A 144,179-nucleotide genomic window follows, 5' to 3' on the forward strand; every position below is an offset into this window, starting at 1 on the left:
TGTACTGATTTTCGATGATTAAGTTGATTTAAATAAAAGAAATTATTATTATGTTTTAAATTAAATAGTTTTACAACCAAACCAGTAGTTTATCAGATGCTTTAATTTAAGTGCAATGCTATTTTCTTTACCCAAATGATTTCTAAAAATAAATTCCATTCTTTGTTGATTTCTTACTTGATTAAAAAATTCTAAACTCACTTTAATGGAAATAAATTGATCATGTGGATCTTATATACATTGAGGATATTTGCATGTGAATTGTCCGTATAGTTATGATATGAAATGAGGGCATGAGGTGCCAGAAAAATATGATGATTTAATTATGGGCACGAAGTGCCGTGGAGATATGAAAAATAGGCTGAGACCCGTGTTTATGAAAAATATAAAAATGGGTTAGACCCGTATTTTTATGATTATGAAATGAGGTATCACCTGGTGACTTTTTAATTGAAGAATTATATTCAAAATATTTATTTGGAAGGATTTTTATTTAGAAAGTATTACATGAAAGAATTATATTTGAAAGATATTTATTTGAGGAAAATTATATTTGAAAGAGAGTTATTTGGTAGAATTATATGTGAAGGTTATTTATTTGAAGAATTTGATTTAATTAGGTATACTTGTATTTATTATTTGTTAAACGATATTATATGGCGTTTGTTGTCTTGTTGTGCATATCACTGGTTGTTTTATGATGACCTTATTGTTATCTGTTTCCTACTATCTTGTATATTATATTGCACAGAATATTAGACTAGTGAGTGTCTTGACTGTACCTCGTCTCTACTCCACTGGGGTTAGTCTTGATACTTACTGAGTATCGACCGTGGTGTACTCATACTACACTTCTGCATATTTATATGCAGAGCCAAGTATTGGAGATATTGGACTTGAGCAGAATTAAAGCTGGACCATAAAGATTCAAGGTAGAGCTGCTTGATCGTCGCAGTCCCTTGGAATCTTTTCATTTCATTGTACTGTTAACTTGTAATCAAACAGTATTGTATATTCGGTCCTCGTGATCATTCTATGTATTCAGTTAGAGTTCGTGACTTAGTACTACCAGTCTTGGGAGGTTGTATATTATAATTATTTCGGCTTACCTAGTCTTAGAGACTAGGCGCCATCACGACTCCTGTGGTGGGATTTTGTGTTGTGACAAGTTGGTATCAAAGCTCTAGGTTCATAGGTTCTGCGAGTCATGAAGGAGTTTAGTAGAGTCTTGCGGATCGGTACAGAGATGTCTGTACTTATCTTCGAGAGGCTACAGAACTGTTAGAAAATTTCACTTCTTTCAATTCTTATCATGCGACAATTATTCATCTTGAAGCATATATCTTATGTCATTTTGCATCCACTCGTGTATGAAATTGCGCACTCGGTGTCAACTATGCGCCAACGGTTCGTGATACTATAAAGGGGATATAAGGGAGCCAGGGTTGCTCAACCATTATTATAATATGTCATCCAGATCGAGGATACAGAAGTATTGAGAGATCATTCAGTTATGTACATTAAGGTGCATCATGTTTTGATAGTTGATTAATAAGTATGATCTTAAGAAGGTTTAATTAATTGCCTAATCATCACAATTGTGGTAGGGTCACGAGGTGGATGTAGATCTGAAATAGTTGGTGGTATTAGAGACTATGTAGTTCGTATGGGATTTCTATTTAGCGAAGGGTACATACGCAGCCAAGGCACGGGAGGAAGCGAGTTTAACTGTCACGAAGATGACATACGCCAAATAAATGGCTTGAGGTGTCTTATGACCGATGTCCTACGAGCGATAAAGGTTAGTATTGTGGATCATCGAAATGTATCCTGTGGCTTCGCGCCAAGTGAGGGGAGTCCACTATTAACGATCAGATTGCGGGGTCATGTGCTATATCAGTTGGGACCTGAGATATATTTATGTGGTATTGAAAGGTTCTCCTAAACTTGTATATGATTAGGAGGTGAGATTGTATAGGATGATGCTGGGGCTTGCGGTATTTTCGCGTCCTTAATAATTCTAGATGTTAGTACCAGCGGGGTCACAAAAATAATTTCAGAATATTCAGAGTACTACAGTAAGTTCTTACAATGCACTACCGGCACGGGATTCCTATAATGGTTAATCCAGTTATCCGGCACATACTCAGTGTGAGCAGCCGAACCCGCAGAGGGGTTTCTATGAGTATGGTGATACTAGGCACATCATGAGAGATTGTCCCAGACTTGGGAGGGGTGGATTTCATCAGATCACTCTATCTACAAGCTTTATTCCAGTTAACACTCCACGTGCACAGTCAGCTAGAGATGGAGGACAGGCGGGTAGTAGGCGGCTAAGAGGTGGAGGCCCGACCCGTTGATATAATCGCTATGATTTGGCTGAGGCCGATACACTAGATGGTGTCATTACAGGTACGATCCTGATTTTGTTATAAAATGATATTTTCCCTTAATTTGATTCGGTTCTGAATATTGAGGTGAGTCCTCCTATCATGCTCCGCTTATGGGTGAACTCCGTAATTTGTGACCCACTTATATGTTTATCCCTGTGGGGAGATTTAAAGATGTGAGCTCGTGTATGTCATTTTATATTTGGTACACTATTGAGGGCTATAAGCCCAAAAATAATTTTTATTATTCATTACAGCGGGGTTAATGTATTTCGGAATAATTGATTTCAATTTTTATGAATTATATGCCCTACCGGTGTGAGGATTCATTATATGTTATGAAAATTGATTATGAAATATATTGAAAAGAAGAAAGAAAGGAAATTGAAAATTTTAGTTGGCACAATATGCAACATACTTGTGATTCGGAGTTGAAGATGAGATCCTCGTATTTTTACATAATGTGAAATATTTAAACCGGGCTGCAAGCCGCGGTGGAAGTTATGTAAAGACGAGGTCCTTGTGGTGAAATATTTATTAGTTTAAAAATTTTTCCTTTGTGAAATTAATTTGTACAATAATATTAATAGGGAGTCATGCCAGTTAGGCTTATTTGATAACTCTTGTATATTTTTCTATTCATATACATCCATTTTCGTATTATAAACATTGAGTTTTAACCTATGAGATGAGTTCCCAAGTGGCGTTAAATATGATTCATTAATCCGAGTAAGTAATCATGAGGTCTTCGTTCCTCACATTCCGTTGTCAGTGTTGTGAAAATTCGAAATGAGGTGGTGGTTAGTATGAGATTAATATATGATGCTGGAATTAATTATGAACGGCTTTTAAGACCAGAGATGTGGCAATGAGCATACATATGATATGCTTCATGTCCTGATATCATTGTGATAATGCAGTGTTTGTAACGCTGAGATTGTGTTATTGATATATACATTGTGGATGTGTTGTTAGGAGTTGTTTAGGTGTTACTCTAGCAGGTGGTTACGCCCAATTATAGGGGAGACTCTGCCGAAATTTTTGAAAAATTTGGGGGTTAGAAAAAAACAAATTTGGGAGATTGAGACGTGCAAAGAAGAGACAAAATTATATTATGTGTTTGAGGGCGAATGAACCTTAGCGGGGGAGAATATAACACACCGGAAAAATTTTGAAGTACTTCAACACTATCAAGAAAGTTGATGTGTGCGTAGGCACGACCTGCTATAGCCAGTTGAGACTAATACCGTGCGTTGATAAAAAATTGGACTTTCTGAAAATGTTTGGAGTGTAAGAAATTGGTCTTAAGGTTCACAAATATGGATAAAAGAAATAATCTCAAATGAGATGGTGTTGCCGGACTTACCTCCAATGCAATAATATGGGACCAACCATGAGTATATGTGTAAAAGTAACAATCATCAATTCGGTAACCTCCGAATAATTATTAGCACGTTCGAGGACGAACGTTTGTTTAAGAGGTAGAGAAAGTAACAACCCGACTTTTCATTTTAAGAATTTACGCTCCATTCAGTGACTTAAGGTCTCGAGTAGCTTCGTAATATGTATTATGACCCGCGAGTGTGGTTGAGTTTAATTTTCGGAAGATTCGGAATTTAATTAAAAGAACAATTCTCATTTTTGAAGCTTAAATGAAAAAATAAATTTTTGATTGGAGATTTGACTTATGTGTAAACGACCTCGAATTCGAATTTTGATGAAGTCAATAGCTCCGTATGGTGATTTTGGACTTAGGAGCGTGTCCAAACAATTATTTGGAGGTCCGTAGTGGAATTAGGCTTCAAATGCCGAAAGTTAAATTTTTGGAAAGTTTGACCGGGGGGTTGACTTTTTGATATCGATGTCAGAATTCGATTCTTAAAATTGGAATAGCTTCTTTATGTCATTTATGACTTGTGTGCAAAATTTGAAGTTATTACGGATTGATTTGATGTATTTCGACACAAGATATAGAATTTGAAAGTTCAAAGTTCATTAGGCTTGAATCGAGGTGTGATTCGTGATTTTAGCATTGTTTGATGTGATTCGAGGCTTCGACTAAGTTTGTATGATGTTTTAGGACTTGTTGGTTTATTTGGTCGAGGTCTCAAGGGGCTCGGGTGTGTTTCGGGGTGGTTTCGGACTATTTCTAGGCCATTTATAGCTGCTGGTTTTTGGCAACAGCAGTGTGTTATGCGATCGCGTGGAATTGGCCGCGATCGCGAAGCATAAAATAGAGGAAAATGGCCAGTGATTCGCGATCGCGTAGAGGAAATTTTTTGCTGCACCGACCCGACTTAGGAAGCTTATATCTCGCAATCTATAAAGAATATGGAGATGATCAAAAAATAAAACTTGTAGCCCTCTGTGTTTAGTTTTCAGAAATGTAAACTATTTGTAATTTAGAGGTATGCACAAAACGTTATGGTGGATACACTACAAGCTGTCCGGGAAGAGTTTGGAAATCTCTGTTGCATAGGGCTGACTTTGGAAGCTTATATCTCAAAATCTATAAGGAATTGAGAGATAAGAAACAAATAAAAGTTATAGCCCTTGGAATCAAGTTTTCAGAAAGTTAAACCATTCATCATTTGGAGTTTTGTACAAAAGGTTACGACCGTTATACTAGAGGCTATCTGGAAGAGCTGGAAAGTTTGTTCTTCGCGATCGCGATTGGTTTTCCGCGATCGCGAAGAGCAATTTTGCGGCTGAAATTCATCGTTTAATTCGGATTTTAATGGAAGAAATCAAATTTTTTTAAAAATCTTCCAAAAATGAAAACTTAAGATTTGGAGCTCGAGTTATTATTGGAATTCGATAAAATTGTTGTGGTTGAACTCGTATCGGAATGGGTATTATTATCCAGAATTGTTTCTGATGAATTTTAATGAAGTCATATAATTAATTTGGATAGATTTGAGCGGTCCGAAGGTTAATTCAAGCAAGAAGGCGATTTTGGAATATCGACATAACTTCAAAAAGGTAAGTGTCCTTCCTAACCTCGAGTGGGGGAAATACCCCTTAGGCATTGAGTATTATGTGCAAATTGTGTAATTGAAAACCGTATACGCAAGGTGACGAGTACGTATTTGGTTTATATGTGCAAATTTTGTTGATTAAAATCCTTAAATGCCCTTAAGTATTAAATTAAAAATTATTGACACTTATTAACTCCTCTATTTGTCATGCCTAGATCCTTGTTTATTGAAATTGTTATATACGATGATTTGGTGTGATTGCCACCTTGATTTTATGTGAAATATTATTTATTAAGTGGTCACTTCCAGATATTTTTGTTAAGATTTTGTGCACATTATTGTCGAGCCATGAGCTCCTTATTGTGGAAAATAATCTATTATTGATTTATGTGGCAAGTTATAATATTTGAGCACTTGATGTGCAATTTGTGATATGTTATAAGATTTGAGCACTTGATGTGCAATTTGTGATATGTTGTAAGATTTGAGCACTTGATGTGCAATTTGTGATATGTTGTAATATTTGAGCACTTGATGTGCAATTTGTGATTTGTTGTAATATTTGAGCACTTGATGTGCTATTTGTGAAATGTTGTAATATTTGGGCACTCGAGGTGCAAGTTGTATTATGCTGTGATATTTGGGCATTTGAGGTGCGATTTGTGAAATATTGTGATATTGATACGCATGCGGTGAGATAAGGGTAGTTTGAAATGTGTGGCTAGTAGGGGTACTACTAGAAGTCATGCGGTGATATAAGGTCAGGGTGTTGAAACGCATGCGGTGAGATAAGAGTGGCTTGAAACGCGTGGCTAGTAGGGGAACTACTAGAAGTCATGCGGTGTGATAAGGATGGCTAAAACGCGGGATGCTATTTCGGAAAAAAATAATTTCTTTAAAATTAAATGTGAAGGCTCCCGCGGTAATATAAGAAATGAGATATTGTGAATTTATTTATGATTTGAGACTACGAGGCGGTACCTCGGGAGTTCCCTGTTGATATTTCTTTATTTATGTTCTTGCCTTGGGTGATTTTGTTTCATTTAATATGTAAATTCTTGTGTTCTTCCGTGATGTACTAGTTGACTTTATTATTATGTGTTTTGTGCTCCTAGTTGTATTGTGTTGGCTTTGGCTTTTTAGCACGAGACTCTGAAGAAGTATATTTCTTCTTTTTCTTACTGATTTTCGATGATTAAGTTGATTTAAATAAAAGAAATTATTATTATGTTTTAAAATAAATAGTTTTACAACCAAACCAGTAGTTTATCAGATGCGTTAATTTAAGTGCAATGCTATTTTCTTCACCCAAATAATTTCTAAATATAAATTCAATTCTTTGTTGATTTCTTACTTGATTTAAAAATTCTAAACTCACTTTAATGAAAATAAATTGATCATGTGGATCTTATATACATTGAGGATATTGGCATGTGAATTGTCCGGGCAGTTATGATATAAAATGAGGGCATGAGGTGTCAGTAAAATATGATGATTTAATTATGGGCACGAAGTGCCGTGGAGATATGAAAAATAGGTTGAGATCCGTGTTTATGAAAAATATGAAAATTAGACCCGTATTTTTATGATTATGAAATGAGGTGTCACATGGGGACTTTTTAATTGAAGAATTATATTCAAAATATTTATTTGTAAAGATTTTTATTTAGAAAGTATTACATGAAAGAATTATATTTGAAAGATATTTATTTGACGAAAATTATATTTGAAAGAGAGTTATTTGGTAGAATTATGTGTGAAGGTTATTTATTTGAAGAATTTGATTTAATTGGGTGTACTTGTATTTATTATTTATTAAACGATATTAAATGGCATTTGTTGTCTTGCTGTGCATATCACTGGTTGTTTTATGATGTCCTTATTGTTATCTGTTTCCTACTATCTTGTATATTATATTGCGCAGGATATTAGACTAGTGAGTGTCTTGACTGTACCTCATCTCTACTCCACTGAAGTTAGTCTTGATACTTACTAGGTACCAACCGTGGTATACTCATACTACACTTCTGCATATTTTTGTGCAGAGCCAGATATTGGAGATATCGGACTTGAGCAGAATTAAAGCGGGACCGTAAGGATTCAAGGTAGAGATGCTTGATCGTTGCAGTCCCTTGGAGTCTTTTCATTTCATTGTACTGTTAACTTGTAATCAAACAGTATTGTGTATTCGGTCCTCGTGATCATTCTATGTATTCAGTTAGAGTTCGTGACTTAGTACTACCAGTCTTGGGAGGTTGTATATTGTAATTATTTCGGCTTACCTAGTCTTAGAGACTAGGTGCCATCACGACTCCTGTGGTGGGATTTTGGGTCGTGACATATGTCTTGTTTGAGCATAGTGTTTTAACAAAATTCGTACTACCAATTTATGTTTTACCTCAAAGTCGAATAAGTCTTATCCTTCCATATTTTCACCAAAAAAAATCTGTGATTAACTTTGCTTATAGTTGCTGCATTATTCATTACTTAATATTGTTATATTTTCATGTGATATTTTATTAGCTTACTAATTGACTTAATATCTTGCTTATTACCCTTTTGATAATCATTATAATTTTGAATTCATCAAAAGTATAAAGAGATAAGTCTTTTATCCTGTATGACTTTTTCAAATTATTTCGATATTTAAATTTATCAATAATATTTTTGAGTGTTATTTATTTAATTAATATATTCATCCTTAAATTAATTCAAAGTATAAATATTCTCACACTATCTCTATTTTCCTCTTTATATATTTTTACCCCTATTATGAAATTTTAATTAGTTTTTTATATTAATATTTGATAATATAATAAAAATATGTAGTATCACATTTTATATTAAGTTATAACTTTGAATTAGTGTAAAATATTCATACATAAATTTTTTAATTATTATATTTTAAATCTATTGTAGTTTCTTATAATATCACGTGCAATTAAATTAAATTTTCTTTCTCTTTTAGTTGCAGGATACAAATTTAACTTTTATTTTCGTTACTAAATTACCTACATGAGATATTTATTTTGTATTCTTAATATTTTAATTTTTATCCAATTGTTATTTTTTTATCTAGTAAAAATTTAATTTTGTGGTCCTATCCATAGTTTGAGCATTTTTACCATAATTTTAATCTAATCTCAAGTTCAAATCATCTTTCCCTTCTATTTCTAATATTAAATATTTTTATTTTTAATTATTGCTATTACATTAACTAATATATAATATTTTATATTTTCATGTGGCCTTCATTAACTTTCCTCTTTATTTAATATAATTATCCATTTTGGCCAAACAATATCATTATCCATTTATATCCTTTAATATAATATGGATCAATGTGTGTTTTTTAATATTGATATAAATATTTAATTATATTTTAAATTAATACTCGAAATATTGAAATTTATTAATAATATTTTAAAGTGTTATATAATAAAACTTTTAATAGCTTGATTTAGTTATTTAACTAAAAAATAAGTTATATGTGGATTTTTATGGTTATTCCATATGGCAGAATTACCTATTAATTAATAGTTAATTAGTTAATATGTTACATATGGCTAATTTTAAGGTTGTTACTTGGCTTAGGAAGAGGGTTTTTTCCTCTCCTTTCATTAATATAAAGATATTAAATATTTTTAAATTTTTAATTAATGTTATTACATTACTTAATATATAGTATTTCATGATTTCATGTGGCCTTCATTAACTTTCCTCTTTTTTAATATAATTGTAATGACCTAACCGGTCATTTTTGACTTTTAGAACCATGTTTCCTAAAATAAAACTTCATGAATGTGCTTTTATTTATTTATGACTTGCGGGGATGGTTGATTCGGAATTTGGAAGTATTCGGGTTGAAATCGGAACACTTGGTTCCTTAAGTTAGCCTTAACATGCCAAGTTTGACTTTGGTCAATATTATGTGCAAACGACTCCGGAATAGAATTTTGATGATTCTAATAGCTCCGTATGGTGATTTTGGACTTAGGAGCATGATCGAAATTTTATTTGGAAGTCCATAGTGAAATTAGGCTTGAAATGGCTAAAATTGGAATTTAAAGTTTGAAAGTTTGACCGGGGAGTTGACTTTTTGATATCGGGGTCGGAATCCAGTTCTGAAAATTTACACAGCTCTATTATGTATTTATGACTTGTGTGCAAAATTTGAGGTCAATCGGACTTGATTTGATAGGTTTCGACTTAGAATGTAGAAGTTGAAAATTTTAAGTTTCATTAAGCTTGAATTAGAGCATAATTCGTGGTTTTAGCATTGTTTTATGCGATTTGAGGTTTCAAATAAGTTCATATGATATTTTAGGACTTGTTGGTATATTTGGTTGAGGTCCCGAGGGCCTCGAGTGAGTTTCGGATGATTAACGGATCAAAAAATTGGACTTAAATAGCTGCTGAAATTTTTCTCTTCTACTGGAAATTCTGGGCTGTGATCGAGCCCAAGATCGAGCACCAAGAACGAGGCCCAAGATCGAGGACCAAGAACGAGGCCCAAGATCGAGCTCCCATGATCGGACTCCCATGATCGAGTTCCCATGATCGGACTCCCTGATCGAGCTCCCATGATCGAGCTCCCATGATCAGACTCCCTTATCGAACTCCCATGATCGAGCTCCCATGATCGAACTCCCTGATCGAGCTCCTATGATCGAGCTCCCATGATCGGACTCCCTGATCCAGCTCCCTGATCGGACTCCCTGATCGAGCTCCCTAATCGAGCTCCTTGATCGAGCTCCCTGATCGGACCGGACAAATCTGTAAGTTATAAAAACAGGGGCATTCGACCCATTTACCATTTTTGACAAACGTGAGCTTGAGTAGAGGCGACGTTTGATAGATTTTCAAGGAAAGACATTGGGGTAAGTGATTCCAACTCGGATTTGGTCTATGTACATAAATATAACATTGTTTTCACCATTTAATTAATGTTTTGAGATTGAAATTTGGGAAAATTTTAAAAATCTCCTAGAAACGAATTTTTGAGATTTCGATATCGATTCAGAGTTGGATTTGAGTGAAATTGGTATGGTTGGACTCGTAATTGAATGGGTTGTCGGATTTCGTAACTTTCGCCGGATTCTGAGACGTGGCCCCCCACGAGCGAATTTTTAATTAATTTCGGGATTTTAATAAAAATGTAGTATTTTCTTATAGAAGTGATTCCTATAAATTTTAGTGATTATATCGAATTATTGTTGGCTAGATTCGAGCCAATCGAAGTTGGATAATCGAGGAAAAGGCCTAGTAGTGCATTAAATTAGAGCAAGACAAGGTAAGTCTCTTGTCTAATCTTGTGAGGAGAAAATTTACCCCATAGGTGATTAAATTAAATAATTGTTGCGTAGCTACGTACACACGAGGTGATGAGAGTCCGTGCGTAGCTACTTTTAATGCTAAAGTCCGGGTAGTTTAGGACTCAAAGCATGAATTACTTGTATAAATTGTATTCTTTATTAATTAAATTATTTGATGTATATATATTGTGAATTGTTATGAAAGGTAGTAAAAGATGAAATTTTCATATGCTTAATTTTTGTTTAGATTAATTAATTGTTGAAATAAATTGTTATCCTCTGGAATAAATTTTACAATAAATACTCTTATTCCTGAGGTACATAAGAAAATGTCGTCCTTTCTTGTGGATCGAGCCGAACGCCTCGGCAGGATAGATGCATCTATGGATCGTGCCGCACGTCCCTCGACAGTGTACACAATACTCTGGATCGGGCCGAACGACCTCGGCAGAAATCGTGTTTAATAATAATTACATGATACTTTGATAGTTTATTGTAGCTTACGAAGCTAATTAATAAATTGAAAATCTTTGGAATTTAAAGAATTATTATTCCTACTTGTTAAAGAATTATTGTTATTCCTGTAAATGAGACTAATTGATAAATTAAAAATTTATTAGAATTGAAGGAATTTAATTAATATATTGAGAATTGTTGCATTTGAAGGAATTTAATTATTTTCGCTGGTTAAATAAATTATAGTAAATTCTGTGAATCATGTTGATTTAGATATTCTAGTTTTATTTCAATTTTTATTATTGACTCATAGTGAGTGTCAAATTCGGCCATCTCGTCTCTACCACTTCGAGATTAGGCTTGATACTTACTGGGTACGCGTTGTTTACGTACTCATATTACACTTGCTGCACATTTTATTCTGCAGGCACAGATATGTCTAGTAGTCTTGCGGGTGCAGATGTGTGGTTAAAATGCGGGGACTTAGGTGAGCTGCAGTCTATATTACGATCCGCAACCAACAGAGTCTCATTCAGAGTTATTTATATTTTCTTGTCTAATTTGTATTCTGGACAGATGCTGTATTTTATTTTTAATTCCTTAGTAAATGCTCATGCACTTATGCCACCGGGTTTTGGGAACGGTTACGAATTGTTTAGAAATTTAGTTGCTAAAATTATTTATCATTTACTCTATGAGTTCTATCTTTGCTGTTTCATTAAAGAAATTTTGATTTCAAAAATACTGAATGTGTAATTAAGTGAAGTTTGTATTGTTGGCTTGCCTGACAGCGGTGTCCGGTGCCATCACGACCTTTAGGTGAGATTGGGTCGTGACAACATGGTATCAGAGCACTAGGTTCACTTAGGTCTCACGAGTCATGAGCAAGTCTAGTAGAGTCTTGCGGATCGGTACGGAGACGTCTGTACTTATCTTCGAGAGACTACATGGCTGTTAGGAGCATTTCCCTTCTTGATTCCTCATCGTGCGATTCGATTCCTTTGAGGCTTATGCCTTTGTTTCTTTCCTACTCGATCTTATGCGACGTGAAACGCTTGTTATACATAGAGAATTGAGGAATTATAATGGTACTACAGATGTGATGCAGGATGTTTTCTCCCTGCGTAATTGATTGGACTATTGTTGTCATCTTGCAGAACGATGTTCTGTCATTTCAGCTCAATAGCTATATTTCGGAGGGTTTTGAGGATACGCATAGGTTACTACGATGTTCATGAGTTATTATCTCACGAAATTGATGTATGACGGGGTGCTCATTTATGTACCGAAGTAGTGAAAAAAGGGTTATTCTCAGTATATGATGAAAAGGTTCTACGTTTTATTCCAGCAAATGGGAAGGTAATCGTACTATGAATGTTCAGGTTTGGGGTTGATGGAGTAATTAGTCTTGATATTTTTGAGCGTGGTAAAATTTTCAATTGTGATGTGGTGTCATCGCCTGGTTAAATGCGTTAAGGTTCGCTGGTGTTATGGTTTTCTTTAACTCGCCTTCACGGCGGGGTGTTAGGAATTGATATCGGGGAAGCAGTTGTCGGAAATAGCAGTGTGCAAAACTTCAGGATTCAATTGGTATTTCTAATGTCACGGGTCAAGGAAGATGATCTTCTAGGAGGATTAAGGCTGGTAGTAATTTGTTAGTTCAGGTGTTACAGAAATGGATGTTGATTTGATACAATATTTGGGCAGCGAAGGATGAGGAAAGACATGTGGAAGGTGTCTTGTGGTGGTTAAGTTCCTAGAAGGCCAAGTGTGATAAACAGAAGTCTAGTAGGTTCTTAAAGGAGAGGGTTTGACCAAAGGGGAGAGTGGCAAGGTAGCACATGGGTTACGTGGTAGGATAACTACAAAACTTGAGGAAAGTTTGAAGTGATTTGGAATTCATGATGGACAGTGACTAGGTGTACGGACTTAAGTTGTAATATTGGCTACTATATTGAGGAAGATTGGGCGTGACAGGAGGGAATTGCTTAATATGAAGAGGGATGCAACATGACTTTGGATTGGGATGTATCATTGCACCTCTAGTTGACGTCCATGAGGATTGAACAGATTGGTGCAGCTGGTGAATGAGCTCAGACTCAGGATGATCTACTGATTTCGTAGTAATTGCACCCAGTGCAACGACGTTGGAATATGTCGGCATGTAATTTCCACATGTGGGTTATCTCCTATGAGCAGGTTAGCGGTCGCGTGGTGTTGATGAAGCTTCTGCGAAGAATTCTACTGGCCACCCAGTAAGAGATTCAATATGTAAATGTGGCTAGTGGTTCGGAGCTGTTATTAAAGGCTAATAGAGGCGAGGTGCGTGTGCAGAATCATGTCAACGATGAAGAAAGAATCTCGGTGGATTCCAGAATTTATGTAATTGTAGCTTCAAGCTAAGTGGGAGAGCCCCACCGTCTACAATTGGATTGCATGGTTGGCTATTTGTGAGGTTTCTGGTTATCAGTGTATTGATGGGTCATTTCAACTAAGAAAAGAAAACATCAGTGGTAATTTGAGCAAAGGATTTGGGGGAATGTGTGCCATATTTGGCCTTATCGATTCATGTTCAAGCTTTGGGAGGACTCAGAGTTTATGCTTCGTGTAGATGTAATGCACAAGGGAAGTGAGACAGTCGGGTGTTTCCTTGATAAAGTGTCCATGTGTTAACAAGGCCTTGGAGTTGATCATGTTTGGAACAAGTCAGAGCAAGTGACTCTCAACAACGGTCGTAGTGGGTTCAAAAATTTAAAGTATGGTGTCTAAGGATCTCGAGTCCGTAGTATGGTTGAGTGATTTTGCAGCAAATTATGAAACGAGGCTTGGAGTACTCTGCTTTATCTTCAGGTTGTGGTGTAGCAGTAGAAAATGGAAGAAAATAACTTCGGATTCATAAAAGAAGTATCAGAATGGGTGTACCAGTTGAAGATGTAAAAGTGCGCACAAGGAAGATTATGAGATAATTCGTGGGTTTTGAAACAGCGTGATCTTGTGAAATAAGGTCACTCGGGATGAGTGCGGATTTGAATTCGTGATGTAATGAATGGGACTATTATCATTTCTAAGGCAAGTTGAAAACAAATTGAGAAAAAAAATGGGTCAACTAACAATGGTTGAATTGGCATGATGGTGGCAATAATTAGTTCCTGCAGCGCATTGAGTTATGCATGTGATTTGTGGCGGTACGTGCGAGGCTTGACAGCCGCCGTAATTGATTGTATTTGGAGGAATTCAAGCATTATGGCATGTTATGTGTAGATGGATCCCGGGAGAGTTATGGTGGTTTAGACCACTACTTGAGGAGTTTATTTCCTGCGGATATGGGAATTCAATCGCGTGTTACAATAGTTCTCCTGAATTGAGTTAAGCAAAAGGTTGCTATATGATGAAGTGTTGGGTCTGTTAGTGGTTCAAGAGTTATGATGGAATTCTTGTACTCTCGAGTATTGGCATGCTAGGTACAGTGAACGGCATAGGAATATGGAAGTTGAATATCAAGGTTGCAGTTTGGTTTTGACAAGAGTGTCACAAGCTCGGACGAGCAGAAAAGGATTTAGAGGTTTAAAGCAAGATGGTATTGTCTTCAGTGTCACCTGAGATCGGTGTTGTGTAAGAGGATTTGTGTATTGATTTCTGGATCCTTGATTCTCCTTACAGTATTAGTATGACCGGTGGTATGGATGTGCAGACTTTTTATCTGTTGCGGAAGGTCGTGGGAGCGTATTCCACGGGAAGATTGTATAAGTGTTACAAGTAGTCACATGATTGATTAAATATTTAACAACCAAGTATTAGGATTGTGGCGGTATCGCTAATTCGAGAATTTATGCCTGGAGGGCGCTCGGTTAATTTGGTTGTGGACTGTGGAAGTTTGTTCCGGTTATGATGGTTGTTCTTGTGTGTTATGGGAAAAAGGGTTATTATGGATCCTTGAAAGGTTATTAGCCTATTACTGTGCGATCAGAATTGGCTTAAGGTCTGTGGATGGATTTAAATATGAATAAGGGCTTTATATCAGGTCGGGCGTGTTCATTTCAGCATAAGCGCTCCCTATGGAGGAGTATTCGGATGTTGGATGTCGTTTCGTCGTCGATTATTTCATGTAAATATTGTGCCGTGTGAGTTGTGAAACAGCTTGATAAATTTCTTATATGTTGAGGTTCCGCGTAGCGATGGTGTTATGTGAGCAGGATGGATCTCGAGATTCAGATCATATGTCTCACCTTAGTTGTGCTTGAGTTTTGTAGCGTATGGCGCTGTTTGTCCTTCCAAGGATGGTGTTATGCACTTAGCGTGCTTGTGTCCGATATTCAGTTATTTTGTAGTAATGAGCATTCTAGCTCGGTAAGTATTTCCTTATAGATTCTTTTTGTGCGGATCGGGTGGCATGCCGCCACGGGTATGTTGTTTTGATCGGGTTGCACGCCGCAATAGTGTGATGTTGAGTATAGTCCCCTATATTCTATTCAGTGTGTTTTGTGTCCCATTTTCTGAGGAAGGTTCATGACACCTTTTTAGTTGTCTAATTTGTTACGCGGGTTGAGTAGTTCTTTCCATAGTTCATTTTTCCTTATGTATCACATTCCAGTTTGTAGCATGTTGGTGCATTGTTGGCGTCATACGAGACCTTGGTCAGGGTTTGAGGCGGCTTATTTCCGGCGTAGTTTATACTGGGTGAGACGAGACTATTGGACCTGAAATCAGTGTAATCAAAATTATATAAGGTATATTAAAGAATAAACACCACTATTTAGCTCAGAATGAGATAATGGTCCTAGTCAGAAGGAGAAACTCAGTAAATTATTGACTCGGCAGATGGTTATGAATTTCTACACATTTCTTCCATCGTGGAAGCATTGCAAGAGTTGGAACATGACTTATATGTATCATGAGATGTGTTGTGGACACCAGATTCGTGAAATCTCGACTATTGTTATCGAGTATGTTATTTTGGGCATGTGAATGGTGCGGTGCATGGTTTAAATTCAACCAAGTTATGCAATCCTGTATTGGTGCATCATGTAGTGATTGATACGGTGTTCATAAGTTGGAAACGAGCATGGTGGAAAATTCTGGATGTTAGAATTTGGCTTTAAGGCTTATTTGCCAAAATAAAGGGAAGAATCTTCAGATTGGCTCGAGCTAATGTGCTCAACTAGGTGTGGTAGCACGGGTAGGTGCACGAGGTGTTAACTAATGATTTTGTACAACTCAGGAACAGTCCTTAGCACGTTCGAGGACGAACGTATATTTAAGTGGGAGAGAATGTAATGACCAAATCGGTCATTTTTAACTTTTAGAACCACGTTCCCTAAAATAAAACTCCCTGAATGTGCTTTTATTGATTTATGACTTGCGGGGATGGTTGGTTCGGAATTTGGAAGTGTTCGGGTTGAAATCAGAACACTTGGTTCCTTAAGTTAGCCTTAAAAGGCCAAGTTTGACTTCGGTCAACATTATGTGCAAACGACCCCGGAATAGAATTTTGATGATTCCAACAGCTCCGTGTGGTGATTTTGGACTTAGGAGCATGATCAGAATTTTATTTGGAAGTCCGTAGTGAAATTAGGCTTGAAATGGGTAAAATAGGAATTTAAAGTTTAGAAGTTTGACCGGGGAGTTGACCTTTTGATATCGGGGTCGGAATCCAATTCTGAAAGTTTTCACAACTACATTATGTCATTTATGACTTGTGTGCAAAATTTGAGGTCAATCGGACTTGATTTGATAGGTTTCGACTTCAAATGTAGAAGTTGGAAAATTTTAAGTTTCATTAAGCCTTAATTGGAGAATAATTCATTGTGTTAGCGTCGTTTTATGTAATTTGAGGTTTCAAATAAGTTCGTATGATGTTTTAGGACTTGTTGGTATATTTGGTTGAGGTCCCGAGGGCCTCGGGTGATTTCGGATGGTTAACAGAACAAAGAATTGGACTTAAACAGCTGCTGCAATTTTTCTCTTCTGCTGAAAATTCTGGGCTGTGATCGAGCCCAAGATCGAGCTCCCATGATCGAGCTCCCATGATCGAGCTCCCATGATCGGACTCCCTCATCGGACTACCATGATCGAGCTCCCAAGATCGAGCTCCTATGATCGAGCTCCCATGATCGGCCTCCATGATCGAGCTCCCATGATCGGACTCCCTGATCGAGCTCCCATGATCGAGCTCCCATGATCGGACTCCCTGATCGAGCTCCCTGATCGAGCTCCCTGATCTAGCTCCCTGATCGGACTAGACAAATCTGTAAGTTATAAAAACATGGGCATTCGGCCCATTTTCCATTTTTGACAAACTTGAGCTTGAGCAAAGGCGACTTTCGACAGATTTTCAAGGAAAGACATTGGGGGTAAGTGATTCCAACTCGGATTTGGTCTATATACACAAATATATCATTGTTTTCACCATTTAATTAGTGTTTTGAGATTGAAATTTGGGAAAATTTTAGAAATCTCCTAGAAACGAATTTTTGAGATTTCGATATCGATTTAGAGTTGGATTTGAGTGAAATTGGTATGGTTGGACTCGTAATTGAATGGGTTATCGGATTTCATAACTTTCGCCGGATTCCGAGATGTGGGCCCCACTGACAAATTTTTAATTAATTTCGGGATTTTTAATGAAAATGTAGTATTTTCTTATAGAAGTGATTCCTATAAATTTTAGTGATTGTATCGAATTATTGTTGGTTAGATTCGAGCCAATCGAAGTTGGATAATCAAGGAAAAGGCCTACTAGTGGATTAAATTGGAGAAAGACGAGGTAAGTCTCTTGTCTAATCTTGTGAGAGGGAAATTTATCCCATCGGTGATTAAATTAAATAATTGTTGCTAATTGCGGGGGCTACGTACGCATGAGGTGACGAGAGTCCGTGCGTAGCTACTTTTAATACTAAAGTCCGGGTAGTTTAGTACTCAAAGCATGAATTACTTGTGTAAATTGTATTCTTTATTAATTAAATTATTTGATGTATATATATTGTGAATTGTTATGAAAGGTAGTAAAAGATGAAATTTTCATATGCTTAATTTTTGTTTAGATTAATTAATTGTTGAAATAAATTGTTATCCTCTCGAATAAATTTTACAATAAATACTCTTATTCCGGAGGTACATAAGAAAATGTCCTCCTTTCTTGTGGATCGAGCCGAATGCCTCGGCAGGATAGATGCATCTATGGATCGTGTCGCACGTCCCTCGGCAGTATACACAATACTCTAGATCGGGCCGAACGACCTCGGCAGAAATCATTCTTAATAATAATAATTACACGATACTTTGATAGTTTATTGCAGCTTGCGAAGCTAATTGATAAATTAAAAATCCTTGGAATTTAAAGAATTAGTATTCCTGCTTGTTAAGGAATTATTGTTATTCCTGTAAATGAGACTAATTGATAAATTAGAAATTTATTGGAATTAAAGGAATTTAATTAATATATTGAGAATTGTTGCATTTGTAGGAATTTAATTATTTCTGCTGGTTAAATAAATTATTGTAAATTTTGTGAATCATGCTGATTTAGATATTCTAGTTTTATTTCAATTTTTATTATTGACCCATAGTGAGTGTCAAAGTCGTCCATCTCGTATCTACCACTTCGAGATTAGGCTTGATACTTACTGTGTACACGTTGTTTACGTACTCATACTACACTTGCTGCACATTTTATTGTGCAGGCACATATATGTCTAGCAGCCTTGTGGGCGCAGAGGTGAGGTTAAAATGCGGGGACTTAGGTGAGCTGCATTCTATATTACGATCCGCAGCCAACAGAGTCTCCTTCAGAATTATTTATATTTTTCCGTCTAATTTGTATTCTGGACAGATGCTGTATTTTATTTTTAATTCCTTAGTAAATGCTCATGCACTTGTGACACCGGGTTTTGGGAACGGTTATGAATTGTTTAGAAATTTAGTTGCTAAAAATATGTAACCGTTCCCTCTATGAGTTCTATCTTTGTTGTTTCATTAAAGAAATTTTGATTTCAAAAATACTAAATATTTAATTAAGTGAAGTTTGTATTGTTGGCTTGCCTGATAGCGGTGTCTGGCGCCATCACGGCCCTTAGTGGATTTTGGGTCGTGACATTAAGTTGGCCTCTTCGTGAGTTTGTCCTGAAAGAATTTTTAATCTTGATATAAATAATTAATACTCGAAATTATTTAATTGTTTTAATTTTTAATAATATTTTAAAAATATTTTATAGTGAAAGTTCTAATATTTTGATTTAGTTATTTATTATTAATTAATTATGAAATAAGTTTATATGTGGGTTTTTCTAGCTATGCCATATGACAGAATTAGTTATTAGTTAATTAATTAATACATTACATGTGGCTAATTATCCATTTAATATAATATAGATCAATATGTGAATTTTAAATCTTGATATAAATAATTAATACTCGAAATTATTTAATTGTTTTAATTTATTAATAATATTTTAAATTATTATATAGTAAAAGTTCAAGTATTTTGATTTAGTTATTTATTATTAATTAATTATGAAATAAGTTATATGTGAATTTTTCTAGTTATGCCATATGGCAGAATTAGTTATTAGTTAATTAGTTAATAAATTATGTCACGACCCAATTTCACCTATAGGTCGTGATGGCGCCCAACACTACAGCTAGGCAAGCCAACTAATAAGTCAATTGTATATTGGTTAAACTTTTATTCCAAGAAAAATAATAAAATACCAACTTCTACCAATGTGTGTGCCAAGACCCGGTGTCACAAGTGCATGAGCATTTAGTAGATTATACAAAACTCCAAATACTATCTGAAATGAAATAGACAGAATATAAATATAAGAAGAGACACTGGTAACTGCAGAACGGCTCAGAAAGGCAGCTCACCACTATGCCTCGGGATGACGTGGGTATGTGATGATAGGTCCTCCACTAGTACCTTTCTCAGGTCCTGCACAAAAAGTGCAGCAAGTGTAGTATGAGTACGTAAACAACGTATACCCAGTAAGTATCAAGCCTAATCTCGAAGTGGTAGAGACGAGATGGTCGACTTTGACACTCACTATGGGTCAATAATAACTGAAATAAAACTAGGATATTTAAATCAGCATGATTTACAGAATTCACAATAATTTATTTAATCAGCAAAAATAATCAAATTCCTTCAAATGTAACAATTCTCAATATATTAATTAAATTCCTTCAATTCAAATAGTTTTCAATTTATCAATTAAACCTCATTTACAGGAGTCACAATTAATTCCTTAACAAGAAAGAATAATAATTCATTAAATCCCAAGGATTTTTTAATTTATTAATTAGCTTCACAAGCTGAAATAAATTATTAAAGTATCGTGTAATTATTATTATTAAGCACGATTTCTGCAGAGGATGTACGGTCCGATCCAGAGTGTCGTGTACACTGCCGAGGGACGTGCGACGCGATCCATAGATGCATCTATCCTGCCGAGGCATTCGGCCCGCTCCACAAGAAAGGAGGACATTTTCTTATGTGCCTCCGGAAGGAGAGTATATTTATTATAAGGTAAATTCGGGAGGAGAACAATTTCTTTTAACAATTAATTGATTTAAACAGAAAATCAAGCCTATGAGATTTCCATCCTTTAATATCTTTATCTAACAATTCACAATATATTCATATAGATATCAATTAATATAAATAAATCAAAGAATACAATTTACACAAGTAAGGCATGCTTTGAGTCCTAAACTACCCGGACTTTAGCATTAATAGTAGCTACGCACGGACTCTCGTCACCTCGTGCGTACGTAGCCCCCCACAATTAGCAACAATTATTTAATTTTAATTACCTATGAGGTAATTTCCCCCTCACAAGATTAGACAAGAGACTTACCTCGCCTTGCTCCAATTTAATCCACTATAAGGCCTTTTCCACGATTATCTAACTCCGTCTGGCTCGAATCTAGCCAAAATAATTTGATACAATCACTAAATATTATAGGAATCAATTTTATAAGAAAATACTATATTTTTAAGAAAAGATCCCGAAATTAATTAAAAATTCGCCCGCGGGGCCCATATCTCGGAATCTGGCAAAAGTTACGAAATCCAACAACCCATTCAGTTACGAGTCCAACCATACCAGTTTCACTCAAATCCGACTCCGCATCGATACCAAAATCTTAAAAATTCGTTTCTATGAGATTTCTAAAAATTTCCCAAATTTCAATCTCAAAACACTAATTAAATTGTGAAAACAATGATACTTGTATATGTAGACCAAATCCGAGTTAGAATCACTTACCCCAATGTTTTTCCTTTGGAAAATCTGCCAAAAGTCATCTCTGCTCAAGCTCAAGCTCAAGTTCGTCAAAAATGGCAAATGGGACGAATGCCCTCTTTTTATAAAACTGCCCAGCAGCCTTCGGAACTGGTCCTCGAACTGAGCCTCGATCGCGGCTTCGATCACAGGCTCGAGCCTGAACCTCGATCATGGCCTCGATAAGGGCATCGAGATTGGGCCTTCGATCAGGACATCGAGGCTGGGCCTTCGATTGCGACCCTCGATCTTGGGTCTCGATCCTGGCCCTCGAACCTTGCCTTCGATCATGGCCCTCGAGCTGGACCTTCAATCATGGCCCTCGAGTTGGACCTTCGATCATGGCTTCGATACACTAGCTCGAGCCTATACCTCGTCAACCCTAGGCTCGATACCTGGGCTCGATATCTGGGCTCGATCACAGCCCAGAATGTCCAACAGAAGAGGAAAACTTGCAGGAGCTTTTTAACTCAAATTTTTGATCTGTTAACCATCCGAAACTCACCCGAGGCCCTCGGGACCTCAACCAAATATACCAACTAGTCCTAAAATATCATACGAACTTAGTCGAACCTCTAAATCACATCAAACAACGCTAAAACCATGAATCATACCCCAATTCAAGCTTAATGAAACTAAGAGTTTTCAACTTCTACATTCAATGTCGGAACCTATCAAATCAACTCCGATTGACCTCAAATTTTACACACAAGTCATAAATTATATAACGGAGCTATGAAAATTTTCAAAACTGGATTCCGACTCTGGTATCAAAAAGTCAACTCATCGGTCAAACTTCCAAACTTAAATTCTTGGTTTTAGCCATTTCAAGCCTAATTTAACTACGGACTTCCAAATAAAATTCCGAACACGCTTCTAATTCCAAAATCACCATACGGAGCTGTTGGAATCATCAAAATTCTATTCTGGGGTCATTTTCTCAAAATATTGACCGAAGTCAAACTTAGCACTTTAAGGCCAACTTAAGGAGCCAAGTGTTCTGGTTTCACCCCAAACACTTTCAAATCCCGAACCAACCATCCCCGCAAGTCATAAATCATTACAAGAACCTACAGGAAGTTTTATTTTAGGGAACGGGATTCTAAAAGTTAAAATGACCGGTTGGGTCATTATAGATTACATGTGGCTAATTTTAAGGCTGGCACTTGGCTTAAGGAGAGGGTTTTTTCCTCTATTTTTAATAATACGACTAAGTGTCGATATCGACCTGTAATGACCTGATTGGTCGTTTTGAGCTCTAGTACGTCGTTCGGCTATTTGAGGCTGTGAGTAGCTTCACTTCATGTTTTATGACTTGTACGTGTGGTCGGATTTGAATTTCGGGAAGTTCGAAGTTGTTTCGGAAGGAAAATTCTAAATCTAAAAGTTTTAAGTTGGAAGAGTTGACTAAGGTTTGACTTCTGAGTAAACAACTTCGGAATCGGGATTTGAATGTTCCAAAAGGTTCGTATGATGATTTCGAACTTGGGCATATGTTCGGGTTGAGTATCGGGTGCTCCAGGAGCATTTCGGCGCTTATTATAGAAATTTGGCATTTTGGAAGTTGAATAATTTCTTTAAGTTTGATTTGAAGTGGACTTTGGTGTTATCGATGTCCGTTTGGGGTTCCGTGCCTTGGAATAGTGTCACGACCCAAAACTTAACCTGTCGTGATAGCGCCTAACGTGGTACTAGGCAAGCCGACACTTCAAAATACTTCCAACACTTTTAAATAAAAAAAAATAAGAATAACACATGTTTAAATCATCAAAACTCTCAAAAACTAGATAGAATGTCAAAACTCAATACGGAAATTCCCAACATCGGGGTGTCACTAAGTACATGAGCGTCTATACAACACAAGTCTAGAAGTAATGTCTATGAAAGTGTAACGACCCGACTTGTAATTTTAAGAATCTATGCCCTATTCAGCTACTTAAGGCCCCGAGCAACTTCATAATACGTATTATGACTTGCGTGTGCGGCCGTTTGATTTTCGAAAGATTCAGAATTTAAATATAAAGAATAATTTTCATTTTTGAAGCTTAAATGAAAAGAGTTGACCGAAGTTTGACTTTTGAGCAAACAACTTCGGAATAAAATTTTGATACTTCCAATAGGTTCGTATGATGATTTCGGACTTGGGCGTATGTTCAGGTCGAGTATCAGGTGGTCCGGGATTATTTCGGCTCCTATTATTAAAGGTTGGCATTTTTAAAGTTTAAAATTTTTCTAAGTTTGGGTTGAAGTGAATTTTGATGTTACCGATGTCCGTTTGGGATTCCGAACCTGGGAATAGCTCCGCATGGTGATTCTGATCTTAGGGAAGCATCCGGATGTGGATTTGGAAGTCTGTAGGTCATTTCGGGGTCATTTGGCGAAAGTTAGAAATTTGAAGGTTTTTGGAAAGTTTTACCGGGAGTGGACTTTTTGATATCGGGGTCGGATTCTAATTCCGGAAGTGGGAGTAGGTCTGTAATGTCTATTATGACTTGTGTGCAAAATTCGAGGTCAATCAAATTTGATTTGATAGGTTTCGGCGTCGAATGTAGAAGTTTGAAATTCTAAAGTTCATAAAGCTTGAATTGGGGTGCGATTCATGATTTTGATATTGTTTGATGTGATTTGAGGACTCGAGCAGGCTCGTGTTATGTACTGAGGCGGGTTGGTACGATTGGACGGGGTCCCGGGGGCCTCGGTTTTGATTCGGGGTGGTTCCGGACCAAGTTTGGGTATTTTGATACTGCTGGTTATTGTTTCTCGTGTTGTTCTTCGCATTCGCGAGGAACCTCTCGCGTTTGCGAAGAAGGATTTTGCTGTTGGGACTTTGTTCTTCACGTCCGCGAAGAGGCTCTCGCGTTCGCAAAGAAGGAATTTTTGTTGTCCGTCGTCTGATTTTGGAGGATCATATCTCGCAATCTATAAGGAATATGGAGATGATCCTAATATGAAAGTTGTTGCCCTTTGTGTCTAATTTTCGAAAAGATAAACCATTTGTAATTTGGAGTTGAGTACAAAACGTTATGGTGGATACACTATAGACTGTCTGGGAAGAGTTTTGAAATCTCTATTGCACAGGGCTGACTTTGGAAGCTTATATCTCGCAATCTATAAGGAACTGGGAGATAAGCGACAAATAAAAGTTATAGCCCTTGGAGTCTAGTTTTAAGAAAGTTAAACCATTCATCATTTGGAGTTTTGTACAAAACGTTATGATCATTATACTAGAGGTTATCTGAAAAGAGTTTGAAAATGGTTGTAGGAGAATTTGTTCATTGCGAACGCGAGGGGAGGATCGCGAACACGAAGAACAAACCCCTGGGCATCATAATAAAGTCCAAATTCATCTCATTCTTCCATTTTTGGACCAAGGAAGCTCGGGTGAGGCGATTTTTCGAGAGCTTTTCAAGGAAAACATTGGGGGTAAGAATTCCTAACTTGATTTTGATTAAATTACATGAATCTATTGTTGTTTGTATCACTAAATTAGTGAATTGGGTTGAAAATGGTAGAAATCCTCTAGATTTTTATTTAATATTTGGAGGGCGATCCGTTATCGGAATTTGATAAAATTAGTATGGGTGGACTCGTAATTGAATGGGTTATCGGATTTTGTGAGTTTCGTCGGATTCCGAGACGTGAGCCCCACGGGTGATTTTTGAGTTAAATTTTGGATTTTTGTTGGAAAATTAGTATTTTCATATGGAATTAATTCCTATAATTAGTATTGACTGAATTGAACTAATTTTTGATAGATTTGAGCTGTCCGGAGGTCAATTCAAGCAAGAAGGCAATTTTGGAATATCAGCCTAAATTCAAAAAAAAAAAGTAAGTATCTTGCCTAACCTTGAGTGGGGGAATTACCCCTTAGGCATCGAGTCTTATGTACTATTTGTGAAATGAGAAATGACGTGTACGCGAGGTGACGAGTACGTACTCGGGCTTATATGTGCAAAATTGATTGGGTTAAAGTCTTAGGCATATTGTATAGTAAATTGGATAATTGTTGGCATTTATTAAATTATTTATTTGCCATGACTCAATTTGCGTTTGTTGAATTTGTTTTTATATCACAATTTGATGTGGTTATTGCTTGTATATTTATGTGAATTCCGTGAGTTTGGTGATTTGATATTTCCTGAAAATAATTATATTATGGAATTTCCATCTTCAAATAATTAATGAAATAAGTTTAAACCGAGGCGTTATATAATTATCAAGAATTTGGATTAATGAAGGCGTTGCCCTATACTGAGTATTTTCCATCTCTGTTGTTGTTTTGAGGTTTTATTGATATTGTGTGGAGCCTTGGGCTATTTTTGTGAAATTAATTGATTTTGTTATATCTTTAGAATTGGTTGTGGCCATTGGGTAAAATGTGATATGAATTGATTTTGTTATGTTGTTGTGATAATATTTCGTGTAAATGTGTTATTTGAGTTATTATTTTGAGGATATAAGGGTGGTATTTCACCGTTCATATTATGTGGGTATAAGGGTGGCATTTTACTGTGGTTATGTGTGTTGGAATATTGTCTGGGCGGAGCGATAAGGGTGGATACATGAGAGATAAGGGTGGCTATAGGAGCGATAAGGGTGGTTATTGATATTGTCAGGGCGGAGGGATAAGGGAGGCTATTATAGGAGTGATAAGGGTGGCTATAGGAGAGATAAGGGTGGCTATTGTCAGGGATGATATGTGATGATGTGGAGTTATTGCGTTGGTATTTTTTATGTGATGTTGTGATTTTCTTTATGTTTATTTTTATATCTTGTGCAATTTATCTTGTTGTTTCAGTAAACTTGATAATAACCTGATCTATGTTGAAATTGGGAGCATGCGGTTATTACCAGGCGGATTATGAAATGAAATGTGGGCACGAGGTGCCGTGAGTAAATAATGATGATATCGACACGTGAATTGTCCGTGCAGTTATGATATGAAATGTGGGCATGAGGTGTCGTGGTTAAATGATGATGATATTGACACGTGAGTTGTCCGTGTGGTTGTGATAGAGAAATTGGCACAAGGTGCCGTGGAAATATGAAAGTAGGCTGAGACCCATATTTTATGATTATGAAATGAGGTGTCACATGGTGAATTTTATTCGAAAGATATTTATTTGGAGGAATTATATTTGAAAGAGATTTATTTGAAAGAATTATATTTGAATGATATTTTTTTGAAGGAATTATATTTGAAAGAGATTTATTTGAAAGGATTATATTTGAAAGATATTTATTTGAAGGGAGTATATCCGAAATATATTTATTGAAAAGCATTATATCCTGTAGATTATTATTTGAGAAGCATATAGACAAAAGATTTATATTTGAAGGACTTGATTAATTGTGTGTACTTGTACTTATTATTTGTTGAGCAATATTAATGGTATTCTTGTTGCCTTGCTGTGTATATCACTGGTTGATTAGTGTTGCCATTATTATTATTTGTTTCCTATTATTTTTGTATACTATATTGCACATGTTATTAGACTAGTGAGTGTCTTGATTGTACCTCGTCACTACTCCACCGAGGTTAGTCTTAATACTTACTGGGTACCGACTATGGTGTACTCATACTACACTTCTATACATTTTTGTGCAGAGCCAGATATTGGAGATATCGGGCTCGCACAGAGTTAGAGCGTGATCGCAAGGATTCAAGGTAGAGCTGCTTGGTCGTCGCAGTCCCTTGGAGTCTTTCTATTTTATTGTACTGTTAATTATTAATCAAACAATATTGAGTATTCGATCCTTAAGATCATTTCATTTATTCAGTTAGAGTTCATGACTCAGTATTACCAGTCTTGGGAGGTTGTTTGTAATTATTTCCGTTGTTGGTTTTGATTATCTATTTTTAAAACAAATTGGCCTGAATTGTAATTATAATCGGCTTACTTAGTCTTAGAGACTAAGTGTCATCACGACGCATGTGGTAGAATTTTGGGTCGTGACAGTAGATGAAGTAAAACTAAGTACATAAAGCAGAAAATAGGGAAGGAGAGACAAGGTCTGCGAACGCCGGGAAGCTACCTTGGAATCTCTAACGATCAAGCTGCGCAAGGAAATCAACACCCACCGTGACCGGAAACACCTGGATTTGCACACGAAGTGCAGGGTGTAGCGTGAGTACAACCAACTTAGTAAGTAACAAGACTAAATAATGGATTGAAAGTAGTGACGAGCTTCACGGATATAGCTCAATTACAGAAATTACAACATAGAAAGATAGGTATGCTTTCAAATTTGGCAATTAAGGCCAAAACAGTTAATGCATGTCAAGTTCAATTGAAATAGGATATAATATCTCTCAGAAATTACATGACAATGATATATGCCAGCTAAAGTACAACATGAAATAAAGTGCAAAATCTCATAGTTACAGTCACTCAGTCCTCCCATTCACTCCAACCTCACAGTCATTCATTCCTCACAGTCTCTCAATTCTCCCAGTCGCTTGGCACTGGCACTCAGTAGGTACTTGCGCTCACTGGAGGTGTGCAGACTCCAAAGGGGCTCCTTCAGCCTAAGCGCTATAACAAGCCAAACATGGCATAAATCAATAAAACGTGTTGTGGTGTGCAGCCCGATCCCATAAATATCCTAACAATCAGGCCCTCGGCCTCACTCAGCCATCAACCTCTCCAGTCTCTCGGGCAGTCAGTAATCATGATAATCATCCTAAACAACAATGATATAATGTATCAATAACGAACAATAGAGACTGAGATGTAATATGCAAGTAAAACTATGATTTAGTACAAAACAACAATTTAGCAGATAATTCAACATGTACACGACCTCTGTGTGTCCCTACAGTGCCAATACATAGTCTAAACATGATTTCTAACATGGTTTGCAGTTCAATTTCTATAACACATGGAGAATATATGGATAAAAACAGATTATTCAACTACATAGTTCCGAGGAATTGACCAAGTCACCATTTCTACGGTGCACGCCCACACGCCCATCACCTAGCATGTGTGTCACCTCACAACCAATCATATGACACATAATAAGGGGTTTCATACCCTCAGGACCATATTTAGAACTGTTACTTACCTCAAGCCGTACAAATCCCTACTCCAACACACCCTTACCTCGCGAACCGGCCTCCAAATGCCTCGAATCTAGCCACAAACAGTTCGATACAATCAAAACCGGCTAAAGGAATCAATTCCATAAGAAAATACTAAGTTATTAATCAAAAGTCAAAAGTCGACTCAAAAGCCTCCCCCCTCGAGCCCACGTCTCGAAATCCGATAAAACTCACAAATCTGGAAAGCCCATCCAACCACGAGTCCAACCATACCAAATTTACCAAAATCAGACACCAAATCTCGCTTCCGCACCACTCAAGCCGCACCTGCGGCATCGCACCTACGGCCAACCCTTCGCAGGTGCGATCACACCAGAAAACTCCCAGCTTCAGCAATGCACTAAGTCCCATTTTCGACCCGTTAATCATCCAAAATCAACCCGAGGCCCCCGGGATCTCGACAAAACATACCAACAAGTCCTAAAACATGATACGAACTTAGTCGAGTCCTCAAATCACCTCAAACAATATCAAAAACACGAATCACACCCAATTTAAGCGTAATGAAACTAAGAAAATTCCAAGTTCTACAAATGATGCCGAAACCTATCAAATCACGCCCAATTGACCTCGAATTTTGGACACAAGTCACAAATGACACCATGGACCTACTACAACTCCCGAAACCCCAATCCGAGCCTGGTATCCACAAAGTCCACTCTCGGTCAAACTACTAAATTCCCAACTTCCGCCATTTCAAGCCTAATTCCACTACGAACCTCCAAATCGCAATTCGGACACGCTTCTAAGTCCAAAATCACCCAATGGAGCTAACAGAACCATCAAAACTCCATTTCGGAGTCATTTACACATAAGTCAACATCACTTCAACCTTTTCAACTTAAGCTTCCAACCTTGAGACTAAGTGTCTCAATTCATTCCAAAACCTCTCCGAATCCGAACCAACTATCCCGGCAAGTCACATAACAACTGTAAAGCATAAAATGAGCAATAAATAGGGGAACAGGGCTACAACTCTCGAAACAACCATCCAGGTTATTACAAATATGTTCGTATCTTGATTTGTGGCTTATGCGTAAAGTCTGGCGTCATTTCGGAATATTTAAGAATAATTCGGACGCGTTCGACAAAGTTTGAATGTTGATTGACGTGATTTGAGGCCTCGATTAAGTTCGTATTGTATTTTAGGACTGTTGATATGATTGGATGGGGTCCCAGGAGCCTCGGGTTTGAAACAGATTGAATTTTGGATTTTAGGAAATGTTGAAGACTGCTAAAGTCAGATGTCATCGCACTTGTGATGGGTTTGTGTCACAACCCAAATTTTCCTCCGTTTGGGTATCGTGATGGCACCTAGTCTTAAGGACTAGGTAAGCATAACAAAAATTAAAACAACGACATTTTTGAAATAGAATCTCTTACAATTCCCAAAACCGGTAGTACAAGTCATAAGCTCTACAGAGTATTTGCTAGAAAACTTCTAAATACAACTATCCAGAAATAAGAATAAACAGTGCAAAACGAAAAGTGGAAGGTGACTCCGAAGCCCGCGAATGCAGCTACAGGTTTACCTTGAGTCTCCAAAGCAACAGTCAACACATCTAGCTAACGAAAAAGTACCTGGATCTACACAAAAATGTGCAGAAGAGTAGCATGAGTACATCAAAGCGGTGTCCAGTAAGTATCAAGACTAACCTCGGCGGAGTAGTGGCGAGGAACAATCAAGACACCCACTGGTCTAATAAACTGAACAGATATAAGTACATGAACAATAGAAGTATGATGTCACATAAAGACTATGCAATATGGCTCACAGTACAACGATGGCAATAAGGAAGGAAACAACATGTATCAGCGGAATATAATGAAAATGACACATAAAATGAATGGAACACAACCTAAATCCGATATCACAAATACAGCAAGGACAAGTAGTAACTCAGCAACTACAACTGCTTTTATATCAGGTTTTAGTCAACAACTCCACAAGGTACCGAACCTCGGACAAATCACAACTCACGGGTCTCAATACCTGAACTCTAATACTTGGGATCTTGTGCCCTCATAACATCTCACGATCGTACTGATGACTCACGTGCCAATAGAGCCATTCTCACAAAGAAGGCAAGTAAACAAGGGTGAGCATATATGCTCAACAATATCAAGAACATCTCTTATCCGATAAGAGTGCTTAACTACTTGTATGCTTGTGCAAGTGTCCTACCATAGTCCATATCAGCAAATAAGCATAAGGAAAAACAAACGGACAGCACGTAGAATATTTTCTCACAGCTTTCACAAGATAAAGCTCACAGAGGTATGTATACCACTTCACATATATCAACAACAAGAATGCCCCCATACCACAAATAAATCCCTGACACAACCTACCTTGTCTCCCCATGTGTGCAATAGTAATATGAATGCCCATCTTGTCTAGCCACATGTGCATAATAATGTTCCCACCTTGTCTCGCCACATGCACAACCCACATATATATATATATACATATCCCGCCTTGTCACGCCGCATGTGCAAATATCAATGGTAATAATAGCACGACAGAAACCTCGTGCAACCCCATAATAACAACCGTAAGGTAGAAACCTCGTGCATCACCACAACAAGTACAACAGCAACCATGACAATAATATAAAGTACGACAAGTAAATCAACTCAAGAACTTTAATTCACAAAGAAACGGTAGAACCAATTCACAAGGAATAACCACAGTAAAGAATGCAAGGCGTAAAGAGAACAACTCAACAAAGGGAAAACTAATGTGTAGCAACGATCTCACAATATACACTTCAACAACAGAGAAGCTAACACGAATCAAATAATGCCAAATAAAACAAGTCGACCAAGATATAGGATATCTAAACTTCTTTTAAGGTTGAGGAAATTACGAAGGATATTCAACAATTCAATTAAGGATAAGCAGCGAAAAAATAATCATAACCTCAATTAAGACTGAACAATTATAGGATGAAATAATATAAATTCCAAATAAAGATAAGCAGTTATGAAAAGATAGCATGGCTATAAAAGAGATAACAGTTTCAATTAAGGCACATATGAATCAAGTAACAATAATAATGGATCACAAAGCAATTGATTCTAATTAAGCAGGTAGATGTGAATCTAGTAATAAAGATATATAATCATAATAAGAACAACTGCATATTCAATGAATACAAGGACCTAAGAACCCTAAAAGGCCAACTTTCCACAAATAAGTCCATGCACGCACTTGTCACCTCGTGTACACGGACTACAATCAACATAGAAGACACAAATCCTAAGGGGAAGTCCCCCACACAAGGTTAGGCAAGATACTTACCTCGAACCAAGCTCAAACAATCGGTCACAATGCCTTTCCACGAATATCCGGCTCCGAATGGCCCAAATCTAGCCAAACACAATTGCATAACATGAATACAACAATAATAGACTCATCTAATCAATGAAATCAATATTTTAACAAAAATTCCGAAATTCGGCCTAAAAAGTCAACCCAGGCCCACAGCTCAGAATCGGGTAAAAATCATAAAATACGAACACCCATTCACTCACGAGTCCAACCATATAAGAATTACTCAAATCCGACCACAAATACCCCTTCAAAACTCAAAATCTTTACTGAAGAAGTTCTTCCAATTTTTCTCAATTTCAACACCAGAAATCTGAAACTAAATGGAGAAAACAACTATAGATTAATGGAATACAACCAAAAACGAGTTAGGAATCATTACCCCAAAGCTTCCTCTGAAAATCCCTCAAAAAATTGCCAAATTCCGAGCTCTCAAGTCCAAAAACGAAGAATGAAATCAAACCCTCGAATTTCTTTTTTTCTGCCCAGGCGTGACCGCACCTGCAACATAATTAGCCGATCTGCACGATCGCAGGTGCGCACGTCCAAACCACACATGCGCTTCCTCTCGCTTCTGTGAGCCAAAATCCGCTTCTGTGGAGCCGCTAATACGCACAAATTCTCCGCACCTGCGGAGACTGTCAAGTCCAGCTCTTCTCGCACCTGCGCCTCAATCTTCGCATCTGCGGGCATCGCAGGTGCGGAATTTTCCTTTCACCTGCGACCACTGGCACTCCTCCATTTTTTCGCTTCTGCGCTTGCCTCTCCGCACGTGCGCTCCCGCACCTGCGGTCTCTTCACCGCAGGTGCAAAAATACCAGAAGCCTGAAGACTTAGTAGCAACACAAATCAAACTTTTAATTCGTTAAGCACCCGAAACTCACCCGCGGGACCTCAACCAAACATACCAACCAATCCTAAAACACCATACGAACTTAGTCGAGCCCTCAAATCACATCAACTAATGTTGAAACTACGAATCGCACCATGAATCGAACTTATAAATTTTTAAATCTTTCAACTTCTAAAACCCGTGCCGAAACCTATCAAATCAACCCGAAATGACGTCAAATTTTGCAGGAAAGTCCCAATGAACATAACGAAGCTGTTCCAACTCTCGGAATCACATTCCGACCCCAATATCAAAAAGTCCACTTCCGGTCCAAATCTCCAAAAATTTAACTTTTGCCATTTCAAGCCTAAATCAGTTACAGATCTCGGATTTACAGTCCGGACACGCTTCTAAGTCCAAAATCACCCAATGGAGCTAATGGAACCGACAGAACTCCATTTTGGAGTCGTCATCACATAGTTCCGACTACGGTCAAAATCCTAAGACTTAAGCTTTCATTTTAGGGACTAATTATCCCAAATCACTCTGAAACATCCGGTAACTAAATTCAACCATGCACACACGTCAATACACATAATATGAAGCTTCTCAGGGCCTTATGCCTCCGGACGAGACTTAAATTCTTAAAACGACTGGCCGGGTCGTTATATCTTTCCCCTCTTAAATAAACGTTCATCCTCGAAGGTGCTAAGAATCTCCTCGAAGTATTGAAATCACTGAAAGTACATACCCAACATACAGCCGTAGGGGACCCTACGTCACCCCAATCCACATGAGTCTGACGACACCATCCCAACTGTAATTTATCCTTTCTATCAACACTGATAAGCCTTAGAGTCAAAATTCTTACCTTCCATTTATCTTCAAAAGACTCGATTCTAAATCCATAACTGGTATCAATCTCAATCAGCTGTAACAACTCATTCCTACATCCACAAGGTACGACCACACAACAAGACACACCACATATCAGCCTAAAATAACATTTCTGATCACATTAGCTGCCCGAAATCAAAACCAGCACCGATAATTAGACCCATATCCGTTAGCAAACCGTTTCAAACCTCCACAACGCTGACAATGATGAAAGAAACATGAGGACCTCATAACTATACACCCGAATCAACAAGTCACAACTAACACCACCGGGCACACACCCCGCAAGCCAAAACTCAAGAAGCGCATAACGAAATTGACTAAATATGTAAAGAGAAACACATAAGATAAATATCAAACAAGCCCGACAGGCACAACTTTCTAACAATATCCTACTATGAATCAATTCAAAAGGAAAAATCAAAGTACATGAACAAATCATAAGGATCTCATCCTGGTATCACCCTCCACCGCGGCATGCAGCCCGACCCAAGCATATCAAATCACATGGAGTCGCGAGGGTCTCGCCCTCAACTCTGAATCACAAGTCGAATACACATCATACCAATGGAAATCTTCCACTAACTCAATTTTGCCAATAAAATCTCAACACTTGCTAAACTCTCACCCCGGCAGAGCATCAAATCACAAACTATAACCAATTTACTCAGGAATCACATCAAACCTGCCATAATGTACAACGTGAATTCACTGATAGTCTCGTAACCTTCAATAATGAATAGAAACAAACGATACACATGACTATCACTCATATAATCTCCCAACGGGGTAAACATCTAAACATAATACTAAGTCATAAACTCACCCATAGGTGGGACAACAAGTAGGGGAACTCGCCCCGATAAGCAGGACCAAATCAAAATACGAATGGTGCTCCTCTGTAACAAATAAAAAGCATACCTGTATTACATTATCTGGCGCAGTGGCCTCAAGCCCACTATATGAAACACATCAACCGGTCGGGCCTTCCCCTCTTGGGCGCCCTCTACTCGCCTGAGTACTCCGTTGCGACACACATATCCGGAGTCTAGGACAATCTCTCACCCTGTGACTGGTATCTCCACACTCGAAGCAACCTCTCTGCTGACGTGGTTATGGAAACTGTGCGGTACAGGTACTCTGAGACCCAGGAGCACCTGAAACACTGTGCAAAGCCTGATGTGCAAACTGAACTAGCTGACCCATAAAACCTCTACCATGTCGTACCCTACCTCCAAAATAAGGACCAGTAGATCTCTCCGGTCTACGAGGCCTCCTCACCTCCCTGTCCTCTCTCTCCTGATCTCGCATGTACTCTCTCTCATAGCCCCGCCTGTCCTCTTCTTCCTGATCCCACATGCCCTCTACACGGAGAGCGATCCCTACCACCTGCTGAAACGAAACATCTGACTCTAACTCCCGAGCCATGCTGAACCGAATATCATGCCTGAGTCCTTCAATGAATCTGCGGACACGCTCTCTAACTGTGGTGACCAAAGTAGGCGCATGCCTGGCCAAATCACTGAATCTCACAGCATACTCTGACACTGACATAGTGCCTTGGTGTAGCTGCTCAAACTCCGCACGCCATGCATCTAGAAGGGACTGAGGTACAAACTCTCTCAGGAACATCTCTGAAAACTGAACCCACGTAAGTGAATCTAACTCGGCTGGGCTACCCAACTCATATGCCCGCCACCACTGGTAAGTCGCTCCCCTGAGCTGGAACGTAGTAAAAGCAACCCCGCTCGTCTCCACAATAACGATAGTACGGAGAATGCGGTGACACTCTTCCAAAAAACCCTGTGCACTCTCTGAAGCCAAACCACTGAATGTAGGAGGGTCATATTTCTTGAACCTTGCAAGTCTAAGCTGCTCTTCCTCAGATGCTGCTACCCTAATCACGAGCTGAACTGGAACCACAGGCTGTGTCGCCATGACACCTGGAACCTAACCAACATGAACTCGCTGCTTTAGGGTGTGGGCAGCGGGAGTCTGGGTTCTTCCCCCGGTCTGTGAAGTAGCTGGTGCAACCGGAATCAACCCCGCCTGAGCCAGTGTACCAAACATGCTCAAGAACTATGCTAAGGTTTCCTGAAGTCCGAGGGTAACAGCAGGCGCCTCCGGTACCTGCCCCTAACTGGAACTACTAGCGGCTCCTCAACTGCTGCTCTGGTAGGTGCTCTAGCTGCGGCACGTACTCCTCGTCGACCTCTACCTCTGCCCCTAGCGACCTCTGCTCCGGGGGTAACGTTATCAACAATTACAGCTCGTGTCCTCACCATATGTGAGAGATTGGAGTGATAAAAGTTCAAACTTCGAGATCAGTGAAATCGCATGATAGAAATGAAAGAAATGAGATTGTCCTAATAGTTCCGTAGCCTCTCGAAGATAAGTACAGATGTCTCCGTACCGATCCGCAAGACTCTACAAAACTCGCTTATGACCCGTAGCACCTATGAACCTAGAGCTCTGATACCAACTTGTCACGACCCAAATTTCCCTCCGTTTGGGTATCGTGATGGCACCTAGTCTTAAGGACTAGGTAAGCCTAACAATAATTAAAACAACGACATTTTTGAAATAGAATCTCTTACAATTCCCAAAACTGGTAGTACAAGTCATAAGCTCTATAAAGTATTTTCTAGAAAACTTCTAAATACATTTGTCCAGAAATAAGAATAAACAGTGCAAAATGAAAAGTGGAAGGTGACTCCGAAGCCTGCGAACGCAACAACAGGTTTACCTTGAGTCTCCACAGCAACAGTCCACACAGCTAGCTAAGGAAAAAGTACCTGGATCTGCACAAAAATGTGCAGAAGAGTAGCATGAGCACACCACAGCAATGCCCTGTAAGTATAAATACTAACCTCAGTGGAATAGTGGCGAGGAATAGTCAAGACAACCCACTGGTCTAATAAACTGAACAGATATAAATACATGAACACTATAAGTATGATATCACATAAAGACTATGCAATATGGCTCACAGTACATCGATGACAATAAGGAAGGAAACAACAAGTATCAGCGGAATATCATGAAAATGACACAGAAAGTGAATGTAACACAACCTAAATCCGAAATCACAAATACAGCAAGGACAAGTAATAACTCAGCAACTACAACTGCTTTTACATCAGGTTTTAGTCAACAACTCCATGAGGTACCGAACCTCGGACAAATCACAACTCACGGGTCTCAATACCTGAACTCTAACACTTGGCATCCTTGCCCTCATAACATCTCATAACCGCACTGACGACTCACGTGCCAATAGAGCCATTCTCACATAGTACGCAAGTAAACAAGGGTGAGCATCTATGCTCAACAATATCAAGAACACCTCTTATCCGATAAGAGTGTTTAACTACGTGTATGCTTGTGCAAGTGTCCTACCATAGTCCATATCAGCAAATAAGCATAAGGAAAAACAAACGGACAGCACGTAGAATATTTTCTCACAGCTTTCACAAGATAAAGCTCACGCAGGTATGTATACCACTTCACATATATCAACAACAAGAATTCCCCCAGGCCACAAATCATCACAAATCAATCCCTGACACAACCCACCTTGTCTCCCCATGTGTGCAATAGCAACATAAATGCCCGTCTTGTCTCGCCACATGTGCATAATAATGTTCCCACCTTGTCTCGCCACATGCACAACCCACATATATATATATATATATATATATATATATATACATATCCCGCCTTGTCACGCCGCATGTGCAAATATCAATGGTAACAATAGCACGACAGAAACCTCGTGCAACCCCATAATAACAACCGTAAGGTAGAAACCTCGTGCATCACCACAACAAATACAATAGCAACCATGACAATAATATAAAGTACGACAAGTAAATCAACTCAAGAACTTTAATTCACAAAGAAACGGTAGAACCAATTCACAAGGAATAACCACAGTAAAGAATGCAAGGCGTAAAGGGAACAACTCAACAAAGGGAAAACTAATGTGTAGCAACGATCTCACAATATACACTTCAACAACAGAGAAGCTAACACGAATCAAATAATGCCAAATAAAATAAGTCTACCAAGATATAGGATATCTAAACTTCTTTTAAGGTTGAGGAAATTACGAAGGAAATTCAACAATTAAATTAAGGATAAGCAGCGAAAAAATAATCATAAACTCAATTAAGACTGAACAATTATAGGATGAAATAATATAAATTCCAAATAAAGATAAGCAGTTATGAAAAGATAGCATGGCTATAAAAGAGATAACCGTTTCAATTAAGGCACATATGAATCAAGTAACAATAATAGTGGATCACGAAGCAATTGATTCTAATTAAGTAGGTAGATGTGAATCTAGTAATTAAGATATATAATCATAACAAGAACAACTGTATATTCAATGAATACAAGGACCTAAGAACCTAAAAGGACAACTTTTCACAAATAAGTCCGTGCATGCACTCGTCACCTCGTGTACACGGACTACAATCAACATAGAAGACTCAAATCCTAAGGGGAAGTCCCCCACACAAGGTTAGGCAAGATACTTACCTCGAACCAAGCTCAAACAATCGGTCACAATGCCTTTCCACGAATATCCGGCTCCGAATGGCCCAAATCTAGCCAAACACAATTGCATAACATGAATACAACAATAATAGACTCATCTAATCAATGAAATCAATATTTTAACAAAAATTCCGAAATTCGGCCTAAAAAGTCAACCCGGGCCCACATCTCGGAATCAGGTAAAAATCACAAAATACGAACACCCATTCACTCACGAGTCCAACCATATAAGAATTACTCAAATCCGACCACAAATACCCCTTCAAAACTCAAAATCTTTATTGAAGAAGCTCTTCCATTTTTTCCCAATTTCAACACCACAAATCCGAAACTAAATGGAGAAAACAACTATAGATTAATGGAATACAACCAAAAACGAGTTAGGAATCATTACCCCAAAGCTTCCTCTGAAAATCCCTCGAAAAATCGCCAAATTTCGAGCTCTCAAGTCCAAAAACGAAGAATGAAATCAAACCCTCGAATTTCTCTTTTTCTGCCCAGGCGTGACTGCACCTGCGACATAATTAGCCGCATCTGCGCGACCGCATGTGCGCACGTACAAACCGCACCTGCACTTCCTCTCGCTTCTGTGCGCCAAAATCTGCTTCTGCGGAGCCGCTGATGCGCACAAATTCTCCACACCTACGGAGACTATCAAGTCCAGCTCTTCTCGCACGTGCGCCTCAATCTTCGCATCTGCAGGCATTGCAGGTGCGGAATTTTCCTCGCACCTGCGGCCCCTGGCACTCCTCCATTTTTCCACTTCTGCGCTTGCCTCTCCGCACGTGCACTCCTGCACCTGCGGTCTCCTTACCGCAGGTGCAAAAATACCAGAAGCCTGAAGACTTAGCAACAACACAAATCAAACTTTTAATCCGTTAAGCACCGTAACTCACCTGAGGCCCCCGGGACCTCAACCAAATATACCAACCAATCCTAAAACACCATACAAACTTAGTCGAGCCCTCAAATCACATCAACTAACGTTGAAACTACGAATCGCACCATGAATTGAACTTATAAATTTTTAAATCTTTTAACTTCTAAAACCCATGCCGAAACCTATCAAATCAACCCAGAATGACGTCAAATTTCGCAGGCAAGTCCCAATTAACATAACGAAGTTGTTCCAACTCTCGGAATCACATTCCGACCCCGATATCAAAAAGTCCACTTCCGGTCCAAATCTCCAAAAATTCGACTTTCGCCATTTCTAGCCTAAATCAGTTACAGAGCTCGAATTTACAGTCCGGACATGCTCCTGAGTCCAAAATCACCCAACAGAGCTAATGGAACCAACAGAAATCCATTCCGGAGATGTCTTCACATAGTTCTAACTACAGTCAAAATCCTAAGACTTAAGCTTCCGCTTTAGGGACTAAGTGTCCCAAATCACTCTGAAACATCCGCTAATCAAATTCAACCACGCACGCAAATTAATACACATAGTATGAAGCTGCTCAGGGCTTTATGCCACCGGACGAGACTTAAATTCTTAAAACAATCGGCCGGGTCATTACAATTTGGTCGCAGGTGAGGACACACAAGTGCGATGAAGGTTGTCGCAGAAGCGAAAGAGGCCAGCGAGGGGAAGGTCCGCAGGTGCAAAGTTTGGGTACGCAGATACGCATCTGCAAAAATGGAGGAGGCACCGCAGATGTGGAGTCTGGGCCTTTGATGCTACACTGCAGGAGCGGTTAGTGCTCCGCAGAAGCATGATCGCAGGAGCGGATGTTTTTCCGCAGAAGCGGATTTGTCTGGGCGTAATGGGAATCACACCTGAAATAGGCATTTCCGCAGGTGCGGAGCCGCAGATGCGGCTATAGTTCTGCAGATACGAAAATATCGCTGGGCAGAATTGTTTTAAGAATGTGATTTGGCTCTTCTTCTCTCATTTATCACTTGGGTTGACAGAATTTGGAGAGCTATTTTGAAGGGATTTTCATCGAGCATCATGAGGTAAGTGATTCTCACCTATTACAAGTTAAATACATGAGTTATATACAGATTTATAAATGAAAATATATGAAAAATTATGGAATTTTGGAAGAAAACCTAGAAAGTTGGTATTTTTGAATTTTGACCACGATTTTGGAGATGGAATTAGGAATAAATTATATATTTTAGTTCGTAGCGTTATGGGTAATGATTTTCTTCAAGAATATTTGGAATTCGGGCACGTGGGCCTAATGGTTGACTTTATTGACTTTTCGAGCGGTGTTGGAAATTGTTATGAATAAATTAATTAATTATGATGTTGGAGTATATTTTTATTGGTTTTCATGATTTATTGACTAGTTCGGATCAATGGGAATTTGGTTTAAGGTATTAGAGAGGCGTTGGAGCCGGTTATAGAACTTCGGAGCGAGGTAAGTCTCCTGTTATGAGGGGGAATGTACCCCATAGGTGTTATATTCTTATATGTTACATGTTGTGGGAGCTGCGCACGTATGAGGTGACGAGTGTCTGTGCATATGCTAGGATTTCTGATTATGTCTGGGTAGACTTAAGTTCTTGCCATGCTTTAATTGTACTAATTGAGTTATCCTTACCTGTTTAATTCCTTTATTTCGTGTTGCGACCTGAGACTAGGCTTGCATAGAGTAATAGACTCGCTATTGTAGAGATTTGATAAGCTACTTGATTAGCCGTGGAAGAATTGTGTTTCCTTACGAATTTCTCTCGCGTTGTGCGTTTTCATTGAAAAGCTTCTTTATATTTCATAACCCAGACGTATCTTCGTGTGATGACCCAAAATGTCATCTTTAAATTTAATAATTAATTTTGTATTCTAAGACCTCGAAAAGCACTATTTATCATTCCTCGACTTACTTGCGCAGTCCGTAAAATTTTCCGAAAAGTTTTCAGGTGAAAAATGAATTAAAATGTGAATTAGAGCTTTAAAACTCAATTGAGTTGACTTTGGTCAACATTGTGAGCAAACAGACTCGGATCAGTGTGTTGATAGTTTTGGTAGGTCCGTATCGTGATTTGGGACTTAGGCGTATGCCCGGAATTAAATTCCGAGGTTCCTAGCCCGAGATATGGAATTTTGATGAAAAATTAAAAGTTTAAGTTCAAATAGTGATTGGATGTCAAATTATGTACAAACGACCCCGAAATAGAATTTTGATGATTCCAACAGCTCCATATGGTGATTTTGAACTTAGGAGCATGATCGGAATTTTATTTGGAAGTCCGTAGTGGAATTAGGCTTGAAATGCCAAAAGTTGAATTTTTGGGAAGTTTGACCGGGGGTTGACTTTTTGATATCGAGGTCGGAATCCAATTCTGGAAATTGGAATAGGTCTGTTGTGTCATTTATGACTTGTGTACAAAATTTGAAGTCATTCCGGATTGATTTGATGTATTTCGGCACAAGATATAGAATTTGAAAGTTCAAAGTTCATAGATTTTGATTTGAGATGCGATTCGTCGTTTTGATATTGTTTGATGTGGTTTGAAGCCTCGACTAAGTTCGTATTGCATTTTGGGACATGTTGGTATAATTGGTTAAGGTCCCGAGGGTCTCGGGTGGATTTCGGAAGGTAAACGGAATGGATTTCGGACAAAGAAGGCTGTTGGAAATTTCTGTTGCAGAAATTTCGCGTGGAGCCAAATGTGGAAGCTTATATCGCGCAATATATAAGGAATCAGAAAATATTCAAAACATAAAAGTTATAGCCCTTTGATTCTAATTTTCCAGAAAGTTAAACCATTCATCATTTAAACATTTGTACAGAAAGTTATGATGAATTGAATGAAGGCTGGTAGAGCAGTTTTGCCAGAAATTTCTGATGTGTGGAGCCGACTTTGGAAGCTAATATCTCGAAATTCATAACGAATCAGAAAATGTTCAAAACATGAAAGTTGTAGTCGTTTGATTCTAGTTTCCAGAAAGTTATACCATTCATCATTTGGACATTTGTACATAAAGTTATGATCGATTGAAGGAAGGCTGGTAGAGCAGTTTCTGGTGGACTTTTAGTGACGAAAAATGGACTTTTAGTGACGGATTGGCAGAAACTTAAGGACCAAAAATGGTCATTTCATTCATTTCGTTTTGGATTTTTGGAGCACGGTTCTTGGGCGATTTTCACGGAAAAACATTGGGGGTAAGTGTTCCTTATCCTATATTGATTATATTTCATGATTCCATACTCATTTACATCATGAATCCGTGAATTTATGGAAGAAAAATCAAGATTTTTGCAAAATCTTCCAAAAACGAAAATTTAAGATTTGGAGGTCGAGTTGTTATCGGAATTTGGTAAAATTGGTATGGGTGGACTCGTAATTGAATGGGTTATCGGATTTTGTAAGTTTCGTCGGATTCCGAGATGTGGGCCCCACGAGCAAATTTTGAGCTAATTTCGGATTTTATTGAAAATATAATATTTTCTTATGAAATTGATTACTATAATTTTTGTTGACTGTATCGAATTAATTATGACTAGATACGAGTCGATCGGAGTCGGAAAAATGAGGAAAAAACATAATACTTGGTTAAATTGGAGCAAGTCGAGGTAAGTGTCTTGTCTAATTTTGTGTGGGGAAAATTTTCCCTAGGATTGATAATTGTAATGTGTGGAAAGTCATGTACACGAGGTGACGAGTGTGTACACAGGCTAAATGTGAAAGATTATATTTTAAATTGTGTAGATCATTGTTGCGCATTAATTAAATTATTTCATTTTGTTATATTCTTCATTATTGATTTAATGTTTATATTCTAAATTTGCTTGACCTTTTCCTGCTAATTGTTTTATCTGTTTAGTTGGAACTTGGTTTCTTTTATTCTGTGCATTATTTGAAGGTTGATTTTCTTTAAATTAAATATTATTAATATGAAGTATTTGACATTTTTAAACTTGATATTGAAGCAACGTATTAAAGATTTTGAAATATTATTTTCCTGAATTATTTACTCCTGAATATTTTTGTAAGATTTTCGTACTCATTGTGATGGAGCAGTGAGCTCTTTATTGTGAAAAAATATTATTGTTGAATTATTTTGACATGAGCCGTGAGCTCTTTATTGTAGAAAAATATTATTGATGATTTATTTTGGCATGAGCCGTGAGCTCTTTATTGTGAAAAAATACTGTTGTTGAATTATTTTGGCAAGTTAAATTATTTGAGCACTTGAGGTGCAAATTATGATATATTGTGATATTGATACGCATGTAGTGGTATAAGGTCTGGGTGTTGAAACGCATGCGCTGAGATAAGGGTGGCTTGATACGCATGGCTAGTAGGGGTGACTATTAGAAGTCATGCGGTGTGATAAAAGTGGCTAAAACGCGGGATGCTATTTCGGAAAAAAATATTTTCTTTAAATAAATTGTGCAGGCTCCCGCGGTGATATAAGAAAATGAGATATTGTGAAATTATTTATAACTTGGGACTATAAAGCGGTACCTCGGTAATGCCCTTGTTGATATTGATTTATGGCCATAGTTGATTTCGATTAATTGTTGTGATTTTCATAAAGTTGAAGGAAATTCTGTTTTGATTCCACGAGATATTATTTGCAATTATTTGGTGTCATTAAATGTGACATACTATTTGATTCATTTTCAATGTCATTTTATTTTACTACATTGATAAATATTTTACCATGCCATTATTATATTCTAGTAGGGCCTCACCTGACCTCGTCACTACTCTACCGAGGTTAGGCTTGGCACTTACTGGGTACCGCTGTGGCGTACTCATACTACGCTTCTGCACATCTTTTTGTGCAGATCCAGGTACATTTTACTAGCCTAGACGTCAGTGAGTTACCTGCGCACGGAGACTTCGAGGTATATTTGCCAGCGTCCGCAGACTCCGGAGTCCCCTTCTATCATTTTATGTTGCTTCATTATATTTTATTTAGACCTTGATATATAGAGACATTGAGAATAAATTCTTAGAAGCTTGTGACTTATTTCTACTGGGTTTTGGGAGTTGAAATTGTTTGAATTGTAGTTTATTTATTTCAGATATTTATTATTATTCCGCATTGATAGGCTTACCTAGTCTTAGAGACTAGGTATCATCACGACATCCTACGGAGGGAATTTAGGGTCGTGACACTTCGTCAGTGGGGTCAAGGACCTGTTAAAGCTTCTTATTCTAATGGGATCGGGCCATTTGCCTCAGCAGTATCGTATTCTCATAGGAGCGGGTCATTCGCCTTGGCAGTATAATAGATGCATTTATGGTTCGTGTCGTTCGACCCTCGACAATGTATACATTATTATGGGATCGGGCCGTATGCCTCGGCATTTCTATAAATACTCTTTGGCATCGGGTCGTTCGCCTCGGCAGCGTCGTGCGTAATGTTTGGCAGGAAGCCATCATATCCGTGAGTTTTCCTGATTTGAGTTGTAACGGTCTATCTGGTGGGGACCATTTTTCATACATACTCCGATTGAGGAGGTGACTGATAATTGAGGGCTTGCATTTACTGTTCAGAGGAGTATCGTACCACGTGCTTAAATTTATTTATACTATTTTTACCATGCCTCATACTTGTCTACTTTCTGTTGTACTTGATTTATTAGACCACTAGTAAGTGTCGATGTCCATCCCTCATCACTACTTCTCCTGGGTTAGGCTATATACTTAATGAGTACGCATTGATTTACGTACTCATGCTACACTTGCTGCACTTTTTGTGCAGGTATATATATATATATATATATATATTTTGGTGGTCTTTTGGGCGCATAGGCGCGACTATTGCGGGGACTTTATGGTAAGCTGCATTCTATATTACGATCTGTAGCTTACAGAGTCTCCATTAGAGTTATTTACATTCTCTTGTCTAACTTGTATTCCAAACAAATGTTGTATTTTATTATATTTCTTGGTAGATGCTCATGCACTTATGACCCCGGGTTTTGGGGGTTCCTACTGGATGTTCATTAATGTAGTTCACGTAATTATTATCATTTTACCTTTTAATTTATATTTTATACGGAAATTTATAAAGAGAATTTGCGGGCTCCTACGAGTACCCGATGTTTATTTTATTTATTTAATGAGATTTATGACTTCGGAATTTTTAAAATGAGTAATTAAGTCAATAATTCACCATTGGCTTGCCTGACGACGACGTTGATCGCTATCACGGCCTTTAGGGGATTTTGGGTCGTGACACGACCTCTCGTCACTACTTCTCCGGGGTTAGGCTAGATACTTACTGGGTACGCGTTGATTTACGTACTCATCCTACACTTCTACACTAAATATGCAGGATCTGACAGGTTCCTTTAAGGGTCATCTTGGCGCGTAGGCGCAGCTGCTGAGGGGACTTTAGAGTGAGTTGTATTCTATGCTACGCACCACAGCCCTCGGTGTCTTCATCTTATTTATTTACTTTATCATGTCTATTTTATATTCCAGATAGATGTTGTATTATTATTGTATTCCTTAATAAATGCACAAGCACTTGTGACACCGATTTTTGTGATACTTTAGTGGTTGTGTATGGTTTGGCTTGATATTATCATCTTTTATTTTATATCTTACTAATATTCTAAATATTCATGATTTTTTTAAAGGCATTGAATTCTTTACTTAATAAAACTTATGATTTCAAAATTAATAAAATGAATGACTGAATTGATAGTTCACTATTGGCTTGCCTAACGGTGACGTTGGGTGCCATCACGACCTATAGTGGAAATTGGATCGTGACATTACACTTGGCATCATCACATTGATTTGCTTTTCCTATTCTCTATAGATAGATAGATAGATAGATAGATAGATAGATAGATAGATAGATAGATAGATAGATTATATTATCTAATGTTTAGTATAATTGCACTGTTAATAAAATAAATATTAGCATATTACTTTGTTTAATATTTTTATCTATTGCTTTCTTTTGCAATATAACAGAAGATATATATTTCATTACCCTTGAAATTTATTTTTTATTTTATAGTTTATTATATTATTCTTAATAATATTGCCTGAGTTTTTAATGAATAAATACACTTTTTATTTTAAAAAAGAAAAACGAAAATAATTTTTTTTAAAAGAAAGAAATTAAATAACCTAAAACTGCCCTCACCCATGTTTGAGTAGTTAATTTTAGCTTGTTAATTTCTTTGTATCTTTTTTTTTTGTTTAATTTTATCATTTCATTTTTTTTAATAAATAATTTTTAAATCTCCAAATTTGTTGGAGTTTTGTCCTGAAATTTGACACTTGTTAAATTTTTATTGTTACACTTGGTATCATCACATTGATTTGCTTCTCCTATTCTATATAGATAGAATATATATTGTTTGAATTTTAATAAAAAAATCTCTATTAAATTAAAGAGACTTATATAGTTATCGAATAAATTTTTTGTTCTGTATTATTATATTATTAAATATTTAGTATAATTACATTGTTAATAGAAATTATTAGCATATTACTTGTTAATATTTTTGTCTGCTATTGTTTTTTTGTAATATAATAGAAGATATATATTTTATTACTCTTGAAAGATTTGTTTTATTTTATATATTATTATATTTTTCTCAATAATATTGTTTGAATCATTAATGAATAAATACACTTTGTATTTCAAAAACGAAAAACTAAAATGATTTAAAAAAATGAAACAAAGAAAATAATTAACCTAAACCAACCCTCACCCATGTTTAAGTAGTTAATGTTTTGTAAATTTCAAATAATTAACTATTAATTAAATAATTAATTATTAACTAATTATGCCATGTGACTTTTTTCTAGGCTACCACTTGGAATAATGCCTTTTCTCTCTCTCTCTCTCTCTCTCTCTCTCTCTCTCTCTCTCTCTCTCTCTCTCTCTCTCTCTCTCTCTCTCTCATATATATATATATATATATATATATATATATATATATATATATATACATATACACACACACACACACACACATTAGGAAGAAACTACACCCCATATTGAATTGAAAGTTTTTTTATTTTTTTATTTTGCGTTTTTTTATTTTAAAATAATTGTAAAACTCCAACTTGAAACTACTCCCCAATTTGAATTGGAAATATTTTTTAAATTTTGTTTTTTTAATTTTAAAATAATTTTAAAACTCCAAATTGAAACTACTCCCCAATTTGAATGGGTAGTTGTTTTTATTTATTTATATATTTTCGTTTTTTATTATAGCAAATTTTATTTTTTCTTATTTTTATTTTGTATTTTAAAATAATTTTAAAACTCCTACGTGAAACTACTCCCCAATTTGAATGTGTAGTTTTTTTTAAGTATTGTTTTTATAGCTAATTATAAGATATCTATATTTATTAATTCAAATAGAGTAACCAATTAATTCAAAATTTAAAATTCAAAAGTTTTTTTAGTAGAAAGGTAATTTATTTTGTCTTAACAATGCCACTTGACTTTTTGTGGTTATGTCACTTGTCTTAATATTGTGCTTTTGCATCTCCTTTTATTATATATAGAAGATATAAATTGTTTTAATATGTTAATAATATTTTAAATTATTATATAGTAAAAGTTCTAATATTTTGATTTAGTTATTTATTATTGATTATTTATGAAATAAGTTATATGTGGATTTTTCTAGTTATGCCATGTGGCAGAATTAATTATTAGTTAATGGTTAATTAGTTAATACACTACATGTGGCTAATTTTAAGGCTGTCACTTGGCTTAAGGAGATAGTTTTTTCCTCTCCTTTTAATAATATATAGATACTATATTAAAAATGAACACTCACGTAAATTATAGTATTTGAAATTAAACCACACATGAAGGATGGTTAAAACTCGTAGTCTCAGGTAAGATTTATGTAATTCTACCTAAACATTTTCTAACAATATAGTATTGTTAGAGAAAATACAAATCTCTAATTGGCTGCGGGGTTGGTAATAAAATATGTAATTACAGTCAAACATCTCTATAACAACCGTGTTTGCTCCAATATTTTTTTGGATGGTATAGTGAAGTGTTGTTATAGAGGATAAAAATCGGTTCCGAAAAAAAATTGACTTTTATAGTGAATGACTGTTATAAATATTGTTACAGAAAGATCTGACTATAATGAATTCATCATCTCAAGGTAAAACAGGAAAATGAATTCACCGTCTCAAAATCCTAAGCAAACCCAAATCCCTCGCTAATTTATGTAACTCTACCTATTTTTATCTAACTATGAATATAGTATTGTTAGAGAAAATATAAATCTCTAATTAATGAATTTACCATCTCAAAATCCTAAGCAAACCCAAATCCCTCGCCTTTTTTCTCTCCTTCAAGCTCATCCACCTCTCATTTCCTTCTCTTAACAAACATGTACCAATAATTCACATTTCCAAACCCTAAAATATGTAGGACTTTAAATTCATTAACATTGATAAATCAAACCTCCTCAGTTAATCCAGGACAAAACCCCCATGACTCAAAACTATCACCTAAGGAAGTTAAACCATAAATGAACAAAATATTTTTCCTACAATAATAAAAAAGGCAAAGGGGCAGCCCTGTACACGAAGCATATTTTGAGAACATTATTCTCATTCCATTGGGAACATTATTCCGGCGTATTCACACAAGGTCGGGGAAAGAGCCTTTCCTCTGACAATCATGTATAGAAAAACGATCTTATTATTTTGGATAAGTTTGGGAACATTATTCTCATTCAATTATGTTCCCATCGATAGTTTTGTTGGTATCAATTGGGGTAGGATGGCAACACAACAATTGGTACCATCTATGGTGGTGGATTTGCTATTACAAAATGGAATACCAGAATTGAAATTATTTAGTCCCAGTACAACCGTTCTTCCAGCCTTTGCCAATAGCAGTATTGGTCTCTCAGTCACATTTCAAGATTTCCAACTTCGACGTATGAATAACTCCAAGGATATTTATGATTGGATAGCAAAAAATGTCAAGAAACATGTTGATAATGGAGTCGATATCAGGTTCTTATATACTTTCTCAAAACTCCTCTTTTTTATTTTGAAGTATTTAACCCTAAATATTAGTTTAGGAGACTTACGGGTTCTCCAAAGCGGAACAAATTTGAAGCGACCACGACTTGTGACACCGGTCATCCGGAATTCTCACGACTTGTGTTAGCAGAGACGGAACCATAGTTTCAAGCTTATGGATTTGGGGTTTTAATCATTTTAAGTTAGTGAGTTCTAAATTAATAATTAGTATACATATTCAATTGATTCTTTAAGACAAACACATGGATTGGAGCCAAGTTACCGGGTTCGGCCGAACCCGTAGGTGATGGATTAGCTCCACTATTATGTGTCAGGGGAGCTTTGGAGCAACGGTAAAGTTGTATCGATGTGACCTATAAATCAAGGGTTCGAGCTATGGGATCGGCCACTAATGTTTGTCTCAGGGTAGATTGCTTGCATCACACTTCTTAGGGTGCGGTCATTCCTCAAACCCTACGTAAATTCAGAATATATACTTCGTACACCGAGCTGTCTTTTATGACGTTTTGTATCAATAGTCTTCTTCGTTGATTGTCTTACTCCTATATATGTTTTTCTTTTTTCAGGTATCTTTACGTGGGAAATGAACCATTCACCAAAAGATACGAGAAAAGAATCAATGACGAAGTTGTATACTATTTGGGAGAAGCTCGAAAAGCCCTAGATCGTCACGACCTCAAACATATCAAAACGACAACAGCACACTTCACTGACATTTTGACAAATGTGACAAAACCATCACAAGGTGATTTTAGAGAAGATATAAAAGGCAAAATGTTGGATCTCCTAAGTTTCCTCAAAGAACACAATGCTCCTTTGGTTATCAACATTTTCCCAATTTACGTCCTCTCCTCTAAGCAAATGCCAGTTGATTTCGCATTTTTTGATAGAAAAAATAATTCAAATTACTCTATCAAAGACGGTCCATATATTTACACAAACATTTTCACTTTCACATACGATACCCTAGTTTCAGCTTTAACAAAAGCAGGATATTCAGACATGCAAATTATCGTAGGACAAGTTGGTTGGCCTACTGATGGTTTTCCAAATGCTAATCCAAAAAATGCAGAAAGATATCATCGTGGTTTACTTCGATATTTAAAAAGAAATGAAGGAACACCTCTGCGTCCAAACAAGACAATCAATGTATATATCACTGCGTTATCTGATGAGAACAGGATGGTAACACAATGGGGCGAATATCAACGCCATTGGGGTATATATAGACACGACGGATCACCTAAGTACAAGATTGATTTCACATTAAAAGATCGGGATGAAGAGCCAACTACAGCAAAAGGGACAGTAAAAATGCCAAATCGATGGTGTGTTTACGATCATAGTGTTAATGCTGATAATGAAAAATTGATGGAGCAAGTTAATTATGCGTGCAATTCATCGGATTGCACGTTATTATCACCTGGAGCAACTTGTGATAATCTCAATTCTACTCAGCGTTCTTCATTTGCATTCAATATGTATTTCCAGATGAATAGTCAACAGATTGACTATTGTGATTTTCAAGGATTGGGCGTTATTACAACAGATGATCCTTCTACACCAAATTGTAGATTCCCGATTGAGATATTATCAATAGATGTTGTTGATAATGGTGCATGGAAAATGGCTAGTTACAACGACGATTCAAATCCTACTATTATACCATTTGGGTTGGCTTTATCTGCATTATTTTGTATTGTTTTATTTCTTTGCTTAATCATGTGGTTTTAATTAATTCACCATCTTTTCAAGGGGTTTTCTTCCAAATGCCTGAAAGAAGCCTTCCATTTTTCGAATTTGAGTCTTGGTAAAAAATATGTGGAGAGTGAGTGTGTCTATCTTAATGACCATATTGTACTTAATTTTGGGATTTGGTTCACAAAAAAACAGAGATGATTTAAACTGGAAAAACAATTAAAGAATTCCACATGTCTTACTTCTCTATTCTTTGGGAATATTTATTTTTAATTTACTGGTTGAGCATACTGAAGAGAGCCTTGGTGTAACTGGTAAAGTTGTTGTCGTGTGACTAGGAGGTTACGGGTTCGAATCGTGGAAACAACCTCTTGCAGAAATGCAGCATGCTCCCCTTCCATGGAGAAGAAGGAAGAAGTAGGATTTTCAATCCTTTTTTTTTAGGCATAGTAGTCACTTCCTTTTTATGGAAGAGGAAAGAGATAGAAGTTATCAGAAAAATTGTTCCCAACTTCTTTTTAACATTATCTGATGGTAACTTCCCTCTAGGTAATAACTATCTCTTATAAATGGGTATTGGATTGGGTCAGCCCACATAGAGAGACCCACGATCCAATATCCAACATCTTCCACTTCGCTCATGATGGGCTGACTCAAAACTAGTATCATTGGCAATAATACACGTAATTCATACAAACAAATAGTTCGTGTGACCTGCGAGCATCAAGAGCTATAACATGTTAAACCCATCAAGGTCGTACAAAGGCTCCACGTAAAAATTCAATTACGTATGGAAAGTATTCACTATTAACATGAGGATCGTATTACTTGCAATACCCCAGATATCATTTGCTACTCCAGTGACTATTTATCATATCCCTCATCCTCAAAAGAGGTAAACTCGAGTTCATGTATAACATTGTACCTACAATTACACTTGATATCCTCACGATCCGTGTAATGGTCGACCCATGGATAAACGTTAAATAACTTATTTTAGTTGTCTTCCTTTTTTACTCAAATCTATCCTTTCCAAATCAATTGATTTCCTAGACATACACTGTATTGCCGAATCATCCATGGCTATTAGTGACATGCTAAAGTAGCAATACCGATTGGCACTTCAAGAAACAGTAAAAGGCCAAAGGGTATTCCAATAAAAGTTATTATAACTTTTCGGGATCTCATACAATAAAGAAGCAGGGATCCATTCTTGTATTATCCCATTGGTCGCTAGCACATGTGGTATGAAACACATGTTACAATGTTCTAACCTTATATTGGCGCGCATGTCTCATTCTTTTACTCATTCAACACCGTACAAATCTTGATCCAGACACCTCCAGATGTCTAACCCGAGTTTCTCACTTCAATAATCTTCAACACTAATTTCTTAGAGAAACTCGTATCTGGCTTACAAAACAAGTCATTAAGGATTATAAAATCCATAAATCTGAACTCTAGTCAAGACCGACCATTCTATTTAAAAAAATATATGACCTTGCACTAATCAAATGTGATGGCCCAAAAGGTCATCTTATATTTTAGAACTTGAACCTATGCTCTTAAGTCTTAAAAATCTTATTTTTACCCTCCTCGATTTGCGTGCGCAGTCCGACAGGTTTTTGGAAAGCTTTTAAGTTGAACATTGATAAAAATAAGAATTTATGCCTTAAAAGTTTATTTTAGTTGTCAATATTTTTGGTAAACGGGCCCGGATCCATATTTTGACGGTCTCGGTGGGTCCGTATCGAATTATGGGACCTGGGCGTATGCCCGGAATCGAATTCGGAGGTCCCTAGCTCAAGTTAAGAATTTTTGATAAAAATTAAAAGTCTGAAAATTAATTATTTTTAAGAATTGATTGATATTTGGCATTGTTAGTATCGGGTCCGTATATTGGTTTCAGAGCCTCGTAAAGGTTCATTATGATATTTAAGGCTTGTCTGTGAAATTTGGTGAGAAACAGAGTTGATTCGCGTGAGACATGATTCGGACGTCTAGTTGAGAAGATATGAATTTTAAAGTGTTCTTGAGAATTTCATTTGATTTGGTGCTAAATTCGTAGTTTTAGGTATTATTTTGGCGATTTGATCGCGCGAGGAGGTCCGTATGATATTTTTAAACTTATGTACATATTTTGTTTGGAGTCCCGAGGCTCGAATGAGTTTTAGATAGGCCACATGATGTTTTGAACTTAGAAAATTTTGCTGGTATAACTGAACCTGTTGCAGGCCTCTGATCTCGCAATTGCGAGATCAGGCTTCGCAAATGCGAAATAAGCAGGCCTGAAAATTGCAAGGTATCTAACGCAATTACGAAGAAGTCCTGGGCCAGCATGTTCTCGCAATTGCGAGATTTTTCTTTGCAATTGCAATGGGAGTCTCGGAAGGGCAGGTTTGCAAATGCGAACATCTAATCGCATTTGCGAAGTTCAGTGGTCGCAAATACGACACTTTCCTCATATTTGCGAAGGCAGCGGGATTATGAAGGGCATCGCAATTGCGAGTGTTCCTTCGCATTTGAGAAGCTCAGGTCGCAATTGCGACACCTACAGCTGAGTCAAAGGGACTTAGACGGGATTTTTCATCCATTTTTCATATTTTCAAAACCCTAAACCTTAAGAAGCGATTTTCCAAAGACCAAATCTTCCCCAAATCATAGGTAAGTGATTCCTAACTCTTTTCTATCAATCTTTTACATCTTATAACAAGATTTCAACCTAGAATCTAGAATTCTTATGGTAAAATTAGAATTTTTGGGTAGAACTTAGAAATTTTGAAATTTGAGGATTTTGACCTCAATTTGAGGTCGGATTCCAAAACTAATTACATATTTGGGCTCGGGGGTGAATGGGTAAAGGATTTTGGTCTGAACCTCGGGTTTTGACCAAGCGGGCCCGGGGTCGATGTTTTTGACTTTTTGGAGGAAAATATGGGAAAATTTAACTTACGCAATATAATTGATTCCTTTAGGGATATTTGATTCCTAACTCTTTTCTATCAATCTTTTACATCTTATAACAAGATTTCAACCTAGAATCTAGAATTCTTATGGTAAAATTAGAATTTTTGGGTAGAACTTAGAAATTTCGAAATTTGAGGATTTTGACCTCAATTTGAGGTCGGATTCCAAAACTAATTACATATTTGGGCTCGGGGGTGAATGGGTAAAGGATTTTGGTCTGAACCTCGGGTTTTGACCAAGCGGGCCCGGGGTCGATGTTTTTGACTTTTTGGAGGAAAATATGGGAAAATTTAACTTACGCAAGACGGGATTTTTCATCCATTTTTCATATTTTCAAAACCCTAAACCTTAAGAAGCGATTTTCCAAAGACCAAATCTTCCCCAAATCATAGGTAAGTGATTCCTAACTCTTTTCTATCAATCTTTTACATCTTATAACAAGATTTCAACCTAGAATCTAGAATTCTTATGGTAAAATTAGAATTTTTGGGTAGAACTTAGAAATTTCGAAATTTGAGGATTTTGACCTCAATTTGAGGTCGGATTCCAAAACTAATTACATATTTGGGCTCGGGGGTGAATGGGTAAAGGATTTTGGTCTGAACCTCGGGTTTTGACCAAGCGGGCCCGGGGTCGATGTTTTTGACTTTTTGGAGGAAAATATGGGAAAATTTAACTTACGCAATATAATTGATTCCTTTAGGGATATTTGATATTATTGAGTAATTTTTTAATAGATACAAGTGATTTGGAGGTGAATTCAAAAGAAAAAGCTGTGATTGAGAATTAAGTGGCCTTCGGAGCAAAGTAAGTGTCGTGTCATACCCTGGCTTGAGGGAATTAGGAACCTTAGATTACCTGCTAAGTAAAATTCATGTGAGCGGCGTATATGTGGAGTACTTATGCGCCACCAATTTACCTGTTTTTCCATGTTTCTCAGTTTTACTTATATTGTCTCATTTCTATGCCTAATTGCAATGTGTTATACTAGTGTTGTTCACTTTATCGTTCTTATCATGTTTACGGATTTTCTGGTGATAATTGAGTTTTTATTTCAAAGTTGAGATTGATGTTATGGAACCAAATGTTGAAGTAAAGTTTGTACTTGTTATTCTATCTCCCTGTTGTTATTTATGCATTACATTATGGTAAGGGAGGGTGTTAATGCACGAAGGGTGATGCCGTGCCATATTGTGAGTGTTAATGCACGAAGGGTGATGCTGTGCCATATTGTGAGTGTTAATACACGAAGGGTGATGCCGTGCCATATTGTGAGTGTTAATGCACGAAGGGTGATGCCATACTATGATATGAGAGTTAATGCACGAAGGGTGATGCCGTGCCGTTTCTATTAATTTTATGGTGAGATTGAGAGTAAAAGCACGAAGGGTGATGCCGTGCATTTTTCTTTACTGTATTCACTATTCGTGTTGATTCATGGTATATTGACTGCTCTGGTGATCATGTTGTTATAGTTCTTTATCTTATATTCCCCTCAGTATGTTCCCCTCCCGACATTTCCTGTTTAGTTCTTCATTTCTGTTATTTGTATATACACTGTTAAATTGTACAGGTTGATTTGTAGGTGCCTTGCCTTAGCCTCGTCACTACTTCGCCGAGGTTAGGCTCGACACTTACCAGTACATAGGGTCAGTTGTACTGATACCATATTCTGCACTTTCTGTGAATATTTTGATACCGGCTCGGGCTGATCGAGATTTTTGCTATTGGTCAACTGTCCGAAGACTCAAGGTAGATCTGTCGGCGTTCACAGACCTTGAAGTCCCCGTCTATCTTTTCTGTTCTACTGTTTCTTTCATTCAGACAATTGTATTTCTTTTAGACTATTACTTATAGTAAATTCTAGAATGCTGGTGAATTGTGACTCCAGATCCGGGTGGTAGTAATTAATACAGTTTTATGATATTCCGCACTTATTATATTTCATCTTAATTATTATTGTTAATTACTAAATAGAAATAAGGAATTGGTTTAATGATTCTCTAACATTGGCTTGCCTAGCAAGTGGAATGTTAGGCGACATCACGGTCCCGTCGGTGGGAAAATTTTGGGTCGTGACATTAAGGTTCTAATAGCTCTTATCTCTGTACGTTCCTCGACGTCAGATGTGATCTCTCGTGTGAGAGAGACGATCCCGCAACTTGTCAGACACACTTATATCCTTCAAAAGGATATCATCACAAGCAAATAGAATATCAATACAATCTCAATAATAATACAATGATGAGTAAATATTTTCAGCAAACCTAGAGTCAGAATATGTTTCTCAAATATATCTTTAGATATTGCTTTTGTAAGAAAATAAACTATTATTTTTGCGTAGGTAAGTATTATAATATTTTTTCTTTACTTACCATTATGTCTCTCAAATCTATATACTCTCTGAAGAGTAAATCATTTTCACAATAACATAGTGAATAATCTACAATTCTCTTTAGGTATCTGTAACGACATGACCTGTCGTTTCGAGAGTTATAGCCCTGTTTTTCCCATTTCTGCTTTCTTTTGTGCTTTTCAGCTATATTATGATATATCGGGTTAGTTGGTTTGGGTCCGGGGTGGTTTCGGAGTGGATTGAGACACTTAGTCTCTAAAGTAGAAGTTTAAGTTAAAAATGTCAATCGGACGTTGACTTATGTGTAAACGACCTCGAATTTGAATTTTGATGGTACTGTTAGCTCCGTTAGGTGATTTTGGACTTAGGAACCCATCCGGAATGTGATTTGGAGGTCCGTGGTATAATTAGGCTTGAATTGGCGAAAGCAAGAATTTTGGCAATTTTGGCCGGCTGTGGAAATTTTGATATCGGAGCCGAATTGGATTTCCGAAAGTTGGAGTAGGTTCGTGGTGTAATTTCTGACCTGTGCGCAAAATGTGAAATTATTTGGACGTGATTTGGTAGGTTTCGGCATTGTTGGTGGAATTCAGAAGTTTAGAAGTTTAAGTCTTGAATCCGGGGGAAATTTGGTGTTTTGATACTGTTTTGAGTGATTCGAAGGTTCAACCAAGTTCGTATGGTGTTTTAGGATTGGTTGGTATGTTTGGTTGAGGTCTCGGGGGCCTCGGGCGTGTTTCGGATTCTCAACGTGTCATTTTTGGACTTAGGGAGTTGGTAGATTTTCTGGTGTTATTGCAGACATTTTTCTTCATCGCGTTCGCGAGGTAGATCTCACGATCGCGTAGGTCATCTGAGAGGTCAGCTAAAATTTCTCTTCGGGTTCGCGAAGATGAAGATGCGATCGTGTAAGGTTATCAGGCAGTGCACCATGAACGCGTGGGCCAGACTGTGTTCGTGAAGAAGAACTGAGGCAGCAGTGGAGTTTGAGTGTTAGTCTTCACGGTCGCGTGAGGACAATCGCGATCGCGTAGGTGTGAGCAGCTAGTGCATCAAGTTCGCGTGAGGTGTTACGCGTTCGCATAGAGTAAATATATGAGGGAGCGAAGTTGTTCTTCGCAATCGCGAGGCCTTTTCCGCGATCGCAATTATGGAAATCTGGGCAGCAGTGTTAAATTTCAAAATCGAGTGTTTGAACCCATTTTCATACTTTGAGCTAGAGACCACGAATTTAGGCGATTGTTGAAGGGACTTTCAGGGAATTGATTGGGGTAAGTGTTTCTCACTTGATTTTGGTTAAATTCCATGATTATATCTTGATTTTTATCATCTAAATTGTGATTGGGATGAAAAATTGGGGAAACAGTGGAAGAGTTCTTGAGATGGAATTTTGAGGTTTTGAAGGGGATTTTGTTGACGGATTTTGGTAAATTTGGTATGACTAGACTCATGAGTGAGTCGGCTATTGGATTTTGTGACTTTTGTTGGATTTCGAGACGTGGGCCTGGGGGCCGGGTTTGGGCCGATTTTGGATTTTGGCTATAATTTGGTATTTTTCTTGTGGAATTGATTCCTTTAGCCTATTTATGATCGTATTGTATTGCAAGTAGCTAGATTCAGGAGGCTTGGAAGTCGATGCGAGAGGCAAGGGCCTTGCGGCGTAGAGATTTGCTCGGATTGAGGTAAGTAACGATTGTAAATCTGGTCCTGAGGGTATGAAACCCCAGAATTTTGTATCATTTTACTATTTGAAGGTGGCGCACATACTAGGTGACGGGCGTGTGGGTATGCACCGTTGGGGATTGTGACTTGGTTCGTCCCGTATCAACTATAAAGTTGAATATTTTGTTGAAACTATATGATTCTTATGTGTTTTAGAAAGAATTTATGTAAGTCAGGTTGGATGCCATGTTTAGCCCTTATGCCAGTGTTGTTTGGACCCTTAGAGGTCTTTTCTTGCTATCCTCTCATTGTTTTTGATTAAAAATCTATACTCAGTCATGTTTATACATATTTACAGCATAACTCAATCTCTATTACTCTATTTTTGATGCATCATATAAATATTGTTTGGGTTGAATACTTTGGTTTTCTGAGAGCCCGAGAGGTTGGAGAGGTTTATGAATGAGTGAGGCCGGGGGCCTGATTTGTGAGGATATTTATGGGATCAGGCTGCACGCCGCAGCATGTTTGATATAGGCCAAGGGGCTCATTGATTTATGCCATGATTGGTTTGATATAGCGCTTGGGCTGAAGGAGCCTCTCCGGAGTCTGTACACACCCAAAGAGTGCGAGTGCCGAGTGCTGAGTGACTGGAGGCATATGTGATGGTGAAGTCTTACCGAGGGGCTGTATACGAGTGATTGTAAGGTTTTCCCGAGAGGCTGTATATGAGTGATGTTGCCCGAGGGGCTGATTATGATTTTATTATTTTTGCTCACCTTTGCATTGAGCTTTTGCTTGAAAACTGTTGAAAGATGTCTTTAAATGATTTTACTGGAACTGGATTTAAAAGAGCTAATTTGATTCAAACCCTGGTTTTAAAAGGATGCTGTATTTTACTGAATCTTTTTGTGATATGAACTTTACTTGCATTATTGCTCGTCACTACTTCTCAATCCTTATTTATTGTTGTTACTTACTGAGTTGGCGTACTCACGTTACTCCATGCACCTTGTGTGCAAATCCAGGTGTATTCGGACACGGTAGCGGTTGTTGACTATTCCGGTTGCATATTTTCTCGAGGATAGCAATGTAGTTGCCTAGCAATCGCAGCCCTGCTCTTCTCCCTCTTATCTTCTTTTAATTGTATTTAACTATTTTCCACACTATGTTAGTCTTGAAATTGTTAGACAAATTATAGTAGATGCTCATGACTAGTGAAAATATTGATAGCAAGATAGTTGACTGGTGATCGCAGCCCTGCTCTTTTGTTTTGATTTGAACTCCTTTATGAAGGTTTTGATGTTAAATAGCCTTGAAATTATCTTTGAAATGAAAATATCGGTTTGTTTTCGAAATAAGTCGGCTTGCCTAGTTCCACGATAGGCGCCATCACGACAAGGTTAGTTTGGGTCGTGATAAGTTGGTATCAGAGCCTAGGTTGCATAGGTCTCACGAGTCATGAGCGGGTTTAGCAGAGTCTTACGGATCGGTACGGAGAAGTTTGTACTTATCTTCGAGAGGATGCAGAACCTTTAGGAAATCTCACATTCTTAAATTCTTGTCGTACGAATCTGTTGATTCTCGTAACTAAACTTCTATTGTTTTATTCTCTCACAAATGGTGAGGACTCGTACTACTAATTAGGATGGACAGCCACCAGTACCACCATCCAGGGCCGCGAAAGGCCGAGGTCGCAGTAGAGGCCGCGGTAGGGGCAGAGGTGCAGCTCGTACAGCAGCTGGGGCAGTACCTCCAGACCTACCAGTTACCCCAGATCAGGATCAAATCCCAGTTGTTAATTCCCCAGCTTAGGCACCACTTGTGCCTATTGTGATTCCAGACCTTCATGAGGACCTAGCTCAAATTCTGACAGCGTGTACCGGCCTTGCTCAGGCGGTCTCTATCTCAATGGCCGCAATCACTTCTCAGGCCGAGGGAGGCACTTAGACTCCCGCCACTCGCACACCTGAGCAGGTTGTTCAGGGACTCCAGACACCGGGGGCACCACCAGCCTAGCCGGTTGCAGCTGCTCAGGACTATGTGGTTCCTGCTATACCTGAGGATGATCAACGTAGGTTGGAGAGGTTTGGGAGACTCCAGCCTCCACCTTTCAGTGGCACAGAAAGAGAGGATGCCCAGGGCTTCTTGGACAGGTGTCAGAGGATACTCCGTACAACTGGTATTCTGGAGACTTGTGGGGTATCATTCACTACTTTTCATTTTTTGGGGGCTGCACGCAGATGGTGGGAGACTTACGAGAGGCGTAGGCTTGTTGGCGTAGCACCCCTAACTTGGCAACAGTTCTCCGTGGTCTTTTTTTAGAAGTTTGTGCCTTAGTCCCGCAGAGAGGAGCGGCACAGACAGTTTGAGTAGCTTTGCCAAGGTGATATGTTTGTGACATAGTATGAGATGCGGTTCTACGAGTTGGCCTGTCATGCGATCTGGTTGGTTCCCACAGACCGAGAGAGGATCAGGAGGTTTATAGATGGCCTCAGTTTTCAGCTTCGATTGCTTATGACCAGAGAGAGAATGTTTAGGGCTACTTTTGATGAGGTTGTCGACATTGCTCGACAGATTGAGATAGTTTGCGGTCAGGAAAGGATTGAGATGGAAGCCAAGAGGCCTCGTGGTCAGGGTGGATTCAGTGGTGCTCCTCATGGGGGTCAGTTCCAGCACGGTAGAGGCCGTCTATTCAGACATGCTCAGTTAGCTCGCCCAGTTCACTGTGGTGCATCATCGGGCCATGGTTCTCATAGTTCTCATCAAGGCCACTCATCACTTAGTTCCCTCCCAGCCCATAGTTCGTCCTGTGCTCCATCAGTTCAGGGCTCCTTCATGCCAGGTTCTTCTACCAGTCATCCCGGTGCTAGGGGTTACCTTCAGTCCCCGCCACCGGCACTAGGGAGTTGTTTTGAGTGTGGGGGTTGGGCATATGTGGAGGCAGTGTCCTCTTCGTTATGAAGGTCTATCTCAGCAGAGGAGTCAACTTTCGACTTCAGCACCAGTTACGTCACCACCCGCCCAATCATCTCGGGGTGGAAGTCAGTCAACTAGGGGTCGCCCTAGAGGGGAGGCAAATCAGGGGGTGGCTAAGCCATTTCTATGCCCCCCCTGCCAAAACAGATGCTATTGCTCCAGATGTTGTGATTACAGGTATTGTCTTAGTTTGTCACAGAGATGCCTCTGTAATTTTTGACCCTGGTTCCACTTATTCATATGTTTCCTCATATTTTGCTTATTTTTTGGATATGCCCCGTGAGTCTTTAGTTTCATATGTTCATATATCTACTCATGTGGGAAATACTATTATTGTGGACTGCGTATATCGGTCATGTGTGGTGACTATTGGGGGTCTGGAGACCCGAGTAGACCTTTTGATGCTCAGCATGGTTGACTTTGATGTGATATTGGGTATGGATTGGCTATCTCCTTGTCATGCTATACTATATTATCACGCTAAGACCGTGACGTTGGCGATGCCGAGATTTTCGAGGGTTGAGTAGAGCGGTTCTGTAGACTATATACCTATTAAGGTGATCTCATATTTGAAGGCTCAGCGGATGGTTGAGAAGGGTTGTCTATCCTATTTGTCTTTTCTGAGGGATGTTAGTGCAGAGACTCCTTCCATAGATTATGTTCCGGTGGTACGTAATTTTTCGGATGTGTTTCTTGTTGTAACGACCCGGCCGGTCGTTTGGAGTATTACAACCCTATTTTCCCATTTACTGCTCAAATTGGGCTTTACAGTTGTTGTGTGACTTGCCGGGGCAATTGGTTCGGGTCCGGTGAGGTTTTGGAATGAATTGGAACACTTAGTTCCAAAGTGTAAAGCTTAAGTTAAAATAGTGATCGGATGTCGACTTATGTGTAAACGACCTCCGAATTTAATTCTAATGATTCCAATAGCTAGCTCTGTATGGTGATTTTGGACTTAGGAGCGTGTACGGAAAATTATTTGGAGATCCGTAGTGGAATTAGGCTTGAAATGCCGAAAGTTGAATTTTTGGTAAGTTTGACCGGGGGGTTGACATTTTGATATCGAGATCGGAATCCGATTCTGTAAATTGGAATAGTTTCGTTATGTCATTTATGACTTGTGTGCAAAATTTGAAGTCATTCTGGATTTATTTGATGTATTTCGGCACAAGATATAGAATTTAAAATGTGTTCATTAGGCTTGAATTGAGGTGCGATTCATAGTTTTAGCGTTGTTTGATGTGATTCGAGGCTTCGACTAAGTTCGTATGATGTTTTAGGACTTGTTGGTATAATTGGTTGAGGTCCCGAAGGGGCTCGAGTGAGTTTCGGGGTGGTTTCGGACCATTTCTAGGCCATTTTTAGTTTTTGGTTTCTGCCTACAGAGGTGTGCATCGCGATCGCGAACATTGGGTCACGTTCGCGAAGAGCAAACAGCAGTTTGGAACCTTGTGAATCGCGATCGCGGAAGCTCTTTCTCAATCACGTAGAACAAAATCTATGTTGCACTAACCCGACATTGGAAGCTTATATCTCGCAATCTATAAGGAATTTATAGATGATCCAAAAATGAAAGTTATATCCTTGATGTCTAGTTTTTGGAAATGTAAACTATTTGTCATTTGGAGTTGTGTATAAAAGGTTATGGTGGATAGACTATAGGCTGTCTGGCAAGAATTTGGAATTCTCTGTTGCATAGGCTGACTTTGGAAGCTTATATCTAACAATCTATAAGGAATTGGGAGATAAGTAACAAATGAAGGTTGTATCCCTTGGTGTCTAGTTTTCATAAAGTTAAACCAATTACAATTTGGAGTTTTGTACGAAACGTTATGACCATTATACTAGAGGCTGTCTGGAAGAGTTGGGGAGTTTGTTCTTCGCGATCGCGAAGAGCAATTTTGGGGTTGAAATTTTTTGTGCTTCGCGCTCGCGAAGAGTAAATGCCTGGACAGAAGATATATTTCGAGGTTTCAGCCGTTTTAACATATTTGGAGCTATGGAGCTCGGATTGAAGTGATATTTGAGGCGATTTTCACCATATGGATTGGGGTAAGTGATTCTAACTCGGTTTTGGTTAAAGTACACGAATCTATTATTTTTTTTATCAACAAATTAGTGTTTTGGGTTGAAAATAATAGAAACATTTATAGACTTTAATTGAGAATTTGAAGGCCGAGTTGTGGTCGGATTTGAGTAATTTTGGTATGGTTGGACTCGTGGTTGAATGGGTGTTCGGATTTTATGAGTTTTATCGGATTCCGAGATGTGGGCCCTACGGGTGATTTTTGGGGCGTAATTTTGGTTTTTGGAAAATATTAATATTTTGAAATGGAATTAATTCCTATAATTTTTGTGAGCTGAATCAAATTAATTGCGACTAGATTCGAGTCGTTTGGAAGTTGATAGGCGCAAAATGGAATTTCTGGAGCATTGCTTAGCTTGCTTGACATTGGATTTGGCTTGTTAGAGGTAAGTAACTCTTCTAATCTTGAAATTGAGGGTATGAACCCTGAATATATGTATTATGTAAATCGTTGGGAGGTAACGCACATGCTAGGTAACGGGCGTGTGGCCGTGCACTATAGAAATTGTGACATATTTATTTCTATGAAATTTTGTAGTTAAATAATCTTGGCATTTTCCATGCAATTTTATGTGTTAAAAAAATTGAACTGAAAAGCATATTAAAAATCATATTTAGGCTATGTGTCAGTATTATTGGGACCCGCAGAGATCATATTGATGTGAAATATTTATTTTTAATTGAAACTTCATACTCAGTCATATTCATTTCTTTGCATATCATATCTCAGTCTCTGTTGTTATTTATTGATACATCATATCATCATTCTGGGCTATTCTCATGACATTGTGAGCCCATGAGAGAGAGACTAGAGAGATTGATGACTGAGGGAGGCCGAGAGCCTAATTGTGAGGATAGTTTTGGGATCGGGCTGTACGCCGCAGCAGGTCATGTTGGCTTTATATATATTATTACTATTTTATGGATCGAGGCTGCTAGCTTGCAGCATGACTTATTGGCTTCTTATTGCACGTGAGTTGGCCGTGCGGATCCTTATATTATTATTGCACGGGAGTTGGCCGTGCAGCACGTGAGTTGGTCGTGCGGATCCTTATATTATTATTGCACGTGAGTTGGCCGTGCAACATATGAGTTGGCCGTGCGGATCCAGACCTTTATATTATTGCACGTGAGTTGTCCGTGCATCACGTGAGTTGTCCGTACTTACAGGCTTGGGCTGTAGGATCCCCTCATGAGTCTGTACACCCCCAATGAGCGCAGTCGACTATAAACAGGGATCGGGCTGCACGCCGCAGCAGGTATTGTATAGAGTTGAGTGATTAAGTGTGTTGAGCACAGTGAGAGAGAATGCGAGACAATGAGATTGAGTACTCTGAGAGAGTGAGTACATGAGTACAATCTCTGAGATACATTGCATTGACATGCACACATGACATATATACATAGAGATGCGTTTTTCTCATGCTGTACGGTATCACATTATTCATGATTTCTCACACGTGTTGACAGATGGGCATAGTGATACATTTTTTTTACACTAGTTATCTAGAAAAAAAATGATATATTTTATTTATTATTGAAAGGATTTTGGAAAATTTCTGTTTTCAAACTTATTCATATTTTTGGCAACTTCGGCAAACGATTTGGGTTTTCACTGATGTATTTGAAAGGAAGAACTATTATTTTTTTAAATCATGATTTGGCTGAGCATTTTATCTTTGTGTTTCTTCTGGTCTTATTTGCTTTATGTTGTTTTGGACTATTGTGGACTAGTAATTTTGGACCCCGACCTTGGTAAAAGCTCGTTATTACTTTCAACCTAAGGCTAGGTTTGTTACTTACTCAGTACATGGGGTCAGTTGTACTGATACTGCACTTCTGCACATTGCGTGCAGATATTGGTTGTCGTTGTGGCTATGTTCGATGGTTGCCGGATTTGAAGATGTACCTGCGTTCCTGTTGTAGCTGCCTCTTGTTCAGGGTAGCCTTAGATTTATATAAGCTCTGTTTATGTACTATTCAAACAGACTGTATTTATTTCATTTACGCTTTGTATACTCTATTCTTAGAAGCTCATGATTTGTACTACCAGTTCTTGGAGAATGTATAAGATTAAGATAATTATTTACTTAAATTGCTTTAATAATTGTTATGGAATTGGATAATTGAAAGTTGGCTTACCTAGCGGGTTGGGTTAGGTGCCATCACGACTAGTTGGATTTTAGGTCGTGACACCTGCAGACCTGTCGGGCATGCCTCCTGATAGGGATATTGACTTTGGTATTGATTCGGTGCTGGGCACTCAGCCCATTTATATTCCACCGTATCGTATGGAACTGGCGGAGTTGAAGGAGTTGAAAGAACAGCTTCAGGAACTCCTTGATAAGGGGTTTATTCGGCCTAGTGTGTCACCTTGGGATGCACAGATTCTATTTGTAAAGAAGAAGGATAGTTCCATGAGGATGTGCATTGATTACAGGCAGTTGAGCAAGGTCACATTCAAGAACAAATATCCTTTTCCTCATATTGATGATTTATTTGACCAGCTTCAGGGAGCAAGGGTGTTCTCCAACATTGATTTGAGATCCTGGTATCACCAGTTAAACATTCGGGATTCGGATATTCTTAAGACAGCTTTCAGGACCCGTTATGGCCATTTTGAGTTCTTGGTAATATCTTTTGGGCTGACCAATGCCCCAGCATCGTTCATGCATATGATGAACAGTGTATTCATACTTATTCGTTATTATATTCATTGATGATATCCTGGTGTACTCTTGTAGCTAGGAGGAGCATGCCCAGCACTTGAGGATTGTATTACAGAGATTAAGGGAGGAGAAACTTTACGCAAAGTTCTCCAAGTATGAGTTTTGGCTTGCTTCAATAGCATTATTGGGGCACGTGGTGTCCAGTGAGGGTATTCAGGTGGATCCGAAGAAGGTAGAGGCGGTGTAGAGTTGACCTAGACCGTTCTCAGCCACGGGGATTAGGAGCTTCCTTGGTTTGGCGGGCTATTACCGTCGCTTTGTGGAGGGATTTTCATCTATTGCATCGCCCTTGACCAGATTGACCCAAAAGGGTGCTCCATTCAGGTGGTCGGATGAGTGTGAGGGGAGCTTTCAGAAGCTCAAGACTGCTTTGACCACATTTCCAGTATTAGTTCTGCCATCAGCTTCAGGTTCTTACACCGTGTATTATGATGCCTCGATGATAAGCATTGGTTGTGTTTTGATGCAGGAGGGTAGGGTGATTGCCTATGCCTCGCGCCAGTTGAAGACCCATGAGAAGAACTATCCTGTCCAGGATCTTGAGTTAGCATCCATTGTTCACGCCTTGAAACTTTAGCGTCATTATTTGTATGGGGTTCATTGTGAGATCTATACTGATCACTAGGGTCTGCAACATCTGTTTAAGCAGAAGGATCTTAATTTTCATCAGCGGAGATGGTTGAAGCTTCTTAAGGACTATTATATCACTATTTTGTACCATCCGGGGAAGGACAATATGGTGGTCGATGCTTTGAGTCGCTGGGCGAAAAGTTTGGGGAGTTCAACATATCTTCCGGCATCAGAGAGGCCTTTGGCATTGTATATTCAGGCCTTAGCGGGTCAGCTTGTGAGATTGGATATTTCGGAGCTGAGTCGGGTGCTGGCTTGCGTGGTCTCCATGTCTTCTATTTGTGACCGTATCAGGATGCGTCAATATAATGACCCCCACTTACTCGTTCTTCGGGATAGGGTTCAGAGAGGTGATTCTAGGGATGTGACTATTGGTGATGACGGCGTGTTGAGGATGTAGGGTCAGATATGTGTGCCTAATGTAGATGGGCTTCAAGAGTTGATTCTTGAGGAGGCCCATGACTCGCGGTATTCCATCCATCCGGGTGCCGCGAAGATGTACCAGGATTTGAGGCAGCACTATTGGTGGAGGTGGATAAAGAAGGATATAGTTGGGTTTGTGGCTCAATGTCTCAACTGTTAGCAGGTTAAGTATGAACATCAGAGACGAGGTGGCTTGCTTCAGAGGTTAGAGATCCCAGAGTGAGAGCGGATCACCATGGACTTTGTAGTTGGGCTCCCACGGACTTCGAGGAAGTTCGATGCTATTTAGGTTATTGTGGATCGGCTAACCAAGTCCGCGCACTTCATTCCAGTTGGCACTACTTACTCTTTAGAGCGGTTGGCTGAGATTTACAACCGAGAGATTGTTCGCTTCCATGGTGTCCCAGTTTCCATCATTTCAGATAGGGTCACTCAGTTTACATTGCAGTTTTGGAGGGCCGTGCAGTGGGAGTTGGGTACTCAGGTTGAGTTGAGCATAACTTTTCACCCTCAGACGGACGGGCAGTCCGATCGCACTATTCAGATATTGGAGGACATGTTGAGCGCTTGTGTCATTAACTTTGGGGATTCATGCAACCAGTTCTTACCGCTCGCGGAGTTTGCATATAACAACAGTTACCAGTCGAGTATTCAGATGGGCCTGTACGAGGCTTTATATGGGAGGAGGTGTAGATCTCCGGTAGGATGGTTTGAGTGAGGCTAGGCTCTTGGGTACAAACTTGGTCCAGGATGCATTAGATAAGGTGAAATCGATTCAGGAGCGACTTCGCACGGCGCAGTCTAGGCAGAAGAGCTACGCGGACAGAAAGGTCTGTGGTGTGTCTTTTATGATTGGGGAGAAGGTTTCACTGAAGGTATCAACCATGAAGGGTGTTATGAGGTTTGGGAAGAGGGGCAAGTTGAGCCCCCAGTTCATTGGGCCTTTTGAGGTGCTTCGGAGGATAGGGGAAGTGGCTTATACTTGCCTTGCCACCCAGCTTGTCGAGTGTGCATCCAGTGTTTCATGTTTCCATGCTCCGGAAGTATGTTAGCGATCCGTCCCATGTTTTGGACTTCAGCACGGTTCAGTTGTAGGGTGATATAACTTATGATGTGGAGCCGGTGGCCATTTTGGATCGGCACATTCGGAAGTCGAGGTCAAAGGATATAGCTTCAGTGAAAGTGCAGTGGAGAGGTCAGCCTGTGGAGGAGGCCACCTGGGAGACCGAGCGGGAGATGCGGAGAATATATCTACACCTATTTGAGACTCCAGGTATGTATCTAGACCCGTTCGAGGATGAACGGTTATTTAAGAGGGGGAGGATGTAACGACCCGGCTGGTCGTTTCAAGATTTATAGCCCAGTTTTCTCCATTTCTGCTTCCTTTTGTGCTTTTCAACTATATTATGATATATCGGGTTAGTTGGTTCAGGTATGGGGTGGTTTCAGAGTGGATTGAGACACTTAGTCTCTAAAGTAAAAGCTTAAGTTGGAAAAGTCAACCAGACATTGACTTATGTGTAAACGACCTCAGATTTGAATTTTGAAGGTTCTGTTAGCTCCGTTATGTGATTTTGGACTTAAGAGCGCGTCCGGAATGTGCTTTGGAGGTATGTGGTAGAATTAGTCTTGAATTGGCGAAAGCTAGAATGTTGGCGATTTTGGCCGACATTGGAAATTTTGCTATCGAGATCGTATTGGATTTTCGAAAGTTTGAGTAGGTTCGTGGTGTCATTTCAGACATGTGTGCAAAATTTGAGGTCATTCGGACGTGATTTGGTAGGTTTTCGGTATCTTTTGTGAAATTCAGAAGTTTAAAAGTTCTTAGGCTTGAATCCGGAGGTAATTTAGTGTTTTGATGTTGTTTTGAGTGATTCGAAGGTTCGACTAAGTTCGCATGTTATTTTAGGATTGGTTGGTATGTTTGGTTGAGGTCCCGGAGGCCTCGGGCATGTTTCGGATGCTCAACGGGTCATTTTTGGACTTAGGGAGTTGGGAGATTTTTCTGGTGTCATTGCAGACATTTTTCATCATCGAGTTCGGGAGGGAGATCTCGCGATCGCGTAGGTCATCTGAGAGGTCAGCTAAAATTTCTCTTTGCGCTCGCAAAGATAAAGACGCGATTGCGTAAGGTTATCAGGAAGTGCACCGCGAACGCGTGGGCCAGACCGCGTACGCGAAGAAGAAGCAAGCAGCAGTGGAGTTTGAGTGTTACTCTTTGCGGTCGCCTGAGGACAATTGCGATCGCTTAGGTGTGAGAAGATAGTGCATCGCATTCGCGTGAGGTGTTACGCGTTCGCGCAGAGTAAATTTCTGCGGGAGCGAAGTTGTTCTTCGCGATCGCGAGGCCTTTTCCGCGATCGCGATTAAGGAAATCTTGGCAGCAGTGTTAAATTTCAAAATCGAGGGTTTGAACCCATTTTTCATATTTTGAGCTAGAGACCACAGATTTAGGCGCTTTTTGAGGGAGTTGATTGGGGTAAGTATTTCTTACTTGATTTTGGTTAAATTTCATGATTATATCTTGATTTTTATCATCTAAATTGTGATTTGGGATGAAAAATTGGGGAAACAGTAGAAGAGTTCTTGAGATGGAATTTTGAGGTTTTGAAGGGGATTTTGTTGTCGGATTTTGGTAAATTTGGCATGACTAGACTCATGAGTGAGTGGGCTATCGGGTTTTGTGACTTTTGTCGGATTTTGAGACGTGGTCCCGGGGGCCAGGTTTGGCGATTTTGGATTTTGGCTATAATTTGGTATTTTTCTTGTGAAATTGATTCTTTTAGTCTATTTTTGATCGTATTGTATTGCTAGTGGCTAGATACGGGTGGCTCGGAAGTCGATGCGGGAGGCAAGGGCATTGCGGAGTAGATATTTGCTCGGATTGAGGTAAGTAACGATTGTAAATTTGGTCCTGAGAGTATGAAACCCCAGAATTTTGTATTATTTTACTATTTGGAGGTGGCGCACATGCTAGGTGACGGGCGTGTGGGCGTGCACCATTGGGGATTGTGACTTGGTCCGTCCCGTATCAACTGTAAAGTTCAATATTTTGTTGAAACTATATAATTCTTATGTGTTTTAGAAAGAATTTCTGTAAGTCTAGTTGGATGTCATGTTTAGGCCTTATGCCGATGTTATTTGGACCCTTAAAGGTCTTTTCTTGCTATCCTCTCATTGTTTTTGATTAAAAATCTATACCCAGTCATTTTTATACATATTTACAGCATAACTCACTCTATATTACTCTATTGTTGATGCATCATATAAATGTTGTTTGGGCTGAATACTTTATTTTTCTAAGAGCCCGAGAGGCTGGAGAGGTTTATGACTGAGTGAGGCCGAGGGCCTGATTTGTGAGGATATTTATGGGATCGGGTTACACGCCGCAGCATGTTTGATATAGGCCGAGGGCCTCATTGATTTATGCCATGATTGGCTTGATATAGCGTTTGGGCTGAAGGAGCCCCTCTGGAGTCTCTACACACCCTCAGTAAGCGCAGGTACCTACTGAGTGCGAGTGACGAGTACCGATTGTTGAGTGCTGAGTGACTAGGAGGCATGAGTGATGGTGAGGTCCGCCTGAGGGGTTGTATACGAGTGATTGTGAGGTTTTCCCGAGAGGTTGTATATGAGTGATGTTGCCCGAGGAGTTGATTATGATTTCATTATTTTTGCTCACCTTTGCATCGAGCCTTTGTTTGAAAACTGTTGAAAGATGTATTTAAATGATTTTACTAGAATTGGATTTAAAAGAGCTCATTTGATTCAAACCCTGGTTTTAAAAGCATGATGTATTTTACTGAATATTTTTATGATATGAACTTTACTTGCATTATTGCTCGTCACTACTTCTTAGCCTTTATTTACTGTTGTTACTTACTGAGTTGGCGTTCTAACGTTACTTCCTGCACCTTGTATGCAGATCCAAGTGTATCTGGACCCGGTAGCGGCTGTTGACTATTCCGGTTGTAGATTTTCTCGGGGATAGTAATGTAGCTACCTTGCGATCGCAGCCTTGCTCTTATCTTCCTTTAGTATTATTTAGCTATTTTTTAGACTATGTTAGTCTCGATACTGTCAGATAAATTGTAGTAGATACTCATAACTAGTGACATCCTGATATCGGGCTTTTTATTTTTCGCACTTTTATTTTGATTTGAACTCCTTTACGAAGGTTTTTAGGTTAAATAGCCTTGAAATTATTTTTGAAATGAAAATATCGGTTTGTTTTGGAAATGAGTCGGTTTTCCTAGTTCCACGATAGGCGCCATCACGACAAGGTTAGTTTGGGTTGTGACAGTATCGGAAAATTCTCATAATTTCTTTTTAATGAACTCTTCTAGAATTAGATAGATACCTTCTAACAGACCTATGGCATAACAAATATTTGGGTACACATCATAGTGTACCTTAAGTGCCCAACAACACTTGATTATAGAACTCGAGATATGTCACATTTCAAGGCTTATAGTTTCACCTCTCGCTATAGGGAGTATCCATGGGTTTGCAACTATTTATTCTGAACCGTTCCAAAATTATCTCTATATAAGTTTCTTGAGATAGACTCAGAAACTTCTTGGAACAATTTCTTTGGATCTTAACTCCAAAAATATAGTCTGCGTCACCCATATCTTTCTTGTCAAATGATTTGATAGTGTTTACATACTCTAAATTATTTTCGCCCAATAAAATATCATCCACATAGAAAGAATTATAAACATTGAATTGGACTTTTTCACATAGATACAATTGTCTTTATTGATCATGGTGAAATCATACAAGATCACTTCTTTGTGAAATCTAAAATACCATTGTCTTGAGGACTACTTCAGGCCATAAAAAGATATTTTTTTAATTTACATACCTTCTTTTCTTGGCCTATAACGATAAAACCTACAGGTTGTTCCGTATATATCTCATCGTCTAGTTCTCTATTGAGAAAATCTATCTTTACGTCCATTTGATGTAATTCCATATCCAAACGTCTCTTTTTAAGTGCTGGAGTTTGTTTTATAAATAAACAATTAAGTTTTTAGATTAAAGTGCTGAAACTAAAAAAAAGTTATTGAAGTGTTTGGTAAAAAGTGCTGGTAAGCACTTGCTTCTGTTAAAATGACTGAAATATCCTTAACGTTGTTAACACTTTAAAGAAAATAATTACTATAATATTTTATTTTAAATTAATGCATATACAAATAATTTATAATTTAGTTCACTTTCAATTTAAACTGATTGCCTAAATATAATTTATTTATTTAAATAACATGCAATAATTAATTATGTGACCAAAAAAAAAAAAGAATTCCGTTCATAATATCAAATTCTAGGGTAACATGTAAACTCATTGAAAAATTTGCTTTAGAATATAGTTTCACCAATTAAAAAAGAAATGTTCCATGACATTTTTAAAAAATAAATAAATTATGGAACCAAAAAAAGCTAAAAGAACAATATTTATAAAATATTAGAATATATCAAACATTAACTTACAAAGCTACTGTTGGCTTTACGTTTATAACTTCAAAGCACTTGACAAAACTTGAGAATGTCAGCAGAAAGCTTGGAAACGACGATTAGTTGACGCAAGATTTAATTAGTAATGGAAGGGTAGTTTTGGGGTTTAGAAAAAGTAAAAGAGATAATAGGGTAAATTTTTAGGCGGATTCAGGATTTAAATTTTATGGGTTTAATTTTAAAATTTTTAGCATTGAACTCATTATATTTTTAAAGTTATGGATTCAAATCTACTATTTTTGCAATTTTAATGAATTTTTACTTATAAATTTTTACTCCGCATTGAAAGTTATGGGTTCAGTTAAACCCGTAGGTAATACACTGTATACGCCTCCGGGTAAATTACTTGATCAAAGATAAGGAGCTTGTAAGTCAAAAAACAAAAAGGTGGGCAATCCCAACTTATTGATTTTGGCCTTTTTGGGTGGTTTGGCGTAAAAGTATTTGGCTTAAAAAACCCCTTTTATGATCTATCTGAATACTCAAATAAGCCCAAAAGTGCTTTTAAGCTAATTTGATCAGCTTTTAAGACAATTCAAGCACAATGTCAGGCTCAAACAGAACACATGGTAAGAAATAAAAAGAGAAGGAAAATTGATGCCAGGTGAGACCAGTGGCGGAGCCAGATTGAAGCAAGGGGACACCCCTTCGCAGAATAAATTACACTATTTTACTTGATATTTTTTTTATTTTTTTTTTATGTATATTTACTATACGTTGATTCCCCTTGATTTCTCGATGTATTTAATTATTTATATTTTGACATTCGTTGATAAAAATTCTGAATGTGCCGCTGGGTGAGACACATGAATTATGTGGAGATCTAAACCGGAAACCACAAATTGTATTCGGAATGCACATAATGCAGACTTTTATACCAAAAATCATCTAAACCGGAAACCACAAATTGTATTCGGAATGCACATAATGCAGACTTTTATACCAAAAATCAAATACAATATCGTTAATACAGATACGATATGTATTAACCAAATAACCCCTAACAGTTACCCTGCCGAGATATTTAAAATTATGTCTTTTCAAAAGAGATGAATTAGGTCTAACTTGTCTAACGAACTTAATTAACACATTCTAAGTCGCATTAATTAATTAGAAAAAGAACACTAGATAGAGAGAACTAAGAGATATGCTCAAATTAGGGAGAATCTACGCAAAAAGTCAAAATGATGACAATTTAGGATGGAGTTAGCTTCACTTTTACAAACTAATATTAACAACCAAGAAATTTATAAATTTTGTAGACGCATTTAATGAAAAACTGTGCTGACCTCATAACACATCACACCTTGTTGACTAATTTCATAGAGTGATGCACAGAGATATAATAGTTTCATAAATGTTAGATAGTAGAAAGCAGATCAACTAACTGTAACGCATGCAATATTTAGTTTTTCCTTTTTTTTAATTCCACATTCAAACATTGTTTTTCTCTCAAAAAACAAATTAAACGAATAGAAAACAAAAATAAAAACAAAGTATGAGGAAAGCTCTTTAGAAATATTTGTTTTTTACCATTTTTTGTTGTTGTTGGTAGTTTCATAATTGGTTGTCTGTTCCAACTAGAAACCATAAATATGAATAGTGAAGAAAAAGAAGAAAATTCCAAATACTGAAAATTGAGGCAACTAACTACTAAGACAATGTACTATTATAAAAGCAAGTCTGAAGTTTATTATTTTTGCAAGTACACACACATACATATAGTGCCATTCCACTTTGCAATATTTCAAGCTAGCCATAAAATGGCACTAATAGAATTAGGATACATTGAAATTTTCCTAACAATGTTATGTTTTTTCTTGTTTTATTTCTTCAGGGATTCAAAATATCCGATAAATTGGCCGATTTTCGGTATGCTTCCAGGGGCTCTGTATCACATACAACAAATACATGAAAGGTGTACTATGACAATGAGAGCCTCAGGGGGAACATTTTTATTTAAAGGCCCTTGGTTTGCAAATATGGACATGTTGTCAACAGTTGATCCAGCCAATGTGCATTACATAATGAGTGCAAATTTCATGAATTTTCCAAAAGGGCCAAAATTTAAAGAGATGTTTGATGTTTTAGGAAATGGGATTTTCAACGCGGACTTGGATATGTGGAAGATTCAGAGAAAGACGACTCGTGCTCTAATAACTCACCAGCAGTTTTACAAGTTTTTAGTCAAGACTAGTCGCGACAAGGTAGAGAAAGGGCTAATTCCTGTGCTTGATTATATATGTGACAAGGGTTCTATAGTGGATTTGCAAGATTTGTTCCAAAGGTTCACTTTTGATACAACTTGTATTTTAGTCACTGGATATGATCCTGGATGTGTATCTATAGATTTTCCAGATGTTCCTTTCTCGAAAGCTATGGATGATGCTGAGGAAGCCATTCTTTTTCGCCATGCATTGCCCGAGATTATTTGGAAGTTGCAAAGATGGCTTAGAATTGGAGAGGAAAAGAAGTTGATTAGAGCTCGTGAAACATTGGACTATACTATAAGTAAATACATATCCAAGAAGCGCGACGAGTTGAAGGAAGGGGACAAGTTGAAAGAAAGTGAAGAGGGATTTGATCTTTTAACATTTTACCTCAAGGAAGAAGAGAATTTGGGGGTGAAATGTGATGATAACTACTTAAGGGACACCATATTGAATCTTATGATAGCAGGGCGCGACACGACTAGCTCTGCTCTCACATGGTTTATTTGGCTTGTGTCAACAAATCCACAAGTGGAGAAGAAGATTAGGGATGAAATCAACTTTATTATTCCAAAACAAGAAGTTGGAAAATGGAGGCTTTTTAATGTTCAAGAATTGAACAAGCTTGTTTACTTACATGGCGCGTTGTGTGATTCGTTAAGGCTATATCCACCAGTTCCATTCCAACACAAAGAGCCACTTGAGAAAGACATTCTCCCAAGTGGTCACAAAGTTCATCCAAAGTTAAAGATAATGTTTTCGTTGTACGCAATGGGAAGAATGGAATCGATATGGGGGAAAGATTGCTTGGAATTTAAGCCAGAGAGATGGATTTCAGACAGAGGAACGATTAAGCACGAGCCGTCGTACAAGTTCTTGGCTTTTAATGCTGGACCAAGAACTTGTCTTGGAAAAGAAGTGGCTTTCACTCAAATGAAGGCTGTAGCTGCTGCTATTATCCACAATTACCAAGTTGAACTTGTAAAAGGACACCCTATTGAACCCAATGCTTCTATAATTCTCTACATGAGACATGGTTTTAAGGTTAGGATTAGTAGGAGGTGGCCTTAATATTAAGGACATGCAATATATGTTGTGCATCAAATATATGTAATGTTTTGTTTGTTTGCCTGCTAATATCTTTTTGTTTATTACATTTAGGCATGTAATATTTTTTTGATGGATTTAATTGTTCTATGTTGGTTTGGTATTAATTATATATGTAAGCTGCCAATATATATACCTCATTTGATCTAGATGTAGATATGTAGAAGAAAGTTTAATATTTTGTTTTTGAAGGAACTTAAGAGTTAAATGCTTTCTTTTCCATCAACAATGATATAAATATGATAGTAAATCTTTCACCTAGTTTAGAGTAAGAAGACTAAACGAAACTTATGACAGGATATATCAATATGTTATATTATGGTTCTTCAACATGATATTTATGAGGAAATGATCTCTCGTGGCCACTTAAATTTTAATAGAAGAAAATAACCTTTTTTTAGATTTCTTGTGTCTTATTTTGAGATCTCTTATGTGTAAAAACATAGATCTTCTGTAAAAAAAATATATAAACTAAAAACAACTTTGTAAAGAACTAAAAAACCAATTCTCCATGAAATATCGTGTTATTTGTACATCATGTCCCTTTATAATTGATAATTTAAGAAAATGACCTTTTTAGATCTCTTATATGTAAAAGACAGATCTTTTACGTGTAAAAATAAATCTCTCGTATGTAAAAAAAAAAAAAAGATAGAGTCATAAAACTAAAACCAAATTTGTATAGAGCCACAAAATCAATCCACCTTGAAATATCTTAGTTAAAGGTCTCAATTTTTAATATTAAACTAGTATTGTTTATCATTGCCGTAGTCCTAGTCTTCCTCTGTTTTGGTTCCATGAATAAGAAAAACATTTGTTCTGTACATACCCTAAGTTGAATTATTATTCGTTCTTCCGTGAATTAAACTGAATTATTAAGCTAATTAAATACTACTATTATAGACTAACCATAAGAATTAATGGAGTATACCTTTATAACATTGTTATGAGAAATTTATAATCCTCGAGAGACCTCTCCAACTTGAAAGATAGCATCACACAATAGCTAATATTTTGGTTTAGAACAGAAGTGAAAAAGCAGAATAGCTAGTCGTAAATTTAAGAGTATTGTTAATGGTTCGTTTTAGATCGGTTTTTCCCTAAAAAGAAATCAAACCAAGTAAGTCGATTTTTTAAATATTAGAACCAAACCAAATCAGTTAAGTCGGTTCTCCGATTCGTTTTTGTCGATTTTTCGGATTTTTATCGATTTTTTCTTAAATATGTGACATACAATACCAAACATATATTTTGGCGACTACATTTTCTACGTGTAAACTATTAAACCAATTTTTCTTGGAGAAATCTATTATTTACCAAAATATATTAATGATAATTGAATCAAATAGTGATTATTAATTTAATGACTCAATTAAAAATAGATTATTTTAAACATAAAATAGATTCTTGTACGTAGCAAAAGAAAACTATAACTCAAATATAAAGGCAAAGAACTAGATTATTATACTAGGAAAGAATTAGACTAAAAGTGCCAACGAAAATTATTATAATAGTATAGACTGATTATCATCAAAATAGTGGTTTATTCCTTTATATGCAATGGGAAAGATGGAAACATTTAGGAAAAGGATGCCCGAGAATTCAAGCCAGAGAGATGGATTGGAACGATGGAACATGAGCCATCTTATTCTTACAAGCTATTTTCTTTCAATACAAGACCAAGGACTTGCTTAGGAAAAGAATGTGGGATCAGTCCCTAAATAAAATAAATAATTAGAAGAAAAAAAAAAGAAAGAGATGTGATTGGTTGAAATAAAGAAGAGAAAAGTGAGCTGCTAGAAAAGAAAGAGATTTGATTGATTGAAATAAAGAAGAGTAGGTTGCTGTAAACTTGGACGGCTGTAACCAATTTGTAATTTTGCAAATTGGCAAGCGGGCAACAGAATAGATTTTTGGTGAGCATTCGTTCAACTATAAATAGAGGAGGATGTTGCCTCATTTAAAACACCAAAAACAAAGAGAAGCTAAGTAGAAAGTAAAGCAGAGAGAGTAATCCACAGATTGTTGTCTGTGAGATAAATAGTGAGTGGCAGTATTATTGTAGTGAGGTATTTTAAAATAAAGAGTGTTATTTCTTTCGAAGTTGTAGTAGTCTCTTGACACTACTAAGTTGTAATATTATAGTGGTAATATTGCTCCGCTCGGGTATTGTATTTTACCCCGTTAAAAGATTTGGTGTTATTGTTACTCTCTTGTGTTATTATTATTTACCGTGGATATTATTCCTGGACGGGATATATTTATTTTTCCAACAACGTGGTATCAGAGCCATGGCAAATAATACTCTTGGGAATGTCGTAGCAATATTGAAGAAAAAGCTAACCTTGTTGACGATAAGAAAGAAGAATATGAGTCAACGTTGTTGATGGCGCTCAAGAAAGAAGACATGGATGATTGCAGCTCGTGGTATTTGGACAATGGAACAAGTAATCATATGTGTGGATGCAAAGAGAAATTTGTGGAGATCAATAATACGGTGAGAGGTAATATGTCCTTTGGAGATGCCTCAAAGATTCAAATCGAAGGGATATGTACGATTCCGATCTCCTGTAAAGATGATAGTTACAAGCTAATTCAAGATGTTTATTATGTGCCAAAATTAAAAAGTAATATTTTGAGTTTGGGCCAACTTCTTGAAAAGAAATATGACATCTACATGAAAAATATGCATCTTTGGCTTAGAGATTCAGGTGGAATTCTAATTGCTAAATTGCATATGGCAAAGAATAGATTATTTTCTCTGAATCTTAAAACAATTGATGCAAAGTGTTTGAAGGCCAATGTGCAAAATGAATCATGGTGTTGGAACATGCAATTTGGGCACTTGAATTTTGAAGCGCTCAAATTAATGGGAGAAAAGATCATGGTGCATGGGATACCATCAATCAACCATCCCAATCAATTGTGTGAAGCTTGTCTTCTTGGAAAACATGCAAGGAGGAGTTTTACAAAAGAGTCCTTGTCAAGATCAACCAAACTGCTCCAGCTTGTTCGCACTGATGTGTATGGGCCAATCAATCCACCTTTCGCTGGTAAAAGTAAATACTTTCTATTCTTCATTGATGACTTTAGTAGAAAGACTTGGGTTTATTTCTTGAACCAAAAATTTAAAGCTTTTGTTGCTTTTAAAAATATTAAAGTACTTGTAGAAAAAGAAAGTGGCTATGAAATAAAAGCTTTAAGGTCCGATAGAGGAGGCGAATTCACTTTAAAAGAATTTAATAACTTTTGTCAATCTCATGGAATTCATCGCCCTCTAACGGTACCTTATTCACCCCAAAAATGGAGTTGTAGAGAGAAAGAATCGAACGATTCTTAATATGGCTAGATGTATGTTAAAAGCTAAAAATATGCCCAAGGAATTTTGGGCAGAAGCTGTTTCTTGTGCAGTTTATTTGAACAATAGGTCTCTAGCAAGGAATGTTAGAGATCAAACCCCTCAAGAAGCATGAAGTGGAAGAAAGCCAAGTGCCAAGCACTTGAGAATATTTGGGAGCATAGCCTATGCTCATGTGCCACATCAAAGGAGAGCAAAGCTTGATGATCGAAGTATCAAGCATGTGTTTGTAGGCTATGATACGAGTTCAAAAGGCTACAAGCTATACAACCCAAGTAGCGGCAAGATGGTGGTGTGTTATGATGTTGAATTTGATGAAGAATTGGCATGAAATTGGGAAGCTCAGGAAGAAACTTCATATGATTTTCTTCCATACTTTGGAGATGAAGAAGAACCAGATACCGTGGAACTTGTGCAGGATACAACTCCACCTCCTTCTCCAACCAATGTTGCATCTCCTTCTTCTCATCAAAGTTCAAACGAGCAACCGCAAAGGACAAGGAGCATTCAAGAGCTCTATGATGGCACAGAAGAAGTTACTAATTTTGATTTTTTATATTGTCTCTTTACTGATAGTGAACCAATGAACTTTGATGAAATTGTTACAGACAAAAGGTGGAGACAAGCCGTGGAGGAGGAGATCGAGTCAATAGAGAAGAACAACACTTGGGAGTTAACAACTCTTCCCAAGGGTCATCGTGCAATTGGAGTAAAATGGGTATACAAGACAAAAAAGAATATTGATGGAGATGTGAAGAGATACTAGGCACGACTTGTGGCTAACGGCTACAAGCAAAGGCAAAGCATTGATTATGAAGAAGTTTATGCACCTGTTGCCTGCATAGAAACGATTCATTTGCTAATCTCTTTGGCAGCGCAAATGAAGTGGAAGATCCATCAACTAGACGTCAAGTCAGCCTTTTTGAATGGCTATCTTGAAGAAGAAGTCTATATTGAACAATCATTAGGCTTTGTGGTCAAAAACCATGAAGATAAAATGTTGTAGTTGAAGAAAGCTTTATATGGATTAAAGCAAGCCCCACGAGCATGGAATAGTTGTATCGACAAGTATTTTCAAGACAATGGGTTTACTCGTTGTCTCCATGAATATGCTCTTTACCTTAAAGTTCATACTAATGGAGATATCTTACTTGTTTGTCTTTATGTTGATGATCTCATTTTCACGTGTAATAACCCAAGTTTGTTTGAAGCTTTTAAGAAAGATATGTCTCGTGAGTTCGAGATGACAGACGTAGGGCTCATGTCATACTACTTGGGCCTAGAAGTGAAGCAGATAGAGGAAGGAATTTTTATCTCTCAAGAAAGCTATACAAAAGAGATATTGAAGAAGTTCAACATGCTCGATTGCAACCCCATGAACATACCGATGGAGAGTAGGACAAAATTGTCCAAGTTTGATGAAGGAGAAAAAGTGAATCCTACATTTTTCAAAAGTATTGTGGGAAGTTTGAGGTACTTGACTTGTACCAGGCCATATATACTCTTTGCAGTTGGAGTAGTAAGCCACTTCATGGAAGCTCCTACTTCCACTCATTTGAAAGTCACTAGAAGAATTCTTCATTACCTAAAAGGTACGATTGACTTTGAGCTATTTTATTCTTCTTCTAGTGATTTCAACCTTATGGGATTTTGTGATAGTGATTATGTGGGAGATATTGATGATAGAAAAAGCACAACTGGCTTTGTATTTTTCTTTGGTGACTCTGTTATTTCTTGGACTTTAAAGAAATAATCAATTGTTACTCTCTCGACTTGTGAAGCCGAATATATAGCAGCAACATCATGTACCTGTCATGCTATTTGGCTAAGAAGATTATTGAAGGAGCTCGATTTGCCACAAATTGAAGCTACATAGATTTGTGTTAATAACAAATCTGCACAAGCACTCACAAAGAATCCGGTGTATCATGATCGAAGCAAGCATATAGATACAAGGTATCACTTCATCAGAGAATGCATTGCCAAGAAGGAAGTCAAGCTCAAATATGTAAAGTATCATGATCAGGCTGCAGATATCTTCACAAAGCCTCTCAAGTTCGAAGATTTTCAGAGGTTGAGATCAAGACTTGGAATGACCAAGAAAATTTAAAATTAAGGGAGAGATTTGTGGGACCCGTTCTTAAATAAAATAAACAATTAGGAAAAAGGAAAAAGAAAAGAAAGAGATGTGATTGGTTGAAATAAAGAAGAGTAGGCTGTTAGAAAAGAAAGAGATTTGATTGATTGAAATAAAGAAGAGTAGGTTGCTGTAAACTTGGACGGTTGTAACCAATATTGGCAAGTAGGCAACAAAATAGGTTTTTGGTGAGCATTCGTTCAACTATAAATAAGGGAGGATGTTGCCTCATTTAAAACACCAAAAATAAAGAGAAGCTAAGTAGAAAATAAAGCATTGAGAGTAATCTACAGATTGTTGTCTGTGAGATAAATAGTGAGTGGCAGTATTATTGTAGTGAGGTGTTTTAAAATAAAGAGTGTTATTTCTTTCGAAGTTGTAGTAGTTTCTTGACACTACTAAGTTGTAATATTATAGTGGTAATATTGCTCCGCTCGGATATTGTATTTTACCCCGTTAAAAAATTTAGTGTTATTGTTACTCTCTTGTGTTATTATTATTTGTCGTGGATATTATTCCTGGACGGGATATATTTATTTTCCCAACAAAGAAGTGGATTTTACATAAATGAAAATTGTAGCCGCCACTATCATCCATAATTACCAAATTGAAATAGTGAAAGGTCATGTTATTTACACCAATTTCTCAATCATCCTCTACATGAAACATGACTTTAAAATTAGGGTCACGAAGAGGTGAGCATTGTACTTAAATGTTTCTCCTTCTGCTCATCTTTTGTTTTTTTACCTTATCTGTATATTAAAGTTTTTTTGTCGATCTGCTTGAATATCCTTTAACGCTAGTTGTATTTCATGTTTAAATAATGTTGTCACATGACTCAAAGTGAATCATGTATACCCTTAATGAATGAAGCCTTAAAGCAATCGTAAAGTTGTCTCCGTGTGACCTAGGTCAGGGGTTCGAGTCGTGAAAGCATCCACTAATATTTATATTAGGGTACGTTGTCTACATCATACCCCTTTAAAAGTTCAAGAGGGGGAGGGAGGATGAATTGTCGATTTTTTTTTTTGTATCCTAAGTAGTTGACAGTGTACCAATTAGTCGACTGAAAGTCAAGACAGAATATAACTGAAAGCAGAAGTAAAGTGCAGGAATTAAAGACACCCTAATTTTTATACTGGTTTGGATTCAATGTGAATTCTACTCCAGTCCCCTCGGATTGCAAGGGTATCCTCTCTTCAAAGCTCCTTGATATAATTTCGTACAATTGTGTTGATGTTATCTCCGAACACCAACTCACTTTTTAATCTAAGTACGTTCGTGATATTTTCGATACAATACCTCACCAATGTTTTTCTCTCTTTCTTCTCTCTACTGATTACACAGTAAATATTGTTAAGATTACAATGCTTGTTTAGAGTAGAACAAAGAGTACGAAGTTGGTATGAACAAAGTATGTATCTTCAAGATTGGTACCGAAATATATATGTACTCCATGAGGTCTTCTTGTCTCTTGATTGACGTGAGTCTTGAGAAATTGCAAACCCAAGAGAGTTGATCCTAGAAAGAAATCGTAGAGTGATTCTTTCCAAGAATAAGATGTTACTTTTGTTGATTTGCCTTGACTTGTGGTCTTGATTGGACTTTTCCTTTGCTAAGCAAATCTTTCCGTTATTTGATAAATCAAATCAGATCCATTGATTCCGACTTTTAATTGTCTTACTTTAATGGAGGAATCTTCGGTGCATAGTTTTGCAATCTTGACTTCCTTTAATTTAGGTCCTTCTTATAGTATCCTCCATTAATCTGCTACCAAATCCTTGATTGATTTTCCTTTCGAATTTTCGCTACTCCTTCCTTTTTCGTCTCTAATATTTGATACTTCCTTTCCATTGCTTCAGGAGTGTTTTTGCACATAAAAGATGTGTTATTTTGCATCATTAAAATAAACGTAGATCTAACACCCTTGAGGCGCAACCTATCTGGGATGCCTTGTGCACCAGACCGCCCTTTACCATACTGCGCGTGAATGAAAAATATATAGAAGAGATGAAAAGGCACCTGCGAGTAAGAGAAAATCAAATTGTCTAATAAGCTAATTGTAAGGTGTTTTGTTGAGAAATTGTAAGGTGTTTTGCTGGGGTACAATTAGGGAAACCTCTAATCAAGTTGCTTTAGCTATCGAAGTAGTTCAGCTTAACTGGCCAGGTGAGATGAAAATGAAATGAAAAGGAACAGGAATGGTACGTGAAAATAAAATTGTCTAAAACGCCAATCATATATAGTAAGAGAATTGGTCAAATATTTTAAGCTGGGGTATAATTACAGGACAACTTATAATCTTTTTTCTTGAAAGTATTCGGTATCAGAACCCATTGGTCCGAATTACTTGGATTCACGGACTCGTTAAAGAGAACGCTCCTTGCTAGGAATTTTTTCAAATTTAAAAATCGAACCCGAAATCCCTAATTAGGAGTGAAGTAATCTCATTCCTCCAACGGTATTTCCTTGTTAGTGGATAACTTATAATCAAAGTTGCTTGAGGTATCCACGTGTAGCTCACGACGTCGTTGCATAAGGGACACAAATAAAGTAACATTAATGTATGTATCGCTCACGACGTCGTTGCATAAGGGACACAAATAAAATACTCTCTCGAGATAGTTTGACTTGGCACGGAATTTTAAAAAAAAACTTTTGAAACTTATGGTTTTAAAAGTTTAAGGGGTAAGCTTTGTGGGGCCATAAGATTTGTGTGATTATAAAAGCTTCTCATTAAGGATAAATTTGGTAAAGTGAAGAGTTTAAAGTTGAATTATTTCCAAATTTAGAAATGTGTCATTTATTTTGAAACAAACTAAAAAGAAAAATACCTCGTCTAATTTGAAACGGAGGGAGTAACATTAATGTATGTGTCGAGGACAAGGAAGGCAAGCTCCCTTTTAGCCATAGATTTTGGCAACCTTTTTTCAATTGTTTTGAAAACTTTGTTTGTTAGTAGAAAATGATCAGTTTTTGAAAAACATTTGACGGACTTTTTCAAATTCTCAAAATCTTGCTTTAGGGTAATTTTTGGGTGGAAGAAATTTTTTTCCACTCACAAAAATTTAAGTTTTTTTTCAAATAAAATGCATCTTCAAACAATTTTAACTTTCAAAATTTAATTTTTAAAACAACTTAAAAAAAAAAAAAAAATCAAGTTTCAATCAAATTTATGCTCAAAAGTTATCTTATAGTAAATTTTATGTTTTCCTAAACCAGAACCAGTCAATCAGAAGACATGAGTAAACTGAGGGCAAAGTGCAAAACACTGACATTGTTGCTTTTTCTAAACGTTTTTGGTTGTCTTCCAGTAAAGAAACTAGCTTAAAAAACGAACTACTAATAAATTTTGAAGATTTGGAAAATTTTATATTTTCAACTTTGTTGGATTCCAAAGATAGTCCAGTTAATCGCAAGCTGGAAACTTTTTTTTAAAGAATTTTTGGCACTGAGATGGTTCTTAACCACAGATATTTGTTGCCAAAAGAATACTTTTCACAAATTTCATAGTTTTGTAGCGTAGAAGATCTTGGCTACAACTGATACATAAGTTTAACTTATATACACAATCTTGTCACCCAAAAGAAATTTACAGGTAACCTTTTTACAAAAGTGAGATTAGTATTTTTTGTCCTAATATCCATTGACAGTCTAAAAATTTTACAGTATTAGGTCATCTTTATATAATGCAGTAGAACTGTCTTTTGAGTGACTATTCTATTTTCAGCAAATATAAGCAAGAAAAATAATATAATGATTCTTGCTATTGATCCGAACCCCCGTGATTATGCACATATTCCTATCTTGAAACCTTATATTATACCGAGAAAATAGCATGAGCTGGTCAGTTTACCGACCGGTAATAAAAAAATAATCAGCATTTGCAAAGTCATTGAGAAATAGTCATTATTTTATGCAGAGATAAAATCTGGACAAAAAATACCCTAGCTTAAACACGGAAAGTTGCAGCATAATATGTTGGGTTATGGATTATGTTGGAACTCCAGCACATTATGCTAAAATGTCATATGTAAAATATTCGAACTCCAACGTATTATGCTCAAAGTTTTTCGAATTATAAGAGTATTTTTGTTCAGATTTTATCTTTAAATCAAAAAATGGCTAAATTTCTATCTGTAGCTATTTTTCGGTTATAAATCAAGTTACTTCTGATTTCCCTTCCCCCCCCCCCCAGAATAAGAGGGTTGTCTATATAAAAAGCATCAAGTAAAAAGCTCCAACAAGAATACACATTATGAAAGAAATGGCTTTCAGTTCTCTATTAACCTCAGTAGGGTACCTTGAAGTTTTTATAGCAATCTTTTTCTTTCTTGTATTCTGGGCTATAGGAGATAACAAAAATGGACCTACCAAGAAATTATCCATTTCTCGGAATGTTTCCAACCCTTCTTTTCCATATACACAGAATCCATGAAAAGATTACAGAGGTTCTTTCAAGAACTGGAGGTACTTTCTTGTTGAAAGGCCCTTGGTTTACTAATATGGACATGCTTGGAACAGTGGATCCTGCAAATGTGCAATATATAATGAGTACAAATTCTTCAAATTTTCCAAAAGGGCCAGAATTCAAGAAGATTTTTGATGCTTTTGGTGACGGAATTTTTAATTCTGACTTTGATTTATGGAGGAATCAAAGCAAATATGCCAAAGAACTGATCATTAATCAGAGATATCACAAGTGTGGATATTCATACGCCATTTATTGCAGGAGAGTATTTGGAAGTTGCAAAAATGGCTTGGAGTTGGGCCAGAAAAGAAACTAAGCAAAGCTGTGAAAGTTGTTGACCAAAGTATAGAAAAATTTATATTAAAGAAACGTGAAGAGTTGAGAAAAGGAGAAAAATCTAAGCAACAAGAAGATGGTTTTGACTTATTAACATTATGCATAGTTAATGATGGAGAAAGGATAACAGGGTTGAAGTGTGATAATAAATTTTTGAGGGATATACAATATTTAACTTCTTGTTTGCAGGACGTGATGGAGTTAACTCCTGCCTTAGTTGGTTTATTTGGCTGGTTTTCACACATCCTGAGGTTGAAAAGAATATAAGGGAAGAACTTAGGGCAATCATCCCTGTCGAAGAAGTTGAAAAATGGAAGCTTTTTACGGCAGAAGAGTTAGAAAAAGCGATTTATTTACATGCTGCATTGTGCGAAACAATGAGGTTGTATCCCCCTGTTCCGTTAGAATTCATATATTTGACTCCAATTTGTTTGGAATGGAGGCATCATCGTTGTTGTTATTTTGCAATAAAACATATGGACAAAGAGATTAAACTTATAAAGATAAGCTATCTAACAGATTTGTCCAAATTGAGCTATGCTTTTTATCACCAAGTTATCTGTTTGATAGGCTTTTTTTTTTCTTGACATTTGCTTTTCCTAAAAACTTTACTCAATAGTGTGAATCAAGAGAGATAATATTTAACAAATCAGACCAATTTCAGTTAGTCAAACTGTTTGGCTATTTACAAATAAAAATTCAAAACAGCAAATTGTATTAACTTAGAACCGACCGAATATATCCCTATTATTCATCAATATACCATGACAAAAGCACAACCTACCTTGGGAAACTCATAAAAATTGAAGGAAAAAAACTTCCAAAGAATTTAAAATTTTGATTTTATGTTTGTTTGATTTGATTTTCGGCGAAAATCATTTACATCCCCTAACTTTGCGCAGTCTAATTTTCTGGCGAGGGGATTCAATTGAATACTCTTACCTCTTTTGCCCGTTATCTATCTCTCTTATTCTCTATTGTAGATATAGATTTTTGGATTTTGATTACCATTAATGAACTAATTTCTAGATTTATATTTTAAAATTTATTTATAATAAGGTATAACATAATTTTAATTAAAGATAAAACCATAAAAATATCATAGAATAAAAAAGTATTATATAGGGGAGGGAATTGAAAATTCATGGGTAAAAAGGGATTGTACAGGATAAAGGAGGAAAAATGACTATTGTTCAAAGTTAATGGGAGGAGTTTGATTTTTAAAGCAAAGTTAGTGTCACAACCCAAAATTCACTAGTCGTGATGGCACATAACCCAACCCGTTAAGTCAGCCAATTAATAATTAACACAACTCTAGTATAATAAAGGTGACCAACAAATGATATATCTAGATTCCATACAATATCCCGGGACTAGTAGTACAAGTCATGAGCTACTAAGACTGGATTATTACAAAAACTGATATGAAATTAATACAACTTATGTTTGGAATACGTAACAGGATTAGACTCTAAAACTACCCAGGGACAAATGGTAGCCACACCCATAAGGCACGAATGTCTCCAGAGTCAACTCCCGTCATCCACCACAGCTTCACTCCAAGATCTGCACGGAAGGTGCAGAAGTGTAGTATGAGTACAACCGACCTCGTGTACTCAGTAAGTATCTTGACTAACCTCCGTGAAGTAGTGACGAGGTATTTTAGTTAAAAGATACTCACTGATATAACATGTGGAGTAGACTAGAAATGGAACAATACTACAACATAACTGAAAAGAGTACAAGAAACGAATGTGTGAAGCAGTAAATGATTACTAGAAAAAATCACGATTAATATTCCTCAATATCATGACCAATCCTTTCCTTATAGTGATAACCAAAAAACCACGGTAGTAAACCATAACTCTCATAGTGTGAGAAATGTACTCAAGATATCAAAGTCAAATGGCACGGCAATACTCTTCGTGCATTTATCTCTTCCTCACCAAATATACGTATAACAGTACCAAACAGGTGAGAGAAATACCAATAACAGTAATGACAAAGTGAAAAATATACAGATAGCAATAACGAACAAGGCAGTATATATGGACTACGATAACAGACTAGGTAGAAGGCATAGAAGTAATGACAACAATTAGGAAAAAAGAATACAAATTTCACTAACTAGCATGGTAGAAGGCCTAGGAGTAGACATAACCAACAAGAGGGAAAGCATGATCTTTATGAGCTAATAAGTAGAAGATATGAATAACTAACATAATAGAAAGCTTATACGAAAGTGCAAAAATTGAGAAACGACATGGATGTAGGTGTAACAACAAAAAGGAACGCATGACATTTGCAAGTTAAGCAGATAGAAGGTATGGACAACACAACAACAATTAAGATAGAGGATAAAGAGAGAATAACAACGACATGTCACCTAGAAAATATAGGTGCAATAGTAACAACTCATGATAAAAGCATGAATGTATACACAAAGAAATGATATCACAACATAATGCATGTTCCTCGTCCTCGCTTGCATGAAAATACCCTTCATGTCATGAACACATGATAATATAAAACATGATATTGTAAATGAAATGGCACGGCATCACCCTTCACACTTTTAGTCTCATCCTCACATGATAATATAAGTAAAATGGCACGGCATCACCCTTTGAGATCTTACTTTCATCGTCACATGATAATGTAAATGAAATGGCACGACATCACCCTTTGTGCTTTTACTTTCATCCTCACATGATAATGTAAATGAAATGGCACGGCATCACCCTTCGCGCTTTTACTCTCATCCTCACATGATAATGTAAGTAAAATGGCACGTCATCACTCTTTGAGATCTTACTTTCATCATCATATGATAATGTAAATGAAATGGCACGACATCACCCTTTGTACTTTTACTTTCATCCTCACATGATAATGTAAATGAAATGGCAAGACATCACCCTTCGTGATTTACACTCTTCCTCACATTATAATTGTTACACCCCTTGGTGCAAAATTTCAGAGAAGGTCAAAAATTATATGTCTACAATAATGTATATTCAATGGTACAGCATCATCCTTCGTGTTTTGTACTCTTCCTCACCAAGCATATGTATAATAATGACAAGCAAGGTAGGAAGCATGAATAACATCAAGGAGAGTGATTAAACGAATATTTCACATAAACATCAATCACAACTTTCAAGCCACTAACAGTTTAGTAAACCTCAAGAACCTTATTATTCAAGTATTTCAACAAGTCTCAAAATGATCAACTCAAGTATAGAACCAATATCTCAAGAATAACGGTCGTAGCGATGCATTAATGATTAAGCATAGTGATGACCGAATTAAACACATCAATAGTTTCACAAAAATCCATCAAATTTTAATTAAGTTATAATAAGCTAAATCTTAGTTTCTAGCATTTAATTTCATATTCATAGTAATCTAGAAGTCAAGTAAGAAATGAAACAAGAAAGTCACGTAAGTCTACAAGGCACAATTAATCGTATAATTTACCCCCAAGCATGATTAACTCTGGCACATGCATATACGCTCGTCATCTCATATATGCAACACCCCCGCATGTAGCAAACAATATCAATTTGTAGGAAAAATCCTCCCAATAAAGTTAGGCAAGACACTTACTTCAATTCGACAAAATCAATACTCAAATTAGCTTTTCTTTTACAAATTTACCTCCGCTCGGCTCAATCTAGCCAAAGATGACTTAAATATACCAAACGATGCAAGAGAAAACAATTTCAATTAACAAAGCTATGATCTTTATACAATTTTTAACATGATATAAAGCTTATATGAAAGTGAAACAAATGAGAAATGACATGGATGTAGGTGTAACAAAAAGAAGGAAAGCATGACATTTGCAAGTTAAACAGATAGAATGCATGGACAACACAACAACAATTAAGATAGAGGAAAAAGATAGAATAACAACAACATGTCACCGATAAAACATAGGTACAACAATAACAACTCAAGATAAAGGCAAGAATGTATACAACAGGAAAAGATATCACAACATAATGCATGTCCCTCGTCCTCGCCTGCACGAAAATACCCTTCGTTCCATGAACACATGATAATATAAAAACATGATATTGTAAATAAAATAGTACGACATCACCCTTTGTGCTTTTACTCTCGTCCTCACATGATAATATAAATAAAATGGTACGACATCACCCTTTGTGCTTTTAATTTCATCCTCACATAAAAATGTAAATAAAATAGCACAGCATCACCCTTCGTGCTTTTACTTTTATCCGCACATGATAATGTAAATGAAATAATACAGAATCACCCTTCGTCCTTTACACTCTTTCCCACATGATAATATATATCTAATGGCACAGCATCAGCCTTCGTGCTTTGCACTCTTCCTCACCAAGCATATGTATATCAATGACAAGCAAGGTAGGAAGCATGAATAACATCAAGGAGAGTGATTAAACGAATATTCCATATGAACATCAATCACAACTTTCAAGTCAATAACAATTTAGTAAACCTCGAGAACCTTATTGCTAAAGTATTTCAACAAGTCTCAAAATGATCTTCAACTCAAGTATAGAACCAATATCTCAAGAATAACGGCCGTAGCGATGTATTAGTGATTAAGCATAGTGATGACCGAATTAAATACATCAATAGTTTTACAAAAATCCGTAAAATTTTAATCAAGTTATAATAAGCTAAATCTTGGTTTCTAGCATTTATTTTCATATTCTTAGTAATCTAGAAGTCAAGTAAGACATGAAACAAGAAGATCACGTAATTCTACAAGGCACGATTAATTGTATAATTTACCCCCGAGCATGATTAACCCTGGCACATGTATATACGTTTGTCAACTCATATATCACTACAAAAAAAACTGGAATTAGCTACGAAAGTCGTCACTAATCTGTCGCTAAATCGCCCGTAGCTAGCAGAATTTTTTGATAATCTGTCGCTAATCCGTTGCTAAATGAGATTAGCGACGGATATTTCTATTTTTAGTTATAGAATTTGTCCGTCGCTAAAACTAAATTTTTAGTAGTGTATGCATCACCCCCACATGTAGCAAACAATAGCAATTTGGCCAAATCAATACTCAAATTCGCTTTTCCTTTACAAATTTACCTCAGCTTGGCTCAATCTAGCCAAAGACAACTTACATAAATCAAACAGTGCAAGAGAAAATAATTTCAATTAACAAAGTTATGATCTTTATACAATTTCTAAAAAGTAAACAAAAGTCAACCTCGCGCCCGCCCAGTCAAAACCCGGGTCCAAGGGTAGGTCTTGACTACCCATAGCCCCACGAGTCCATATACGTATTTTGTTTCTAAATCCGAGTCCAATTCAACTCTCAAATTCCAAATTTTTATTTTTCAAAACTTTGACAAAATCCCCAAATTTTCACCTTAGATTCTCATGAATTTGATGTTATATCTAATGTATAATCACAAAATATAATTGAAAGTTGATTATAATTACTTACCCAATAGTTTGGTATGAAAATTCCTCTACAAAATCACCTCTCATCGAGGCTAGGATTCAAAATATATCAAAATGAAGTGAAGTCCCGAAGTGCTCAGCTATCGCAAATGCGATAAATTAGGTCGCAAATGCGAAGATAGGGCATACGCAAAAGCGGCCCAAATGTTGGCAAAAGCAAACTACTACTGCCCAGTGCACCATCACAATTGCGAGGCTGGCTTCGCAAATGCATGTGAAGCCTACCAGTTCCCAGCCTCTTCACAAAAGCGACCACAAGTCCGCAAAAATGGTCGTCGCAAATGTGACTCTTAACTCGCAAATGCGAGACCAGAACACCACCAAATTTGGACCTTCTTCCAAACACTCTGAAACGCGTACGAAACACATCCAAGCTCTCGGGTCTCTAAACCAAACGTCCATGTCAGTCCAAAAATATAACTTCGCTCGCGCGATTGAAATATCAAAATAACCTCTAGAATCATGAATCGGACGCCAAAACGCATGAAAATCACAATAAACTTCAAGAATTTCTAGAATCGCAACCAAGCGTTCGAACCATATCAAATCAACTCCAAATGACACCGAATTTTGCAGGCAAGTTTCGTATGACGAAACAGGCCTATTCCAAGTCCCGAAACCAAAATCCGAACCCGATAGCGTTAAATTGCCAACTTGCCTGCAAATTCCGCGAAATGATGCCGAAACCTTTTAGAAATATCCAAATGCAAATTCGGGAATACGCTCAAGTCGAAAATCACCATCCGGACCTACGGAACCATCAAAACTCCAATCTGATGTCAAATACTCAAAAGTCAAAACTTGGTCAATTCTTTCAACTTCGAGCTTCTCAAATGAGAGTCATTCCATAAAATCATTTCCGAATCACTCAAAACCCGAGCTGAAGATGCACGCAAGTCACAATACACTATGCGAAGTTACTCATGACCTCAAACTGTTGAACCGAACGCAATTGCTTAAAACGATTATCCGAGTCATTACAGTTAGGGGGTGTAGATAATTTTCACTCTTTGATTTTTGGTTAAACCATTAGTATTTAATAACATTTATCCAGCTAATTTAGATTCTTACTGCAAAGGACCCATTAAAAAGGGAAAGAGCTACATACTATAAATTTTTTCATTTCCATGGACCGAAGTTGCTTGAGATATTGAAATAGTTTAACTCGCCACGTGATATCTCACGACGTCGTGGCGTAAGGGAAACGAATAGTAACATTCGAGGACTAGGAAGGCTTAGAGATTTTAATATTAAATGAGTGCAAACCACGGCATTTTTTGCTTTTTTCTATAATTTCATAGTTTTGTAACGTAAAAAGTTCCTCGTAGCATAAAACATTTTGGCTGTCTTGCAGTATAGAAACTAGCTTCAAAAAACGAAATACTATACACACACACATACTATAATCATACAACTCTGCAGATTTCAACTTCTGCACACCGACAAATTTGTAAACTGTCAAGTCATCCAAAAATCTACAAGTAACTGCGAAATTTATAATCTTAAAAATAATACATGTTATTTGTTACAACAATGATCCACACTTGAATCAAATGACCTCACATGACTATACACATATTCCAATTGTTAGGATCGGAAATCCGGGTAGTGCGGAATTTAGTCAAACAACAGTATAATGACAATAAAAAAGACAATGGAAGTTGATAATAACGGCAATTAAAGAAGATAAAGAAGATACAAATTTAACGTGGTTCGGTCAAGGTGACCTACGTCCACAAGCAGAGAGAAGCAATTTCACTATACCAACAAAAGTACAAAAGAGAGTACAAAAGTAGAGTAAATACTCTAATTAATCCCAAATACCCCAAGAGAATAACCTCACAAGATCACTCAAAAGAAAGGGTTCACACAAGTGTTTCCCAACACTCACTCTCTTACAAAATACTCTATAATGAAATAAATGAGGAGAAAGAAAGACAAGAGTGAAAAGCTCTTGAATTGGTGTGTTTTCAAATGAGGAGAAAACTCCTCGATTTATAGCAAGAAATTCTTGGCCTAATAATGGATATTATGTCATGGCAAATGTCATGATCCACAAATTTGTTATAATGGATATTATGTCATGGCAAATGTCATGAACCACAAATTTGTTATAATAGATATTATGTCATGACAAATGTCATGAAAATTTGACCATATTACAAATCTCCACCTTGGCCTAATTTCGGCTTATATATAGTAAATTTGCTCCACCTTCTCTGCAAAAACCCCAATGGGCAACATCATTCTTCATAAATGCCAATCAAGTTCAGGCAAAGCTTGAACTTGGACACTGGAAAAGGTTTTGTGAACATGTTAGCAGGATTGTCTCTAGTGTTGATCTTCTAAACAGAGACTTTTCTTTCAGTAATGGTTTCTCGGATGAAATGATACTTTATATCAATTTTCTTCGTCCTCTCATGATACATTTGATCTTTAGTAAAGTGAATGGCTCTTTTACTATCACAAAAAATGGTAATACCACTTTGGTGTAAACTGAGTTCCGCAAATAGACCCTTCAACCATAAAGCTTCTTTGATTACCTCGGTCACTGCCATATATTCTGCTTCGGTAGTAGATAAAGCTACTACATGTTGTAATGTAGCTTTCCAACTAATAACGCAACCACCGATGCAAAATACATAGCATGTCAGTGATCTTCTTTTGTCAGGATCACCTGCATAATCTAAGTCTACAAAACCAACCAAAGTGTTAGTATTTCTCCCAAACTCCAAACATGTATTTGAAGTACCTCGCAAGTATTTGAGAATCCATTTCACAGCATGCCAATGTGCTTTACCAGGTCAAGCCATATACCGGCTTACCACGCTCACTGCTTGTGAAATATCTGGACGTGTACAAACCATTGCATACATAATACTGCCGACTACACTCGAATAAGGAACTTGTGCCATGTACCTCTCTTCTTCCTCTGACTGCGGGAACTGAGCAGCTGATAACTTAAAATGAGCAGCAAGGGGGGTACTAACTAGTTTAGCATCTTTCATGCCAAACCTCTCCAAGACTTTCTCCAAGTACTTCTTCTGGGTCAGAAATAGCCTGTTGGCTTTTCGATCTCTTTTGATCTCCATGCCAAGGATTTTCTTAGCTGCTCCCAAATCTTTCATCTCAAATTTACTTTTCAGTTGACTTTTCAAGTTGTGAATTTCTGTTAAATCCTTAGCAACAATGAGCATGTCATCAACATATAATAATAGGTACACAAATGAACCATCATTTAACTTCCGGAAGTAAACACATCTATCATACATGCTCCTCCAATAACCATGACCCAACATAAAGGAATCAAACCTTTTATACCATTATCTTGGAGACTGCTTTAATCCGTACAAGGATTTCTTCAACAAGCAAACATGATCTTCTTTTCCTTCAATTTCAAATCCTTCGGGTTGATGCATGTATATTTGTTCCTCAAGTTCGCCATGTAAGAAAGCTGTCTTAACATCAAGTTGTTCTAATTCCAAATCATACATGGCAACGAAGGCAAGCAATACACGAATAGAGCTATGTTTAACAACAGGTGAGAAAATATCATTAAAATAAACTCCTTGTACCTGACTATAGCCCTTTGCAACTAATCGTGCCTTATACCTTGCATTTTCAACCCCTGGAATGCCATCATTTTTCTTAAAGACCCATTTGCAACCAACAATTCTTTTTCCTGATGGCAGCTTCACAAGAGATCAAGTACCATTCTTGTGGAGAGACTCAATTTCTTCATTCGTTGCAATCAGCCACTTGGCTGAGTCAGCACCAGAAACTGCTTCTGAATATTTTGATGGTTCTCCAATTTCTTCAGTTTCCTATGCAACTGAAAAAGCAAATGCAACATAATCTCCAAACCTTAATGGTTGTTTATCTTCTCTTCTTGGTCTATGTTTCGCTATAGAACACTCCTCTTCTTCTTGTTCAACTTCAGGAGTCTCAACTTTAGGAATTTGAGCTTCTGTCTCAACTTCAGGAGTTTCAATTGTATTTTGCTCCAAAGTTGATGAGCTTGGCTCAGAAGGAATGCCAATCTCAATCTCCACCTGGTTCTGTGTACTCTTTCCTTTATCTGTATTACAAGAACTAGAAGACTCTTTTCTAGAATGTAACATAGAGGATTCATCAAAGGTTACATCTTTGCAAATTGTAAATTTTGGTGCCGTGGGATCAGGATACCATAGTCGGTATCCTTTCACCCCAGATGCATACCCAAGGAAAATGCACTTTTTAACCCTTGGCTCTAATTTTCCATCATTTACATGCATGTATGCAGGGCAACCAAATATCTTTAAATCAAAATAATTAGCAGGAGTACCTGACCACATTTCCTCTGGAGTCTTAAAGTTCAAAAGTGCAGAAGGAGCTCGGTTGACAATATAACAAGCTGTAGAGATAGCTTCTGCCCAAAAGGCATTTGTCAACCCAACATTTGAAATCATGCAACGAGCCCTTTCCAAAAGAGTTCTATTCATCCTTTCTGCCAAGCCATTTTGCTGAGGTGTCATTCTCACAGTACGATGTCGAGCAATTCCTTCATTCTTGCAAAATTCGTTGAATTCATCATTACAAAATTTCAAGCCATTATCTGTTCTAAGCCGCTTAACCTGTTTTCCTGTTTGCTTCTCAATCAAAACTTTTCATTGTTTGAAATTTAAGAAAACATCACTTTTATTTTTCAGGAAATAAACCCAAACTTTCCTTGAATAATCATCAATGAAAGTTAACATATACCTGGAACCACCTTTTGATGGGGTATGTGAAGGACCCTAAAGATCGGAATGAATGTAATCCAAAGTACCTTTTGTTCTATGAATCGCTGGAGATTTGAAGCTGACTCTTTTTTGCTTCCCGAACATAGAATGTTCACAGAACTCCATATTTCCGGTACTTTGGCCACATAAGAGACCTCTTTTACTGAGGATGGAAAGACCTTTTTTACTCATATGCCCCAATCGCATATGCCACAATTTGGTGATGGCAGAATTTGATTTATCTGATATTGAAACTGCAGCAGCACCTATAACAGTAGATCCCAAAAGAGTATACAACGTACCAGATCTGCGTGCTTTCATGATCACAAATGCACCATGAGAAATTTTCAGAACTCCACATTCACATGTGTACTTGCACCCAAGAGATTCTAGAGTGCCCAAAGAGATGAGATTTTGTTTCAAGTCAGGAATATGTCTAACATCGGTGAGAATTCTCACCACACCATCATGTATTTTGATTCGGACTGTACCTTTTTCAATAACTTTGTAGGTAGCATTGTTGCCCATCAAGATAACTCCACCTCCAATAGATTCATATATGGTAAATAAATTCCGACTGAGACACATATGATAAGAACAACCCGAATCTAAAATCCACTCATTGTTAGATTTGAAACTATTATTAGTTGCTAACAAAATAGTTCCCTCAGTCTCATCAGCAGCTACACTTGCTTCGGTAGTGTCAGTATTTTTGTGCTCATTTTTATTTTCTGTATGTTTTTCTTTATTTTTCAATTTAAAGCATTCAGAAATAATGTGACCTTTCTTCTGACAATATTTGCACATGACATTTTTGTATCTGGATTTTGACCTTGATTTAAGTTTCTCACTACTTGAATATTTCTTATTGGATCTACCTCTTATGAATAAGCCTTCCCCTTGGTTCCCACTAGTTTCCCCAGTAATATCTCTATCTATTTGTTCTTTTGATTTCAAAATAGATTTGATATCTTTATAAGAGATATTATCCTTTCCATAAAGCATAATATCTCTTATATGTTTAAACGATTGGGTAAGGAAACAAGCAATAACACAGCTTGATCCTCATCTTTGATTTCAGCATCTATGTTACTTAAATCCATAAGAAGAGAATTAAAAGTATCAAGATGAGTAAGTATAGAGGTACCTTCAGTCATATGAAAAGTGTAGAGTTTTTGCTTTAGGTAAAGTCTGTTTTCTACTGTTCTTTTCATATATAGGGTTTTAAGCTTTTTCCATATGCCTTTGGCTGAGCTTTCTGCTGCAACTTCACACAAAACCTCATTTGAAAGATTTAAAATAATACCTGCTTTTGTCTTTTTGTCTATGACGGCAAACTCCTCGTCCGTCATTTTATCCGGCATCTTCTCCTTTCCTTGCAGTGCCAAATCTAAGCCATCTTGAATTAGGATAGCTTCCATCTTTAATTGCCACATTCCGAAGTTTGCACTTCGGTCAAATATTTCAACATAAGACTTTGTTAGAGCCATTTTGGCTATTTAAACTAACCCGGTTAGATCTGGCTCTGATACCAATTTGTTAGGATCGAGAACCCGGGTAGTGCGGAATTTAGCCAAACAACGGTATAATGACAATAACAAAGACAATGGAAGTTGATAATAACGGCAATTAAAGAAGATAAATAAGACACAAATTTAACGTGGTTCGGTCAAGGTGACCTACGTCCACAAGCGGAGAGAAGCAATTTCACTATACCAACAAGACTACAAAATTAGAGTAAATACTCTAATTAATCCCAAATACCCCAAGAGAATAACCTCACAATATCACTCCAAAGAAAGGGTTCACACAAGTATTTTCCAACACTCACTCTCTTACAAAATACTCTATAATGAAATAAATGAGGAGAAAGAAAGACAAGAGTGAAAAACTCTTGAATTGGTGTGTTTTCAAATGAGGAGAAACTCCTCAATTTATAGCAAGAAATCCTTGGTCTAATAATGGATATTATGTCATGGCAAATGTCATGATCCACAAATTTGTTATAATGGATATTATGTCATGGCAAATGTCATAAACCACAAATTTATTATAATGGATATTATGTCATGGCAAATGTCACGAAAATTTGGCCATATTACACCAATCTTGGAACCTTAGCTATAAATAGCTTCCAATCTGAAAGAGTTTGGTCTAGGTCTGCTAGCGGTTGTTGTTCATCACACGATTTTTATTTTCATAATTTATTTATTTTTTAATTTTATTATTGACATACTTATTTCCCTTCCACGTATTTGTTGTCTCTTACGGTGCTGATTCTATTTATCTGGTTTCTGTGTTGTTACAGATCTTTTGTCTCTGAGCCGAGGGTCTCCCGGAACAGCCTCTCTACCCCGGGTAGGGGTAAGGTCTGCGTATACTCTACCCTCCTCATACCCCACTAGTGGGATTACTACTAGATTGATGTTGTTGTTGTTGAACCTTAGCTATAAATAGAATAGTGTTGTCCATATAATAAGCATCAAGTAAAAAGATCCAAAAGAATACACATTATGAAAGAAATGACTTTCAGTTCTCTTTTTGCCTCAATAGCATACCTTGAAATCTTTATAGCAATCTTTTTCTTTTTTGCAATTTTTTGGGCTTTAGGAGATAGGGATAAAAATGGCCTACCAAGAAATTATCCATTTTTCGGTATGTTCCCAGCTCTACTTCTCAGTATACACAGAATTCATGAAGGGACTAAAGAGGTTCTTTCGAAAACTGGAGGTACTTTGTTATTAAAAGGCATTTGGTTTACTAATACAGATACTCTTTGCACAGTGGATCCTGCAAATGTGCATTATATCATGAGTGCAAATTTTTCAACTTTTCCGAAAGGGCCAGAATTCAAGAAGATTTTTGATTTTTTAGGTGATGGAATTTTTAATTCTGACTTTGATTTGTGGAAGAATCAAAGGGAATATGCTAGAGAATTGATCATTAATCAGAGATATCACAAGTGTTTGGTGAAAACTATTGAGAACAAGGTCAAAGATGGCCTCATTCCAATTCATGAATTCATGGCTAAAGAAGATAGAGTTTTTGATTTGCAAGATATTTTCAAGAGATTTACTTTTGATACAATATTTAAAATAGTCACAGGCTTTGATCCTGGTTGCCTCTCTCTTGAGTTCCCAGATGTTCCCTTTCTTAAAGCCATGGAAGATATCGATCATGTTATAGTAATACGCCATTTATTACCAGAAATTATTTGGAACTTGCAAAAAAGGCTGGGAGTTGGTCCAGAAAAGAAACTAAGCAAATCTGTGAAATTTGTTGACCAAGTTATAGGTCAATATATATTGATGAAACATGATGAATTGAGCAAAGGAGCAAAAACTAAGGAAGAAGAAGAAGAAGGTTTTGACTTACTAACATTATGTATAGTCAATGATGGAGAAGCAAAAACAGGGTTGAAGTTTGATAATAAATTCTTGAGGGATACAATATTAAATTTCCTGGTCGCTGGACGTGATGGAGTTAACTCCTGCCTTACTTGGTTCATTTGGCTAGTTTTCACACATCCTGAGGTTGAAAAGAATATAAGGGAAGAACTCAGGGTAATCATGCCAGTGGGAGAAGCCGAAAAATGGAGGCTTTTTACCGTAGAAGAGTTGAAAAATGTTGTTTATTTACATGCTGCATTGTATGAAGCATTAAGGCTATATCCTCCAGTTCCATTCCAATTCAAGACTCCACAAGAATCTGATATTCTCCCAAGTGGTCATCATGTTCATCCCAAGATGAGAGTGATGTTTAATTTGTATGCAATGGGGAGGATGGAATTCATTTGGGGAAAGGATGCTTCAGAATTCAAGCCAGAGAGATGGATATCAGAGCGTGGAACGATAAAACATGAGCCATCTTACAAGTTTTTGTCTTTCAATGCAGGACCAAGGAAGTGCTTAGGGAAAGGAACGTCTTTCACTCAATTGAAAGCTGTGGCCGCTGCTGTCATCCATAATTACCAGATTAAAATGGTGAAAGGTCATGATATTTCCCCTAATTGCTCCGTTATCCTTCACATGAAATATGGTTTTAAAGTTAGGGTTAAGAAAAGATGGGCATAGTACTTTTATGTTGCTCGGTTTTTTTCCATCTTGTTCTTGTAGTATAATGTTTACTTGTGTTCATGTTCACATAATGGGAATGTCATTAGCCCAAATGGGAAGAATAAATGCATGGTTTTAGTCCTACACAATAATGTGTAGTTGATTAACTTTTGGTGTATACAGACGGTTATTTCAAAAGTCTTTTACTTTTCTGTTGGTTCTATACTATTTCAAACTCACCTGATAATAAAAATTTATCCATCACATTTTAGAAGGGAACATAATTACTAATAATAATTACTCTCTTTCTATTTCTATTTCTCAGTGATATGTAAGTGAAAGGGGAGTAGACAAATTTCAAGAATTTGTGGTTATAGGTAAATATATATCGATAAAACATGGCAAATTGAGCAAAGGAGCAAAAACTAATGAAGAAGAAGAAGGAGGAGGTTTTGACTTACTAACATTATGCATAATGAAAGATGGAGAAACAAAAACTTGGGTTGAAGTTTGATAGTAATTCTTGAGGGATACAATATAAAATTTCCTGGTCGCTAGGCGTGATGGAGTTACCTCTTGCCTTACTTGGTTCATTTGGCTGATTTTCACAGATCAACAACAGCAACAACAACAACAACCAAGTATAATCTCACTAGTAAAGTCTGGGAAGGGTAGTGTGTACACAGACCTTACCCCTACCATGGGGTAGAGAGGCTGTTTCCGATAGACCCTCGGCTCCCTCCTTCCAAGAACTCTTCACCTTGCTCTTAGAGTGACTCGAACTCACAACCTCTTGGTTGAAAGTGAAGGGTGTTCACCACTTGATTTTCACACATCCTGAGGTTGAAAAGAATATAAAGGAAGAACTCAGGGCAATCATCCCAGTGGGAGAAGCCAAAAGATGGTGGCTTTTTACGGTAGAAGAGTTAAAAAAATTGTTTATATACCTACTACATTGTGTGAAGCACTACTTAGGCTATATCGCCCAGTCCCATTCCAGCTCAAGACTCCATAATAACCTGATATTCTCCTAAGTGGTCACCATGTTCATCCTAAGAGGAGAGTGATGTTTAATGTGTATGCAATGGGAGGAATAGAATTCATATTTGGGGAAAGGATGCCTCAGAATTCAAGCCAGAGAAATGTATATCAGAGCGTGGAACGATAAAACATGAGCTATCTTACAAGTTTTTGTGCTTCAATGCAGGACCAAGGAAATGTTTAGGGAAAGAAACGTCGTTCACTCAAATGAAAGTTGTGACTGCTGCTATCATCCATAATTACCGGATTGAAATGGTAAAAGGTCATAATGTTTACCCTAATTGCTCCGTCATCCTCCACATGAAACATGGTTTTAAAGTTAATGTTTACCCTAATTTCTCCGTCATTCTCCAGCTTTTCATCTTTTTGTAGTAAGAATGGGAGAATGTTATATATAATCTGCATTTAGAAGGATTTAGGCCATCTTCATGTCTACCAAGGTATAATGTTACTTGTATTCATGTTCAGATAATGTGAATGTCATTAGCCCAAAAAGAAAAGAATAAATGCATTGTTTTTGTTGATGAGCACTCACATAAACACACTATTTCTAATAATGAAAATATATCCATTACATTTTTGAATAACGCTCTTTCTACTTCTCAGTGATATGAGTGAGAGGGTTAGCATTTTTAGATTTAAGACAGTTGAGAGTGCTCACGATTTAAAAATTTGAGGCCGCTACTGGAGTAAGCAATAATAGTTTTACACACAGATAGTTGATGCCTCACTTTTTCACTTGAATGATTTTATTTTTAATACATGGGAAAAAAATATACTATAAGTTTCTTTTAATAGAAATCAATTCTAGTGAGAGAGGAGTTTTAGTTTTTTTAAATGCTTCAATAATTTTTGGTTTGAGTCCCTATGAGGAGTAATGTCACGACAAAATCTCACATGTCGTGATGACATCTATCTTAATACTAGGCAAGCCGATAATCTCAATAAACTCCCATATCTTTTATGTTTAAAAATAAAATGATTAAATTCAGCGGAAGAAAATTCACAAATACATATATAAACACTCCCAAAATCCGGTGTCACTAAGTACATGAGCATCTAATATGAATACAAATCTGGAAAATACGGTCTATAATAATCTAAAACCAAATACAGTAAACAAGGAGATAGGGAAGGAGAGACAAGGTCCGCGAAATACGACAGCTACCTCTGAACCTCCAGAAAATCAACTGTGCGAGAGAATCAATACCCGCTATGTCCGAAAATACCTGGATCTGCACACGAATTGCAGGGTATAGTATGAGTACAACCAACTCAGCAAGTAACAATAATAATTAAGGAACTGAAGATAGTGACGAGCTACAGAGTTATAGTTCATTTTTAGTAATTCTAGCAGAGAGTAGACATACTTTCAATTCCATAAGTTTAAGTCAAATCAGTTTTATACAGTTCAAGTTCATGTAATACGGATATAAAATCTTTCAGAGAATTTCACAACAATGACAGATAGAAACTAAGTGCAACAACAAATGAAAAACAAGTACAGCCTCTCGGGGCAACAGTTACTCAAATCGTCACAACAGCTCAACCACTCGGCTCTCAGCCCTCAGCACTCACGCTCAATGGGTACCCGTGCTCACTGAGGGTGTACAGACTCCGGAGGGGCTCATACAGCCCAAGCGCCATAATTTACACGGATAACTCACGTGCTATAATATCCTGCACGGACAACTCACGTGCTAGCTATAGTATCCTTACCTCACAGACCGACCCTCAGTCCTCAACCTCTCTAGTGTCTCGGCTCTCGAAAATTACAAAGATTAATCCAAACAAAGATAACATAGTGTATCAACAAAATCAAGAAAAATTGAGGTATGATACGCAAGTAAAATCATGACTGAGTACAAGACAGTAATTAGCAAATAATTCAACAAGTACGCGACCTCTGCGGGTCCCAACAGTACTATCACATAGCCTAAGCATGATTCCTAACATGATTTGCAGTCAAATTTTTTTAACACATATAGAGCATATAGCTAACAATAAATTATTCAACTATACAGTTTCCACGGGATGGACCAAGTCACAATTCCCTCGGTGCATGCCCACACGCCCGTCACCTAGCATGTGCGTCACCTCCAAAATAATCACAAAAAAATCTGGGGTTTCATACCCTCAGGACCAGATTTATAACTATTACTTAGCTCAAACAGTGAAATTCTTTACTCTGCAATGTCTTTTCCTCGTGATTTGGCCTCCAAACGCCTCGAATCTAGAAATAAATAATTCGATTCAGTCAACAAAATTTATTGAAATTAATTCCATAAGAAAATATTAATTTTTCATAAAAATCCGAAAATTAGCTCAAAAATCGCCCGTGGGGACCCACGTCTCAGAATCTGGCGAAAGTTACAAAATAGAACGCCCGTTCAACCACGAGTCTAACCATACCAAAATTACTAAATTCCGATAACAATTCGGCCCTCAAATCCTCAAATTTATCCAAGAGGGTTTTCAAACTTTTTCAACTTAATTCACCAATTAAATGATAAAAACAACCATGAATTCAGTTAATTTAACCAATATTGAGTTAAGAACACTTACCCCGTTATTTTTCTTGAAAACTCCAAAAAATTGCCTCTTCCCGAGCTCAAATCCGTCAAAAATAAAAAATGGGATGAAGTCTCATTTTCAGAACTTAAACTTTGTGCCGTGTCATTTGCTCTACGCGATCGCAAACATTCACACGCGATAGCGAAACACAATTTTTCCACTACCCAAATTAACTCTACGCGATCACGGACCTGACCATGCGATCGCGATGCACAACTTCACAGACTTACGCAATCGCGGACTGATCCACGCGATCGCGAAGCACAAAACGCGTGACTTCTATTTTCACTCCACTTACTCTACGCGAACACGACCTTCTTTACGCGTTCGCGAGTCACAAAATCCCAGAGCTACACGATCTCATCCCTCTTCACGCGATCGCGTAGAACAAAACACAGTAGTCCCCAATTAACCCTACCCGATCGCGGATATCCCCACGCGATTGCATAGAACAAAACCTCCACTGCCCAACTAACACTACTAACAAATCTGGTTTTAGCGATGGACAAATTCTGTAGCTAAACAGAAAAATATGTCGCTAATCTCATTTAGCAACGGATTGGCGATAGATTATCAAGAAATTTTGCTAGCTACGGGTGATTTAGCGACAGATTAGTGACAACGTTCGTAGCTAATTCTAATTTTTTTGTAGTGTAAGCCTACGCGATCGCATCCCAATCTTCGCGATCGCGAAGAAGGTTTGGAATACCAACAAACGGCAGCTACCAGCAGTGTCAAAATGATGGAAAATAATCCGAATACCATCCGAAACATGCCCGAACCCCTCGGGACCTCTACCAAATATACCAATAAATTCTAAAATATCATGCGAACTTAGTCGAGTCTTCAAATCACATCCAACAACACTAAAAACACGAGTCACTCATAGATTCAAGTCTAATGAACTTTGAAACTTTCAATTTCTACAAACAACGTCGATACCTATCAAATCACGTCCAATTGACCTTAAATTTTGCACACAAGTCATAAATGACATAACGGATCTAATAAAATTTTTAGAATCGGATTTCGACGCCGATATCAAAAAGTTAACCCCTCGGTCAAACTTCCCAAAAATTCAACTTTCGGCATTTCAAGCCTAATTCCACTACGTACCGACCTTCAAATAATTTTTCGAACACGCTCCTAAGTCCAAAATCACCATACTGAGCTATTGGAATCATAAAAACTCAAATCCGAGGTCGTTTACACATAAGTCCACATCCAGTCAACTTTTCTAACTTAAATTTTCAATTATAAGACTAAGTATCTCGTTTCACTCCGAATTCCTTCCGGACTAGAACCAACTAACCCGGTAAGTCATAAAATAACTGTAAAGCATATATTGAACAGTAAATAGAGAAACAGAATTATAATACTAAAAATGACCGGCCGGATCGTTACAAGTAGTTATATAGATTTACTTAGGTCTAGTTGAGGCTATTCGTTTAGTTTTAACAGCTTTCTCATATCGTCTTTTACTCGATACTACATAAAGGAATGGGAATTCAAGGGTAGAAGTCCTAGCTTATCTTTACACAAATAAAAATAAAAATGGAATAAAATAATGACTATGTGCCGTATTTATCAGTTCAGTGTTTATCTATCAAAATAATGGCAGTGTGCCATCGTGTAAATTGCTCCACATTGCCACAACTTTGTTCTCTACAAACGAGAAAAAGAATTTAAAAAAAAAAATGAAATATGATATGTCGACATAAAGCTGTATTCTGTGAAAGCAATTTATGTAACAGCTAGGAATTAATTCAAATTCTTTTTATTATTTACGAGGGAATAGAGGCAGATTTAGCCTTAGTATTATAGGTCCTATCTAATCCAATACTTTTGATATGAAACACAATATATATATGACATAAAGCTGTATTCTGTGAAAGCAATTTATGTAACAGCTAGGAATTAATTCAAATTCTTTTTATTATTTATGAGGGAATAGAGGCAGATTTAGCCTTAGTATTATAGATTCTATCTAATCCAATACTTTTGATAGGAAACACAATATATATATATATATATAATAAAATTTTGACAAATATTAAATTTTTAGTCCATAAATATAGTGAGTTCAACGCTAAAAATCTTGAAAGTTGAAATATTATCAAATGAAAATCCCAAAGTCGTCTCTACTAGGGAAGACCGAATACTTTGCACAGGCAGAAAAAAAAAAAGGACTTAAATAAGTAGTAGATCCAACAAGTTACTCTTTATGAAAAGAATTAAAAATACCCGTGTCATGACCCAAAAATCTTAACCTGTCGTGATGACGCCTATCTCAATATTAGGCAAGTCGAAAATCTCATTAAACCACAAATTCTTTTTAAGTCTGAAAATATAATATTTAAATACAATACATAATCCCACAAATACTGATACGAACACTCCCCAAAATCTGATATCACTGAGTACATGAGCATCTAATATGGGTACAATCTGGAGCATAAGGTCTATAATAGTCTAAGACCAAAATATAATAAACAAGGAGATAGGGAAAGAGAGACAAGGTCTACGAAACACGGCAACTACCTCTGAATCTCCGAAAAATCAGTTGTGCGGAAGAATCAACATCCACTATGTGTGGGAATACCTGGATCTGCACACGAATTGCAGCGTGTAGTATGAGTACAACCAACTCAGCAACTAACAATAATAAATAAGGAATTGAAGATAGTGACGAGCTACACAGTTATAGTTCATTTTCAGTAATTCCAGCAAAGAATAGACATGCTTTCAAATCCAGCATTTTAAGTCAAATCAATTCTATACAGTTCAAGTTCATGTATTTCGGATATAAAATCTTTCAGAAAATTTTACAACAATGACAGATAGCAACTAAGTGCAACAACAAATGAAAAGCAAGTACAGCCTCTCAGGACAACAATCACTCACTGGGCTCCCAGCCCTCAACATTCACACTCAATGGGTACCCGCGCTCGCTAGGGGTGTACAGACTCCGGAGGGGCTCCTACAGCCCAAGCGCTATAATATGCATGGACAACTCACGTGTTGTACGAACAACTCACGTGTTGTACGAACAACTCACGCACCATAATATAAATATCTGGGTTCGCACGGCCAACTCACGTGTTGCACGGCCAACTCACGTGCTATAGTATAATAAAAGGATCTGCACGGCCAACTCACGTGCTATAGTATCAATATCTCACAATCAGGCCCTCGGCCTCACTCAGTCATAAATCTCTTGTCACGACCCAAACCGATGGGTCGCGACGGGCACCTGGTACCTTACTCAACCGAGTACCAACGTAACGTATCTTTCGTATCATTCTATTATAGGTAAATGAACCGGAGTAAAGCATGAGGGAATGCAAACTTACACATATGATATACTAGCCTATAAGACCAAAATTACACTAAACATAAGCCGACAAGGCCGTACAATCTTTCACGTACACGACATATGCCTACAAGCCTCTAAGAGTACATAAATGTCATAAAGGTCGGGACAGGGCCCCGCCATACTAATCAATACATGTCCTAATTATATTGACCACATAAGAAACTCCGGAGCAAATGGAGCGCACCAACATCTTCCGCTGAGCTGATAGCCTATTTGGAGGACTCTCAACCTATCTATCGGGACCTGCAGGCATAAAACGCAGCATCCCCAGGCAAAGGGACGTCAGTACAAATAATGTACCGAGTATGTAAGGAATGAAAATCAGTAAATAATAGACATGAGAGAAACATGGAGTAAAAGACTCAACATGTAAGTCTGAATAACTCTGTACATCAGGAAATACTCATAGTGTCATGCATATGCGTATGAATGTCATGTCGTGCATAGGTACATGTATTCATAACATCATCAAGCCGCTGAGGGCATCCCATCATATCATCTCGGCCACTGTGGGTAAAATCATCAACGTATACCAGCTGATCAGGTGGTGGTGCATATATAACGTCGTAAACTTTTTCCATTTTTCATATACATATAATATACATATATACGCGTATATAATGCCATCTGGTCATGGGTCAATGTAAATGAATGCAATGCATGAGAAGTATGTCAATAAAATCTCTCGGAATATCATAAGACCATTATGCCTTTAATTAATATCATGAAATAAACTTTATAAACTTACGTATTTTCTGAGACCCATGAACAGATGATAGAATAATAGGACACATGGGGAATCAAGAACATAAGCATCTCTAGCATTTCTATGAATAGAGTCATTTATGGAAGTTGCGTATTTTGCTCGTTTCGTTTGTATCTTTTGGATCATGCCAAAAGGAAAGAAATGATAGCCTTAATATACCTGAATCGGTTCTCTGGACAATTCCTCTAACACGCGACAATCGCGACAAAACACGTGACGGCAAGACCGGAGTAGGAAAAAAAATCCGTATGATATTCTTGAGAAGATTGCACCGTACTCCCTTATAATTGCAAAATCTCACGTTGCTTTGAATTGTTGAAGATCATACCTTGCTTATGTGATGTTTGTGACTTACGTTTGTAACACATAAATAATTACGTTTGAATGCATATAAGAATGAGTTTTTTTGACTTATGATTCTTAAGAATAAATATTATATCTCTCTTTTATTAAATGGGTGTGACTCATAGTATAGTGACTTAAGAGTCACAATTCATGGATTGCTTTGCTGCCACATGGGGATATTTTATCTTAATCACATTCTTTAATTAATCATCCACAACTCCTTAATTAACTAGGTAATGTGTCATTACCCAATAATTAACCAATTACCCACATAATTAAGAATTATCTTAATTTACTTAAAATACTACTCACTTTTAACATACTTTATACACCTCACTATCATGACCATGTGGTACCTTGTATGGTATTAGTCCATAAATATCGGGTATTTTAGCTCGGGCCGTATTTTATCCCAAAATGTCAAACTTTGATAAAATTTATTTTCTTCGATTTGCTTACTCTCTCTCCTTCAAGAATTTACTCATCACTTGTTTGAAATAGTAAAATGCTTATAATCTCAAAATAATCCCATTCCCAAACTTACGTCGATTAACTTACGACGAAACTTTAACGTACGAAAATGCGGGATGTAATATCTCATTTCCGAGCATTCATCAATTTAATTATGGCGTATTTTTACGTACGAAAACATGGGGTGTAACATCTCTCCAGTCTCTCGGGCTCTCAATAATCATGAAATCAGTCTAAACAGCAATGATATGATGTATCAATAATAATAACAGAGACTGAGATAAAATGTGCAAGTAAAAACTAAGACTGAGTACATATAACATTTAGTAGGCAATTCAACAAGTACGCGACCTCTGTGGGTCCCAACAGTACTATCACATAGCTTAAGCATGATTTCTAACATGACTTATAGTCAAATTTCCACAACACATAGAGAACACATAATTATCAACAAGTTATTCAACTTTACAGTTTCCAAGGGACGGACCAAGTCACAATCCCCTCGGTGCACGCCCACACGCCTGTCACCTAGCATGTGCGTCACCTAAAAAATAATCACATGATACCAAAATTCGGGGTTTCGTACCCTCAGGACCAGATTTAAAATTGTTACTTATCTCAAGCCGTGAAATTCCTATTCTACAATGTCCTTTACTCGTGAATTGGACTCCAAACGCCTCGAATCTAACCATAAATAATTTGTTTCAGTCAATAAAATTAATTGAAATTAATTCCATAAGAAAATGCTAATTTTCCATAAAACTTCGAATTTTAGCTCAAAAATAGCCCATGGGGACCCACGTCTCGGAACCCGACCAAAGTTATAAAATTCAAAAGCACATTCAACCGCGAGTCTACCCATACCAATTTTATCAAAATTCGACCTCAACTCAACCCTCAAATCTACAAATCTTATTTCCAAATTTCTATTCAATATTATGGAGTAGAAATGATCATAAGGGACTTAACTCAAGTTTTCCTTGAAAATCTATCAAAATCCGCCTCTGCTCAAGCTCCAATTTGTCAAAAATGGCGAATGGGACGAAGTTCTTATTTTATAATTCTGCCCAGACAGCCTCGGTTCTGCCTCGATCTTGGCCTTCGATCGAGGCCCTCGATCCCGGGCCTCGATTTTTTGGCAGACGAAATTTCCAGCATAAGGAAATTGCAGCAGCTGTTGTAGTTCAATTTTTGATCCGTTAACCATCCGAAACTCACTCGAGGCCCTCATTACATCAACCAAATATAACAACAAGTCCTAAAACATCATACGAACTTAATCGAATCCTCAAATCACCTCAAACAATGCTAAAACCATGAATTACATCCCAATTCAAGCTTATTGAACTTTGAAATTTCTAATTTCTACAAATGACATCGGAACCTGTCGAATCACGTCTGAATGACCTCAAATGTTACACACAAGTCATAAATGACATAACAGAGGTATTCAAATTTTTTGAATCAGATTCTGACCCCGATATCAAAAAGTCAACCCCTCACCCCCGATCAAACTTTCCAAAAATTCAACTTTCGACATTTCAAGCCTTATTCCACTACGGACCTCCAAATAATTTTTCGAACACTCTCCTAAGTCCAAAATAACCATACGGAGCTATTGGAATCATTAAAATTTAAATCCGAGGTCGTTTACACATAGGTCCATATCTGATTCACTTTTCTAACTTAAATTTTTAATTATGAGACTAAGTGTCTCATTTTACTCCGAATTCCTTCCAGCCCGAACCCACTAACCTAGTAAGTCATAAAACAAATATAAAGAATAAATTGAGCAGTAAATGGGGGAAAGAGGTTATAATACTCAAAACGATCGGCCGGGTCATTACATTCTCCCCATCTTAAACAAACGTTCGTCCTCGAATGGGTTTAGAATAATACCTGGAGTCTCAAATAAGTGTGAATATTTGCTCCGCATCTCCTGCTCAATCTCCCAAGTAGCTTCTCCGGCTGGCTGGCCTCTCCACTGCACCTTCATTGATGTTATGATCTTTGACCTCAGCTTTCTAACATATCGGTCTAAAATAGCCATCGTCTTCACGTCATAAGTCAAATTACCGTCCAACTGTACTGTACTGAAATCCATAATATGCGACGTATCCCCGACATACTTTTGGAGCATGGATACATGGAACACTGGATGAACACCTGATAGACTAGGTAGCAAGGCAAGTTCATAAGCCACATCTCCAATTTGTTTAAGTATCTCAAAAGGCCCAATATGCCAAGGGCTCAACTTGCCTTTCTTCCCGAACCTCAACACACCCTTCATGGGTGAAATCTTGAGCAGAACCTTCTCCCCAACCATGTGAACAACATCACGAACCTTCATATCGGCATAACTCTTCTGTCTAGACTGTGCCGTGCGAAGCCGTTCCTGGACTACTTTAACCTTCTCTAAAGCATCCTGAGCCAAGTTAGTACCCAATAGTCTAACCTCACTCGGGTCAAACCAACCCACCGGAGACCAACACCGCCTCCCATATAAAGCTTCATACGGAGCCATCTGAATGCTTGACTGGTAGCTATTATTATAAGCAAACTCCGCAAGTGGCAGCAATTGATCCCAAGAACCCCCAAAATCAATGACACAAGCGCATAGCATATCCTCTAATATCTGAATATTGAGTTCGGACTGTCCGTCCATCTGAGGGTGAAATTCTATACTCAACTGAACCTGTGTGCCCAATTCTCGTTGCACTGCCCTCCAAAACTGTGAGATAAACTACGTACCCCGATCTGAAATAATGTACACCGGCACACCGCGTAGGCGAACAATCTCGCGAATATAAATCCCAGCCAACCGCTCTGAAGAATAATTAGTACCGACTAGAATAAAATGAGCTAATTTGGTCAACCGATCTACTATCACCCAAACAACATCAAACTTTCTCAAAGTCCATGGGAGCCCAACTACGAAGTCCATGGCAATACGCTCCTACTTCCACTCCGGAATTTCAAGTCTCTGAAGAAATCCTCCTGGCCTCTGATGTTCATACTTTACCTGTTGACAATTTAGACACCGAGCTACAAACCCAACTATGTCTTTCTTCATTCGCCTCCACTAATAGTGTTGCCTCAAATCCTGATACATCTTCGCGATGCCTAGATGAATAGAGTACCACGAACTTGTGAGCTTCCTGGAGAATCAGCTCATGCAAACCATCTACATTAGGCACACATAGCTTGCCCTGTATCTGTAATACATCATCATCTCCAATAGTGACTTCTTTGGCATCATCGTGCTGAACTGTGTCCTTAAGGACAAGCAGATGTGGATCATCATACTGGCGCTCTCTGACACGATCATATAAAGAAGACCGAGAAACCACACAGGCCAAAATTTGATTCGTCTCGGAAACATCCAATCTAACAAACTGATTAGCCAAGGCATGAACATCCAAGGCTAAAGGCCTCTCTGCTACCGGTAAGTATGCTAAGCTGCCCAAACTCTCCGCCTTACGACTCAAGGCATCGACCACCACATTGGCCTTTTCGGGATGATAGAGAATGGTGATACCATAATCCTTAAGCAACTCCAACCACCTTCGATGCCGCAAGTTAAGATCCTTCTGTTTAAACAAATGTTGTAGACTCCGCTGATCGGTATATACCTCACACTGGACACCGTACAAGTAATGCCGTCAAATTTTCAAAGCATGAACAATAGCTGCTAACTCACGATCATGGACTGGATAATTCTTCTCATGTACCTTTAATTGTCTGGACGCATCAGCAATCACCCTACCGTCTTGATTTAGCACTGCGCCGAGACCATTACGCGACGCGTCACAATACACAGTATAAGATGCTAACTTGTAGGCAATACCAATACTAGAGGTATAGTCAAAGTTGTCTTGAGCTTCTGAAAGCTCTCTTCACATTCATCCGACCACCTGAACGGAGCACCTTTCTGGGTAATAGACGAGAAACCCTCCACGAAGCGACAATAATAACCGGCCAAGCCGAGAAAACTCATAATCTCAATAACTGAAGATGGTCTGGGCCAATTCTGAACTACCTCTATTTTCTTCGGATCCACCTTAATTCCTTCACTGGACACTATATGTCCCAAGAATGCCACCGAACTAAGCCAAAACTCACACTTAGAGAATTTGGCATAAAGTTTCTCCTCTTTCACCCTCTGTAATACAATACCCAAGTATTGTGCATGCTCCTCCTGGCTATGTGAGTACACCAGAATATCATCAATAAATACCACTACAAATAAATCAAGATACAGCTGGAACACACTATTCATCAAATGCATAAATACTGCTCGGGCATTGGTTAGCCCAAAAGACATCACAAGAAATTTATAGTGGTCATAACGAGTCATGAATGTCGTTTTTAGAATATCTGAATTCCGAATTTTCAACTGGTGATACCCAGACCTCAAATCAATTTTGGAGAATACACTCGCTCCCTGAAACTGGTCAAATAAGTCATCAATACGCGGCAATGGATATTTATTCTTGATTCTAACTTTGTTCAACTGCCTATAATCAATGCACATTCGCATAGTACTATCTTTCTTTTTCACAAACAGAACTGGTGCACACCAAGGTGACACACTAGGCCTAATAAACCCCTTTTCAAGGAGTTCTCGAAGTTTCTCCAGTCTCTCGGGCTCTCAATAATCATGAAATCAGTTCAAACAACAATGATATGATGTATCAATAATAATAACAGAGACTGAGATAAAATGTGCAAGTAAAAACTAAGACTGAGTACATATAGCATTTAGCAGGCAATTCAACAAGTACGCGGCCTCTGTAGGTCCCAACAGTACTATCACATAGCCTTAGCATGATTTCTAACATGATTTTCAGTCAAATTTTATCAACACATAGAGAGCATATAGCTAACAACAAATTATTCAACTTTACAGTTTCTTGGGACGGATCAGGTCACAATCCCCTCGGTGCACGCCCGCACGCCCGTCACCTAGCATGTGCGTCACCTCCAAAATAATCACATGATACCAAAATTTGGGATTTCGTACCCTCAGGACCAGATTTAAAAATATTACTTACCTCAAGCCGTAAAATTTTTATTCTACAATGTCCTTTCCTCGTAAATTGGCCTCCAAACGCCTCGAATCTAGCCATAAATAATTCGTTTCAGTCAATAAAATTCATTGAAATTAATTCCATAAGAAAATGCTAATTTTTCATAAAAATTCGAATTTTAGCTCAAAAATAGGGCCCACGTCTCAGAACCTGACAAAAGTTACAAAATCCGAAAGCCCATTCAACCCCGAGTCTACCCATATCAATTTTATCAAAATCCGACCTCAACTCGACCCTCAAATCTACAAATCTTATTGCCAAATTTCTATTCAATATTATGGAGTAGAAATGATCACAAGGGACTTACCTCAAGTTTTCCTTGAAAATTTATCAAAAATTGCTTCCTCTCAAGCTCCAATTTGTCAAAAATGGCGAATGGGACGAGGTCCTTATTTTATAATTCTGCCCAGACAGCCTTGGTTCTGCCTCGATCTTGGCCTTCGATCGAGGTCCTCGATCCTGGGCCTCGATGTTTGGCAGAAGAAATTTCCAGTAGAAGGAAATTGCAGGAGCTGTTGTAGTTCAATTTTTGATCCGTTAACCATCCGAAACTCACCCGAGACCCTTGGGACCTCAACCAAATACACCAACAAGTCCTAAAATATCATACGAACTTAGTCGAAACCTCAAATCATCTTAAACAACGCTAAAACCATGAATTACACCCCAATTCAAGCCTATTGAACTTTGAAATTTATAATTTCTACAAATGACTCCGGAACATGTCGAATCACGTCCGATTGTTCTCAAATTTTGCACGTAAGTCATAAATGACATAACGGAGGTATTCAAATTTTCATAATCGGATTCCGACCCAGATATCAAAAAGTTACCCCCCGGTCAAACTTTTCAAAAATTCAACTTTCGGCATTTCAAGCCTAATTCCACTACGGACCTCCAAATAATTTTCCGGACACTCTCCTAAGTCCAAAATCACCATATGGAGCTATTGGAATCATCAAAATTTAAATTTGACGTCGTTTACACATAGGTCCATATCCGGTCTATTTTTCTAACTTAAATTTTTAATTATGAGACTAAGTATCTCATTTCACTCCGAATTCCTTTCGGACCCGAGCCCACTAACCCGGTAAGTCATAAAATAACTATAAAGCATAAATTAAACAGTAAATAAGAAAATCGAGTTATAATACTCAAAACGATCGGCCGTGTCGTTACAACCCGAAAAAGTATTACTGTAATTAATATCTCTGGATTGTCACAAGGATCTCATAATATTACCGTATATATCCTTGAGTATGCTTTATAAAAAGCCACATGAATTTGTGGAAGGTCAACTACGTTAGCACATTTTTATTATGATATATAACCTTAACGTTACGTTATATGCATCATTCATAATTATCACTACTAGAAATTTGGTAAAAACCCGACAAAAAAACCGACCAACGTTGGTTGGTAATGGCCAAAAACCGACCAAAACGTGATCATTTACGTGTGGACGGTATTTTTATGGTCGGAAAGGCATACCGACCAAAGTTGGTCGGAAATTACCGACCAACTTTGGTCGGTCAATTAAATTCAAAAAATAAATATTGCAAAAAAAACCAACCAAAGTTGGTCTGGTCAGTATTTTAATTGTGTAATAAAAAGATTCACCATCTGAAAATTGAACCGGGGTCTGTACTGTGGCAGGATACTATTCTACCACTAGACCATTGGTACATTTTGTTTTAAGACTGTCTTTTATTTGATTTATACTCTTTAATTGTATTTTCGCACGAAACCGACCAAAGTTGGTCGGTTTTTTTAAATGACCGGCCGAATTAACAGACCAATTTTGGTCGGTATTTTTAATATTAATTTTTATTTATTTTAATTGAAAAACCGACCAAAATTGGTGGGTTCTTGAAATATAAATTTTGCGGGACTCAAAAATAGTTTCCCGCATTTTTGCGCCAAAGAAAACCAACCAAAGTTGATCGGTTTCGTAAAAAAAAAAAAATTTAAAAAAAAAATTTTAAAAAACCAACCAACTTTGGTCTATTTTTTGGTCGGTTTTTTGACCGACCAAAGTTGGTCGGACGACCTTGGTCGGGTTTTGCCGAATTTCTAGTAGTGTATACCATATTAAAATGGTGAAAGGTCATGTTGTTTACCCTCAATTGCTCCATTATCCGTCACATGAAACATAATCATGAATAATTAACGTATAATACTAGCTAAGAAAAATAAATAGTGAATTTAATCGGCTATTTTTGTAAAAAAAAAAAATTATAATTATGGTTAAAAAGGGGTGACAGTTGTACCATTTTTCCCTTCTATTTCTCCTTCTTTCATTTTTTTTTTCTTGTTTGCTAGGATGGAGTGATGGGAGCTCGGGGAGTGAAAGTGAAAACATTACACTTGATATGTATGTGAAAGGATATAGTTCCTTCAAAAATGAGAAAAAAATGACTTTCCTAATTTCCTCAAGTGGCAGATATTATGCGCGTCCTTTACTCAGATATCACAAAAATTAAAAGTGTTATTAGTGCTTAACCTATAATTAAATTAATAGTTCAAATAATTTTGTATTTTAGGGCACCAACAACTGATTTGATTTACTTTCCAAAATAACAACAATGTGAAAATACACAAATGATGAAAAATATAGTAAAGCAACGCAATAAAAGTGAAGAGAATTCTATTAGTTAGAATAGCTCATCTCTCGTATCTCTTGAATCTTGAATTGCTAGAAATTTAACTCGGAAATAAAATAATAATTTTTAGATTGATACAATTGAGGGGAAAGCTTGGTGTTTAAATAGTGAATTTACTCATACCCGTTCCTCCTAATATTATGTTTACCCGTTACACACCTTAATTGTATTCTCCGTCTGTTACACTGTGAATCTATATATGATAAAAAATTATATTTAATTCCGCTTTATCCAGAATTGGCTAATTTTCCTCCTTTGCATATCTATGAGAGATTCTTCATACCAGATTTGGCACAGTTTTGTTATGATCAGTTCCGGTACTGATAGTTAAGGTACCAATGTGTCTAGTATCGAGTATTTTTCATGGACTAGCCTAGCCCAACCCATCAATTGCTAAAGTCCACGTGGGATGGACTGAGCTAATCCGGCCTGGCACATATTGACAGCTCTATGTAAAATTGCAAAGATAATATAAAGATAGCACTATATGAAAAAGGGCTTCTTAGTCCACTAGGCAAGCGCTTATTTGTCATATATATTGAACGAACTTCAACACAGGCATATTAGGAAAAAATGACATTATATAGCTGCTGTAAAAATAATAGCCGAAAAAATATATAAAATTTATTTATTTTTTTGTATATATACATTATGTATGTTATATATTAAGTAAATCTTAACAAATTGCTGAAGCAACATCCTACTAATTGAGTATACGTAGTCTGGTAATTAAGGTAATTAAGCAACTAGATTCAGAATACACCTTATTCTGAGGGTTACAGGCACTTAAGTCATTTTCAACACTGACATCTTTTCTCCCTGAGCATAGTTTTATAAAATTGCAAACTCTTTAATGTAAGTGATCTTGCTGCAAGTGATATGTCAAAAAACTTCAGAAGTCTCTAGACTATCGAAATTTTGTTGTTTGAATACAAAATAGGAACATTAGATAAATCAATGGTTCTTGATTTTTTCCGGACTCGCAGTATATTTTGACTATATCTATAAGCACATCAAATGGAAACAGCTAAATCTGAAACATAAAATAATGGTACGGCTATGCATCCAGAATTTTAACTTAATGGTTCAATATTTTGTTTTTGTACCATTGAACTTGTTATAATTTGGAAATTATGGGTTCAAAGTGTAATACTTTTTGAATTTTTTTAAATCTTTTCTTATATGGAGGATAGCCTTGGAGCAACGATCAAGTTGTCTCTGCATGACCTTCGAGCCGTGGAATTAGCCAATGATGCTTGCATCAAGGTCGGCATTCCTACATTACACCCCTTGGGGTGTGGCCCTTTCCCAGATCCTGCGTGAACACGAGATGTTTTATGCACCGGCCGCCCTTAGTGTTTTCTTATATACCCTAACTTTGCCACAGGTTATGCATCATATTCCCATCGATCATGAGACCATATAAATAGACTAGACGGTTTGTCCATATATATGTAAAGCATGAAATAAAGATCCAAGGAGAGTAAACACTAGGCAAGATATGGCTTTTATTTCTCTATTGGCCTCAATAGGGCACTTTGAGATTTTTGTAGCAATCTCTTGCTTTTTAGTCTTGGCTTTACGAGGCAGAAATAGCTATGGATGGAACTGGCCATTTCTTGGGATGTTTCCAAGCCTTATTCTCCATATACATAGAATTCATGAAAGGAGTGTAGAGATTCTTTCAATAACTAAGGGTACTTTCTTGATAAAAGGCCTTTGGTGTACTAATATGGACATTCTTGGTACAGTCGATCCTGCAAATGTACACTATATTATGAGTGCAAATTTTACAAATTTTCCAAAAGGGCGAGAACTCAAGAAGATTTTTGATGTTCTAGGTGATGGAATTTTTAATTCTGACACGGTTCTATGGAAGAATCAACGGAAACTTGCTAGAGCATTGATCATTCATGAGAAATTTCACAAGTGTTTGGCAAAAATAAGCTTGGACAAGGTAAAAAATGGCTTGATTCCAATCCTCGAGCTCATTGCTAAAGAAGATAGAATTGTGGATTTGCAAGATGTTTTCAAGAGATTCACCTTTGATACGACGTGTAAATTACTCACAGGATTTGAATCTTGTTGCCTCTCTCTTGAATTCCCGGAAGTTCCCTTCTTGAAAGCCATGGATGATGCTAAATATGTTGTAACCATACGCTATTTATAGCCAGAAAGTGTTTGGAAGTTGCAAAAATGGCTAGGAGTTGGGCCTGAAATGAAACTAAGAAAAGCTTTGGATGTCCTTGATCATGTCATAGGTGAGTATATATTAATAAGAGGTGTCAAAATGGTTAAAAGGAAACAGTTATCCACCCATATTATCCGTTAAAAAATGGGTTGGATAATGAACATTTTAAAAACGGGTCGAATATGGATAAGAACCATATTATCCACTTAGAAAATGGATAACCAAATAGATAACTGATGAGTTTAACTTTTATATTTCTAAAGCCTCAAATTGGGGGTTACTCAATGTTGGGAGACTAGAAATTTTTCAAGAGTGATTATATTCAAGAAGGTATGGATAATATGGATAACTATATTATCCGCCGGATAATCCATTTTTTATCCGTATTAAATATGGGTTGGGTCGAATAATTTATCCGTTTTTTTGAATTACCCATTTTTGACTCGCTCATATCCGACCTGACCCGCCCGTTTGCCACTCCTAATATTGATGAAGCACAAAGAATTGAGTAGAAGAGAAAAACCTAAGGTAGATGAAGAGGGTTTTGATTTATTAACGCCATACATAATCAACGATGGAGAAACAACTTCAGGGTTGAAGTTTGACAACAAGTTCTTAAGGGATACTTTTTTAAACTTCATGTTCGCAGCTTTCACTCAAATGAAAATAGTAGTTGCTACTATCATCCATAATTACCAAATTGAAATGGTGAAAGGTCATGTTGTTTACCACCAATGTCTCCGTTATGCTCTACATGAAACATGGTTTGAAAGTTAGAGTTAAGAGGAAGTGGACATAATACTTTTATATTTATCTATATGTGGAAGGATATAGTCCATTCTCATGAATACTCGAGCTATAATGTTACTTGTATTTTATGTTCAATGGGAGTGTCACTTGCCCAAAAGGAAATAGTAAGTGCATTTTTCCTATGTGATAATGTGAACTTAAATAACTTTTGGTGGAAAGAAACGATTATTCCTCAAGTCTTTTACGTTTCAGTTGTGTTATTTACTTATTACAAACTCAAATAGCTTGTTATATGAGATGTTAAGTAATATATTTCATAAGCCTGAGATGAATTAATATTATTTGGAAAAATATGATCAGTGAGAAATGAGAATTTATTTAGCCGATCTTTAATTTATTTAGAACTTAACACAATTATATTGTTATTGTCGTATAAGTACTACGAGCATTCACATTGACATACTATCTTATATACTTTTTTGAGGCGTGCATACACAAAGAAAATTCCTTTCTTGTCCAATACAAAATATAATAAGAAAATACTTTCTAGAAAAAATAAAATTAAAAAAAATTATTTTACTGGCTACGGATTCATGGAACCTCACTGAGTTGGAGGTAAGCACACTCGAACCGCTGACATCCGCCACAGGGTAAACCACAGCCTCTCAGGTCCCCGACTGCTTCTTCCAGAGGTGGAATCTTCTACTTCTTCCTATTTGATCCAAAATCGATCGATCTGGCCATGAGCGCAGGTTGAAAAGAGCTCTAACAAGCCTTGGAGGACAAAATTTCTTTTTAATCTGATCAAATAGGAAAAAATCTTTTTTTTCATACTCTTTCATAACATAGATATGCGTTATGGGGATCCGGGATTCCAATAGGATGAGTGCACTATTGTAAAAATGTGGATCTAGAAGTTATATTTGACGGGTTTAACTTTAGTCTCTCTCCATGAACTCACTACACTTTGAAATTATAGGTTCAAATATATTATTTTTAAAATTTTAGTAATTTTCACACATATATTTATACTCTGTGTCGGAAACAAGACAGTTCGGAGTGAGATTTAAACCGCCATTAATTTCACTGGTAGAGGTGCACCCAATAATAATTGCACTATAGGAGTCTTTAAGCATGGTTGCACACACAAATATTTAAATAATTTTGAAGAAATATAACATTGTTATATATGATTTAGGGAGAGGAGTATAGATTCACGTGAAGTCGTGTCTATTAACCTAGATACGCCTTAGGGGAGCGATCCATCCTCGTGAATACTGAAGTTATAATGTTACTTTTATTAATTAAAATAATAGGGTGTGTCTGTATTGTAAAATTGCAGAATTTGAAGTTTATGATAAATTTTTGTAACCAATCTCAAGTTAATACTTAATAATAATTGAGTTCACAATGAAATATTTATAGATATTAAGAAGTCAATTTTTTTATTATCTGCTGGAAGAACGAATACGTTACATAGGCAAAAGAAAGACTTGTATAAGTAGTCAGATCCAAGAAGTTACTCTTTACGAAAGATTGAAAATAAGCCAAAAAGTATCACTGCAATTAATTTCTTTTGATTATCATAATTAGCAGCTTAGAATATTTTATCATTATTCTCGAGTATAGTTGATAAAAAGCCATTTTTATTATGAATTGTAACCTTATTACGTTACGTTATTTGCATTATTGGGCAATAAGTATCCGTACACAATATAGATGTTGAAGGCAATTAACCAAGCCTAATCCCTATGCATTACCAAATAATGAATGTAAGACGCACGTATTATCTGTTTAATTTTAATTGCTAAGGTTAAATTAATTGATTTAGTGTAAATGTCTGGTGCTTGTAGTTATTAATCGACACGAACTTTTACAGATTGCTTTATAACCCGATTTAATACTTTAAACTAGTTTTAATGTAAAAAAAAGTTTAACTTTATGCATTGACGTAATAAATATTTACATGACATGTCACTTATAAAGTAATTACATAAAATCTCTTAAATAAATGTTAATCGATAATTTAAAATAAAAATAACAACTAATCTGCTTTTACAGATTAAATATGCAGTTAGTGTATAAAAATTTGTATACTATCAATACATAGAGAACATAAATTCATTATATAATTACTACATACTCGATGTGTTTGACTATGAAAGTAGAATATACCAAATCTACTGCCACTTTACGTTTTAAAGGAATTACATCATTGATTCCATATAACTAATTCCATATAACTATAAAGTATTTAAAAATCAACAGAGTAAAATATTTCAATGAAAAATGAAAAAATTAAACTTTAATTAATAATGTCCTTCAACATTATATGAGGTATATGGTACACTTTCTAGAAAATTCTGATATTAAAACAGAACTTCGTTCTCTAAAAATTTCTTCTCAACAGTAACTTTCTCATTCTCTACGTGTACCTACACACGACACCTCCATGGAACCACCTACAGACGGCGTTCCGGTGACCACCTACAGACGGCGTTCCGGTGACCACCTACAGACGGCGTTCCGGTGCGTATAGCACAGCCAAAGGACACCCCTGATGGTATAGTGCCACAGACGAAAACTACTGAATAAAAAGGCTCTTATGCAAAGGCTATCTCTGGAACCCCAAATTCGAGCAGCTCGACGGTAATCGCGAGGCAGATGACTCATAACGGAAAGCCAGTGGTGATCGCAAAACGTCGGATTATTATGGAGTTATGACAGAAGACTGTAAACGAACACTAGTCGGCAAATTTACCATGGGCAGACCAAAAATTGAAACAATTAGGGCAAAATTCATAGAACAAACACCTCTAAAGGGAAAGGTAAGAATTGGTGCTTATGATTACAAACATGTGTTTATTGATTTTAATACGGAATCAGACTTTAATACAATCTATTTTCAAAGATTTAAGGGGAATATCTGGATCTCTTATGATGATGTTTAAATGGTCGCCTAATTTTGACCCATATAAAGAAACCTCTCTTGCTCCGATTTGGGTTCTCCTTCTGGAATTGCCTTTTCATGTATTCAGATGGGATTATTTAAGACAAGTCCTTAAACAAATTTTTGCCTATGAAAGAGGACAAGCCACTATTACAAGAATCAAACCATATTTAGCAAAAGTGAGGGTTGAAGTTGGCCTTATGAAGCCTCTTCCAGATTCGGTGTTTGTTGGTATTGAAGGAGATGTCTCTGGACTAAAGGAAAGAGATCAAAAACTTGAGTATGAAGGAGTACCTGCATTCTGTAGGACCTGCAGATTACTAGGTCACGACATCTTGATATGCAAAATTGAGGCAAAGAAAAGGGAGCAGGCCACAACTTCAAGACACAATGCCAAAAAAGAAACTAAAGATCCTTTAATCCAGAACCAGAACAATACTAGAGGCGAGAACACGGCTAACACAAGAGTTCAAAATTTTGTCAAACAGAACAATGATGGATTCATTGAAGTCAAAAGCAAAAGGAGAAGGAGGAAAAAAGTTGTTCAACGTATCCAGAGAACTCCGCAAAAAATGACACCAACAATGCCAATTATCAACCTCAACTAGAAAATAAAACTCAATCTTCTACAAAACAAGAGGATGCAGTTACAACTACCAAAAGAATGACAAGAATCACATTCAAACAGAAACTACTAAAGCAGCTCTCAAAGGAAACAACAAAGGACAGGGGAAAAATAAATCTCTCGGCAATAAACTCAAGGTGAAGAGAATCAAGAAGGCTACCCCTAAACTACTGAAGGTGAAGAACAAGTTGTGGAGCACACAAAAGCCAAAAAGGATACAAGAAGGGATCTTGGAGGCCATACAAAGCGAGAAAAATATCAATGCACATCGCCACTCTAAAGATATTCCTAAGGTTGCTGCTAAAAAAGACAGAGCAAAGAACCTGAAGGCAAGCAGATAATAGATACCAACAAACAAACGGATAGCATTAGAAGTAATTTCAATTCCAATATGGAATTTCCTTACTCTGAAGACACTCAATCTCTCAAACAACAGAGTGGCCAGATAATTCTGGATTTGGGACCAATAGTCCAAATTCAAGGTGAATTAAACAACAAACATGGCCTTGATATAGACAACAATTCAATTTATGAGTCAGTAGAGGACATCAACATGGATTATACTGAAGGGGAATTTTTAGATGACGCAGTCTCTGAAACCTCACTTACTAAGACTGATGAAGATGAGGAAATGGTTGTAGATAGTCTTGTTGGAGCTTTGGGCCCTAGACCTATTGAACCTATTGACCCGGTTATCAAAGAAACAGAGGAACTGGTCTAAAAATAAGGCATATCTCCTGGATATCAAAGGAAAAAGAAACACAATGGCAAAGAGGAAAAAGTTAAACCCTCTAATGCCAATCATTTACAAGGCAAATCACAACCCCAAATTGTTTCTAATGATTAGTCTCATTAACTGGAATATTAGGGGCATGATATCAAAAGGCGCAATAGAAAGACTAGATAAAATAGTCAGAATACACAAGATTGACATGGTCATTCTCAAGGAACCTTTACTTACTTCTGATAGAATAGAGGAATACAAGAGACTTCTGAGATTTGATCATGCCATCTCTAACTTCAGCAGTAAAATTTGGTGCTTTTGGAGAAATCACTTGAACTGCTCGACTTTTGACATGAGTAGATAACAAATTACTCTAGAAATCAACTATGGTACTCAGACTTTCTGGATCACGGCTATTTATGCAATAACTACTACTGCCAAGAGAAAGAACCTACGAAATAAACTTAGAAGTATCAACAACAGAATAAATGGACCTTGGTTTATCCTAGGTGATTTTAACTGTATGATGGTTGCTGAGGAAAATAAGGGTGGCATACCACATGTTCTCCGTAAGAGTATCGACTTCGTATCTTTCATGGATGAGTGTAGCATGTTTGATCTATGGTACACATATAACCCCTTTACTTGGTCTAATGGAAGAAGGGGGATGAAGAGAATTACCAAAAGACTAGACAAGGTATTTATTAATGATGACTGAGCTGAATTATTTCAAATCAATAGGGTGGATCACCATACTAGAACATGATCAGATCACAACTTGATCATCCTCAAATTTGGCAATGATAGGGACGATGCTACTAGATACTTTAGATTCCTCAATTTCTGGACTAAACAACCTGACTTCTAGGATATCGTTGGGAATGTTTGGAAGCGGAATTTTTAGGACAATGCTCAGTGGATTCTATAACAAAAACTCAAAGCAGTCTCTAAGGAACTTAGCAGATGGTCCAGGAATTCTATTGGTGATGTCTTTGATGTTGTCAAACAGATGGAAAATAACATCAACAGACTGGAACAGGAATATGAGAATAACACTGACATCAACATGCTAAATCTTCACAAATCTCAGGCAAAATACATTTTGTGGCTAAAGAAACAACAAGATCATCTCGAAGATCTTGGCCACTAGACTAGGAGTTATTTTTCCAAAACTTATCTCCGACAATCAATCATGTTTCGGCAAAGGAAGACTCATCACAGAAAATATTCTTCTTGCTCAAGAGATTGTTCATGGTATCAAGAATTACAACCAAGGCGGTAATATTGTCATCAAGTTGGACATGTCCAAAGCATATGGCAAGCTCTCTTGGACTTTCCTGACAGATTCTCATAAAGATGAAGTTCTCGAAAATTTTCATTGAAAACATCCACAGACTTCTGTACAATAATTGGTACTCCATTCTCATAAATGTAACTAGATATGGCTTCTTTAAATCCTTTAGAGGGGTTAAACAGGGAGACACTTTATCCCCTGCTCTTTTTATTTTAGTTGCAGAAGCTTTATCCAAAGCTCTAAAAAAAACTCAATGAGAAGCACCAATTTATTGGCTTCTCAATACGTTCTAAAGGGCCTAGGATAAACCACCTAAGTTATGCAGATGACTTAATCCTTTTCTCTTTTGGTGACAAGACTTTTATCAATCTTCTCATGGAAGTGCCAGAGGATTACCAGGATGCATCAGGACAACAAATTAACAAGGACAAAAGTTGCTTCCTATCCCACAACTTCAGAGATAAAAGAACTAACAGAAGAATACGGAAGTGGACTAGTTTCAGGCAAGTGCAATTCTCATTCACATACCTAGGATGTCCAATATATCCAGAAGGAAGAATGTGAGCCTTTTTGCATAACTTTCCACTAAAGTGCTCAATAAAGTAGGAAGCTGGAAAGGTAAGTTACTCTCCTTTGGTGGCAGAGCCACCATCATTAAGCACATCCCATTATTAAGAACATCCTACAATCCCAGACTTTCCACATATTGGCTCACATGGTTCCCCTTAAAACTATTATTCATCAACTGGAGATGTATCTTTCAAATTTCTTCTGGGGTGATAAGGAAAGAAAAAATAACTAGCATTGGTCCTCATAGTCCAATATGAGCTTCCCTTATTCTGAAGGAGGAGTCGGATTCAAGAAGCTTTAGAATATTAGCAACTCCTTTGCGGCCAAAAGGTGGGGGAGATTCAGGGTTGAGGATAATCTCTGGACAAAATTCTTAAATGCTAAATATTGTTCAATAGTCAATCCTCTATCCAAGGTGATGAATTCAAAGGACTCCAACATTTGGAGAAATCTCTTAGACTCTAGAGATAAGATTGACGTGAATATTCTCTGGAAGATTAACATGGGTAATGGCTTATTCTGCTGGGATAAATGGAGCACCACAGGTCCTATCAGACCTCACTTCGATCAAGATCACAAACCTGGTAACACAAAAGTGAATGAATTTCTTCTCAATCAAAGTTGGAACATGAATAAGCTTCTTGATATCCTTCCAACCTCAGTCACTCAAGATATATCTCTTGCTCATATTGGAATGGCTAATATAAAAGATTAAGTCATTTGGATCCCTACAACTTAAAGAACTTTCTTGTAACGACTCGGCCTGTCGCTTTAAGTGTTGTAGCCCCATTCCCCCATTTACTACTTATTTTATGGTCAATTTTTATTATATGACTTGCCGGGGTAGTTGCTTCAATTCCGGGGATGTTCCGGAATGAGCTGAGACACTTAGTCTCAAGGTTAGAAGCTTAAGATGAAAAGGTTGATCGGATATTGACTTATTTTTAAATGGATCTGGATTGGAATTTTGATAGTTCCTATAGTTCCGTTGGGTGATTTTGGACTTAGGAGTATGCCCGGATAGTGATTTGGAGATCCGTAGTTGATTTAGGCTTGAAATGGCGAAAGTTAAAAAATTAGAAGTTTGGAAAATTGAGAAGTTATATCGAGAGTTGACTTTGTGGTTACCGAGCTTAAATTTTAGTTCCGGAAGTTGGAATAGGTCTGTTGTGTCATTTATGACTTGTGTGCAAAATTTGAGGTTAATCGGAGTTGATTTGATAGGTTTCGGCATCGATTGTAGAAGTTAGAATTTCTTAGTTTTCATTAGGCTTGAAATTGAAGTGTGATTCGTGTTTTTGATATTGTTTGGTGTGATTTGAGACCTCGACTAAGTTCTTATCGTGTTTTAGGACTTTTTGGTATATTTGGTTGATGTTTTGGGGGCCTCGGGTTGGTTTGAGATGGTTAACGGATCGAAATTTGGCTAAAGTGTTATGCTGAGGTGCTGCAGATCTGGTGTCATCGCACCTGCGGTGGGATTGGGCGCAGGTGCGGAGCTGCAGAAGCGGCCAAGCTTGCGCAGCTGCGAAGAGGACGAAGGTCACTGGGGTTCGCAGGTGCAGAAGAGGTTCCGCAGATGCGGATACGTATCTGCGTGAGGTCGACCGCAGAAGCGGATTTGGACAGGCAGCAGGGGAATCACAGAAGCAAAGGGAGGTTCGCAGATGCGGTCCCGTAGGTGCAAGGCTGGGACCGCAGGTGCGAGAGGTCGCATGTTAAGTGAGTTTCACATTAGCGTGGATTTCTCTGCAAAAGCGGATGCACAGGTGCAAGCCCAGGCTCCGTAGGTGCGGAAATACCTGGGCAAAGTTTAAAACTCGAGGGTTTTGTGATTTTTATCATTTTGGACATTTCAAGCTCAAGCTAAGGCGATTTTTGAGAGGGATTTTGTGGAGTTTCTTGAGGTAAGTCGCTTGTAATCATTTTTATTCAATAATATTATTTCCCCATTGAATTTTCCACCTATTTTGTGTGTTTTTTAGGTAGAATTTTGGGAGATTAAGGCTAGGGATTTGGAGAGTTAAATTTGGAGATTTGAGTAACGATTTGGTGTCGGAATTTGGTAAATTATGTATGGTTGGACTCATGGTTGAATGGTCTTCCGGATTTTATAAATTTTATTGGATTCCGAGACGTGGGCCCGGAGGTTTACTTTTGAGTTGACTTTTTGACTTTTGATATAGAATTTAGTATTTTCATATGGAATTGATTATATATAGCTTGAGTTGATTGTATCGAATTGTTTATGGCTAGATTCGAGACATTTGGAGGCTGATTCGCGAGGTAAGGGATTGTTGGAGTTGAGATTTGCATGGCCTGAGGTAAGTAGCACTTCTAAACTTGGTTCTAAGGGTATGAAACCCCGAATTACGTGTTATGTGATTGGTGTTGAGGTGACACACATGCTAGGTGACGGGCGTGTAGGTGTGCACCGTAGGAATTGTGATTCGATCGAATCCGTGGAACTGTGTATTCATATAACTTGTTATCTTCTGTATTTCCCATGTGTTAAAGAAAATGGAACTGTGATTCATGTTAGAAATCATGCTTAGTCTACATGCTAGTATTGTTGGGTCCTATGGAGGTCGTGTTACATGTTGAATTATTTGCTTAATTTGCGATTTGTACTCAGTCATAGCTATCATTTGCATATCATATCCCAGTCTATGTTGTCATTTATTGATACATCATATCATCATTGTTTGGGCTGATTATCATAATACTTTTGAGCCCGAGAGACTGGAGAGATTGATGACTGAGTGAGGCCGATGACCTGATTGTGGTTATATTTATGGGATCGGGATGCACGCCGCAACATACTTTATTGATTCATGCCATGATTGGCGTATTATAGCACTTGGGCTGGATCTGCCCCTCCAGAGTCTGCACACCCACAGTGAGCGCAGGTACCTACTGAGCGCGGGTGCGAGTGCCGAGCGATTGGGAGGAATGAGTGACTATGAGGATGGAGTGAATGGGAGGATTGAGTGATTGATACTCTGAAAGTATGCATATGATTTCATCATTGTTTTGTACTTCAGTTGGCATACATAACTAACAAATAGATATCGAGATGTATCATTTCTTATTTCAGTTGTAACATATCTTACCTGTTTGGGCTTTAACTATTAAACTTAAAAGTATGTCTATATTTCTGTACTGTATTTCTGTAATTGGACTGTACCTGTGAGGCTCGTCACTGCTTTCAGTCCAAAGGTTAGACTTGTTGTTGTGCCTTATTTTGCACTAGTCAAGACAGGATTCAATTTGTGATTTCTTTGTTTTTGATGAAAGAGAGTCGCCACCTAATATTTAAAGATATACTAGGGTAACTATCAAATTACTAAGTCATATTCTTTATTAGTCTGCTAACCGGTGAAATTATGGGTAAGGGTTCTTGTTCTTCTAAGGCGAAGGCATTAGGCACTCCTTAAAATCAACTTAAGGTAGCTCCATAGGACTTAGACTAAATTTGGGATCAATTATTTGTACTATGCTTAATTACTATTCAAGAGTACGGCTTACTATATATCTAATAGAGAGTATAAAAGGGGTGTGAGACTTAAGAGGAGTGTGAGTTTGTAAAGGAGTTTAAAGATATGTTGAGAGAGTTTTGAAATATGTATGTAAGTGGCCCATATTTGTAAAGCATGTGAAGAAAAGAGTTTGAGTTATAAAACACTTGGTTTAAAAGATGGATGCAATTCTAAGAGGTGTTTGTGAAAGTGAGCCTAAGATATACCTTGGTTTGAAGGTCCTTAAAGAAAAGAATATTTGCTGAAAATCCCTTAAGGCGATGGTTCTCGAAATTCTGATTTTTCCCTTTTTGAAGAATGAAGGTGAGATTTGATTTCCTTTTGAGATAGAGTTGTTGTTTTGCTAAGTTCTGAATTTTAAAATCTTTAAAGGAAAGAAAAGTGAGCGAAAACATAATGATTTGCGAGCAGATTATAATTAGTGAATTAAGGATCTACTACTAACTAATTTTTTTTTTTAAACTCTATGTTGTTTAAGGCTTGCCTAAGTTTACACTAAAGCAAAAGAGAAAAGCACGTTATCTAATATATGTGTTATATACATGAAAGATAAAACAACAATAAATACATAATAAATACAACTAACATTAATTTAAAACTAACAGAAACAGTAAACTATACTAACGAGATAGTAAATAATGATAAAAGAGATGAGGGAAAGAGGACTGGACTCTATGATTGGGCCTTAAGGAAAATAGCCCCAATGGTAAAGAAGATGCGAATACGGCTAACTTTGGACTCCCCAACTGAATGAAATAAGGCTGGAATTGGGCTTGAGTTCCTCAGGAACTCAGAGGCCCAAACAGATGTACATGTCAAAAAATAAGAAATTCATTAGATACATAGTCAATATATTTAGCATATTCTAACAACAGATCATACTCTGGCGAACAAATAATTGAAAAAGAATGGGATTAATATTGTGGGAGAGTCATGTATCAATATGGTATTTTTACTTAGCAAATAATTCACATTGGAAACCTTTCGTTGTCATTAAACATTAAACCCTTAAAGAACTGAATGTGTCAATGAATTAAGGGCTAAGGATGGAACCCCACTCGAGGTCGATACTCCCTGTGAATCCCCGACACTTCAAAGTTCTCAAGGGACTCAAGGCCCAGGGCAATGCTTGTGCCGGGGAAGGCAATGCAACCCAAAGTCGAACTCCACACCCAAATACCCTTAAACACTAACGACATGTTTTCCTTACGGGTTTAAGTGCCAATGAGGCCCTTCCAATATAAACTAAATACTAAGTACTACTTACCACAAAAGCATATATACTTTCCCTTAATAACACAAGAGAACACAGATTACCTTTGATACTAAATAAGGAACACATATCAAGTAAGCCTAAAGGAGGCTGAATTTAGAACACATATAGATGAGAAACAGAAGTCTCATGTCATACTGCTACACCATTAAAGAACAACATATTCAAGCATGTATTAATAACACTACTTAACACCTTAAATATCATCAATGTAGATTCAAACTAACAGTCATGGTCAGCCATTGTTACAGAGAGGTTATCAAGGTCATCCAGAATGATATTAAACTTTCATCATGGCTATAAATTCACAGGTTCAAACATGGGATTTCTAAGGTCTCAACAGGGCGATACTTCTAATAGTATTAGCGGGTCATCATGTTGAGATAATCGACAAATGGACCTCATAATGTTTTAGAGTTAAGTTCAGTTTTAGATTAGTAATAAAGAGAAGAACTGGGCATGATTTAAAACAAAAACATGGTATTGTAGAGTCAAACAGAGATACTTGCAATATTTAATCAACTACACATAGGCAGGGTAGGTGAGGTAGTGATACAAAATCAATAGTTGATCAAAGAGATTAAGGACAAGGATGTGCTGCATAAGTTTTGAATTACACATGTATATGAGGATCTCAGCTGATCATGGGGCTAACAAACTCAATTATGCAACAATCACCTATTGACTATATCCAAACAAGATCATGACTTACTATGAAGAGGAAGATAGCTTAACCTTAACAGAATATATATACAACAAAGATTCATGAGAAGAAGACAGTTTCATGCAAATAAGATAGCTTCCTACAAATGTATACAACAATTGAGTATGATCATGAGAAGGTCATAGTGAGAGCCCAGAAATTACCTTCAAAGCTAGTAGATACATATACAGAGAATAAGAGCATCTAAACACTTAGATTCTTTCAACTTAGTTAAGTGATATGCACTTATTGAACTTTCAGGTGTATATCAGTTAAGGTTACCAAATAATGAACTCAATCATAAAACAAATAGGATGCAGGGAATACTATGCAGAAGTGAAGATCAAAACAGTATCATTAGTGAACATGAACATGATTTGGTTTAACAATGATAATAACTAAACAAAGTAAAGACTATAGTGGTAACTCAAAAACAGTTTAACAAACACCGGCAGAGAGGAAAGTATTTAGACATTGTAAGTCCAGGCTAAAGGTTTAAAAGGCAAGGGGATATAGGTCATCGTAGTTATATTATCAGGTATTAAACTCAACTTCAAAGCTCACAAAAAATTACAGAGGTGTAACAAAACAGAGATGAGCTTACTACAAGTTGATGAGGATTATGAAATTCATATGGAACATACACACACAAGAACTTAGGCATGGAGACTATTGAAAAACTCAGAACAAAGATCAACAATTATCAATGACTTAATCGATTATCGCTTAAGGAATCATAACAGAACAAGCTGACCACAAAAGGTTGTCAAACTAACAAAGCATAAACATTAAACATGTCAAACACATAATTATAATCTATAGCACCTATCTCAGTATACTCATGTCATTCAAGAGACGAACAAAAGAGAAAAGTGAGAGAGATGTGCTGACCTTTTCGAGGGCAGCAGACCAAACAGATTCTTTTTGTTGCTCAAAATCCCAGAATTCTCGAGTTTAAACCAGCAATAGAACTCATCAAATGAGAGAAAACAGTAAGGAAGCTAAGACTAGAAACCCTAAAGTTCATAGTTTCTTTGTGTGCTTAGTGTGATCATATTTGTATTTGTATGTTAGGTGAGAGCATTGAAAATCCCTTTTATAGTGGTATTCATTGCCCCTATGGTTCAACAAGATTCAAAATGATAGTGGAAGATGACGAGGAGCTGATGATGTGAGCAAGATTGGGGAAACTCTAAAGAAACAGAGGGAGAAATGATGAAGCTTTACCTGAGAGAGAGGAGGACTGCCCGTTGAGAGAAAAATCTGTCGGGTAGAGGCCCAATGTCCAGAGGTCTCTGCGATTGACCTATGGACCAAGAATAATGATAATGAATGTTGTGAAAAGGCCAGGCATGCCACCAATTTTGACAAAGCACAAAGGATTCTGAGGATTTGACCTTGCATCGATTAGTCTACGGTTTTAGATTAGGATTTTAAAATCCAATCGGTGAAAAAATGAAATAAACCCTTAAACTTCACAGTCTAGGGACGAAGGAATTCGATTCTGCCAATTGGATTTAAGAAACAAAACGAAAATGGCACTTTGATTTTACTGGTCATGCTCTAGTGTTTTAGATTCCAAGCACAAAAGGAAAAGATCAACAGGGTTTGGGGATGGAGAAGCAGGGAAGGACGATTTGATTCAGGATTTTGTGACCTTGCACTGATTTGTGCAAGGTTCCATGACTGATGGGGCTCGAAGGGATGAGAGAAAAGAGAGGGTTTTGGGAAAGGGGGCGACTGGTCTTGAGCGAGAATGATTAGGGTTGGGGTTGTCTCCAGATTTAAAATGGGAGATGGAACGGGAGTCGTTGGATCAATTGTGATCAACGGCTCCAATATTTCGAAGATGAAACATTTATTGGGGAAAAAGGCGACTATTGGATCTCTTTTAATCCAACAACAGAGATAAATCACTGATGGAAAATTAGTTTAATTGTGAACCGTTGATCATTTGTATCAACGGTCCGAATGTAGTGTGTTTCTTATGTGAGTGTTTGAGAGCAATGACGTGTCACACTGTAATTGGTTCAAACATGACGGCATGGATTGCCATGGTGAAAAGAGAGGGGTGGCCTTGGGCTGGGTATTTTCGAATTGGGCTGTATATTTGGGCTAAAATAATTTAAGAAATGGCCATCTAGTATTTAATTGAGGAATTGCTATTGTAGCCACTTTGTCTTTTACCCTTGTGAGATTCATTTAAATAACTTAATTATTTTCAATAAAATATAGTAGAGATTATAATTGTTAAATACTAATAATTATTGTGATTAACTATCTGTAAAAATACTTTGTTCCTAAATTGTACTAATTTCGGATTTTCATATAGTAATCTAATTAATAAGAAATTAAAGAGTAATGTGATAAATTAACTATAGAACCTATGTATAGAAATTATTTTAATAATCCAAAAATAGCAAATATACTTGTAATTACAGAATGTCAATACTAAGCGATTAATTTTAAAACTAATGCTTGGTTAACTTGTGAAAAATAGGTATTCATTACTAGAAAATACTTTGAGAACATTATTGTAAATTATTAAGTATAAATTAATTAACTTAAAAGGGGAGGGTCAAAATTGGTCGTCAACAGCTGCCCCTCTTTGACCGGAGACGATGAAAGAGTTTTCGGGCAAAGAAATTAAACCAAAGCCAATTTTGTCCCGACTGTAGGCACGTATTTCAAGAATGGCATGAGGATTATGAGTTACGTAATTTAGTTGAGGAAGAATCTACGAAAGATTTGGGGATATTGGGCCTATATTTGGCTTTAAATTACTTACATACCTCGGGCTTAACAAGGATCATGCCTCATGTAGCTCTGGAGTAGGGATTTTGGTGAAACGGTACTTGCAGGAATTTGCCCCAGTATCATATTGCTACGCTACAACGAGACGGAAGATCGGTCACTCATGGTAGCTTGAATTTTGCGGCCTAATTTGAATGATTCGAAATTTAGAGCTTGCTGATCGTCTTGATCTGGGATCTTGGCCCGCTGTTGGGTTAGCTGTCCCCATAGCGTTGTAGTTTGGTCTGCTACTAAGAAAAAGTTCCACGCTATGGTATTTGTTCCTGCAAAGAAAATGAAACACACGCATATCGATATATTGTAATGCGGAATATATTAAGATGCGATGTAAATGATGTAGGAATGATGATGCCTGGCTGCCGACGAGCCGTTATTTGGGATTGGGATGATGGAATACTTTATCTTGACTCGATTTGTTAGCCGGGCTGTGTACCGTTCCGCAGCTGTCGGAGCATTTGAAAATTGTCTCCGCTTGTTGGGAGAGCTTGATTGTTAAGGTGCATCTCCGCTTGTTGGGAGAGCTTTCCACTAAGAAGTGTCTCCGCTCGTTGGTAGAGTTTGATTTGTAAAGTACGTCTCCGCTTCTTGGGAGAGCTTTGTATTGAAATGTAAAGTATTCTCCGCTCGGGGTGATTGATTAAAATCATAATCATGCCTAAAGTTGCACGAATAAAACGTTAAAACATTCAAAGTAATAGGAAATGAAATATAAGCATGACCAAGAGATACTCTTGACTACGAAGCTAGGTTGCGGCCACTATGGGCAGAACGTTGGTGACTAGGTTTGCGGTTTTCTATTCTGGCATCCGTGATTGACGGAGCGGTGCTGCAGATTGCTTTTTGTTGGCGAAGTTTGTAGTTTGCTATATAGAAGGCTCCCGTTGGCGAAACCGACGTTCGATTTGTACAAGGAGCTCCAATTGATTGAGCTGGCGGTTTGCTATATACAGGACTTCGATTGGTAAAGTCGACGTGCGAATTTGTACAGGGTGCTCCAATTGGTTGAGCCCACGATTTGCTATTTACAGGACTTCGATTGGCGAAGTCGATGCGCGATTTGTACAGGGTGCTCCGATTGATTGAGCAGGCGGTTTGCTATATACAGATTTCTGTTGGCAAAGCTGACGTGCGATTTGTATAGGGTGCTCCGATTGATTGAGCAGACGGTATGCTTTATACTGATTTCAATGTCAGTTGTCTGATTCCGAAGCACCTGCAAAGGATTCAATGGTTAGCCTTTGTTGTACTCGAAAATTTAAAGTAAAAGGAGGAGAGATAATCTTAGGCAAATGGCGGGTCCGTCATTTGCCCCAGTGTGGTCCCAACGATTCTTTACTCCCTGTTGACCTTGCACTCAAAGAAAACTTCTTATTAGGGGAGGGGGAAAAGTTGGTTTACGTCGACCATGGTATTGATTTGCCCAACCTTTGACATGATTGCGCCACGGAGTTCGGTAGATAAAAGAGATTACTTTTTATATATATTTTAGAAAATATTTTGAAAATACTTGTTTCTTTTAAGGAAAATGCTTCCATTCTGGATTATGACATGTTACGAAGGGCCACACCCGAACGTATCCATTTGAGAGCTTTGTCTCATTGCTGTCGATCTTCTGTGACGTCTCTGACAACGCGGATACTTACTGTTATGATTGTGTCCTAATTAAGTCTAATGCATTATAGAGGTTTCCTAATGTTATAACCGAACCCTTTTAGGTTGTCTACGTATCCAAAACGGAATCAGGTCTGAACGTAGTTTGTGGGATAATGATAAAAAGTGATGAAACGACCGAGCCTGACTCAGGCATCCTACGTATCCAAAACGGAATCAGGTCAGAACGTAGTTCAATTACAACATATGCAAAATGATGAGATTAAGGAATGAAAGTGGTCGCGTCTCACTCAGACAGCCTACGTATCTAAGTGGAATCAGGCCAGAACGTAGTTTAATTACAAAAGACAACTAAATCCGATGAGAAATGCCTACGTATTCCTTTATGAGGAAATCAAGTCGGCGTAGTTCCTAAACAACATACAAAAATGATATTTGGTTTTTCTATTACAAAAGAAAGGGTGAGAGAAACCCAACCCTACGTGGGTTGCCTACGTATCCCTCCATGGGAAGTCAGGTTGAACGTAGTTCTGTTACATCAAAAATCCTAACTCTATTTGTCTTCAGGTGTAATATCTCTTGATTGTGTTCGAGTTGATAGGCTTCGTGCTGACTCTTCCATTCATTTTTGCTAATATTAGAGCTCCACCAGACAGTGCTCTGTGGACCATGTAAGGACCTTGCCAGTTTGGTGCAAATTTCCATTTGGCTTCTTCTTGATGGGGAAAGATTTGCTTCAGAACTAACTGCCCCGGAGTGTATTGGCGAGGCTTCACTCTTTTGTTAAATGCACTAGCAATCCTATTCTAGTATAGCTGGCCATGACATACTGTATCCATTCTTTTCTCGTCAATGAGCATGAGTTGTTCTTGCCTGACCTATATCCACTCTGCATCGTCCAATTTCTCTTATTGAATGACTCTTAAGGATGGTATTTCGACTTCTGTGGGTATCACTGCTTCAATGACGTTTACCAACATGTACGGCGTTGTCCTAGTAGATGTTTTCATGGAAGTTCGGTAACCTAATAAAGCGAAAGATAACTTCTAGTTCCATTGTCTGTGATTGTCCACTATCTTTCACAAAATCCTCTTGATATTCTTGTTATCTGCCTCGACTACTCCATTAATTTGTGGTCTGTATGCTGTAGAATCGAGGTGGACGATTCTAAACTTCTCGCAGATTTCCCTCATGAGGTCGCTATTGAGGTTAGCGGCATTATCAGTGACGATAGATTCTGTTATCCCAAATTTGCAAACGATGTTGTTTCGGACAAAATCTGCCACTACATTCTTTGTGATGTCCTTGTAAGTAGATGCTTCAACCCATTTTGTGAAATAATCGATGGCTGCCAAGATCAAACGATGTCCATTTGATTCTACAAGCTCTATATGTCCTATCACGTCCATGCCCCAGGCGGCGAAAGGCCAAGGTGAAACCATTACATTTAACTCATTTGGTGGAACCCGGATGAAATCTTAGCGAATCTGGCACTGATGACACTTCTGCACGTAGCGGATACTGTCACTTTCCATAGTCATCCAAAAGTATCCAACTCTCAAAATCTTCTTGGCTAACGTGAACCCGTTCATATGGGGGCCGCACGTCCCTGTATGTATTTCTTCCAACAGTCTGGTTGCTTCAGTGGCGTCCACATATCTCAGCAAACCTAAGTCTGGGGTCCTTCTGTACAAGACTTCCCCGTTGAGGAAAAAGTGGTTTGCCACCTTCCCGAGGGCTCGCTTTTCACCATTAGTAGCATTTTCTGGGTACTCCTCGGTCGCAAGGAACTTCTTGATGTCGTGATACCAAGGTTTACCATCTGGTTCTTCATTTACATGGAAGCAATATGCATGTTGATCCTTGATTTCTATCTCGATTGGGTGGATGTAATTCTTGTTTGGATGCTGAATCATGGATGATAAGGTTGCAAGGACGTCGGCGAACTTGTTTTGAATTCTGGGGACGTGCTTGAACTCAATCTTTGTGAACTTCTTGCACAACACCTTCACGCAGTACATGTACGACAATATCTTGACATTCTTAGTTGACCATTCTCCTTGGACTTGGTGGATCAGCAAATCGGAATCTCATATGACCAAAAGTTCTTTGATGTTCATGTCGACTGCCATTCTAATTTCAAGGATGCATTTCTCGTACTCAGCCATATTACTGGTACAAGGTAATCTTATCTTTGCCGATGCTGGATAATGTTGTCCAGATTCCGAAATCAGGACTGCCCCAATCCCGACTCCTTTGAAGTTTGCTGCTCCATCGAGAAACATCCTACATCCAGAGTATAATTCTGCAATATCTTCCCCGGCAAATAGTACTTATTCATCGGGGAAATACGTGGCAAGTGGTTTGTAATCCCCACCCACTGGATTCTCGGCGAGGTGGTCGGCTAAAGCTTGCCCTTTGATAGCCTTCTGAGTTATGTACTCAATGTCAAATTCACTGAGGAGAATTTTCCATTTAGCTAGCTTTTTGTTAGACTTTGGCTTCTGAAAAATGTACTTGAGTGGGTCGAACCGAGATATCAAATGTGTGGTGTATGTCAACATGTAATGCCTTAGCTTCTGAGCAATCCAAGTTAGAGCACACCAAGTGCGTTCTATCAAAGTATACTTGGCCTCGCATGGTGTGAGCTTCTTGCTTAAGTAGTAGATGGCCTGCTCCTTTTTCCCAGTTTCGTCATGCTGCCCTAATACACAGCCGAAGGCATTGTCCAAGACTGATAAATAGAGCAACAATAGTTTCCCTGATTCAGGGGGAACCAGCACTTGTAGGTTTGAAAGATACTCTTTGATTTTGTCAAAGGCTTTCTGGCACTCCTTCGTCCATTTCGTGACAACATCATTCTTTAACAGCTTAAAAATGAGTTTGCAGATTACCGTGGACTGGGCTATGAAACAACTGATACAATTCAATATTCCCAAGAAACTCATGACATCTTTCTTGCTCTTTGGTGGTGGTAATTCCTGGATGGCCTTGATTTTTGATGAATCCAGTTCTATCCCTTTCTTGCTTATAATAAAACCCAATAAATTTCCAGCGGGGACTTCGAACACGCACTTTCCTAGGTTCAACTTCAAACTGTACCTTCGCATGCATTTGAAAATTTTCCTCAAGTCGTCCAAGTGCTCTGAACTCTTTCGAGATTTTATGATGACATCATCCACACACTTTGATCTCCTTATGAATAATGTCTTAAAAGAGGGTCATCATGGCCCTCATGTAGGTGGCGTCGACGTTCTTGAGACCGAATGGCATAACCCTATAACAGTAGACTCCCCAAGGTGTGGTGAAAGTTATCTTCTCTACGTCTTCTTCGTGCATTAAGATTTGATGGTATCCAGCAAAACAATCCACAAATGACTGCAGCTCGTGCTTCACACAATTGTCGATGAGAATGTAGATATTTGGCAAGGGGAAATCGTCTGTTGGACTAGCTTTGTTAAGATCCCGGTAATCCACACATATTCTAATCTTCCAGTCCTTTTTGGGCACTAGGACGATGTTTGCCAACCAACTTGGATAGTTGGTGACCCTTACTACATTTGCTTCTATCTGTTTGGTCACTTCTTCCTTTATCCTCAGACTTAAATTAGGTTTGAACTTCCTGGGCTTCTGTTTGACCGGCGGGTCTAGCAGGGTCAGTGGGTAGTCGATGCGAGACAATGTCGGTGCTTAATCCTGGCATGTCATCATAAGACCGTGCGAACACGTCGACGTATTGTCGAAGGAGCTCAATCATTTTTTCCTTCTGCTCGGCTTCTAGGTGAATGATGATTCTAGTTTCTTTCACGTCTTCTTCGCTTCTAAGATTGACTGCTTCCGTTTCTTCGAGGTTAGGCTTCTTCTGACTCTCCATCTGTTCGATCTCATGCGGGAGATTGGCTGGCATCATACTCTCGTCATATTCCTCGTAATCCGGGTCATTGCGCTCGATGGTTTTGTTACATGTCATAATTGCGGAACACAGTTTTTTATCGGTTTGATTACCGAAAAGAAAAGCTAGGTATAAATAAAGCAGTAAAATAGAGTTGCGATATTTAGGAAAATGATTCTTCTTTCATCAAAAGGGGAACGTCTTAAGCGTTCACAAGAGGCAAATGACAAAAAGGTACAGACACGGTACATGCCTCAATTGACCGTTCTCTTTCAAAAGAAAACTTTTATAGTTCTATAATACCAAGACTCCCGGCAAACCAAAGATGGACTGGCTGTCCAATTCTGCAGCTCTTCCCCTGGTTCGGCATCCCTAATAGTCGGTGTCTTGATGTCAGTTCCTTTACAATATTCTTCAATCATATTCACGAACAACTTTCTCATCCCGTCGATGATATCATCTTTGAATGTTGAACTTTGTCCCGGACTTGCAATATGTTTTGGAACAAAAACCTTTTTCCCGAAGCTAACGTGCAAGTTTTCCCTTCCGGAGGCTGATATCTTATTCCAGCCCTTCTTTTCTGCCCGTTGTGTTCAATTGGCTCTATCATTCCATCTGACTTGGCTCCCAACCTTGTTCCTGGCTTATACCCATATTTCATCATCTTTCTCATGGCCATCTTGGATCTGTACGGCGATTGTATTCCCAAATTTTGTTCAGTCTTCTCCACCTCAGTAGTCTGAATGATTTCTACAGCATGGAAGGCGACTCCCTCTAGCTCCTCAATGAATGGGACAACATACTCCAAATAGGCGAAGTGACCCTACTCACCGTGAACCACGATCTCTTGGTGTCCCCACTCGAATTTTATGCATTGGTGCAAGGTGGACGGCATGGCCCCTGCCATATGTTTCCAGGGCCTGGCCAGCAGTAAATTGTAGGAAGAGGATATGTCCATCACTTGGATAACACTGGAAAGTTGACCGGCCCGATTTGCAATGCTAGATAAATTTCTCCAATAATATCATTTTGCGAGCCATCAAAGGCCATCACCCTTACGTGGACTTGACCTCCCTCAAATGAATTCTCAATTCCCGCAGGGTAGAGACAAGACAAATATTGACTCCTGATCCTCCATCGACCAGCACTCAGGACACCACTTTATCCCCGTATTTGATAGTGATGTGAAGAGCCTTGTTGTGACTTGCGCCTTCGACGGAAAGTTCATCTCTTCTGAAAGTGATCATGTTTGCTTCTACCATTTTTCCAATTGTCGCTGCCAACGCCTCGCTAGTGGTGTTACTCGGTACACTTACCCCACTTAGTATTTTCAACAAAGCATCCTTATGGCTATCAGAGCTCATCAATAGTTCCATGATGGATATCTGTGCTGGAGTTTTCTTTAACTGTTCTTCTATAGAATACTCTTTACTCGACATCCTTTTCCAAAACTCTGCAGCTTCTGGGTCTTTTATGTTCCTCCTTGGAATTTGTTCTCTCCTTGAATTTCCTTGATTGACCTCTTCAGGGGCGTAGCATCTCCCAGGCCTAGTCATACCATGGGCTACAACAGAGTTTGTCATTTTGGCCTTTCCCTTTTGTTGGTAGGTCCATGGGATGATTTTGTACTCCATGTCCTCTTCGTCTCGAGTAGCATCAGCAGGTTGTTGCAAATAGGTTTGAACTGTCATTATAGGACTTAGTTGTACTGTAATTATTGGATCCTTTTGAGGAGGGACCCTTGCGGTTTCTGCATTCCCTATAGTGACAATAGTTCCCTTCAGATCATATTCTTCGTCTAGCGTGATCATGTTAGATCCTTGGTTTCGATGATTTGGAAATGGGTTGCGGTTCACATTAGGTGGTGATGGAGTACACTGGATAGCTCCACTCTTGATCAAGGTTTCAATTTCATTTTTCAACTTGAAACAGTCTTTAGTGTCGTGCCCCAGTACATTGGAATGATACACGTATCTCTTAGTGGCATCAAAATATTTGGAGGGGCGTTTAGGAACCCTTCCGTCAATTGGGTGTGTAATCCTGCTCTTCTCAACCTTTCAAACAATTGTGCCAAGGGCTCGACAATCGGCATATAGGTTCTGGGACCCCTTTCTTCAAAGTTGGGACGTGGTGCATACACATGTCAGTTTTGGTGAGTAGTGATTTCGACAAGAGCATATGGTCGTTATGGGTTTTGGTTGTTGTTGGCTCGAGGAGGGTTGTATTGTGGTTGAGGGTGGTAGTATGGCTGGGTATTATAGACTGGAGCGTAAGTGGGTGGTGGTGCGCGATTGTTTGGGAATAAGAGGTGCTTCCATGAGATGGGTTAGTTTGATAGTAGGGGACGACTGCTGAGACCTCTTCTTTCTTTTTCTTCCCGATACCGATTGATACTGACTGGATGGCCTTGCTGGCCACTTGCAGTGCTGGCATAGATTGCACCTTACCAGATTTTATGCCCTCTTCTAAGAAATCTCCCATTTTAACCAGCTCGGGGAACTTTTGACCCATCATTCCCATCATCTTTTAAAAGTATATTCCCTCTTGGGCTCGAATGAAGTACTTGGTTAGTTCACTATCGTCCAGCGGCGGTTGCACCCTGGCAGCCTCAGTCCTCCACCATCGTGCATATTCTTGAAACGACTCAGATGGTTGTTTTTGTAGGTTTGGCAGCACAAATCGATTAGGAATGATCTCTGTATTGAATCGAAAATGGTTCATGAAGTCCTCCCCCATATCTTTCCAAGTTCTCCAATTTCACGGGTCCTGTCGGGTATACCAGGTGAGTGTTTCTCCCGTCAAACTCCTTATAAACATTTTCATCCTTAGTTTCTCATTCCTTCTTACTCCGACCAATTTGTCGCAATAAGCCCTTAAATGTGTGTGAGGGTCTCCTGTCTCATCGAAGACATCGAACTTAGGAGGTTTCTACCTTATTGGAATATCCACATCTGGGTGAATATACAAGTCCTCATAGTCCAGGCTTTCACTTCCTCGGGCAACTTGGAGACTCTTCATTTGCCTTCTCAACATTTGCAACTGCTTAGATACTGACTCTTCTTCCTTACGCCTAATCGATCGCATATGGCACCCTGATCATGACGGGTGCTGTAAAGGTAGGTTCGGTAATGGAATATACAGGGGGAATGTACCGCTCGTGAGTAGCGGAATGTGCCATAGGTATGTGCTAGTTGGTGGTGAAAGTTACTCCGTCACAAGGAAGGGTAGTTGCATTAGCGGTAATAGGCGGGTTTTGTGATGTTTGATGGTATTGTGGTACGTAGGGAGTGTGAATATGGGGGGATTTGGTGGGTTAGCAGGGATTACTGGAGGTATGACTTGAGTGGTGGGGGTTGAGGTTGGAGAGTTGTTGTTTTGGCGTAATGTTGAAGGAAAACGATTTGGAAGTGGATTCAAAGAAGAGAATCTGGATGGTTGAGGAAGTGTTGCCACGACCAGGTATGCCAATTCTCTAATATATTGTACCTCCTCTCTTAAGGATTCCATTTCCTGGGCCATCCTGTCCACGTGCTCATCATTCCTAGTGCTGTCATTTTCCCCCGATTGTCCCGGGCTGTCGGCTATGACCGGAGCATATTCAGTTGGGTCTTCTGAAGCTGACATCTTTCCCTTAGACCTTAGATTGTATGGTGGCTCTGCCATTTTTAGTCGATGCAAATCGACTTTCTTTTCTTTTTTGGGGGATAATAATAATGCAAAAGAAAATAAGAAGAAAGAAAATTAAAAGTGCAATAGTTAGTCTCTTTATTTTTATACGGGTAGAAAATCACATAGAGCGGGCAATTCATGCATTACAAACTAGCGTGTTTCTAAAATTTGGAGGGACCTCTCATTGCCAGAGGTAGGACTAATTCACGGATGTTTGACAGACATTTAGAATTCACATATTTAGATCCAAAGTAATTTTGTTGTCATTGATAATTTGGACTGATACATGTGGGAACAAGGATTATATCATAGAGTTGCATGAGCTTAGACAATTTCCCTTTTGGAAAGTAAAAAGAGAAAACTAAGGGCAAAGGTACAAAGTGTCACGACCCAGAATTTCCACCTTCGGGACCGTGATGGCATCTACCATTTCACTTACTAGGCAAGCCAATGTTAGAGAATCATTAAGCCAATTGTTTATTCAATACAGTACATAAAGTCAAATAAGCTGAAACGTAATGAAACGAGTGCGGAATAATATAAATGTTGTAATATTTACTACAACTCGGATCCGGAGTCATAATTCACGAACTTCTAGGATTTACTACAAGTAAAGTCTGAAAGAAATATAATTGTTTGAACGAAAGAAACAGTAAAAACAGGGGAAGATAGATGGGGACTTCAAGGTCTGCGAACGCCAACAGATCTACCTTGAGTCTCCAATGAACCATTCCGAGCTGCTACACCTCTCGATCAGCTGGGACCAATGCCAAAATCTGCACAAGAAGTGTAGAATGTAGTATCAGTACAACCGACCACATGTACTCTGTAAGTGCCGAGTCTAACCTCAACGAAGTAGTGACGAGGTTAAGTGCCGAGCCAAACCTCGACGAAGTAGTGACGAGGCTAAGGCGGGTCACTCACACTACAACCTGTACGCAATATATATATAATAAAGACAGAAAAAGGGATATACAGAGCGAAATAAAGCAGTAAATTGAAAATAATGGCTACAACTTCAGGAAATAAGCCAGCGACGTTCAGAATTACCAATCCTTAAGTTCAAAAGAAAGTACCGTAAAACTAATACAGCTCAGGGAAATATAAACACATAGGTTGTTGCGGCGCGCAACCCGATCCTACCGTACATCACATAATCCTCCCTTAT

General features: G+C 37.5%; 3 protein-coding genes and 1 pseudogene across 3 annotated transcripts; all 4 read left to right on the top strand.

Moving 5' to 3' along the window:
- The first annotated feature begins 48,509 nt into the window (after nt 1–48,509).
- Nucleotides 48,510–51,004, top strand: LOC107776322 (glucan endo-1,3-beta-glucosidase 8-like). The gene is made up of 2 exons (XM_016596204.2): nt 48,510–49,085; nt 49,682–51,004. The coding sequence occupies exons 1-2, from the start codon at nt 48,745–48,747 to the stop codon at nt 50,847–50,849; spliced, it is 1,509 nt and encodes a 502-aa protein (XP_016451690.1). The 5' UTR covers nt 48,510–48,744; the 3' UTR covers nt 50,850–51,004.
- A 22,848-nt stretch (nt 51,005–73,852) lies between these two features.
- Nucleotides 73,853–75,606, top strand: LOC107776323 (alkane hydroxylase MAH1-like). Its single transcript, XM_016596205.2, has one exon. The coding sequence runs from the start codon at nt 73,926–73,928 to the stop codon at nt 75,441–75,443; it is 1,518 nt and encodes a 505-aa protein (XP_016451691.1). The 5' UTR covers nt 73,853–73,925; the 3' UTR covers nt 75,444–75,606.
- Nucleotides 75,607–98,546: 22,940 nt separating this feature from the next.
- Nucleotides 98,547–100,339, top strand: LOC107776324 (alkane hydroxylase MAH1-like). Its single transcript, XM_016596206.2, has one exon. It carries the CDS (start codon nt 98,548–98,550, stop codon nt 100,096–100,098), a length of 1,551 nt encoding a protein of 516 aa, XP_016451692.2. The 5' UTR covers nt 98,547; the 3' UTR covers nt 100,099–100,339.
- Nucleotides 100,340–117,547: 17,208 nt separating this feature from the next.
- Nucleotides 117,548–119,494, top strand: LOC142177542 (alkane hydroxylase MAH1-like; annotated as a pseudogene).
- Nucleotides 119,495–144,179: the final 24,685 nt, after the last annotated feature.

The sequence above is a fragment of the Nicotiana tabacum genome, chromosome 23 (assembly GCF_000715075.1).
Source record: "Nicotiana tabacum cultivar K326 chromosome 23, ASM71507v2, whole genome shotgun sequence".
Taxonomy (NCBI): Eukaryota; Viridiplantae; Streptophyta; class Magnoliopsida; order Solanales; family Solanaceae; genus Nicotiana; species Nicotiana tabacum.

Bases quoted from the DNA above. Each gene is read 5' to 3' on its own strand.
- LOC107776324 (XM_016596206.2), top strand. From the start codon at position 98,548: ATGACTTTCAGTTCTCTTTTTGCCTCAATAGCATACCTTGAAATCTTT.
- LOC107776322 (XM_016596204.2), top strand. From the start codon at position 48,745: ATGTATAGAAAAACGATCTTATTATTTTGGATAAGTTTGGGAACATTA. The intron at 49,086-49,681 runs GTTCTTATATAC...TTCTTTTTTCAG, and splicing joins GATAATGGAGTCGATATCAG to GTATCTTTACGTGGGAAATG.
- LOC107776323 (XM_016596205.2), top strand. From the start codon at position 73,926: ATGGCACTAATAGAATTAGGATACATTGAAATTTTCCTAACAATGTTA.